At 37.5% G+C, this 144,179-nt stretch overlaps 3 protein-coding genes and 3 pseudogenes across 3 annotated transcripts in view; 2 read left to right on the plus strand and 4 right to left on the minus strand.

The window, feature by feature from the left end:
* The window catches only part of LOC118903898 (olfactory receptor 10R2-like), a 13,805-nt gene extending 12,072 nt beyond the window's left edge, over positions 1 to 1,733 (plus strand). Inside the window, 2 exon segments of the mRNA XM_036869462.1 lie at positions 715 to 1,660; positions 1,662 to 1,733. Of these exon segments, the coding sequence (XP_036725357.1) occupies positions 715 to 1,660; positions 1,662 to 1,733 (1,018 nt within the window).
* A 32,650-nt stretch (positions 1,734 to 34,383) lies between these two features.
* On the plus strand, positions 34,384 to 35,297 carry LOC118890822 (olfactory receptor 10Z1-like). Its single transcript, XM_036844144.1, is given in 2 exon segments — positions 34,384 to 34,849; positions 34,852 to 35,297. Coding segments are annotated over 2 exon segments (912 nt in total).
* Positions 35,298 to 40,925: 5,628 nt separating this feature from the next.
* On the minus strand, positions 40,926 to 105,709 carry SPTA1 (spectrin alpha, erythrocytic 1). Its single transcript, XM_036865899.1, has 51 exons — positions 105,470 to 105,709; positions 104,266 to 104,391; positions 102,464 to 102,604; positions 101,524 to 101,670; positions 99,566 to 99,699; positions 98,869 to 99,013; positions 96,151 to 96,305; positions 95,068 to 95,203; positions 94,865 to 94,966; positions 93,241 to 93,378; positions 92,537 to 92,647; positions 91,118 to 91,195; positions 90,817 to 90,972; positions 89,261 to 89,465; positions 87,689 to 87,870; positions 83,703 to 83,946; positions 82,293 to 82,415; positions 80,483 to 80,700; positions 79,571 to 79,663; positions 77,969 to 78,106; positions 76,593 to 76,744; positions 75,792 to 75,978; positions 74,498 to 74,599; positions 69,981 to 70,072; positions 68,947 to 69,091; positions 67,254 to 67,435; positions 65,181 to 65,280; positions 64,869 to 65,066; positions 63,923 to 64,066; positions 63,283 to 63,386; positions 62,680 to 62,842; positions 62,286 to 62,417; positions 61,635 to 61,772; positions 61,345 to 61,449; positions 60,079 to 60,287; positions 58,767 to 58,887; positions 58,048 to 58,169; positions 57,423 to 57,555; positions 56,807 to 56,909; positions 55,877 to 56,044; positions 55,201 to 55,277; positions 52,091 to 52,300; positions 49,436 to 49,732; positions 48,495 to 48,607; positions 47,317 to 47,334; positions 46,795 to 46,846; positions 44,222 to 44,409; positions 43,273 to 43,326; positions 42,738 to 42,884; positions 41,813 to 41,957; positions 40,926 to 41,256 (listed from the first exon to the last, which is right to left on the minus strand). Exons 1-51 carry the CDS (start codon positions 105,704 to 105,706, stop codon positions 41,131 to 41,133), a joined length of 7,236 nt encoding a protein of 2,411 aa, XP_036721794.1. The 5' UTR covers positions 105,707 to 105,709; the 3' UTR covers positions 40,926 to 41,130.
* Positions 105,710 to 111,973: 6,264 nt separating this feature from the next.
* LOC118903959 lies at positions 111,974 to 112,841 on the minus strand (annotated as a pseudogene).
* Positions 112,842 to 122,343: 9,502 nt separating this feature from the next.
* On the minus strand, positions 122,344 to 123,307 carry LOC118883385 (annotated as a pseudogene).
* Positions 123,308 to 128,662: 5,355 nt separating this feature from the next.
* Positions 128,663 to 131,744, minus strand: LOC118904022 (annotated as a pseudogene).
* Positions 131,745 to 144,179: the final 12,435 nt, after the last annotated feature.

Here is a 144,179-nt window from a genome sequence, read left to right on the forward strand (position 1 = left end):
GGTCCCACCCAAATCCCATCAATTGAGTGAGTCAAATAGATTGTTTGATTAGGGGAAAGGATGAACGAAAGTCAACACAATATTATTGCCTCCATAAATAAACACAAATAGGAGTTGGGTTTGCATGTTGGTCCAGTAGTTTTTTGAAAACAAAACAATAAGATTAAAAAATAAAACCTGAAGCAGACATGTTTAAAGTATCTCCAAAAGGAAACTTAAGAAAAACTAGCACTAATTCCTGAAAATTAAATAACTTATGTAGCAGAAACTGACATTTACTAGAAGTTTATAGTATGCATGTGCTCTGCTAAGTACTTTAATTTTCATAAGAAAACTAGTAAAGAGATGCTATTAGTACTTTTATGTTACAAATGAAAAAGCTGAGACACAGAGGATTACAGAGATAATAAATGGTAGAGTTAAGTTGGCATGCAGGAAGTTTTCAGACACTTTCATTCCCTAACTGATATTTGAAGTAGGGAGTGTGAAAATAATTTCCTAGACTTAAACACTATGAGAGATGCAGAAACGTCAGTGGGAACATGTAATCTGAGTTTTTGGAAACAATTCCATAAATTGACATGATTGATAGGGCATTTCCTACTAGCATTAGTCCTTACCCCTTCTCCTATTTAGTATTCTTCAACCCATAGTGGAACTAACTATCTCCACCTTTCATGGTAAAAAATGTTTCTTCATTCTTGTTCTCTGTAGATCAATATTGGGGAACAAGTCAACCAAACTAATTTCTCCTCTGTCACAAGAGTTCCTGTTGCTGGGATTCTCCAACTTTGGAGAAATCCAGCTCGTCTTCTTTGCTGTTTTTCTGTGTCTATATTTGATTATCCTGAGTGGAAACATCACCATTTTCACTGTCATCAACCTGGATCACAGCCTTCACATACCTATGTACTTCTTCCTAGGGATCCTTTCCATCTCTGAGACAGGCTACACCTTTGTCATCCTGCCCAAGATGCTTATAAATCTGTTGTCTCTGCTGAGAACAATCTCATTTGTTAACTGTGACACTCAGATGTTTTTCTTCCTTGGCTTTGCTGTCACTAATTGCATCCTATTTGGTGTCATGGGTTATGATCGCTATGCCACCATCTGTCATCCACTTCGGTACTCTATTCTTATGAGCTGGCAGGTATGTGGAGAACTGGCAGCCACTTGTGCTGTGATTGGTTTTTTGTTCTCACTGATAGGCTCCCTCTTAGTCTTTCAACTACCTTTCTGTGGCCCTAACAAGATTAACCACTACTTCTGTGACATCTCACCAGTTATCCAGCTTGCCTGTACTGATACCTACATCAACGAAGTGGTCATCTTCATTGGTGGAGTTCTAGCACTCATGGTCCCCCTGACTTTCATTTTCATTTCTTATGGTTTCATTGCTCATACCACCCTGAAGATCCCATCAGCTGAAGGCAAGCGAAAAGCCTTCTCCACCTGTGCTTCCCATCTTACTGTGGTCATTGTTCACTATGGTTGTGCCTCCTTTGTCTACCTGAGACCATCATCCAAGTACTCATCCAGAAGAGATAAGCTCGTGACAGTGACGTACACAGTTGTGACTCCATTGTTGAATCCCCTGGTGTATAGCCTCAGGAACAAGGATGTCCAGATGTCCATTCAGAAAGTGACTGGCAGAAGAGGATTTTATCCTAAAGCTCTATAATGAGAATACTTCACATATACAAAAAAAATCTTTTCTGAGGACATATCAATAACTATAAAATGATGATACTGTTGTCTTTCATTTACATAACACTTTAAAACCTCATAGTGAAAGATTCTCCGTGGTATTATTTTGATAGGCTTTGTGAAGTGCATTCTTAAACTTGGGGTAATTCTTAATCAGATGCATATTTCAAAAGCTCTTAAATATGGGCTTCCCTGGTGGCGCAGTGGTTGAGAATCTGCCTGCCAATGCAGGGGACACGGGTTCGAGCCCTGGTCTGGGAAGATCCCACATGCTGCGGAGCAACTGGGCCCGTGAGCCACAATAACTGAGCCTGCACGTCTGGAGCCTGTGCTCCACAACAAGAGAGGCCGCGATAATGAGACGCCCCGTGCACTGCAATGAAGAGTGGCCCCCACTTGCCACAACTAGAGAAAGCCCTCGCACAGAAATGAAGACCCAATACAGCCATAAATGAATAAAATAAATAAATAAAAATAGTGTTAAAAAAAAAAATCTGTTCTATTTGAGAAAAAAAAAAAAAAAAAAAAAAAAAAAAAGCTCTTAAATATGAACAGGGAAGTATTTTGATTTTTCAGAATATTTAAATAAGAATGATTTCAGTCTCTTCCAGGAAGCATAAGTAACATTGTGAATGGTAATTCAGTATAGAAGGTTCAGTCATCACAAGTTCTCAATAGTTTAGCAAAACCTTAACAGGACCCTTCACAAAAAATCATGAGAAAATGAAATAAATCTAGTTGAAAATTATTAACATAACCATGAGCTATTAGTGTTGGAATGGACTCAAGACTATCACTTCCAACTGTTCTGTCAGTGCAGGAATCTCACTTGCAGTATTTCAGCCTCTAGTTTAACCACTGTTAAATATCTCTGTTATAAAGCTCCACTTTTATATAGCTTCTTCCTTTTGGTCCCACTTATTATCTCCAGAGATGCATATCTTGTGTCTAATATTTCACTTACACAGCAGCAATTCAAATATTTGATGATGAATGATGTATGCTTTCCTAAAAACACCTTTAACCTAGGTGATGACTCCTTTGATAAATCCTAGTCATCTTTCTCTGGATTATTCTCAAGGTACTTTCCATTCTGTTAATAGCATTCTTCAAAAGAGTCACCAGGGAATGGGTGTAATACTCCAGGTGACTTAGGATAATCATTTCCCTTATCTTGGAAGTCAATTTTATACTAATACAGCCTGAGTTTCTTCCCTAACATTTCCCTATAAGCTCTATCGCATGTGTACCCTTCTCTAACCCCTATGTCTTTTAGACTAAAGGATTTTATATTATATATCCACATTCCTATCTTTATGAAGCCTATTTTGATTAGTTTAGTTTAGTTGTATTGTTCTTTATCAATTATCACCAATTATCAATCTTCTGTTCTCTGCAGAAGGTACTGCACATATGCTCACTTCTACTTAAAACAACAATGAAATACTCTCTCCTCCCATAGCCCTCTCAGTCACTCCTTCCAAACACAATGTTACCTGATAACATTGCATCATACTTTAGAGAAAATATAAGGTATCAAACTGAAATCCCCTCTTTTTTCTTGTCACTGCATCTGCAAACATACTTGTACCACAATTATTCTAATATATTCTTCATTCCTATTACAGCGAAATAGTTCTTTTTAGTTTTCTCAAATGCCTCTTCCTTTGCAAATTATCTGATTTTGTCTGTTTCTTATTTATCAGTGCTCCCTGAGTCCCTCTCCATGCAATTAGGTTTTCACTTTTTCATTTTAGAAAACAGGGATTGAGGATTTGAAATTATGTGAGTATATTCAAAATATGAATGTATCTAAAGTTTTTCAGATTGTGCACTTTCTGGCTGGTTATACCAGACCATACATGCTCTCCAATATATAGATCTAAAGAAAGCTAGAGGAACTCAAAGGAATTGATCATTTGAGTTGATCAATTCAACCCCTAGTTAAAGACATTTTTACTTCCCTCTGGTTTTGCACTAGGGAAGAACAAATCTGACTTTATATTAGAGCTATTTCTTTTAACCGTTATATCCTATTGCTTTTGCTACAAGTTAATCACCAAAGGGATGTTACCTATAAGCTTAAATTATACATAATGGCCCATCTCTGGGAACCCTGTCTCCTATGTAATGAGTGTTAAGCTAAAATACCTTTGTTCAGCTCACAAGAAACATCCTGACCATGTCCACCTGTGAATGGCTGCAGGAAGGAAGAAATGAACACATCCGGGAATCAGGACTTTACCCACTTCCGTTTTAGTATAAAAGAAGCCTGAATTCTAACTCCAGCAGGATGGTTCTTTGGGACACTAGTCCACCATCTTCTCGGTCTGCTGGTTTTCTGAATAAAGTCACTATTCTTTGCCCCAACAAATCATTTCTCGATTTTATTGACCTTTAGTATAGTGAACAGTACAAGCTTGGACTGGGTAACAGTTTGTCAAGTTTTTTAGGTAGGAAAAAGCAGTTTCAGTATCGATATTGGAAAATGAAGATGTGGGGGGAATCAACTGACTGATATCAATTTAATAAATTGCTAAAGCCAGCTTTCAGGTTCTATGAATTATTTACTCTTTCTTTAACTATTTACTGAGTACCGGTTATATGATGGAAGAAACAAAGATAAAATAAACATTGTTCCTGTTTAAAAATATTGAATCTACTACATACTTCCCCAAACTCCTCACACAGATAAGAATAGTGGCTCTTTTTGATTAAATAAAAGCTGCTAATAGTTATATATATATATATATGGTAAATGATGCTCCCTTTCTCTTTTTCTTTAGTTCCCTTTCCTAAACATTTTTAAATTAAAATATCATATATGAAATTTAATGAATATCAACAATAAGGTAAATAACAACTTCTGCTTTTCCCAAGATGAATTAATAGAGATTGGACTGGAACACCCCCAACTTAAAAAAATGGAACACTGGAAAAATATGCAAAACATCAGTTTTCAGACATTGGACAGCAGGCAGCATAAGATGTGGTCCATGAAAGAAGAGAAACAATTTCTCCACCTTATAACTTGTAAGCAGTTTCTAGGGTGCAAAGCAAAGAATACGAATCCCAATAGCAGACACTAGAGAAGGCTAACTTTAGTTTAAAAAATGCTGAAAGTGAAGTTTGTGGTGGAGAGGCCAAAAGAGAAAAGAGCAGTCTCTGACTGACTTATTTAGCTAGGGGTGTTTATTATTCTAGTAACTATGTCTTGGTATTAACCAAGTGAAGGTAAATACTTTCACAAAACACAAATAATAGATATTACTCTGTGATCATGATGCAGTGAGAAAAAAAATTATTTAAAAATTTTAAGTACTAAAGTTAGAAGTTTAGTTATCACAATTTTTGTTTGAGGGGGAATCCAAAGAGTGCCAGGTGATCTCACTGAGTTATGAAGACAGAGATTGGAGTTCAGAGAGGACAAAGGGGCCTTTTACAAAAAAGAGAACTAGAAAGGAGTTAGCACACAGAAAGAACTCTACATGTCTAAAAAAAGAAATTCCATCAAGTATTTGGCAGAGTACTGACACACACATCTATGAGAAGAAAATACCTCTTGTAGAAGATGGGGAAAAAACTACTGTAAGCAATAAACCACATTATCCCTAGAGCTCAAAAAAGAAGTTTAAGCTCCCAACAGCCAGAGTAGACTTTGTAGGACACACAGCACAAGGTAGAATCCTCATAATGGTATTTTCTTAGCAGTTGGAATAAATCAGTACTAGTTTAAAGGCTGCTCTGATGCACTTTAAAAAACTTAAGAGAAGGCTTAAAATTATTTAACTGATTTTAAATGAAATAAAGTCAGACCTGAACAAGATATAATCATACTTAATACAACAAATGTTAGCAGCAAAAAACATAAAATCAACAATTTCTGACATCTAATTAAAAGATATTAGACATTCAAAGATGCAGGAGGAATATAAACCAGGAGCAGGAGAAATATTATTCAATAGAAACAGATCCAGATTAGTTCACTGGCAAAAATTACCAAATGTTTAAGGGGGAAATAATATCAATTCTACACACTCTTTCTTATGGACTGAATGTTTGTGTCCCCTCAAAATTCATATGTTGCAGCTTCAACCTCCAATGTGATTGCATTTGGAATAGGGCCTTTGTGCAGATTTTTAAGGTTAAATGTGGCTGTGCTCTCTCTACCCTGTGAGTGCACAGAGACAGGTGCCTATCTACAAGCCAGGAAGAGTCCTCAGGGGAAATGATTGGCTTGGACCTTGATCTGGGGCTTCTAGGTTTCAAAACTACAAGAAAATAAACTGCTCTCTGAAAGACACTTTTAAGAAAATAAAAGGCAAGCCACCAAGTGGAACAACATATTAGCAAAACATATCTGACAAATAATTGCACCAGAGCATAAGAAGCATTCTTGTAGCTTAATATATAGTAAGACAAAAACCCTAACTTAAAAATTGGGCAAAGCATTTGATTAGACACTCCCACAAAGAAGTTGTTTTTTGTTTTTTGTTTTTTTTTTACAAAGAAGTTTTATAAATTTTAAGAAAGTCAATGAAAAGATGCTCAACATTAGGGCAAAGCAAGATAAAACCAATGAGATACTGAAAATGACCGCATCAAAATTCTAACATTACTAACCATTGGTGAGGTCATAAATCAACTGAAAGTCTCATACATTCCTTATAGGAATGTAGACTGATTCAGCTACTTTGGAAAATTTGGCAACTTTTTCATAAACTTAAGCAGGAACTTATCATACTGTCCAGTAACAACACTATAACAACTCTCATCTCCTGAAGAGAAATTAAAGTTTACATTTACAAAAAAAAAAAAAAAGAACTTATCTTAATCTTAAACATTCATAGAAGACATATTAATAAAAGCCCCAAACTAGAAATAGCCTGAATGTCCATCACCTGTTGACTAGAAAAACGAATTGTGCGCTACCCATGCAATGGAATAACACTTAGCAATTCCATATGACTGATATATATGACTACATAGAAGAATCTTAAAGTCATTATGATCAGTGAAAGTAGCCGGACACAGAAGAGTACATATTGTGTGATTCCATTTAAATGAATTCCTAGAAAAGGCAAAGTTAAAGTGAAAAAAAAAAAAAAAAAAAAAAGCATATCAGTTGCCAGTCGCTGGGTCTAGGGGTATGGGTAAGAGATTTAGTTAAAAAGGACACAAGGAAACTTTTAAGGATGGTGGAAATGTTCTATATTGTGATTGTTGTTGTTTTACAACTACATACTTTTCCAAAATTCGTTGAACACACTTGAAAAAGGTGAAATTTATTAATGGAATCATACTTTACAAAGCTAATTTTGAAAAAACTAACTGTAATAGAAAAAGTGAAAAGTAATTTGTCATAAAATCTATGGTAAGGAAATATAAAAAAAACTGTTCTTTTAATGCTTAAAATCTTGAAAACACAATGTTTCTAAATTTTTACTTGTTTTTCTACAAATCTTGGGCTACTCGTTGGCTTTGAACATTTTAAAATACAAATGAGTCAATTAAGATGAGATGGTAACTTTACTTAGATTGAACAGATGCCAATATCTTTTGTGGAAAAATAGAGAATGGGGGAATGTGGGGAGGGAGAGAGAAAGAGAGACAGAGGGACACACAGAGAGAGACACAGACACAGAGAAAGACACAGAGAGAGAGGGAATACATTTACAAATCTATAAAAGGAAAGATGGAACAAAAAGAGTGAGATTTATAAGGGAAGAAAGTAAAGATAGCTGAAAAATGACAAATTAGAACAGACACAATCGGAAGGGAGTGAGGGAGGAACCAGAAGGCCCATAAAATCAAAATGTGTTCACAGGAATTCCCTAGTGGTCCAGTGGTTAGGACTCCACACTTTCACTGACGAGGGCATGGGGTTTGATCCCTGGTCAGGGAAATAAGATCCCGCAAGCTGTGCAGCACAACCAAAAAAAAACCCCAACAATACAAAATGTATTTACAATTCCCATCTTCATCTTCTGTGTTCAAACATGTATATATTCAATTATCCTTTCAACCAATATTTATGAAGCACCTACTATGTGCCAGACACAGTTGAATGTACAGATAATTTTATTTTAATTTTATTATTATTATTTATTATTATTTTTAACATCTTTATTGGAGTATAATTGCTTTACAATGGTGTGTTAGTTTCTGCTTTATAACAAAGTGAATCAGTTATACATATACATATATCCCCACATCTCTTCCCTCAGACAGCTCAGTGGTGTCTAAAGACTAGATGGTTGTGGCTAAAGCTTCCAAAACTATGTTGAATAATAATGGTGAGAGTGAGCAACCTTGTCTTGTTCCTGATCTTAGTGGAAATGGTTTCAGTTTTTCACCATTGAGGATGATGTTGGCTGTGGGTTTGTCATATATGTCCTTTATTATGTTGACGAAAGTTCCCTCTATGCCTACTTTCTGGAGGGTTTTTATCATAAATAGGTGTTGAATTGTGACGAAAGCTTTCTCTGCATCGATTGAGATGATCATATGGTTTTTCTCCTTCAGTTAGTTAATATGGTGTATCACATTGATTGATTTGTGTATACTGAAGAATCCTTGCATTCCTGGAATAAACCCCACTTGATCATGGTGTATGATCATTTTAATGTGCTGTTGGATTCTGTTTGCTAGTATTTTGTTGAGGATTTTTGCATCTATGTTCATCAGTGATATTGGCCTGTAGTTTTCTTTGTTTGTGACATCTTTGTCTGGTTTTGGTATCAGGGTGATGGTGGCCTCGTAGAATGAGTTGGGGAGTGTTCCTCCCTCTGCTATATTTTGGAAGAGTTTGAGAAGGATAGGTGTTAGCTCTTCTCTAAATGTTTGATAGAATTCGCTTGTGAAGCCATCTGGTCCTGGTCTTTTGTTTGTTGGAAGATTTTTAATCACAGTTTCAATTTCGGTGCTTGTGATTGGTCTTTTCATATTTTCTGTTTCTTCCTGGTTCAGTCTCGGAAGGTTGTGCATTTCTAAGAATTTGTCCATTTCTTCCAGGTTGTCCATTTTATTGTCATAGAGTTACTTGTAGTAAACTGTCATGACCCGGTGTATTTCTGCAGTGTCATTTGTTACTTCTCCTTTTTCATTTCTAATTCTATTGATTTGAATATTCTCCCTTTTTTTCCTTGATGAGTCTGGCTAATGGTTTATCAATTTTGTTTATCTTTCAAAGAAACAGCTTTTAGCTTTATTGATGTTTGTTATCATTTCCTTCATTTCTTTTTGATTTATTTGTGATCTGATCTTTATGATTTCTTTCCTTCCTAACTTTGGGGTTATTTTGTTCCTCTTTCTCTAATTGCTTTACGTGTAAGGTTAGGTTGTTTATTTGAGATGTTTCTTGTTTCTTAAGGTAGGATTGTATTGCTATAAACTTCCCTCTTAAAACTGCTTTTGCTGCATCACATAGGTTGTGGGTTGTCATGTTTTCATTGTCATTTGTGTCTAGGTATTTTTTGATTTCCTCTTTGATTTCTTCAGTGATCTCTTGCTTATTAAGTAGTGTATTGTTTAGCCTCCATGTGTTTGTATTTTTTACAGATTTTTTTCCTGTAATTGATATCTAGTCTCATAGCATTGTGGTCGGAAAAGATACCTGATATGATTTCAATTTTCTTAAATTTACCAAGGCTTGATTTGTGACCCAAGATATGATCTCTCCTGGAGGATGTTCCATGAGCACTTGAGAAGAATGTGTATTCTGTTGTTTTTGGATGGAATGTCCTATAAATATCAATTAAGTCCATCTTGTTTAATGTACCCTTTAAAGCTTGTGTTTCCTTATTTATTTTCATTTTGGATAATCTGTTCACTGGTGAAAGTGGAATGTTAAAGTCCCCTACTATGATTGTGTTACTGTCGATTTCCCCTTTAATGGCTCTTAATATTTGCCTTATGTATTGAGGTGCTCCTATGTTGGGTGCATAAATACTTACAATTGTTATATCTTTTTCTTGGATTGATCCCTTGATCATTATGTAGTGTCCTTCTTTGTCTCTTGTAATAGTCTTTATTTTAAAGTATATTTTGTCTGATATGAGAATTGCTACTGAAGCTTTCTTTTGATTTCCATTTGCATGGAATATCTTTTTCAATCCCCTCACTTTCAGTCTGTATGTGTCCCTAGGTCTGAAGTGGGTCTCTTGTAGACAGCACATATACAGATTTTTGTATCCATTCAGGCAGTCTATGTCTTTTGGTTGGAGCATTTAATCCATTTATATTTAATGTAATTATCAATATGTATGTTCCTGTTACTATTTTCTTAATTGTTTTGGGTTGGTTATTGTAGGTCTTTTCCTTCTCTTGTGTTTCCTGCCTACAGAAGTTCCTTTAGCATTTGTTATAAAACTGGTTTGGTTGTGCTGAATTCTCTTAGCTTTTGCTTGTCTGTAAAGGTTTTAATTTCTCCATCATTCTGAATGAGATCCTTGCTGTGTAGAGTAATCTTGGTTGTAGGTTTTTCTCCTTCATCACTTTAAATATGTCCTTCCACTCCCTTCTGGCTTGCAGAGTTTCTGCTGAAAGATCAGCTGTTAACCTTATGGGGATTCTGTTGTGTGTTGTTTGTTGTTTTTCCCTTGCTGCTTTTAGTATTTTTTTTTTTTTGTATCTAATTTTTGATCATTTGACTAATAAGTGTTTTGGCGTGTTTCTCCTTGGATTTATCCTGTATGGGACTCTCTGTGCTTCCTGGACTTGATTGACTATTTCCTTTCCCATATTAGGGAAGTTTTCAACTATAATCTCTTCAAATATTTTCTCAGTCCCTTTCTTTTTCTCTTCTTCTTCTGGGACCCCTATAATTCGAATGTTGGTGTCTTTAATGTTGTCCCAGTGGTCTCTGAGACTGTCCTCAGTTCTTTTTATTCTTTTTTCTTTATTCTCTGCAGTAGTTATTTCCACTATTTTATCTTCCGGGTCACTTATCCGTTCTTCTGCCTCAGTTATTCTGCTATTGATCTCTTCTAGAGAATTTTTTATTCTATTTATTGTGTTTTTCATCACTGTTTGTTTGCTCTTTAGTTCTTCTAGGTCCTGGTTAAACGTTTCTTGTATTTTCTTCATTCTATTTCCAAGATTTTGGATCATCTTTACTATCATTATTCTGAATTCTTTTTCAGGTAGACTGTCTGTTTCCTCTTCATTTGTTAGGTCTGGTGGGTTTTTGCCTTGCTCCTTCATCTGCTGTGTGTTTCTCTGTCTTCTCATTTTGCTTAACTTACTGTGTTTGGGGTGTCCTTTTTGCAGGCTACAGCTTCGTAGTTCCCATTGTTTCTGGTGTCTGTCCCCAGTGGCTAAGGTTGGTTTAGTGGGTTGTTTATGCCTCCTGGTGGAGTGGACTAGTGTCTGTGTTCTGGTGGATGAGGCTGGATCTTGTCTTTCTGGTGGGCAGGTCCACGTCTGGTAGTGTGTTTTGGGGTGTCTGTGGCCTTATTATGATTTTAGGCAGCCTGTATACTAATGGATGGGGTTGTGTTCTTATCTTGCTAGTTGTTTGGCATAGGGTGTCCAGCACTGTAGCTTGCTGGTCATTGAGTGGAGCTGGGTCTTTGCGTTGAGATGGAGATCTCTTGGAGATTTTCACCATTAGATATTACATGGAGCTGGAAGGTCTCTTGTGGATCAGTGTTCTGAACTTGGCTCTCCCACCTCAGAGGCACACCCCTGATGCTTGGCTGGAGCACCAGGAGCCTGTCATCCACATGGCTCAGAATAAAAGGGAGAAAAAAAAGAAGGAAATAAAGAGTAAGATAAAATAAAATAAAGTAAAATAAAATAAAATAAAGTTATTTAAATGAGAAATAATTATTAAAAAATATTTTAAAGAAGTAATAAAAAAAAAAGAAAGAAAGAAAGAAAGAAGAGAGCAACCAAACCAAAAAACAAATCCACCAATTATAACAAGTGCTAAAATCTTTACTAAAAAAACCAAAAAAACAATAAACCCTAGGACAAATGGTAAAAGCAAAGCTATACAGAGTAAATCACACACAGAAGCATACACATACAAACTCACAGAAAAGAAAAAGGGAAAAAATAATATATCGTTGCTCCCAAAGTCCATCTCCTCAATTTGGGATGATTCATTGTCTATTCAGGTATTCCACAGATGCAGGGTACATCAATTTGATTGTGGAGATTTAATCTGCTGCTCCTGAAGCTGCTGGGAGAAATTTCCCTTTCTCGTCTATGTTCGCACTGCTCCTGGGATTCAGCTTTGGATTTGGCCCTGCCTCTGTGTGTAGGTCGCCTGAGGGCATCTGTTCTTCGCTCAGACAGGATGGGGTTAAAGTAGCAGCTGATTCAGGGGCGCTGGCTCACTCAGGCGGAGGGGAGGGAGGGGTACGGAATTCAGGGCGAGCCTGCAGTGGCAGAGGCTGGTGTGATTTTGCACCAGCCTGAGGCTTGCCATGTGTTCTCCCGGTGAAGTTGTCCCTGGATCACGGTACCCTGGCATTGGCGGGCTGCACAGGCTCCTGGGAGGGGAGGTGTGGATAGTGACCTGTGCTTGCATACAGGCTTCTTGGTGGCTGCAGCAGCAGCCTTAGCATCTCATGCCCGTCTCTGTGGTCCGCGCTGATAGCCGCAGCTTGCCTCTGTCTCTGGAGCTCCATTAAGCGGTGCTTTTAATCCCCTCTCCACGCACCAGGAAACAAGGAGGCAAGAAAAAGTCTCTTGCCTCTTTGGCAGCTCCACACTTTTTCCCTGACTCCCTCCCAGTTAGCTGTGGCACACTAGCTCCCTTCAGGCTGTGTTCACGCAGCCAACCCCAGTCCTCTCCCTTGGATCCGACCTCCGAAGCCCGAGCCACAGCTCCCAGCTCCCAACAGTCCCAGCGGGTGAGCAGACAAGCCTCTCAGGCTGGTGAGTGCTGGTCGGCACCGATCCTCTGTGCAGGAATCTCTCTGCTTTGCCCTCTGCACCCCTGTTGCTGCGCTCTCCTCCATGGCTCCGAAGTATCCCCTCTCTGCCACCCACAGTCTCCGCCTGCTAAGGGGCTTCCTAGTGAGTGGAAACCTTTCCTCCTTCACATTAAAGGCTGTGCCTCCACAGCTCCCTCCCACTGGTGCAAGTCCCGTCCCTATTTTTTTGTCTCTTTTTTTTCTTTTTTGTTTTGCCCTACCCAGATATGTGGGGAGTTTCTTGCCTTTTGGGAGGTCTGATGTCTTCTGCCAGCATTCAATAGGTGTTCTCTAGGAGTTGTTCCACATGTAGATGTATTTCTGATGTATTTGTGGGGAGGAAGGTGATCTCCATGTCTTACTCTTCTGCCATCTTGAAGCTGCTCCTCCTGAAATTTTTTCTGCCCAGCTAGTGACTCTAGGTATTCTTTGATAATTCTATATCTCATTTAATCTCATCCTCCTTGTACTTCCACAACATGTTTTTCTTTATATTTAATGCATTCCCTCATTTTTGTATACATTGACCTATGATTTTTCCTCTACTGCACATCAACATAATTAATAACTCATTTGTAGAGCACACATTTTGCCAAATTCTTTCATATGTTTATTGAATTTATTCTTCACAACATAAAGTAAATGACATTGACAAGTATGAAATGTGTAAGGCAGGTGTGATTATTTTTTTCATTATAGAAATAAGATAATTATATCTATGAAGTGTCATATTTGTAACAATAATCAAACTGTTTTGACTTAAATGGTACTTTTTTTTTTTATTTATCAATGTTTTCTCCTTGAGGAAACAGACTATGAGTCATATATGTCTTCACTTTTAAGGGTACTGGAGAGCATTTCAAGAATAATGATTTATTGTAATTGTTGGATGAGTAGGTCAATTTTTTTTTAAACTGCTGAATATATAAAAATTTCTATTTTATTTTGTTATTCAACAATGTATAGCATGTGATCTTGGGCATGGAGATTAACAGACCTTTCACTGTTCATTAGATTTGGTTCAGGCTAATATTAAGAATTCTTATGGGAGATAACCTCATTGTAGTTTTGATTTACACTTCTCTAATAATTAATGATGTTGAGCATCTTTTCATGTGCTTTTTGGCCATCTGTATGTCTTCTTTGGAGAAATGTCTCCTTAGATCTTCTACTCATTTTTGATTGGGTTGTCTGTTTTTTTGATATAGAACTGCATGTGCTGTTTGTATATTTTTGAGATTAATCATGTGTTGTTCACTTCATTTGCAAATATTTTCTCCCATTCTGTGGATCATCTTTTTGTTTTGTTTATGGTTTCCTTTGCTGTGCAAAAGCTTTTGAGTTTAATTAGGTCCCATTTGTTTCTTTTTGTTTTTATTTTCATTACTCTAGAAGGTAGATCCAAAAAGATATCACCTCACACCTGTCAGAATGTCCATCATCAAAAAGTCTAGAAACAATAAATGCTGGAGAGGGTGTGGAGAAAAGGGAACTCTCCTACACTGTTGGTGGGAATGTAAATTTGTACAACCACTCTGGAGAACAGTATGGAGACTCCTTAAAAAACTAAAAATTGAACTACCATATGATCCAGTGATCCCACTCCTCAGTATATATCTGAAGAAAACCATAATCAAAAAGATACATGCACCCTGATGCTCATTTCAGCAGTATTTACAACAACCAAGACATGGAAGCAACCTAAATATCCATTGACAGAGAAATGGATAAAGATGTCGTGGCACACATATACAATGGAATACTACTCAGCCACAAAAAGAATGAAATAATGCCATTTGCAAGAGCATGGATGGACCAAGAGATTACCAGACTAATGAAGTAAGTCAGACAAAGACAAATATCATATGATATCACTTATATGTGGAATCGAAAAATAAATGATACAAATGAACTTTTTTACAAAACCAAGCAGACTCACAGACTTCAAAAACAAACTTATGGCTACCAAAGGGGAAATGTGAGGGGGGGAGGAATAAATTAGGAGTTTGGGATTAACATATACACACTACTATATATAAAATAGATGATCAACAAGGACCTACTGTATAATACAGTTAACTCAGTATTCTGTAATAAACTTTATGGGAAAAGAATCTGAAAAAGAATGGATATATGTATATTTATAACTGAATAACTTAGCTGTACACCTGAAACTAACACAACATTGTAAATCAACTATACTCCATATAAAATTAAAATTAAATTAAAAAAAAAAGCATTCTCAAGGGAGAATCTAGCTAGTCACTGTGAGTCAGAAGAAGCACTAGGAAAATGGTTTAAATTATAAATGTTTCCAGAAATATTTCACAACCTACTGACTCTACCGTATAGATCTCTTTGATTATTTGTCCTCTTAGACCTGACAAGACTTTTGTTCTTTCATAGTCACACATGAGTCACATGACCTAATTTTTCCTGTGAAGTCTTTCTCCATCCCTGTTTCCCTCTCTCACTGTAACCACAGCTTCTTATCTGTAATTATCTCCCAAAGAGAAGACTAGAGTATTCCTCTGACTGTTTTCCTAAGCATATATTATGTTGGACAGTGTTGAATTGATCCATGGGCTTCATCAATACAGCCTTTTAGGTAAGCCGCCTAGTATCCAAACTCAGCGTGAGTCTCCTTGGTACCCAAATCTATGCTTGCAAATTACTGTTTCACTTTCCCCTATAAACAGCTTTCTGAAGCATTCTGGACTGCTTCAAAAGAATTTATCTCCCTGTCAAGAAATACTGAATTCTAATATGCCCCTTTGTCTCTCACTAAGCCATTTGAAAAATTCCATCAGTAAAGCAATTTACACACTAAAGTTTGTAAAGTCTCATGACTCTTCACAGTAAATACGTAATAATGCAACTATATGGATTGTGACACTAAGGATTAACTAAGTACCCCAAATTGGGAAAATATATATTATTTATGTATATATTTATATTTATCACATATAATCATAAATATGTATTTATATTTATTATATTATATATGCTGCACCCTACACTCAGCTATCTCTGCAATTGTCGCTACGTCAGTTATTCTGAAATTTAATTTGGGATATGGATTTACTGACAAAAGAAATACACACTCTTTCCAAAGGTAAAGAGAAATGATAATTTGGAGAAAATATAGTGACAATTAGTTATGATGAAAAGAGAGTCAGACCATCTAGAACAGTTTCCTACCTTGTGTATTTTATCAGGGTTCCAATGCCAATTCAGTGTTACAGTTATATTCTTCCAAAATAGTCTTCACATTGTTGGAAGCATACTTTCTTCTTCACTCAAAAGAGGCAAAGATCAACTTAGTATGAAAATCACTGGTCAAAGACTCTGGATTCTTTATCACTCCTAATTTAGTGACATTGGGAAAGTCCCTGTACCTCCTGGGTCTAAGTTTCCCCACCTAGGAAGTGAGAAAAGAGGTCCTGACTTTGTGTAGTTCAGCTTTCTATGGCTCTAGAGTTTTTAGACATGAGGTGTGAGCCTAGGCCAATGTGCTAGTTCCCAACACTCAATAAATTGCAGTGGCTTAGAGCCTTGCCACCTACTCTTTTAGAGATAGTATCTGATAATAGTCAGGGATTGAGGTTCCTCAGTTCTAGAGCCTTGGTTCTGGTTAGGAGTCCTTCAGGGACTTCTCTCTTCTTTCATCAGAGAGAGTAAAAGATTTTTCTTTCTCAACTTTGTAATTTCTTCTCATTAGTTGCAGGGCTTTGTGTAATATGTAACTTATAAAACTCTTCTGGTCATCTCTGGGGATTTAAAACTTGCAGGATTCATATTCTGCCCATAACCAAGGCTTCCTGCAACTTCATAAGTTTCATTTTGGCAGGGAGGGGAGTAACCTGCATCCCTAATGCTCATTCAATTCACTTTTCCACTCATTATAAACACTTTCCCTCTAATCACTGATTCTTCCCTGGGTATCATTTAAGAGCTTACAGTGTTTAAAGACTGTACTATGGGAGAACTCAGAAAAGTATTAGGAATAATATCTTCTTACAGGGATGGATACCTTGGTGGAAGAAATGTTATGGACCCACATTGGGTCTGCTCACCCATTCCCACTAAAACCAATGTACTGACTTTGGGTGTGATGAAGGAAAGTGTAGCATTTATTACAAGGCCAGGCAAGGAGAATTGGTGGCAGTGCTCAAAAACATCTGAACTCCCAAATGGATTTCAGGGAAGGATTTTTAAAGGCAAGTTGAGGGAGAGAGTTGCAGGGTGTGTGATCAGTTCATGAACGATTCTCTGATTTTTTGATGGTGAGGTAACAGGGTGGTGTCTCAGGGGTTAACACCACCTCATCAATCTTCAGGGTCCAGGCAGATTGGGAGCTACATGCTCATGTCATCATAAAATTAACTTCTTCCACTCAGTGGATGTTTTAATATCCATAAAACAACTCAGGAATGTATGTCAGACACTGTTATCTATGTCCTCCAGGGAGAAAGTAAAGGTTGTGTAACTCTGCTATGTGGCTGATGTATTGTTTAGTGTTACGAGTTCTCCTGGAACAACTACTGTTTTTGTTACTACGTGTTCACATTCTTCCAATTATTAACAATTGAACCAGACTTTTGTGACTCAGGGGAGGTCTGGGAGACTAAAGCTTTTCTACAAATAAGATGTAGGCAGAGGACATCGGGGGAGGGAAGGCCCCATAGGGACCTGCTTGATTACAACTCCCCATTTTCTCTGATATTCCTCAGTTGTGAGGGGGAACAAGTGCAGGACAAGAAAGGGAATAAAGTTATGGATAGAGAGGTTAATCATAAACTTGACAGAGGAACTTGGTCTTAGGGGGACTCATTTTCAGAATGAAGGTAGAGCCAATGAAAGTGAGTTATCCTGTAGTGTGTTGAGAACTCAAACAGTGGTCAGACAAGATAAGAGAAAATGAGCCAGAGTGGTCAGAGAAGGTACCATGGAGAAGTGTTGGGAAGACTTCTAAAACAAGAAATGTTGGTATTCTAGTTCATGGTGGGATAAAGTATCTTGTTGTAGTCCAACACTTCCACTGATGTAATGACTACATAAAATTTGTTAAATAAACATATTTCAAAAGTAGTATAGATATATAGATATTGGATTGGCCAAAAAGTTCATTCGGTTTCAAGTAAAAATAAAAGACACATTTTTCATGTTCACCAAGAACTTTATTGAACAAAGTGTTCATTAACCTAATGAACTTTTTGGCCAAACCAATACATAGATATAATGACACTGAGATTTTAAAAACCCTTAAAGAATATATATGGATGACTAAGGGGAACCTGGAAAGATGTTAAGCTTTATAAGTCATTAGGATATACAAATTAGAAGTACAATATGATTCTACTACAGAACTATTAGATGTCTAAAAATTAAAAAAAAAAAAAAAGGCCATACTAGTATTAGTGAAGATTTAGAAAACGGTAACTCATACACTTCTGTTGGTGATATAAAAATGACAAAATATATGGGCATTTTGGTGAAGTTTTTGACAATTTTTTAAAAAGTTTAATTTGCTTATATCCCAGACTAAATGTTATATATTAAATTTATTTGTTATCCCCTCTAAATACAACTAAATAACCTGGAAATAATTCAACAGACAATAATAAATGACTCTGAAAAGGGAAAAGGAGAATATGGATAGACTGGGGAATTCAGGACTTGAAGAATATACCATAGTGAGTCCCCAAATATTTTATTTTATCCCCCATTTATCTCAGACTGGGATGTGGAAAGCCTTGTAACCTTCGACCTGAAGCTGTCAATGGGCATGAGCAAAAAAAAAAAAAAAAAAAGAGGAAGGAGATTAAATTAAATACTAAAAATATGTTCTCTCTTGCCAAAAGACCAGGAAACCAGAAGGGACTTAATAGAGAGACACATAGTCAATGGCAGTGGGGACTCTACTCTGCCTGTAGCTGTAGTGTCAGCAGACCTGGAATTCTAACTCAGTCCCCACTTCATACCAGCAAGCCCTGCCTGTCTGTCTAAAGTAGCATTGCCAGCAAGGCCTGGAAAGTAGCCCATCCTACATCTAACAGGAAGATAAACCATATCCTGTACCACAAGATCAAAAAATTAAAGGGATGAAACTGTACAGAATTTATTATGGTTCTCCAACCTGATAGAATCAGTTAGAAATCAACAGCAGAAAGACTATAGGAAAATTTATGAACATGTGAAAAAAATTTCTAAACAATCCATGGGTCATAGAGGAGGTCTCAAAGAAAATAAAAACAATACATATACCTGAATCAAAATGAAATTACAACTTAAAATTTGTGGGATGCAGCTAAAGCAGTACTGAAAAGTACATTTATAGCAATAACTGCTTACATTAGAGAAGAAAGGTCTCAAATAAATAATCTAAGTTCTATCTCCAGAAACTAGTAAAAGAAGAACAAAATTGTTTCCCAACTTCATTATAGGTTTAATACAATGCCTTTCAAAAATCCCAGAAAGGTTTTGTTTGTTTGTTTGTTTTTGTAGAGAAAGAAAAAATTAATCTGTAATTTATATGGAAAGTCACAAGCCCTTGAATATCTACAACAGTTCTTGAAAAAGAAGAATAAAATGAAAGTAATCACTCCATCTGATATTAACATCTACTGTATAGCTACATTAATCAAGACAGTGCAATATTGGCAGAATTTATTAAAGAGCCTGACTTCATATTTTGGTTTTCTGACAGTTTATAAACCGTTATATCCCTTCCTCTTCCCCTTCTACCACACATCTGGGCAAGCTGATAAAAAAGGCCAGTGCTCCAACCATGGAAAGCTTCTGCATGGGAAATCTCACCCTGCGTTCTCTCCCTAGTCCTCATAAAAATGCCAAGCCAGTCTCCTCTTCCCACTGCATCAAGTCATTTAAGATCTCTTTGGGAAATGTCCTTTATATTGGGAGTTGTCCATTCTTAGTAAGGGGAGATAAATAATCTCCCCACATAAAATATTCCCTTACACTGCATATATTGATATTTTAATATACTTCAGTAGTTCTTTTTTTAAAAAAAATTTAATGGAATTTAAATGCAATAGTAATTTGTTACCTTGCATCTTACATTTAAAACATAGCTTTTATTTTCTCTATGAACTTTGCTGATATATGTTTATATATATACATATATATTACATATAAGTTTCTAACTGATCATCTTATCAAACTTCTCTGCAACAACATATTTACAGGTTGATTTTTTAATCTTTTAATATATTTTTGGTAAAAGAAAATTTGAATAAATGTAAATAAAAATTTGATAGAAAATTATCCATGAATAAGAGATGCTTCAAAAATTAATATATATCTAATATATATCTAATGGATAATATGTATTCATTATATTTATTATAATGAATAAATAATATTTATTCATTATAATATATTTATTAGATATGTTCAATAGATATATCTAATATATCCATGAATAATATTTCTTTTTGCTAAAACAAGATTGATCAGGATTATTTTTATTCCAGTTTTCAAAAAAATAAATGCAGCTTAATTCTCTGAATTCCTTCTAAGTTATATTTCATTAGTAGCCTAATGGTCCATCATTAAAAGTGAGTTTTAATAATTTATTGGAGGACAATATTATTGTGGTGGCCCCCAAGCTGTAAGATTATTCAGCTTTCTGCTTTCCGGAGAACTGCTTGTCTCTTTCTTGGTATGCACTCCTGACGCTGCGGTATTGAGCGTAAAAAAGGAAAATGGCTTGCGGCCAGTTTCGTTCCAGGTGCCTGCTCTGGATCTAAGAGCCCCTGTTTGTTCCCCAGAAGAAGGACGTGCTGCCCTGAGGGGGAAGTCTGTATCTCCGAAGAATGGCCCATAAGGCATGCTGACGCATAGATAGTGGCGCATAGATAGTGGCGCATAGATAGTGGCGACAGAATTATGTGGAAATACAAGGTTTACTGATTTATTGCCTAATATTCGTTCCGTACTAAACCTATATATACATTCATGCTCTTTGAATAAACTTGCCTTGCAACCATCAGTTGTCTTGGCCCTTCTGACCCCATACTGGTGCTTTTCAGTTCCTTACCCCCCACCGCCAGGAACTTCTAGCTTTCTGCAGCCGGTCTGCGGCAAGTGGCGCCCGAACAGGGACCTGAGTGCGTGAGGCATTTCGGAAGATTTCAGGTAAGTAGAACTCTCGAGTGAGATAGTGTGGCCACAAGAAATAACTTCGTTTTTAGGACGGTAACTCGAGAAAGAGTCAGAAGTAAAATAATATGGGACAAAAGGGCTCTAAGGAGCGTGATTTATTTGCTCAGGTTTTGCTTTCAATGTTAAAAGCCCGTGGAACTAAGGTAACTACCTCACAACTTCTGGAATTTTTGCAATTAGTATATGATGCTTGTCCTTGGTTCCCTGAAGGAGGATCAGTGGACTTAGCAATTTGGACTCGTGTAGGAGATGAATTATCTAAATATCATGAAGCTCATGGACCATCTTCTGTTTCAGTTTCCATTTTTAGCTTGTGGAATTTAATAAGAGATTGTTTTAATCCAATTTATGATTCAGTTCCAAAATTAACAGCTAAATCTGTAGAACATATTGCTGCAGTAGCTACTGCTCCTCCGTTGTCACCGAGGATAAAGAGTGTTAATTCACTTGATGATGATGACTTTTCTTTTGATTTAGCGAGTGAAGAAGCCAAATATGAGGCTGAAAAATATCCTGATGAAAATATTCTTCCGCGGTTACAGCAATTACATGTCTCTGTCCCTATCCCTCCTAAGCTTAGTCCTTTACAACAAGCAGTACGGGGAGCTCTTAATAGAGGGGAGGATCCTTTATTCTGCTGCCCGGTGGTGGAACGACCCAATCCTCAAAATCCACAACAAAATAATCGGGAATATCAGCCTCTCTCCTTTAAGGTTTTGAAAGATTTAAAAGCAGCCTGTGCACAATATGGGCCTATAGCCCCTTTCACTATTACTATGTTGGATACTATTGCGGCAGAAGCATTGCCTCCAGCAGACTGGAAATCTATTGCTCGTGCTTGTCTCACTGGTGGTGACTATTTACTTTGGAAATCAGAATATTATGAAAAGGCTGCTGAACAAGCTGAAAGAAATACTGCACATAATGTGCTAGTAAATTATGATATGTTGATTGGGGAAGGACAACATCAGTTATTACAGGATCAATTAGCTTTCCCTTTTGTGGCTTATGCTCAGATCAATCATATAGCTCTATATACATGGAAACATTTACCTGCCTCCACTAGGACTGAAGACCTTGCTAAAATAAGGCAAGGGGCAGATGAACCTTATGCTGATTTTGTGGCTAGATTATTACAGGCTGTTAATAGAATTATTTCTGATGGTCCTTCTGGAGCAATTATCTTCAAACAATTGGCTTTCGAAAATGCTAATAATATTTGTCAAGCAGCTATACGTCCATGGAAAAGGAAAGGAAATTTAGAGGATTATATTCGAGTTTGTTCTGATATTGGATCATCTTACTTACAGGGAGCAGCTGTAGCTGCAGCCCTAACTAAGGAAGGATTTGGGCCAAATGCTAAAAGTAAAAACTGTTTTAAATGTGGGAAGCCAGGTCATTTTGCAAAAAATTGTACTGTTGATACTCCTAATATGCCTGTCGTAAATTCTGTGCCTCAAGGTAAATCTCCTCCTCCCACAATTTGTCCCCGATGCCAAAGAGGACGGCATTGGGCTAAAGAATGTCGATCAGTGACTCATAAAGATGGAACTCCCTTGTCCGGAAACTTCCGGAGGGGCCTGCTCCGGCCCCATCAAACAATTGGAGCAATGTCAATAATCCCCCCACAACCTGCTCCACCGCCTCCAGCTCAGACCTTTGTTCCTCAGGGAATGGAATCTCCTCCCTTCAAAGGGCCACGCCAAATAGTGCAGGACTGGACCTCTGTGCCTCCACCCAATTCTTATTAACCTCGGATATGGGACCCCAAGCCCTTCCTACGGGAACTTTTGGGCCTTTACCCCAGGGAACGGTTGGTATAATCCTTGGAAGAAGTAGTATGTCTATGAAAGGCTTAACTATTATTCCTGGGGTGATTGATGCTGATTATGAAGGGGAATTAAAGGTTATGGTTCAAACATCAAAAGGATCTTTTCTTATCATGCCCGGTATGCGAATAGCTCAGCTTCTATTAATTCCATATATACCAGAAGGAAAAATTTTACAACATAACAAAAGAGGAACTGGGGCTTTCGGTTCCTCTGATGCAGTTTACTGGATTCAACAAATTGGTAGGGAAAGACCACAATTGGTATTAAAAATAAATGGAAGGCCTTTTTCTGGGTTATTAGATACTGGTGCTGATGTTTATGTTATTTCGTTTATACATTGGCCAAAAAATTGGCCCGTGCACCAAACCATTACACAGTTGCAAGGTATTGGCCAATCTAATTCTCCGCAACAAAGTTCACAATACCTACATTGGCAGGATGCTGAAGGTAATCAAGGAATATTCAAACCCTACGTATTGCCGGGATTGCCAGTTAACCTTTGGGGAAGAGATATATTACAACAAATGGGAATCCTATTGCTTAGTCCCAACCCTACTGTAACTAATATGTTGTTAAATCAAGGGTATGATCCTAGGAATGGTTTGGGAAAAAATCAACAGGGAAATAAATTACCCTTACAGACTGATAATAAACGGGATAAAACAGGCTTGGGTTTTTTCTAGGGGCCTTGGATTCTCCTCCACCACATGCTGACCCTATAACTTGGATTTCTGATAATCCTGTCTGGGTGGACCAATGGCCCCTTTCTAAGGAGAAATTAATGGCGGCCCATAATATAATTAATGAACAGCTTGCTTTGGGCAGACTAGAAAAGTCTAATAGCCCTTGGAATACTCCTATATTTGTTATAAAGAAAAAATCGGGAAAATATCGTTTATTGCAAGATTTACGTGCTGTTAATCAAACTATGGTAATTATGGGAGCTCTGCAACCAGGTTTGCCTTCTCCTGCAGCCATACCTAAAAATTATATGATTATTATTGATCTTAAGGATTGCTTTTTTACTATTCCTCTATTTCTGGCTGATAAGTTGCGATTTGCTTTTAGCTTACCCTCTTTAAATTTTATAGAACCTATGCAACGTTATCAATGGAAAATGCTGCCTCAGGATATGGCTAATAGTCCTACTTTATGTCAACAGTTTGTAGCTCAAGTTATTGCCCCTGTTCGTAAACAGTTCCCTCAGATATATTTTATTCATTATATGGATGACTTATTACTTGCTTATTCTGATAAACATATTTTACTTAAGGCTTATAATTCCCTTCAAAGTCATTTGTCACGATCAGGACTAGTCATTGCTGCTGACAAAGTACAGACGAACCCACCTTTCTCCTATCTTGGTAAGTATATCACAAATTATAATATTACACCTCAGAAGATAGAGATACGGACTGACGTTCTTAAAACTTTAAATGATTTTCAAAAGTTATTAGGAGATATTAATTGGCTGCGACCTTCTTTAAAATTAACTACGGGTCAGTTACAGCCTCTTTTTAATATCCTAAAGGGAAGTCCTGATCCTTCTTCCCCTCGTATTTTAACTTCTGAAGCTCAACAAGCACTCAAGCTTGTAAACAAAGCAATACAATCTGCTCAGCTAACTAGAATTGAGCCTTCTTTACCTATACTATTAATAATCTGTGCTACGTCACATACCCCTACCGCCTTATTATGGCAAGAAACAGGAATTCTTGAATGGATTCATATGAAAAATATGCCTAATAAAGTCATTACACCTTATTATGAGTTAATAGCAACCCTTGTTCAATTGGGTCGTAGAAGAAATATTCAGTTGGTAGGATATGAACCAAATTCTATTATTATACCTTATACTACTTATCAATATTCTTGGCTATTATTTGTCTCTGATTTTTGGGCTCTTGCTTTTGCTGGATATTCAGGAATTATTGATAATCATTATCCTTCTAATAAGCTCCTTCATTTTGCTACTCAACATCTATTTATTTTTCCAAAAACTATCTGTTCAACTCCTATTCTCAATGCCCCAAATGTTTTTACTGATGGTTCTGCCAATGGCATTGCTGTTGTTATTTCTGATGACTTACGTCATAAAGAACAAACAGATCATACCTCTGCCCAACGAGTTGAATTACATGCGATTTCCTTGGCTTTTCAAATCTTTTCACATTGTTCTTTTAATCTCTATACGAATAGCCATTATTTGGTTACTATTTTGTGTAACATAGAAACCGCCATAATTGGCAATACTGTTGATTCTCAATTGTTTCAGACTTTCTTTCAACTACAAAAGATTATTCGTCAGCATGACTTTCCTGTAGCCATATTACATATTCGAGCCCATTCAGGTCTCCCTGGCCCATTGTTTTTGGGAAATCAATTGGCTGACGAAAATACAAAGATTATAGCCTTAAGTTTATCTCAACCTCAGGATCTTGCTACTCAATCACATAATTTACATCATCAATCTGCTGCTATGCTTCAAAAACAATTCTCTATTTCTAGAGAAACAGCCCGATACATTGTTAAGTCCTGCTCTAAATGTTTACCCCACCTTCCTGTTCCACAATTTGGAGTCAATCCTCGGGGTTTACTCCCTCATCATCTTTGGCAAATGGATGTTACTCATATTCCCTTTTTTGGTAAATTACAATTTGTTCATGTAACTGTTGATACTTACTCTAATTTTATATGTGCTATGCCTTTGGCTGGGGAATCTACTAAATATGTAATTACTCATTTATTTCATTGTTTTGCATCTATGGGAATTCCTAAAGCTTTAAAAACAGATAATGCTCCAGGATATACGAGTAAAGCTTTTGCCAATTTTTGTGCAACTTTCCATATTTCACATAAAACAGGCATTCCCTACAATCCTCAGGGTCAAGGTATTGTAGAACGTGCCAACCAACAATTAAAAATTACATTACAAAAAATAAAAAAGGGGGAATATGATAGATCTCCTCAGATTATGCTTAATCATGCTTTATTTATTTTAAATTTTTTAACTTTAGATGCATTTAGTCACACGCCTTATGAATGATTGTTTACAGGTCTTTCTGGAACCCCTCCTGAAAAAGCGCTTGTTAAATGGAAAGATCCCATGACTAACCTTTGGCATGGACCAGATCCTGTTTTAGTATGGGGCCGAGGCCATGTTTGTGTTTTCCCTAGGGAGGCAGACTCTCCTCGGTGGCTCCCGGAGCGATTGGTTCGACATTATCATGCCATCACCAATAAACACCCTGACTCGAAGAATGCGTCGCCTGAGGCTCTCACAATCGACCACAGCACACCCCAACCGGTTCCCCCAGCGGACGAGAAGAATGCGGTGACGGAGTAGGAGACAACTTGTCAGGGAGGCGAGGGGAGATCGAAATCAAATTACTTGGTATCAATTGCAATGTTTAGTATTTCAAGCACGTAGGATTATGGAGGAGAGTGCTCATCCTCACTCTCCTCTTACCTTTTTTTTAGCCATGATAGCTGTATTGGCAGCCCCACCTATAGAGGCTAAATCTTATTGGGCTTATGTACCCGATCCTCCTTTATTACAACCTGTTACATGGTCTGAAGTTGACCTTCCAATTTTCTATAATGATTCTACTTTTGGAAGAGTGCTAGGAAATTTGCCTATTACTAATACTTCTGTTAATTACTCTAATTGGTTTAATACTCCCCCTGTTTGTTTAAGTCCTATGAGTACCAATTCGGGTTGTGTTAAGGCTGTTGCTTTAGAACATGCTATTTCTTACCAAACCACTGTAAATTCTCAATTTTTTACTCATTTACGTAAAAATTATAAAGCTGTGGGATCTAATATTTGTCTTCCTTGCAAACAGACTGTTTCTAGACGAGAAGATTTATCCACCTTTGTATTTTGGTATAAGGATAACGTTCCCATTCACATGAATGCTAGAGTAACTAAGCTTGCTTCTAATACTTCGTTGGATCATTCTCTATGCATATATTGCTTGAGGATTGAAGATACTGGACATTATTTGTGTATTGAAACTACCATAGGTAATCAAGGGACGTTATTAGCTGGACATCAAATTACGGTCGTAAAGACTGTCACAGGACTACAATTTCCTGCTTTTATGGCTTCTGAATTCCCGCAGTCTGATTTTCCTGTTTGTAATGATACATGGACTAAAGCCTCTGTCTGGTGTACTTTAGATTATGATAATGGCACCATACTAGTTTCTTCTGTCCCCGTTAATAATAACAGCCTTGTTTCTTACAAGCAATGGGAATTCTGGAAACTTGCCTTATCCTTTTCTTATAGACCGGTGATTACTTGCGTTGCTCCTCCTTATGCTTTATTGATTGGAGATTTAATTGTAGAAAACACTATGAATCCTATAGGTTATAATATTACTTGTGTTAATTGTATCTTTAGTGTTGTGTTTTGCCCGTTAAAGGATCTACATCTGTTATGATTATAAAGCAACCTTCTTATATAGTGTTACCTGTTAATTTGTCTGAACCATGGTATCATAACACTGGCATGCAAGCCTGGCTGGAATTGACTGAAGCATTAAAACGACCAAAGAGATTTATAGGTGTTCTAATATGTGCAATCCTAGCCTTAGCAGCTTTAACTGCTACTGCGGCCACTGCTGGGATTGCTCTTTCACAAACTATTCACCAGGCTCATTATGTTAATCAGTTATCTAAAAATACTAGTGTAGCATTAGCCCTACAAAGTCATATTGATACCCAACTAAAAATGGAAGTAGATGAATTGAAAAATGTTCTAATAGGGATAGGGGATCAAGTTATGGCTTTAAAATTAAAAATGCCTTTGATTTGTCATGCCAAATATACCTGGATTTGTGTAACTCAACATTTATATAATGATTCACAATGGGATTGGGAAAAAGTAAAAATGCATATATTAAGTGTATGGACTGATGGACACATTAGCCTTGATATTCAGAAGTTAAATGCCGAAATACAAGCTATTCAAGAGGCCCACCTGGACGAAGATGGACCCCAGAATTTGATTCAAGGATTATTAGATCAACTACAAGGGCTAAATCCGATACAATGGATTCATGGAGGGCTCTCAGGCCTGATATCAATTGGTGTACTACTTTTATTGGTGATCGGTTTATTACCTTGTGTTGTTAGATTTGTAATGGGGCGCTTCGCTGTCTTGCGTCAGGATGTTCATGCTTAAAACTACATTATCAAGCTTTAAAAAATAATAAAAAAGGGGGAAATGTGGTGGCCCCCAAGCTGTAAGCTTATTCAGCTTTCTGCTTTCCGGAGAACTGCTTGTCTCTTTCTTGGTATGCACTCCTGACGCTGCGGTATTGAGCGTAAAAAAGGAAAATGGCTTGCGGCCAGTTTCGTTTCAGGTGCCTGCTCTGGATCTAAGAGCCCCTGGTTGTTCCCCAGAAGAAGGACGTGCTGCCCTGAGGGGGAAGTCTGTATCTCCGAAGAATGGCCCATAAGGCATGCTGACGCATAGATAGTGGCGCATAGATAGTGGTGCATAGATAGTGGTGCATAGATAGTGGTGCATAGATAGTGGCGCATAGATAGTGGCGCATAGATAGTGGCGACAGAATTATGTGGAAATACAAGGTTTACTGATTTATTGCCTAATATTCGTTCCGTACTAAACCTATATATACATTCATGCTCTTTGAATAAACTTGCCTTGCAACCATCAGTTGTCTTGGCCCTTCTGACCCCATACTGGTGCTTTTCAGTTCCTTACCCCTCACCGCCAGGAACTTCTAGCTTTCTGCAGCCGGTCTGCGGCAATTATTACTTCTTTTTTTCTATTGTTTTTTAAAAACAATGATGTGAAATCTACTGGGCTTGCAAAAAAAATTATTGCCTATCGTTAACATTCAACTTTTCAATTTCTGAAAATCTTATCATGAAAGGATTTTCCATTTATTATCAAGTGATTGTCAGTTATAATTGTTTATCTATTACTTATAAACACTTTGACAAACTTTTCTATATTCAGAAGTTTGGGGGAAATATAAATACTATTGATTTCAATCACCTTGTTCAGTAGACTTTTTATTAAAATCTTTAGCTTATAACATACTTCAGCTATCTATAGATCTATCCCTCTATTTCCCTAATATTCAAAAATGTTTGAGTTAACAGCTTTCACTCATTCTATTTAGGAAACTCTCTGTGATAAAACTTATCTGACAAAAATAGGACCTCTGCTTCCAGAGGATGAAGTAGGAATACTTTTCCTCATTCCTCCCACTTAGTACAACTAAAAACTGGGCATTATATCTAAAAGATATAGAAGAAGTCTCTGAAATCAACACAGATGCTTTCCCAACAAAAACAAACAAAAAAGCCCTGCTCCTTCTAGTCAAAGGACCAGAAAAGCGGCTGCCTATTAAGACAGAAGAAAAACTATTACTTAGAGAAGTACCATTTTACTACAGATAAATACCATAGAAAATACTCTAACACCACCTGCACCCATACCAAATAAAGTAGGGAGCTTGAATTTCCACGCTTATGAGGCTGTAACAAGGTGCCCTAACATCTTCTCTGGGATGATGTCAGAGAAGGGTAAGTAGGGAACTAGAATCCCTGAAGGTTGGTAATTAGCTCCCCTCATTGCTGAGTGAACACCAAACAGGAAAACCCCAAAGAAATCCACACCAAGATACAAATAGTCAAACTTCTGAAAACTAAAGATAAAGGAATAATCTTGAGATCGCTGAAAAAAAAAAAGACATTTTACCTATAGTGAAAAACAATTAAGTACAGATTTTTCATCAGAAATAGAAGGAAGTGTTTTGCAGAGAAATGAATTTCTTTGCCAGCTGATGGGTGGTATGTGTTTTCAAAATTTCATAAACATGAGCACTTAAGAGAAAAACCTAATTTTCCAGAGAAAGCAACATCTTCAGCTTAATATAATTTAATTGTCCAAAGAGCAGATGCAAATGGTCTAACACTAATAATCTATTTCAAACTTTTATTATTTTAATTTTTCAATTTACTTTTTATTGAGATAATGAGGAATCATTGGTTTATAACATTATTAAATTTAATGTGCACAACTTTATATGTCCAGTTCTGTATATACTATAGTGTGGTAACCACCAAAATTTTAGTTTCCATTCATCACCATATAGTTGATCCCATTTACCCTTTTCCCTCTCCCCAGATGCTTCTCCTCTGGTAACCATTACTCTGTTTTACATATCTATGTGTTTATTTTGTTTGGATTGGTTTGTTCATTTATTTTGTTTGCTTGTTTGTCCTTATATTCCACATTAAAAGCTTTTATTTATTTTTTAAAATTTTTATTGGAGTATAGTTGATTTACAAATTTGTGTTAGTTTCAGGTATACAACACAGTGAAATCAGTTATACATATAATCTCTCTTTTTTTTTTTTAGATTCTTTTCTCATATAGGTCACTACAGAGTATTGAGTAGAGTTCCCTGTGCTATACAGCAGGTTCTTATTAGTTATCTATTTTATCTGTTAGTTATCTATAGCAATGTGTATATGTCAGTCCCAGTCTCCCAATTTATCCCTCTCCCTGCTTATCCCCTGGTAACCATAAATTTGTTTTCTACACCTGTGACACTACTTTTGTTTTGTAAATAAGTTCATTTGTACCCTTTCTTTTTTAGATTCCACATATAAGTGATATCATATGATATTTGTCTTTCTGTGTCTGAGTTACTTCACTCAGTATGATAATATCTAAGTCCATCATATTGCAGCCAATGACTCTTTAAACTCTTCCCAAAAAATTGCAGAGGAAGGAACACTCCCAAGCTCATTCTACGAGGCCACCATCACCCTGACACCAAAACCAAAGATATCATAAAAAAAGAAAACTACAGACCAATATCACTGATGAACATAGATGCAAAAATCCTCAACAAAATACTAGCAAACCAAATCCAGCAACACATTAAAAGGATCATACATCATGATCAAGTGGGATTTATCCCAGGGGTACAAGGACTCTTCAGTATACACATATCAATCAATGTGATACACCATATTAACAAACTGAAGAATAAAAACCATATGATCATCTCAGTAGATGCAGAAAAAGCTTTTGACAAAATTCAACACCCACTTATGATAAAAACTCTGCAGAAAGTAGTCATAGAGGGAACCTGCCTCAACATAATAAAGGCCATATATGGACATGACTATTAAGTTAATGATATGAAAAACCAGAGAATCGTGACTCACCAAAACGTTGAACATCAAAGACAGCCTCTTCAATAAGTGGTGCTGGGAAAACTGGACAGCTACATGTAAAAGCATGAAATTAGAACACTCCCTGACACCATACACAAAAATAAGCTTAAAATGGATTAAAGACCTAAGTGTAAGGCCAGACACTATCAAACTCTTAGAGGAAAACATAGGCAGAACACTCTATGACATAAATCACAGCAAGATCCTTTTTGATCCCCCTCCTAGAGAAATGGAAATAAAAACACAAATAAACAAATGGGACCTAATGAAACTTAAAAGCTTTTGCACAGCAAAGGAAACCATAAACAAGACCAAAAGACAACCCTCAGAATGGCAGAAAATATTTGCAAATGAAGCAACTGACAAAGGATTAATCTCCAAAATATATAAACAGCTCATGCAGCTCAATATTAAAAAAACAGACAACCCAATCCCAAAATGGGCAGAAGACCTAAATAGACATTTCTCCAAAGAAGACATACAGATTGCCAAGAAGCACATGAAAAGCTGCTCAACATCACTAATTATTAGAGAAATGTAAATCAAAACTACAATGAGTTATCACCTCACACTGGTTAGAATGGTCATCATCAGAAAATCTACAAACAAGAAATGCTGGAGAGGGTGTGGAGAAAAGGGAACCCTCTTGCACTGTTGGTGGTAATGTAAATTGATTCAGCCACTATGGAGAACAGTATGGAGGTTCCTTAAAAAACTAAAAATAGAATTACCATATGACCCAGCAATCCCACTACTTGGCATATACTCACAGAAAACCATAATTCAAAAAGACACAAGCACCCCAATGTTCATAGCAGCACTATTTACAATAGCCAGGTCCTGGAAGCAACCTAAATGCCCATCAACAGACAAATGGATAAAGAAGATATGGTACATATATACAGTGGAATATTACTCAGCCGTAAAAAGGAACGAAACTGGGTCATTTGTAGAGACGTGGATGGATCTAGAGACCGTCATACAGAGTGAAGTAAGTCAGAAAGAGGAAAACAAATATTGCATATTAACGCATATATGTGGAACCTAGAAAAGTGGTACAGATGAACTGGTTTGCAGGGCAGAAATTGAGACACATATGTCGAGAACAAACGTATGGATACCAAGGAGGGAAAGCGGCGGGGGGGCTTGTGGTGGTGGTGTGATGAATTGGGCGATTGGGATTGACATGTTTAATGTATACACTGATGTGTATAAAATTGATGACTAATAAGGACCTGCTGTGTAAAAAAATAAATTAAATAAAATTCAAAAATTAAAAAAAATAATAAATTAAAAAAAATCTACAGACAGTAAATGCTGGAGAGGGTGTGGAGAAAACAGAACCCTCCTACACTGTTGGTGGGAAAGTAAATTGGTACAACCACTATGGAGAACAGTATGGTGGGTCCTTACAAAACTAAAAATTGAACTACCATATGATCCAGGAATCCCAGTGCTGGGCATATATCTGAAGGAAACCATAGTCGAAAAGATACATGCACCCCAATGTTCATTGTGGCACTATTTACAATAGCCAGGATATGGAAGCAACCTAAATGTCCATCAACAGAGGAATGGATAAAGAAGATGTGGTACATATACACAATGGAATATTACTCAGCCATAAGAAAATAACAAAATAATGTCATTTGCAGCAATGTGGGTGAACCTAGAGTTTGTCATATTGAGTGAACTAAGTCAGACAGGGAAAGACAAATATATGATATCACTCATATGTGGAATCTAAAAAATAAAAGGGTACAAATGAACTTGTCCACTAAATAGAAATAGAGTTACTGATGTAGAAAACAAACCTATGGTTACCAGGGGGTAAGGGGTGTAGGGATAAATTGGGAGACCGGGATTGACATATACACACTACTATGTATGAAATAGATAACTAGTAAGTACCTACTGTGTAGCACAGGGAACTCTACTCAATACTCTGTAATGACCTCTATGGGGAAAGAAGCTAAAAAAAGAGTTGATATATGTATATATATAACCGATTCACTTTACTGTACAGCAGAAACTAACACAATATTGTAAATAAAACTATACTCCAACAAATATTAATTAAAAAATTAAAATAAAAAAATAAAATAAGAAAAAAATGTTTGATGTGTTAAGTGTATAAATTTGTTTCTGTTTTCTTTAAATAAAATCTCTTTCAGAAAAAAAAAAGAAAATGATACAATGTTTGATGCAAAATAGATATATAAATTATTGTTTGAATCACAATCTTAGCATCCCTTTGTTCACATTTCCTTTTCTGCTTTTCCCAGAAGAATATTTCCATTCAATGACAAGCACAAATAGATTGCTTCCTGAAACATGGCCCACTGGGACTGGAGAATCTTCAGAGAGAGAAGCTGTTTTGATGGAAGTAGATATGATTCACCACATGGGCATAGGGGTTTGGAAGATTCCCTGTTATCATTTGGGAACATCACTCTTTGTTCAGAATAGGAGTTTCTGAGCTGGATCTCAGGTCCCTTCTCCCACAGGCAGTGGGTCAGTCTAGTACATGGATGCTGAAAGGCAGGACTAGCCCTCACTATGAGCCTCTTCAGGTGAGTGGAGAATCCTCTTTTGCCTAATCTCTCAGGGACAGTGGAGCCTGACAGCTGATCTTTGGCTAAGGGATATGCAACTTGCCCTGAGCTCTGACTTTTCCTTCAGTGCTCTGCATAGACTCACATGAAAAAGGGCTTGTGGAACGGGTGTTATAGATACAAGAGATTATTGTTGAGCAAACTGTGTCTTATTCTGTATTCATGTTACTGTCCTACAGTGTCTGAGAAGAGTCATCATTGTTTGGGGGAAATAATGTTAGATTAGGACTCAAGGCACTTTTTCTCTGGTCTTGGCTTTCTATGACTTCAAGAAAGTCACTTTACCATCTTGGCTCTGTTGCTTAGTCTATAAAATAATATCCATCAATCCACCCAACCTCAAGTTCTAACAGGCAACATGTCTGTGTCCACATGTGTATTATGTGGCAGTGTTATGTACGAGGTTGGTATGAATGTATGTGTGTTGTACATATCTACATATGTATGTGCTCTCTGAATATATATGCATTTACAATGTATGTGCACTGTAATGGTAATGTAATATTACCATTAATATAATATTAATGGTAAATGTGCAGTGCAGAGTTTTGAATGTGTAAAATGTGCATAATTATGTGTGAGTGCTTTGCATGGGTATGCATGTATATATGTGCCTGCATATGTGTAGTCATGTATGTATGTGCACATATGTGCATATTGTGTATATTTGTATTCATGTATGCACATATACACATGTGAGAATAGACCCATACATCCATGTGTCTAATAAATGTATTTCTGAAGTTTATTGCTGTCTAAAAAAGAGCTTTCTTTTTGAATTACAACAGGTACAAAGAAATGAGAATCCACCTCATCTTGCCTTCTAAAGAAACAAGGCATCTTCTGGCAAGGTGGAAAGAATCAAATCTATCAGGGATGTCACTCAGAATGGAGCAAACCAATGCAACCTTCTGCAGGGGCTTTGTATTCCTTGGCTCCTCCATCTTTGGGAAACTGCAACTCCTGCTCTTCGCATTGTTCATCTCCCTGTATCTTTTCACCCTGACCAACAATGTCTTCATTATCATAGTCATCAGGCTCGACAGCCATCTGCACACCCCCATGTACCTCTTCCTTTCCTTCCTACCTTTCTCTGAGACCTGCTATACCTTGGGCATTATCCCTAGGATGCTTTCCGGCCTGGTCAGGGGCGGGCAGGCCATATCCTATGTGGGCTGTGCTGTCCAAATGTTCTTCTCTGCTTCGTGGGCCTGTACCACCTGCTTCCTCCTGGCTGTCATGGGCTTTGACAGATATGTAGCCATCTGTGCCCCACTACACTATGCCAGCCGGGTTGGCACCTCCTTCTTGAGTGGGTATCTCTTTGGGATGGGAATGACACTGGTCATTTTCCACCTTCCGTTTGCATCTCCCATGAGATCCAGCACTTTTTTTGTGACACGCTGCCAGTGCTGAGCCTGGCCTGTAGAGATACAGGCCTGAGTGAGCTAGGGATCCTTACCCTCAGCCTGTTGGTCATCCTGGTCTCCTTCTCCTTCATCACTATCTCCTACACCTTCATCCTGACAGCAATCTTGAGGATCCCCTCCAATGAGGGGAGGAAGAAGTCCTTCTCTACTTGCCCCTCATACCTCACAGTGGTCATTGTTCACTATGGCTGTGCCTCCTTCATGTACCTGAGACCCAAAGCCAGTTACTCTCTTGAGTGGGACCAGCTTATTGCTGTCATCTATACTGTGGTGACTTCCCTCCTCAATCCCACTGTTTATAGTCTAAGAAATCGGGCTGTGCAGACAGCCCTGAGAAATGCTTTCCAAGGGAGATTGCTGGGTAAAGGATGAAGGCTACCCTAATGGGACAGTCTCCTCTATGTAGGCTGGACATACACCAGAAACCCAGGCCAATGGGCCAGATATTCAGGGCTTTAGGCCAAAGCTACCCCACCTCCAATTCCCCGAGAGAGCCCCATCCTGTCTCTTGCATGCCCCCCCAGGGCTTCTGGGGAATGCAGATGCAGGGCTTCCTGCTCTTGTTACTGTGCTTAACTCACACTGATCTCAGAATTTGAATTTTCACTTTCAGCCTCTCATACACCATGCTTAGTTCCTGAAACCCAGTTCATTAAGAATTTTCTAACTGAGCTGAACAAGATGAGGGGAGTTTCAAGTGCCCAAGTTCAAAACAGGGCTGGCTGGGGCCCTGCCAGGGATACTGTAGAGATTTCTAAAATCATTACATAATTAGATTATCTGACCAATAATGTTCTTCCAAGATCTGAAACTCAGTGACTATCAGGTTGGCAAATCAGTTTGAATGCTTTCCTAAATGAAGAGGTCAGTTATTATTATCTTTTCTCTCCCAAAAGGTGTCTTTAATCTTTTTATGTAGTTGTCTTCTTTATCTCTGGCTCATTATTACTTTGCCCTCTTCTTTTTAATTGGCTCTTCTAGTTGGGTAACTTCTATTTCAGAAAATATATTTATTTCCTATTTTCCTCGATAAAAGCTGTTGCTCTCTAATGGCCTCCTAATCTTGGGTGTAAGGACCTCCTCACTTGAGTCATTTCCTAGTATGGATACTACTCTTTAGAACCTATGGTGGAACTCTCTATCCTGCCTATCTCATTCTCCACTCACAATATGTCATGTACGGTACCAGACATTTCTAGGGATAAGTAAAGGTGGAATGAATTCACACAGTTGTCAGGAAGGAGTTTGAATACAGATTCTGCCACTTACAGTGTGACCCTGCATAAGTTATTTAATCTTTCTCAGCTTCGAAGTCCTCACCTGTAAAATGGTTGTAACTTCGTAGTTTTGTGTTGCTGACTAAACAGGGTCATACATGTAAATAATTTAGTGCAATAACTGGATCATAATAATCTTCCAATAAATGTCAGCTGCTACTATTAATAATGTGCTAAGCAAAGTGATACTGGCTTTTAGTTTAGGGAGAGATTATTCTTGGTGGAGGATCAGAGCAGATTTCATGTCTAAGGTAGTACTTGAACTTGTTCCTATAGAATGAGTAAATTTTGAATGCAATAAGTAGAAATAATGTACATATATTCTAAGAAGACGGAACAGAATAACTACAGTCTCAGTGACAAGACAATATAGGCTTATTACAGAGTGTGGTGAGTTGTCCAGAGGGACAAAAATATCTCACAAATGATGGGTGAAGTTAACTTGGGTTAAGATTTCTTTGAGGAGAGCATTGTGAATACCTTGCTTCAGACTTGATGCTTTTGGCAGTGGAAGGTAGGACACAGTATACCTTTGAGCAGAGAGTGGAGTTGAATCTGGGAAGTGATTTAGGAAGATTAATCCAGCAGCAGAGAGGATGATAAATCTCACCAAGCAGAAAACAGAGGCAAGAAGATCAGTAAGAAATCCATTGCCATCATTTAAAGAAAGGCAAAAAGACCTGAGCAAGGATAGAGGTATTGGAAACTGAAAGAAATTGAAACATAAGAGATTTTGAAAATGTCAGATTCGTGTGATTCTTCAGTGAGTTAGAAGTGGGACAAGACTTAAGAGAGGGGAAAGAACTTACATTGGGGGAATGTTTTTTCAGATAGGAATCCATATTTTTCCATGCTCTCAGGGAAGAAACACATCCTCTAGGGAGAATTCGGTGGAAATCAAATTTGGCAGGAAGAAAGCTAGTCCAAGAGAAGAGAATAGGTTGTAGAGAAGTAGGAGATTTAGTTATATGGCAGAAAGGACTTGGGTTAGGGGAGAAAAGCCATGTACTCTAGGCTCCTTTTCACTAGGTCTGGAAGTAATCTCCTCATTGCATTGAGGTATTTGAGCAAATTCATTTCCAAAACATATTCAGTTCATCTAGCATAACATTCCCTAAATGCACACTCAGCAATGATGGGTAAAGATGTTCTAAAAATTGCTATGTAATACTCAAAGGTCAATCTACCTTCCAAATGTGGTAGTCTTAAGTATGAAAGGGTATAAAAATCACATGAGGGGTCTTTCAGTATATGTTCCTGGAAGCCATCTCAATAGACCTTGACACAATTGATCTGGGGTGACAGGCAGAAATAGTTTACAAAATGTGCCTAGGTGATTCAAATTCCCTCCTTGGATTGCGAATATGGCCATGTGCTTAAAAAGAACAAATCCTCCTCCCAGTTATATACACACATATACACATAGCAAAGCAGAGGTTCCTCTGATGTGAACATGACCACATATGGCCAACTCATGGTTCTTTAAAGAGCCAATTAATTCCATAAAGCTCTGGAGTCAGATTTCCTGAGTTTAAAGCCTAGCTTTGCCACTTTTTATATGTGTGATCTAGAGGAAGTTTATTAACATTTCTGTGCCTCCATTCTCAATGGCAAAGTGAAATTTTAACAGTATCTATTTTGTAGGCCTTTTTGTGATGGTTAAGATAAAATCTTTATAACAGAGTCTGCCATACATGAAACAGCCAATATGACCATATTTTATTTTATTTTTTTTTAAAGAAATTCCTTTATTTATTTATTTATTTATTTTTGGCTGTGTTGGGTCTTCGTTTCTGTGCAAGGGCTTTCTCTTGTTGCGGCAAGCGGGGGCCACTCTTCATCGCGGTGCGCGGGCCTCTCACTATTGCGGCCTCTCTTGTTGTGGAGCACAAGCTCCAGACGCGCAGGCTCAGTAGTTGTGGCTCACGGGCCTAGTTGCTCCGCGGCATGTGGGATCTTCCCAGACCAGGGCTCGAACCCGTGTCCCCTGCATTGGCAGGCAGATTCTCAACCACTGCACCACCAGGGAAGCCCGACCATATTTTATTATTTGGAGTTTCTAGGCAGTATCACTTAGCTTGACATATTTGTTACCTAGTTCATGCTGGCAGAAGCCAGCGCCGGCAGTGTCCAGCATCTTATATTTCATGATATAACCATCTAAAGAAGAGTAAAGTGCTGTTACATGGCACAGTGTCTGACTGGAGAATGTAGGAAGATGGATCTAGATCCAGAGACCTGAGAAGAGTAGATACTGGGAAATGGATCAGGCTATAGGAAAAAAGAATCAGATGGCTTCCAGGCAAATGTTTGGCATCAGGGAAGCCCATAAAATGTAAAAGGGAGAGTTCTGTTAAGAGTGTAATAGTTTTTGAATCCCAACCAAGCAGTAGGAATCATAAAAGAAAAATCAAGAATGTAGCCACAGGGCTGGATCTCAGAGGCAGGTTCCCCTCTATAAATTGTAAAGAAGAGAGTTACCAAGAAGCAGCAGGGATTCCAGTTCAAAGTAAGTAAACAGAACGTCAAGAAAAGATCACTATGAAATATGAGGCACTTAACCCTGAGATCAAGAGGAAAATTTGATACAAGTTCTAATTGTTATAATATTATAAATTGAATATTTATAGTCCCCAATTAAGTTATGTATGATAATTCCCATATTACCATTTTTTGCTTGAGTGTATGGGTGGTCAGAATTTGATTTCAGAAGATGCTGTATGTAACTCTAACAGTACCATCTTCTTAGGGCATTTTTGTTGATTCTTTAGATAAATACTATCTTCTTTAGCCTCTACATTATTAATCTCTTTTTATGAGATGGTACTAATGGTCCTTTGCCTTAAAGACTCACCACATGCCTAATAATCTGATTTAGGACTTACAGATACTTGGCAGGGTTCAGGAGAAGAATGGAACCATAGTCACCTTTGCCTTTGGTTATTACAAACATACATTTTTTAGATTTTCCATATTCGGGCAGTGTGATATTAAATGATACTGAATTTTGATGGCTTACTGGGCTATGAATATTTTCAACTGTAATCATATTTGGTAACTCATAATTTAGTAACACAATTTAGACATTTATGAACATTTTTTGAAATACTTTTTTTATTGTCATATTTCATAGCACCCAATTGTTTAAGCAAAAATCAGTAAAAACACTTATACATTATTAGCAGCAAGGACAGCTTTATAGTTTTAACCAAAATTTCTTTAAATGGCTCCTTGTGACAGGATTTGTCCCTTAGCAAGGACTAATTTCTATACAAAGAATGGGATTGAGACTTGAAATGGTAACCAAGTGGCAATATACATGGATTGGGAGGTGGAGACTGTTGGTGCAGGATACAAAAACAGCTAGGCAGTTTCATACTGAGTAAAGAAATGAACTAAGTCTTCTCACAAGCAAATGACACCATAAATTTTGACAAGTCAGAACAGAATGTCAGCATTCAAACCTGTTCAGATCAAACCTGGTCTGGAAATTATTTGGAAACCGCACCACCTCTTGTTTCTTTTCTTTTCTTTTCTTTTTTCTTTTTGAGCTATTTTTTTTTATTAGAGTATAATTGCTTTCCAATGTTGTGTTAGTTTCTGCTGTACAGTGAAGTGAATCAGTTATATATATACCTATATCCCCTCCCTCTTGGATTTCCTTCCCCCACATCCCACTCATCTAGGTCACCACAGAGCACCGAGCCGAGCTCCCTGTGCTATACAGCAGGTTCCCACTAGCTATCTAATTTACACATGGTAGTGTATTTATGTCAAACCTAATCTCCCAATTCATCCCACCCTCCCCTTCCCCCTCTGTGTCCACATGTCCGTTCTCTACGTCTGTGTCTCTATTCCTGCCCTGCAAATAGGTTCATCTGTACCATTTTTCTAGATTCCACATATATGCGTTAATATACAATCTTTGTTTTTCTCTTTCTGACTTACTTCACTCCGTGGAAGCAACCTAAACGTCCATCGAAAGAATGAATAAAGAAGATGTGGTACATATATATATAAAGGAATATTACTCAGCCATAAATAGGAACAAAATTGGGTCATTTGTTTTTTTCCTTAATTCTATAAAAATTCTACTGACTCTTAACACTAATAGGAGATATAAGTAAATCAAAACAAGGATTCTTTTTATCACATTAAAATTTTGGAGAAAATTCAGGGACATACAGTACAAAAAGAAGACCTGTCATGCTCATATTTTGCTGTTCTGAGAGTAATAACATTCACTCTAATGGGGAAGTATGAAAAATGGACAGATTGAGAAGAAAATGTGTGTTGTGCTGGTCTTCTCTGTGTGATTCCATTTCATAGACTAAAATATTGGGGTTTCCCAGAATATCAAATATCTCCATTTTCAAATGTAAGAATTTAAACACATTTCAAGCTCAAGAAACATTGTTTGTAAGTTATCTTGCATCTTATGTATCTACTGTATCCAAGCACTTATTTACAGTGTAATTAGCTGCCTATATTTACATTACAGTACAATTCTCAGAAATATAGAAACCCAATTGAGTCAGGAACATTTTACTTCATATTGCTCTATCAAAAAGAACTTCAAAAAATGTTTTTTTAAAGGAAATACTTTATTCTATAATCAGAAAAAAAAAACCAAAATAATAAGGATAAGTAGAACCCAACAAACGAAAAATAGAGACCTTGTTTAATACCCCTCAGCAGTGACTAGTTGCATGTAAAATAAACCCATGGCCTCCTCTCCTCCAATTTTGTTAATGTCTTTATCTCCCAAGCTCGAGAATTTTTTCAGGTCCTGCAATAAATGTAAAACACACACACACACACACACACACACACACGACTATCTTTCCACCCTCTGTACTTGCCTGTCTCCTTCATCTCCCAATACTTCCCACAACACCAAGATTCTCTGACCCAGGAAAAGCTGCTTATCACTTGCCAAAGTAGGAATTGATGAAGCCAACATAATCATAGCCAGCAGGCTGGCTTCGGCCCCGTGGGTCCATGTATTGCTGCATATGTGAGGCACAGAATGACACTTGTTCTGGGGTTAGGGCCTGAAACAAAAAAAAAAAAAAAAAAAAAAAAAAAAAAAAGAAATACAGTAATAAGAATTAAAAATAGCTGGCTCTTTGGGGCTTCTAATATGCCCTAAACTCAGGAAGTGGAGAGACTTTGGAAGAAGAAACCAGCCCTGGTCCTATCACGTGCTTTTCTTATAGAAAGAAATCTATAATTTCTAATGAATAAGACCAACTCATCTCTTCAACTTAGTTCTTATCCAAAGAGTCCCATCTCACTCTGGCTGCACTATCTACACCATTCTCTAAATTTGACTTATTAAATAAACAGGATAAATAAATAACCTTAAAAGCCAAGTAGCATGTTTGGGATTGACATTCATAGTCATTAGAGATTGACTGTAGGTTTTTGAGTTGTGTCAAGACAACATGAGTGAGCAAAGCAAATGATATCTAGTGCATAATACTATCTGAGAAAAAGTGGGGGAGGGGAATGTGGTTGCCTATTGTAAGTAGGCAGCCAAGCCCGAGATGAACAAAATGTAGATTATGATGAGAGTGTAATGAGAGTGGATGCAAACTGGAATCTGACCTGCTTCATGTCCTCTTTGGTAATATAGGCCTTGCCCTCTGCCAGGGCTTGGAAAGCATCCTCTAGTTCATCACTGGACTTGATGTTCTCTGACTCCTTGTCGATCAGGAAGTCGGTATAGTCGGTTTGTGAGATATAGCCCTTTCTGTTGGAGAAATAGATCAGGAATTGTCCCCTCTTAAGACAAAGAGGAAGGCAGATCCCTTTTTCATCCTACTCAGTGTCTCAGACAGAGAGAAGCTGGATTCTCCAAGTGCTTTTCCCATCTCAGCTCTCTGAGACTATGGGCTAGGATCTCTATTTGACCCACATCCTCATGCCCTTACAACCAAATAAACCGTTTCCTAAGTTCTAGCCTCTGTTTCCACATGGGTCAGTCAGCCTGACTCTCTAAGTAGAATTTGGGGATTTTCCACTAACACCAGTCTCTAAGTATCTCAAGCTCTTCAAGTTGAGTTGAAGACCTCTATTTCTGATCTTCTTTGGTCCTTGGTATAAGAAAGAATTGGTCCTTAATAGTAACATAATCCCTCTATGACTCTGTTCCACCCTCACAAGCACACAACAACCCCATCTGCAGGAGCTGGCCTTTGAATAATCCGTATCTCATTAAGATCTTACACAAGGGAAGGAATTATTCTCTCAAGTTCCTTTCTCAGAACCAGCTGAAATTCATAGATCAAACATAAACCAGGAATTGAACAAATTGCAGAGCTGGTGCCTGAGTTGGAGTTAGTGCCATGAACTTCTGAGCTAATCCTAAAAGGGCACCAAAAGCTGCTCAATTCATTTATGGTAGTCTGTATATTCCTACTCTCAAGATGAATTAATTTCATATTTTATGGATCATTTTACTTTCTGTGCTTGTCCCCCCCTCCCCAAGCCTCATTCCCTGCTATGGTCTAGCCCTTGGTCTTCCTCCTACCTCCCTGGATCAACAGCATCCAGGAATTTCTCAAACTTGGGCTCAGGTTCACCTTCCTCCACCATGGGCAAGTAGTAATTGAGCCCTCTCAGGCAGGACCGGAAATCTTTGTGACTTAAGCGACCTGTCAGATTCTCATCGAAGTGCCTAAAGAATAAAAACATTTTATCAAGTTCAATAAGAATCAGATTAAAAGAGAAAAGAATACTTCTTGTTGTACTAGTTGGGGCTTTAGTAACATTTCATAAGGTTATCAGTTGAGTGGAGAGCTTGCCTGTGTTTCCACACTTTTTTTTAAAACCTAATGGATGGAGGGAAATGAATAAAATGTTGAACATAAAATAAATGTATTTCCTAAAATCAAGGAATCTCATAGACATACTAAAAGCCAAGACTTGAAGCTAAATAACATATCTAGATCTTCAATTAAGATCCTACTAAACCACACTGAGGGAAAAAAAAATAATAGTTACTTGGAAATTCATTCTGATTGTCTGGAAAACAAAGAACCAATCAACTCTGAAGTTATACTCACCTGAAGGCTGTTTCAAACTCCTGTAGTGTCTCTTTACTCAGACCAGTGATGTCTCTGAAAGGAAAAACAAAAATTAACCCATGAAATAAACAGAGAAATAAAAAAGACATGCCATAAGAATAAGAGAGGAATTTTAGTGACTATTATGCTAGTCAAGTGATCTAGTTCAGGGGTTGGCAAACTATGGTCCATGGGCCAAATCCAGTCTGTCACTCACTTTTGTATAGTCAGTGAACTGAGAATGGTTTTTACATGATTAAAAATAATCAAAAGAAGAAGTCTGTTTCCTTAAACATTAAAAATTATGAGAAGTTCAAATTTCAGTGTCCATAAATAAAATTTTATTGGAACATGTCCATGCTCATTCATTTATGAATTATCAATAGATGTTTTCTCTTCACAACAGCAGTGTTGAGTAGTTAAACCAGAGGCTATATGTCTCACAAATTGTACGATATTTATTATCAAGATCTTTACAGAAAAAGTTTGCCAATCTCTGATCCAGATAACTAATGCTGCCAAAATAGCTATGGAGAACTAAGGCTGCTCTGATATAATTAATTTATTTAGAAAAAAAATGAAATTTTCTCTTCTGCTCTATACTTTGAATATTTATTTCATTCTAGACATTTCAGTGGGAATTTTACAAAAGGGAACGCTTTCTGAAGAGGTCATATAAGATGGTGAATAGACTCAGAGAAATGGATGGTGAGTAGACACAGGGAGATGGGACCACTGTGCCCCAGTTTATAATAGCCTCCTATAAAAAGAGAAATAGTCATTCTGTGGGTCAGTAAAGAGAGAGAATATCGGTTCTGGGGATAGTGAATGTACTATCACTGAAGCAACTCCTGTATACAGTACCCCAAACTTTAGCTCTTGGAGCTAAGTTTCTAATACCTAACACCACCCACACCCTTGCCCAGCCCTGGCTGTAGGTTCTCAATACCTGGCTTGGATCTGTTGTTCCAGACTGTGTTGCCTTCTCATCCCAAGCTGGTAGAGCTGGTCCCATTGCTGAGCCAGCCCAATGGTGCTGTATTTAATGTCCAGGACCAGAGCCTCTTCTAAATTTTCCCCCAGGTCCTCAATCTTGGTCAGCTTACGCTTCATTGCCTGGATCTCCTTCTGCTTCCTCTGGAAAAAGACAAAGAGAGGCAGTCACCCAGCGTATGAGATCCAAACCTAGGGATGATACAGAAGGTAAGAAGCTGATAAATTTAGACTTCCCTTCATTGTTCCTTTTCAATTATCTTCAGGAGTTTTCCTGTCCTCTGTAAAAAATGAACTACTCAGGAAAACCACCTCACTTGTATTTGTATTCCTCATTTATAAAGTGGCAGAAAGGTTAACTGATATGACTTCTATCATTCTGGTAATCTGTAGTATATAAATTTAAGTGTTAACAGTTATATACTGCAGATAAAGAAGGGTAGGATTTCCAGGATCCATGCTCCCAGTGATCTGCATCATGAATTATTTGCACTATTGATTGTGGTTGAGCTCTGAGGTCCACTTAAACTTCCCAGTGTTCACACTTCAGTCTCCTTCATTGGCTTGGACAGACTTCCACAAGACTCTTCTGTCATTCAGACATATTATATGCCAAACATGTGCATTTAGGTCATGTTTTCTGAACAAGGGAATGTCTTTTCCTAAAGAGGAGAAGAGTGAATTGGTTGTGATGAGCGGGGTAGTTGTGAAAACATATTAGATATTACAACGGTTTGTGGCCCTCCAAAAATCAATCCTGTCTGACAACATCTTTTTAGCATTAAGTTCTCTCATTAGGGATAAATTAGATTTAATTAGTTAAATTTTTCTTCTGGTGGTGGGGGGAAAGAAAATAAGGTTAAGGTTAAAAACACTGTTCTAGCCTACTGCTTTTTTTTTTTTTCTTGCCATTTTATTTTATTTTTTTAACATCTTTATTAGAGTATAATTGTTTTACAATGGTGCGTCAATTTCTGCTTTATAACAAAGTGAATCAGTTATACATATACATATGTTCCCATATCTCTTCCCTCTTGCATGTCCCTCCCTCCCACCCTCCCTATCCCACCCCTCTAGGTGGCCACAAAGCACCAAGCTGATCTTCCTGCTCTATGCGGCTGTTTCCCACTAGCTATCTATTTTACGTTTGGTAGTGTATATATGTCCATGCCACTCTCTCACTTTGTCTCAGCTTACCCTTCCTCCTCCCCATATCCTCAAGTCCATTCTCTAGTAGGTCTGTATCTTTATTCCCATCTTGCCCCTAGGTTCTTCTGACCATTTTCTTTCTTTTTTTTTTAGATTCCATATATATGTGTTAGCATACAGTATTTGTTTTTCTCTTTCTGACTTACTTCACTCTGTATGACAGTCTCTAGGTCCATCCACCTCACTACAAATAACTCAGTTTCATTCCTCTTTATGGCTGAGTAATATTCCATTGTATATATGTACCACATCTTCTTTATCCATTCATCTGTTGATGGACACTTGGGTTGCTTCCACGTCCTGGCTATTGTAAATAGAGCTGCAATGAGCATTTTGGTACATGACTCTTGAATTATGGTTTTCTCGGGGTATATGCCCAGTAGTGGGATTGCTGGGCCGCATGGTAGTTCTATTTGTAGTTTTTTAAGGAACCTCCATACTGTTCTCCATAGTGGCTGTATCAGTCTACATTCCCACCAACGGTGCAAGAGGGTTCCCTCTTCTCCACACCCTCTCCAGCATTTCTTGTTTGTAGATTTTTTGATGATGACCATTCTGACTGGTGTGAGATGATATCTCATTGTAGTTTTGATTTGCATTTCTCTAATGATTAATGATGTTGAGCATTCTTTCATGTGTTTGTTGGCAATCTGTATATCTTCTTTGGAGAAATGTCTATTTAGGTCTTCTGCCCATTTTTGGATTGGGTTGTTTGTTTTTTTGATATTGAGCTGCATGAGTTGCCTGTATGTTTTGTGGATTAATCCTTTGTCAGTTGCTTCATTTGCAAATATTTTCTCCCATTCTGAGGGTTGTCTTTTGGTCTTGTTTATGGTTTCCTTTGCTGTGCAAAAGCTTTTAAGTTTCATTAGGTCCCATTTGTTTTTATTTCCATTTCTCTAGGAGGTGTAGCCCACTGCTTCACTCAATTATTAAGAGATAATCTAGATTCAAATTTATTTTCTTACCACATCAAATAATAACAGAAATTTGTCAATGTTACAAGTTGTAGGCCAGGAACTTTTGCATTTGTTCCCTTACTTAATCATTAGAGTAAGTCTATAATGTAGCTATTATTGACTCCATTGTATAGATATAGAAATTGAAGTTGAGATTTAAGCAAACTGGCATCCATGTCCATGAAGTGGTGGCCAAAGGTTAGAATGCAAATTGTTGGCAGGGTTGACACCAGAGCCTTAGGCTTTTGACTTTTGGGCCAGGGGACTTACCTAAAAGAATCACCAGCTTCCTTTGCGTAGTTTTTCTTGCACTTTTTGTAATTCCAGCAATGTTTAGAGCTAATGAATGAACATTACTTACTTTATTTGCTTCCAGCTGGGATTCCAGAGTTCCTGTTTCTTTCAGCAAAGATCTAGTTAAGAACCAGAGGAAAACATTATTTATAATATCAGAGGTCAGTATTTTACACAAACAGACCAACTCAAAACCCCTACACTTCTATAGTTCTTCCAAGTTATATGGCCTTTCTGAAATGAATTTTCACAATGCCAAATTTTCACGAGACCAAACCCTCTCTGTTTATTGGCAACAAATGAAAAGGAAAGTAAGGCTGTCCCAGTTCTTCTCTGCCTACGAGAAAGCTTCCATACTTCCCTCCTAGTTATTATTCTTGGATATATACCCTTAACCTAATGTAGGCAAGACTTCACCTACTGGGGTGTAGGGTCAGAATGATATACACTTTGCTTCTCTTTCTTACCCCACATTTTACTTAGGGACCATCAGATTGCAATGGGATGAAGACGCTTTAGTACTAAGGCCTCCTAAACTAATTATTTCGAATGATACGACAAAACAAACATGATAACATAAAATACTGACCCATCCAGAAAATAATCCCTGGATATGGAGGTCCAGAACAGGAATCAGAAGAGAGAAAAGTGAAATCACATGTTAGCATTGTTTACTGAAATGATCTTCTTTCTTCAGATTTATGATACATTCTAAATCCTTTGTACCTAGAAAGTATGAACTTGTTCCACCCACTGTCCCCAAAGTGTCCCCCACACTGAGAAGCTCAGAGCCTTCTGTGCATCTCTTTACTTTAGGATGAAGGGCTCAGGTGTCAGGTGATATGCTCAGTGTTGGGCACCTGCTGCCAGGGGAGGAGGGACCAAAACCAGAGGCAAAGGAGGGTGAGCTGTGTATCCTCTGCTTTCTGTCAGGTGTTTTATTTAGCCATGATACAGAATTTCTTTTTGTTCATTGTCTGATTTATCCTTGTCAATGTGTTTGTAGGAACAGTAGCATGGATTGTCTAAACCAACACTTTAACTCCACAATGCTGACCCACCTGCTGAATACAGTTTACCAACTTTGACCATTTACTCATTTCTTATACCTTCTAAGTTTCCTCTTTTCCAGGTCATTTGCCCCAGAAGATGTGACAAATGTTATTCTCATGTATAGAACATTTTGCATTTAATAAAAGCAATTAGTATATATTATCTCACTTGATTCTCTTCACAGTTTTAGTAGTCAAGCAACATAATAATTTCCTATGAAGTATTCACAGTGTACTCTGCTCTGGCTGTGCCAATAAATACATATGTGACCTTGATCAAGTCAAGTTATCTACTGGACTTCTTTCCACATTTGGAAACAGTGGTAATAGGATCAGCTCTGTACACTTTTCAAGGTTGCTCTGAAAGTTGAGATAATGGATCATAGAAATACTTTGTAAAGTACAAGGGGAAGGCAAACATAAGGGACTGCTATTATTTTTAGACTGTAATTATAGGCAAGAGGGAAAAAAAGTGAGAGTATCTAGGAGAGAATACAGAATGGGCAACGAGATGAAATTCTCATTTCTCAATTTTGCAATGATTGATTTAGAGTACAGTCGATTCCAAATACAAAGCACAGACAGGATATGGTGATTTTAGGACAGCATAAATACTGTAAGAGTTCCCCTTCCTTCCTATAGTTATGTATTTCATCCCTATAGTAAATGGAAAGTATAGCATAGGGATCATGAGTTTGGGGGTATCACAGCACACCTGGTCTGCACGATCCAATCAAGGAAGGAACTGGCATTCTGTTCAAATTCTTGGCACATCTCAAAGTTCTTGACCTGTCTTGCCTCTTCCTTTTCCAGCTCCTGCTCTCTTTCCTAAAACCCCAAATCACAGATAGTAATGTGCACATTGCAGACCTTTCTTTGCAATAAAATAACTGTTTCTGAGGCTTACCTGCACATCTTCCTTCTTCCAAATCTCACCTATCTTCCAATACTATTGCCTGTGTGCTCACTTTTCTTCCAGCCCACCTCTTCTCATCTCAGAAATGTGAAAGAAGCTTATGCAACTTCCCATAACTACTTACAGGTGTTACCAAGCCCAGTAACAAATAAACTAGTAACAAAAGCAAATCTTTCCTCAACTCAATTTTTTTCCAGTTGAAATTTCATTTAAATGAACATAAAAGTAGCTTTAAAGGAAAAGATAATGAGTTGCCAAATGAAACTGGTGATTTTATAGTGAAATTTTTCTTTGTAAAATTTTAAAATACTTTCCATAGCTTCCGTAATGAGCATTACTATAGACAGACAAAAATTAAACACAAACACATTAAAAAGGCACTTTTGGAGATGTGTATAAAATAGAGAATGCCTTGGAGTATATACACTGTAAAGATATATACAAACCTCATGGACTTCTCATAACCTATTTTTAGAGCCATCTCCTGGAGCTCGTGCTTGCTTCCTTGAATCACCACTCAACACCCAGATGCTTGAGACTCTAACCTATAGGGCATAGGGCTATGCCTGTTGTGAACATATTTCCAAATTTTTTCTTAGATTGTCTCAGTGCATGACCGCTGTCCCAATATAATTATTAATAGTGTTTCTTTCTTTCTCAAAAGTCCCCAAACTTGGATAATATATCAAGTGAGCATGCTCACTATAGCTAGAGGAACTCTCTGCTCTGCCCCAACCTACCTTGATGATGTCAGATAGGTGATTCCAGATCCTTTCCAGCACCTCCACTGTTAACCAGGTATAGGGGCTAGATGACACATTTAAGGCCTTAATCTGCTGGTCTAGCTCTAGCAAGTAGTTGAAGTCTCCTTGGGCCCTTGCCAAGGAGGCCAAAAAGCTCTCATGGTCCTTCTGCAGCTGCCGAATTGCATCCAGTGAGACACAGCGCACAGGCTCTGACAGATCCTCCTCAGCATTCTCACACCAGTTGTTGAAAGCTGAAGCCTTGTGTGCAAATTCCATGAATAGATCCTCGGCCTATAGAGGGAAAAAAAAGACACCTCCATCTTTTCTGATAAAGCTCGTCAGCAGAAAAGAAGACTGAGGATAATAAAAATGAAAGTCTTCAAGTATTTTCAGGGCCAACACTCAAAGAGGGCAGAACTAAAACCAATGGAGACCATGTGATCAGATGGATGGACATGAAAGTTCAAGGTACAAGCCCTGATCCTAGCATTTTCTCTTTTTCTTCCAACACTTACAAATGAAGTTGGATGACTTCTAGGATTATATTAGCTATAAGATTCCAAAAGTGGCAAGGGTAGATTTCAATGATAAGATTTCATGATTTCTTGTTCTGACGTCTGTGTTCCAAGTCTACTTGGTACATAGTAAACATGCACAAATAAATGTTAAATGAATGAATGGATAATTGATTGAATAAAAAATATCATTTGTGGGATAAGCATTTCTTCTTTCTCTCCTCTGATCTTCTGCAGACCACACTTCTTTGATGTCTCTTTGCATATAATGAGTTCTCATCCTACCTTCCTTCTAAACCTTGTTCAGGGCTCATCTCATGCCTGAATCCCCCGCTTAAACCCATTTCCTACCCTCTAACCTGTATCCTTATCCATGCAATACTCTTTGGAGTTATTCATATGCTCTGAATGACTTTGAATTTCTAAATGAGAGAAATAGCATGGATTATCCCAAACAGTAGGTAATAGAAACGTTTTAGATTTAAAATACATCACATAGGGACTTCCCTGTTGGCTCGGTGGTTAAGAATCTCCCTGTCAATGCAGGGGACACGGGTTTGAGCCCTGGTCCGGGAAGATCCCACATGCTGCAGAGCAACTAAGCCAATGTGCCGCAACTACTGAGCCTGCACTCTAGAGCCTGCGAGCCACAACCACTGAAGCCCATGCACCTAGAACCCGTGCTCCACAACAAGAGAAGCCACCGCAATGAGAAACCCGTGCACCGCAACAAAGAGTAGCCCCCACTCGCCGCAACTAGAGAAAGCCCGCACGCAGCAACGAAGACCCAACGCAGCCAAAAATAAATAAATAAATAAATTTATAACAAAAAAATGAAATAAAATACATCATATAGTTTGGGTAAGCAGATTGTACTTTCAAAGAGATTTATGTTATACAGATATGAGAATCAGTTTTCATCTCCAAACATAGGAGTTGAAGAGGAGATAATTGACCCAAATGGAAGGAGATTACAAAGGTATTACACCATTACACTTTCTCTGTATTCATTTCAGCAATCTATACACTAAAATAGACTAAACACAGAGAAAACTAATATTGCCCCTACCCAAGAAGGACATGAAAACCTATAAATAATGCCATATTATTTTCATAATATTATGTATCAACTGAAGATTTTACAAAGATTTTAAAATCATAAAATAAAATAACAAAACTCTTTGCAGTTTGAAAATTAAGTAAAATAGAATCAGAACGTGAAGTATCTTCTTATGTAGAATGTGTGTATGTACATGTATGTGTGTGTGTGTATATATAGATATGGATATGCAGTTGCCCATTAATTGCTTTAAATTTTCACTTAAGATTAATTTCTGTAGGTTCCATGTCCTTCAATAGAGTAGAAGTTAGTTAAGGGTCTGATTTTTTATTTGTGTGTTTTCTGATTCCTGTAACTCCCTACCTTAACTTGTTGCCAAATACAATACTTCTTATGGTCTAGAAATACTCAGTAATTTCACTGATCATCTTGACTTCCTTTTACTATTAATATTTTTATCATCAACATCCAATACCTTAGCAGCCACCACTAGAAAGAACATTTTAATAACTTATATCCATATAGAACTTGGTGGTTTATATTGCATTTTCAGATCTATTATTTCTTTTAATAGTAATAACATAGAACCAGATATGATGGTGATATTACCCTATTTTATAGATAAAGAAATCAAGGTTCAGAAATGTTAAGTGACACATGCAAGGTCTCCCAGCTAGGAAAGATGAGAACATAAGTTATACTTGTCTAATATTCCTTTTATATGAGTTAGAAAAAAAGACAAGGACAACTTTGACTCCTACATGCCAGTATTAGTTCTTCCATACAGTAAGATGTTCTATCGCTTGTCTCACCTACCTGTTTCCATTATATGCACCTGGCTTCCATCATAAGTCAGCTGGATAACTGATAAATCAGTCAAAAAAATACTCCCTATCAATCTAAAAAAATGAATTGCTTCTTGCTCATAAAAATGTCTTCCTGATTCTTTGCAATGTACTCACTTAAATGTCTATAGTATTCAAACACGGTTTCCAGTATCTATTTCTGGATTTCATGGCTAAAGTACAGATAATCTAGGACTGATGGTGGTTCATCATTTTTTTTTTTTTTTACCTTCTGTAGGGGCAGCTGTTTTTCCAGCAATTCCTGTCTGTGGGCTTCAGAAGCTTCCAGCAGCTGTTCCCAGAGCCTCAGCAGAGCAGCATGGCGCTCCTTAATGGCTTCGGTCTGGCTGTGCTCAGCAGCCACCAGTTGGTCCTTCAGGTCAGTTATCTCAGACAGTCTCTCTTGCTGGAAGCTCTGCAGACTGGCATGCAGTGTGTCCTGAGAAAGACCCATAGAGAAGCTGTGAACAGAAAAATAATGCAGATTCCAAGGGGTCATTCATACCTGGGTTCCACCAGATTGGACCTACACAAGAGTTTAGAGTGATGCCCAAGGAAAAGGAAATAGGATTTAGAGACTTTCGTAAACATTTGGGATTGGAATTATAGTTAAATTCCAGTGTTTTAAAATTGGATTTTAGATTAGGTACAAAATTAATATTAAGGGAGTATTGGAGCATGATGTGATATTCCAAATTTTTCCAAATCAAAACTAAATCCTTCTTAAGGCTCACATTCTAAGACTCTTTTATATCACTTATTAGATTTGACATTCTAATTAGCAGTAGTGCACTACTAGAAATCGTGGAAGTATGCAAACTAACAAAAGACCTTATACAGGTGCCAGTTATACAAATGATTGTGTGTGTTTTCGTGTGTGTGTGCAAATGATATCAGAATCACAAAATTCAGGATGTTCCACTTCCAGCTTTAACAGGGTGGTATGTATTTGACCAACTCTCCCTTTGAGAACAACTTTTAATGCTGGATAAAAGTACAAAAAATCAGCTGTTTGAAAGGGATCAGAATGCAACTCAGGTAGCTATAACTTGAGGGATCAAAATTCCAGGGAGAAGGAAATAGTAGCAAACTAAGAGTAATACTCTCTATCACTTTTCCCTTTGAAGTATAAGCTGTACAGGGTGAGGTAGTGGAGGAAGCAGATGCTCAGATCTTATGATCATCTCATGGAACTAAAGGAACAAAAATTGGAGTTCTGGGAAACTGGGTCATCCACGGTTTGAGGAAATCATGAAAAGGGAGCTGCAGAAAAGGAGGCTCAATAATCTCCCTGTATGTCCCCCTCAGGGTATTTATAGATTCCTAAACACAAGTCCTAGAAGTCAAGCAGAAAACAGCAGCTAAGAATGTAAAATCTAAAGAATCTAAAGTCTAAAGAATCTAAAATCTAAGAGTTTTCTGCAGTCACACAGTGCTGAGATCAGGACACATCAAGTAGGAGCAGACTTAGTGAAAGAGGTTTAGTTGAAACCTCTAAAGGCCCTAGGTTTAAGAGCAAACTAAAAAAGGCTAGTCCTCAGGAAAACTGAAATCACATCTTGAATCATTACTGAAAAAAGTGGGGTTGCATAGGGGATAGAGTAGGGGAGGTGTTAAATTATAGCTTTAAATAAAACTCATGAATTAATTACTTTAAATGTAAATGGATTCACTACTCCATTAAAATCATCAATAGATAATAAATCAATACTCATCTATATGATATTTATAAAAGACACATCTAAGACATACAGACACTCTGCACTTCTATGTTCATTGCAACATTATTCACAGTAACCAAGATACGGAAGCAAGCTAAGTGCCCATCAACAGAACAATAGATAAAGAAGATATGTGATATACACATATGGAATATTATTCAGTCATGAGGAAGAAGGAAATTTTGCTGTTTGCAACAAATTGGATGAAACTTGAGGGCATTATGCTAAATGAAATAAGTGTCAGAGAGAAAGACAAATACTGTATAATGTTACTTACATGTGGAATCTAAAAAAGCCAAACTTAGAGAAACAGCCAAACTTAGAGTACATTGGTGGTTGCCAGGGGCTGGGAGGTAAGGGAAATGGGGAGAAATTGGTCAAAGGGAACAAACTTCCATTTATAAGATTAACAAGTGCTGGAGAGCTAATGCATAGCATGGTTATTATACCTAATATTTCTGTATTATGTACTTTAAAGTTGCTAAGAGAGTAGATCTTAAATGTTCTCACCTTAAAAAAGAAATGGTAATTATGTCACAGGATGAAGGTGTTAGCTAATGCTACAGTGGTAACCATTTTGCAATTTATAAATGTACCAAGTCAACAACAAAAATAAGAAATATAAAGGCATAAAAATATTTTTTAAAGGGTTGGAAATAGATATATATTGCAAACAGTAAACAAAAGAAAATTGGTATAGTATACTAATATATGAAAAAAAATTTAAGAAGTGTTAAAAAAAAGTGTCATTGGAGAGAAAGAGAAACTTTTCATAATTAAAAGAATCAATTCATCAAGATTATTTCATAATTCTAAATGTCAACACAACTTTTAACCTAGCTTTAAAATATATAAAAATAAAATATTTAAACAACATAAGTAACAAAATCTGATAGGTAATATACATTATTGCAAAATACACATTCTTTTCAATTGTACAAAGACTATTCACTAAAAGAGACCATTTGTTGGATATAGACCTCCTAAAATAATATAGATTGTATTTTTAAAGTACAGTTAAATAAAACAGATATAAATGTCAAAAAAGATAATTAGAAAATTCCCAAATATTTGGAAATTAAGCAATAAATGACAGAATAACCAATGGGTCAAAAAAGAAATTAAGTTAGAAATAACAGAACATTTTTAATTGAATGATAACAAAAATAGCATATGAAATTTGTGAGATGCAGCTAAGGGTTTACTTAGAGGAAAATGTATATCCTCAAATCACTATATTAGAAAAGAAGAATGGTTAAGTATTTAACAACCTCAATATCTATCTTAAAATTTAAAAAACTCAAGTAATATCAAAGGAAGTTAAAAAATAATAAAGATATAAAAAGATATTAATGGACTATAGTACAAAGATACAACAGAGAAAAATTATATAGCCAAAAGTTGGTTCTCTAATAAAAATGAACACCTACTGGCAAGACTGATGAGAGAGAGAAAACTAGCAAATTATCTCTATCACGAAGGAAAGGGGAACAATATTACAGGTCCTACAGACAGTAAAACCACAAATTTAGGAATGAAATAATCCTCTGTGAAGCTTCTGTGTGATGTGGGTCTTGGACTTCATGGGCATCTATCAACAAGGCAACCCTGCTCTCACCTGCTTTGCCAGGAGAGTGAGGAAGGCAGCGAGGTCTGCGCCATTGCCATTGGTCTTCAGGCTTGTTTCTTTCTCAGCTGAAGAGCAAAGATAATTAATAAGAAGGGAAATAGAGTTGGTCTTGTATCAGCCTTGGTAAAGAGAAAAGGAATATTTACTATAGGCCACAAGAGAGCCTCCTGACTCTCAAAACAGATGATTCATTGGAATATGGGGGGTGTAGGGTCCAGTGAATTGTTTTTCTAGACTTATGCAGGATAAAACTGACTGAAACCGAGCTGGAGCCAAGAGGACTTCTGAATGTTTCATAAGGAAAACTGCAGACTAGACATAAATTATAAGTAAATCAAGCACACAGTTTATTGCCTAGAATGTTTTGCCATGGCCCTATCTTGCTGAATATCACATGTGAAATCACCAGTTTCCAAAAAAGATGTTCTCTGGAATTATAGTACTTAGTTATCCCCTCAGCATGTGTCTCTGTGTGTTTGTGTGTGTGTGGGCATGTGTGTGTTTGCACATGTGTGAGTGTAATTGTAATTGTGTCCAGACGGAATAGGAGTAATGAAGGGAGCATCTTTCTTCCCATGGTAAGCAACAGAGCCCCAGGATCCATTCTATAAATGGAATTGTCAGCGTTTCTCAAACCTAAGACTCTGGCCCTCACATGTCGTACCTATCCAGGCCTCAACCACATCAGCCTTCCAGATGAACTGCTGAAAGTCATAATCATCTTCCAGTTGTAACTTCCAAGCAGCCATTGCCTTGGCCAGAGAAGGGGCCTTCTCTTTTAGAGCCTCTATCTTGGTAGAAATCTTCTCTTTATGCTGACTTTCCTCCTGTAACACCAAGGTCGAAAGGAGGAGAGACAGATATACTGATGAGTGTCCAGGGACAGAAATGTGAATTCTTTAGTACTATTAAAAAGCTCTCATCTCTCCCATTCCAAATATATAGCTACTCTCTTCTAGGTCTAGTGAAATTATTCTATTATTCACCTATAATAGAATAATATCTATTCCGCCCAGATGATTATTTCTACCCCAGCATTTGGACAATCTTCTCATGTTTGTCCATATAAGTGTGATCTTCTTAGTTGGCATAAGCATCTCGAAGGTACAGAGTCATCTTTGTTTAGGATTCTTTTGTATTCTTTAGGATTCAGCATTTAGATCACTAAGCCTCTGTTAAAACAGGCAGCTAAACAAAACAATAGTTCTCAAATCACAAAGAGGTTTCAGTGGGGTCCTCATCTCTAGAGGCATGCAAAGAAATTTCTTCACATTCTTACAATACTCTATGACCAAAGCAAGTCACGTATAAGATATTTTTAAAGGCCATATTCTGCAGAGGATAAGAGTAAGAGTGTCAACAAATGATTTTTCAAAAACTCTAAAAAGTGTACCTATAAGAACTTGAAAAAAATCTTCCAGAAAACAGAAATTGAATAAATAATTATTTACTGAAACAATAACAACAATAACAAAAAAGCAGCTTAGAAGAGATTATCAAAGTTCTATGTATGATTTTAGCACTGCTCATGATTCTACATTTGGGCCAATCCCTTTTTGAAAATCCTTTTTTGACCCAGAACCCCTAGCGCAGCTCACCTTGCTCAGGATGTCTTCTCCTTGAGCACACACATTTTGCACTCGGATCTCATGGACAGCGAAGTCATTCTCCAAAGCTTCGAGTTTCTTTAACAAGCTCTGTGTAAATGAGTCAGTGAGAATCAAAACTTCCAAGACTAGACAATCTATCCCACTCACATTCTGATTCCCTTTGATGCCATTCACCAGGGATGATTCAACTAAATTGGCAGACTAGATGAGTGTCCACTTACTCCTGCATAGCTCCACTAAATTCCTCTCCCCAAACTCTTCACTTGCCAGAAAGGCAATCTTACCAGAAAAAGAGCCAAAGGAATACAAGTGACATTGTTTCTAACTTACCATGTGACCTTAGACTTTTCTGGATTTGGGAATGAGTGTTGATCAAGGTAATACATAAGGATTTCTTCACATTGAAATTTACATAATTCTAGGAAACATTCCATCTAGCAGAAAAATATTAAGTATCAAGAACATCGTGTACTAAGAACTGACCTGAAAGTTTTCTTCCACCAGAAGAAAGATTCTAATTTTACAGGTGAAAATGTTGACTACTTAAGAAAAGATTCAAATTGAAGAGAAGAAAATTGATCCATTCAGCCTGTTACTCACCTGAGTAGCAGCCAAAGTGTCTCCAGAATCCCCTCGGGTAACCATAACTTCCTTTTCACTGATCCAAGCTTCCTCCTCCTCAGCATTCTCCATGAATTCCAAGTATTCTAGGGACTCTCCCAACCGAATCCCTCTGTAAGAGGAAAGTAAATCCCAAAAGATAAGAAAAAACTAGTAAGCAGTGGGAATGTAGCAGAGTGGAACTATCTTGTAAGATTTTAATTGGCTATAGGACTATATGGTTATAAGGAAGAAAAATATCCCATCATTCTTTTATTACTAAGCACTGCGTGTAATGTTAAGACTGGGGAGATGTATAAAGTAAAACGGGGATGTGAGGGACAATGTGGTATGAAGAATAACACGTATAGGGTGACAATGATAAAAGACAGCTGCAAGTAAGCACAAGAGTAGAGGTATATTCAGAACACAGAGGCAGTGTCATTTCTGCCTGGGGTACATGGGGAAAGCTTCATGGAAGACTTGGCATTTGAGCAGGCACTTAGAAATTAGACAGAGATTGGTAGCTGGGGAGAAATGCTGAGCAAGCACTCAAGTATCTTCTCAATACCAACCCAATACCTGCAATCCAAGAAGAGAATTGGGCCTCATAGCCCCAACTCACCGAGTCTTGGTCAACTCTTTGAGCTGGTTCCAGTGTTGAACAAACTGATCCAGCCTCTCCCGGATCTCCTCTCGCCCCACGGCAGCCTTGTCTCCCAGCCTCTCCGCCATATCCAGCACATTCTGAAGAACACACCCCCTCCATGTCACGTTACCCCACAACCTCTCCCCATTTATCCACAGTTTCCTGGCAAACTATCTAGCCCTTCACACCCTCTGGCTCATTTACAAACTGGAGGTACTCGAGGTGGTCCTGACAATCCTGGGAGAATGAAGAAAGCTGCATTAAGATCTAGCAAGCTAAACTTCACCAAGTATTCGAACAAATACCTTGATGTTTGAATGAGGCTACTTTCCAGGATCTGCTTTATGCATTATTCGTGGTCACAGGGTGACCCTGCTGCAAAGCCAAGACTCAAGGTTGCCCTCTTCATACAGCTCAGCTCAGGTACAGCTTTTCCAGATGTCCCAACCTGTAACCTAATTGTCAGCAATTGTGCCCTGGACTAAAAGTGCTCCTTCCACGGAAGAGCATGAGTTTCCATGCAGATTCTTCTATTCATGGAAGACAAAATGTGGAGGAGAACACTTGTGAACGCTACAACTAACTCTCTGTGTGACCTTGGCATGCCACCTTCACGTTTTGTAACCTCAACCTATTTATCCATAACATGGACTACTATTAGATTATCCCAGTCTTTTCAGGTTTCATATTCCTACCTGGATGGTGGGTTCATGTGCCACCAACTCCCCTTCTAGGCGTTTGTGCTTCTTCAGTAAGTTCTGAACCCCCTGCAGATCCCTCCCGTAATCCTGGGATCGCACTCGTACCAACTTCTCCCTAAGACCAAGGAAAAAACAAAAAATGCAGACTTTAGACATCTGACGTCATCCTAAAATGAAGGTTTTCTAAGAGTGTGTGTTTGGCTGGGGGTGGGGTGGGGGTAAATTCTGGAACACTGTGGTGTCATTAATCACAAAGTTAATTAGAGGCAGAGGCTTTCAGCAAAATATTTGACTTATGGCAATACAAATTAAAATAACATACTGATCTCTGCCATATGCATAGCCATAACAGCCTTCCCATTACTTCCTTTGCCTGTCTATGTGTGTATCTTCTCCTCTTTGCTCAAGAGCTTACAGTAATGTTTCTCTTTCAAAAAACGTGAAAATTAGAGACACACACACCTACATATATACATATACAAACATATATGCATATATGACCTTTGTTATTTTTGTCTATTAGTATCAGTAACTAATTTAGGTAGAATAGGTATAAAGAGGGACATTATAGGAATCATGGCCGTTGGATAGGTTCTGAGTGTAAAATGTTTGAATATCACCATGAAGCTTGGTAAAAGACTTTGTAGACAAGATTATATCATCTTACTAATTCTAAAAAGGTTCAAAAATGTCCTACTAGCTGCCCTATGCACATTTCTTTCCTCTAATTCATTGATTACAAGTAAGAATCAGCAGGTTTGTAGAAGAGGAACATGATGAGGCAGTGTGGAAGCAGGGCAAGTAATTTAATTTGCTAAGATTTTCCAATCATATTTTTTACAACAAAAGTAGAATTAGCAATAATACCATAGCAGCATAGCAGCATTTTATGCCAGTGTCAAGTTCAGTGGCATATTACAAGAGATACACAAGATACAGAAAGAATCACGACAATGATCTCATCAGTCCGGTAAGTTGTAAATGCTCAGCTCTCTCATTCAGAATGAGCATTACACATTCTATGAACTATCCAAAACAAATATATACAGTTTCTTAATTTTCTTCCCAGAATGTATGTGAACTGCTCCCCACTCCCTCCGTGCTTGTCTCCCTCTGCCTGCGTACAGTGAAAAAATTTGTGAAAAATAAAACCAATGTTCATTTTAGGCTAAGGCAGACATGAGTAAGAAGTAATGCAAACTGCAAGAAGCAACTATGTATTTCATTTCAGCATCAAATAAGAACATGTTTGGTGGGTTATCTATTTTCTTGGACTATCTATGCAACGTGAGCTGGCAGTACATACTCTATCCAGAATTCCTCATTGTCTAGGTCCTGGAAGAACTGGAACAAGGCATAGGCCTCTTTCAGTTTCTCATGGTGTTCAGCTGCCAGTTTCTGGACTTTCAGGAAGCGCTCATTGACATTATCCCTTTTCTCCACAATCTGGTCAGTATTGAAAGTCCCGCTGGAGATCAGATCTGCAGCCAACATATTCAGGTCCTCGAGTGCATCCTAGAAAGCCCAAGTGTCCTCAGTGAATAGTATAGTATAGATATTAAGTAGACCCTGGACTTTAACCACCACTAGTTCAAGTTCAAAGACTGGGTCAAATAGATCAATTTTGAAGATAATGAATTTGACCTTATGCTCTTTTAACTCAGATTGGATAAGTGCAAGACCAGAGGCAATATGGATAGCATGGCTACATTATTCGAACTATACATTTGGCCTTCTGATGTTTTCCCCTGTATTTTCTTCCTCTCCCCATATGGAAAATAAGACCTTGGTGAACAATGCTGTGTCTCCAAGCAGAACTATCTTTTCACAGTGCAGATTATGACACAGATTGATGGACTGAAATATTCAAGAAGAAGCTACTCTATTGGTAATATTCTTCAGCTGGTCCCACCCAGAACACAGCCTCCTTCTGTGTCTCTTTGCATTCTAAGTCTGCCCCTTAGTGATGTCACAGGGAATATCATCAAGTCCTGAAACTGAACTTAGAAAGCCTTTGACTTCTTGCCCTTTCTGTGGGTATCTGTGTTACCCAATAAAACCGATAATATAAAATGCTCTAGTGTGAAATGAACACCTGTCTGAATGTTTATTACAGCTCCCGGGACACATCTATGCTTGATATTAGGATACAACTGGAATGCTCCATAGAATTTTCATAGTGTATTTATAGTTCAACTCCACAGGCTGTGTCCCCTATTTTTTATTTTTTTCAGTAGTTCTGTAAAATAAGCTTCTATTTTCTCTCAAAGACCAGATCAGATATTCAGCTTTGGAAGAGAGTGAGTTTATATGCATAGGTCATTAAAAAGTAAACAAGATCATTTTTAGGATCTACTTCTTGGAGTCTTAGAATCTATTCAATATAATGTAATGAAAATAGGTTAATGGCTCTGAAGCCCATGGACTTGACCTGATTATAATGACTGATGGATGAGAACACTACGTTCAGTTTTGCAAGTCTATGTTCTCAAATGGACTCCGAAGACAGGAGAGAGAAAAGTCACAAACATTTCCATTCTGGCCAGAGGAGTGGGATTCCAACACTACTTACCTTTCGGGCCAACATCTCTGTTTCCAATAGCTGATGCTTCTTGAGCAAGTTTCCTGCTGAAGCCAAATCCCTGGCATGATCTTTCATGGACAGCAGTGTCTCTGCCTGGGAATGGAAGGATAAACAAATAAAGCTGCCAGACGCAAACTGTCTTTAAGGAGAACAAGATTAGCAACTACATCCCCAAACTTTTCCCAAGAAGAGTCAAGGAAATTGTTCATGCAAAAGTCTGTTTATCTGACAAGTATTTATTAAGCTCCCATGCCCACACCATTTCCAGGTATAATTACCTCTGAGAGCCAGAACTCAAAGTCCCGGATGCCTGTGTTGAACCTCTGCTGGCGACTAGCTTCGTTGAGCTTCTGTCCTTTGTCAATTGTTCTCTCAAACAAGTAGTCCCAGTTTTTCTCCAACTCTTCTACTTGACCCTAGCCTCCCAAAATTGAGTGGTCATTATGGTGTTTAGGGTCCTGTGACAACTTGAAAGGATAACGTAGGGAGGCTCTGGAGTTAGGGTCTAGTCAAAATCTGCCAGGACTGGAATCTTATATATTGATATTTTAAATCAGTTATGCTGGTTTAAATCTGGGAAAGCAACGGGAGGTGTTAGAAGAAATTTTGAATAAAGGGTCATGGGCTGATTACGGAGGCTGATGCCTAAATATCAAAGCTCTTAGTAGTAAGGATAGAAAATATAAGGCAAGCATGATAACACATAAGAATTAAGTCTAAAGCTTTCTTGGAGGTCAAGGTACTGAGAATGATGGGAGTGATAAGGTCTGAGCATCACTATTTTCCTCCTCCTTTGTGCAAAAATCAAAGGAAAGACAATTCACTATGAAACATATTCCATATCCCTACACATGGAAACATTGAAAGAGTATAAAAGATTTCTCTTCATGTGCCTCTGTAGCCCAAAACCCATTGTGAGCAGAACCTACCTTCATGGTCTCTTCATTGCCATCACATGCCCTCCTCTCAATCAGAGTGTTCCCCAAGGTGATGACTCCTTTCACCTGCTCAGCTCGGCCATAGACCTCATTTTCAAAGGTCTTGTGCTTCAGATATTTTCTCTGAAGGGAAAGCAGAAACTAAATTACCACCTAATTTAGGAAGCAAGATGAGATAAATTCTGTTTAAAAGGAAGAGTTAACATTTCTATCATAACCAAGGTGATGATAACTTCTGAAGAACTCACTCCACGTTAGACTCAGAAGTCCCTGAAGGCAGTGACAGTGCTCTGAACAGTAAGGAAGTGTTCAGTATCACAAGGTGACCATTCATCCAACAATCTGAGTATGTTGAAGTTTTCTAAGATTCTTATCTTGAACTTGCCTGAATGTTGGTGGGGTCTTTGTAGGATTCATCACAGGCTATGGGCAGCATCTCACTGATCCATTCTTCTTGGTCCTTGAGGTCATGGTAGAATTGTTTTAGGTCAGCATAGTCTCCAAGTTTCGTTCGCTCAGCAATCAGCTGTTCTTTGAGAGCGTTCCATCTGGAAATCAGGGCTAGATTACTCTCTGTCCTCTACCTTTCCACCAAGCTTTGATGCCATATTCATGAATCTTCTTATTTGCTTACCTACCCTTTCTCCTCTCATTATTTATATATTTATATGTCATATATATAACATAGTTATATATTATTTATTCATATATTTCCTTATATATTACATATTATTATATATTTATATGTTATATATAACACAGTCTCATTATTTTCAGATATGAAATAAAGTGATTAAGTCAGGTAATTTCTAAGGTAACTTCCAAGTCTTTCATTCTATGAGTCTAGATCAGAACATTTCCCAAATTTTCAAGATAGTTTTAGGCACTTAGAAATGAGAACTCAGTGTTACCACCATATTCAATGTTAACAAAGAGGCCACTTTGCTACATCTACCTATAACTCACAAAACAAGTGCTCAGGACTGACCTGTCTAGTACCCGTTGGCGCCGAGCAGCAATCTCTTCCTTGGCATAGTGGTCATCAGCTATGAGCTGCTCAGCAAAAAGTTCTAGTTCAGTGATCTTCTCTTCCTAGATAAAAGAAAGAGAAAAAACCCAGATGCACAGGAATTAGGCCCTTCATGCAATCCCAGACTCCCTCCTAGAAAAGGACGGTGATATCCTTTGTGGCTTCACAAAAGGAAACAAAACCAAAGCCAAAAGGTAAATGCCTTATGGGGAGGTGGATTTTAACTCAACAAGAGGAGAAACAATAATGATACAGAAATGAGCTACTTCCCATCTCAGCATGGTGCTGAGTTCCCTGTAGAAGAGACACTTCCCATGGCCATTGTAGAAGATGATTCCTACATTGGATGGGATGTTAGACAGTATATTAAATAGCTTCCAATTCTAAAAGTCAAGTTTTAAAAAGCTGGATTTAAAGTAAAAAGTCCAGTGTCACATGCGACTTGGCTAAGACTAAGCCACCATGTGCCCTGCCTACTTCGGAGTTTTCTCTAAGAATCAAATGGGAATTAAAATAAGTATAAACCACAAACATGTGTAGAATTTCTGTTATTATTACTAATAGTTATTATTGGAATTCTTATGTTAATTGTTATTACCTGGGCAGTGATTGCTTTGTCCAAATCATCACGTTTCTTCATCAAGGCCTCCAGACTGTCTAAGGAACCCTTATCATCTGACCTTAGGTAATTCTCACGTACCACCATCCAGCTCTCAGCCTGATCACAGTTCCCTCGGAAAAACTATGGGGAATAAAGTTGAATGTATATGATATATTCATTCCAGGTGGACAGAGGAAATTATCTCCCCAGTCTCCTGTGATATTGATATAAGGGACCCTGTAAGGGGTGCCAATATTCTTCCAAGAAACATTCATACCATAAATCTTAGCTATACTGGACCTTTTACTCTTCCCTGAAAACATGTTTTATGTTCTCATATAAGCTATACTCCATTCTTGGGGTACTATTTCCCATATCCTATACATAAGTACTGGCTGGTTATTTCTTTCAGACTCTAATAAACTCTGGTATTTTTCAGGGTAGCCTGTGACACTCTCACTCCCTTCCCTCAAAAGCATTAATCACTCCGTCTGCCATAATCTCAAAACACTCATACATTTTATCAGTAATTATCTTACTGTATGAGAATGATCTGCCTACATGTCTAATTTCATTACTTTTAGAAAAGAGACACTATCTTACTAATCTTTGTGTTCCCAGGGCCCTGCACACAGTAGGTTTTCAATAAAACTCAATCAATCAAACCCTCAATCAATCAATAAAGTATAATCACCCAATTTTACGCCCCCCATGCCCTGGGACTGACCCCCATTTTGTTTGTTTTTTTAACAGGAATAAGGAGTAAAGAACACCACAATGAACAGTCTACAGAACAGGAAATACAATGTCAGATAATCAAGAGATGCCCTTATGCTTTCAGCATGGAAGTCCAGTGAAATAAGCACATGTATTAACCATGTAAAATTACATAGATGGAACAGACTGCAGCTAATCCTGCCTAATGATTGGGAATTTGCAGTACCTGCAATTCCAGACACTGATCTAGCATCTTCTTGCGTTGTTCCCAAGCTTTCTCCAACTCATCTCTCTCTAGTTTGACAGCTTGAAGCTTTTCTTCAATTTCAGGGCTGGCACGGTGCCCACTGCTTATAAGATCTGTACCGAAGTCTTCTAAGGCTTGGAAGGTGGGAGCCTCGGCCTCCATTTCAGCAAGATGCTCCTGTGGCAAAAAGGGGGCAGAGACTGGTGAGGCCAGTGACATCTCACCAAAGTTGTAAAATGAGGGAAGGTCGTGAGGTCATGTGATCAGGCACTACGGCTTTTGTAACCATACCTGGTGTCGCTCTATCATGATCTCTGTGCCAGTTAAATCCTCAGCTAGCTCCTGGGATGATACCATGCCACCAATGCCACTGAGCCAATTCTGTTGGTCCCTAGAGAAAGAGACATATTGAGATTGACAAGAGAACCTTGTAACTTGCTATAGAACTGTCTGTCCTTGGGCTTTTTCTCCTCTAGAAAACATTTCCATATCAGTATTTTCTATCAGGTTTATATACTTCACACATTTTAGATTTGTTGTTTTCACTTTATAACTTAATAATAGCATTCCCTTGCATTTGAAATTTTCTTCACTTATTATCTCTTTTGATTCTTGCAATAATTTTGTGTAGAATTCTGAGAATTCTTTTTTTTTCCATTTTGGATATGAAGAAGTTGGCCTAGAGAATGTAAGCAATTTGCCCATGTGCTAAAACTAAAAGCAGACATCTGGAGTAGAACCCAGACACTGGAATCCTGGACTGGTACATATTCCATTACTGCTAACAAGTCCTGTTCCTTTAAAGTGGATAGATCTTGGGTTTAAAGATCTATTTTAGTATAGAATCTCAGGGAAGGCATGTCTTTCTTCTTACTTTTATTCCCAATAGAATCCAGTACATGTTTCTGTCCAACACATACACACACATAGCACCTCCACCCCCTACTCCTGTGCTATTGACTAAATCAGGGCCATTTCCCACTCTTTTAGCAGTCAAGAAATTAGACAAGGAGAGCTCAAGTCCATCTGCTCCAGATGGTAAATGTCAAATAATAATGCATTGACTTAAAAAATTATATATGATGGTCAGATTAAGCATCTCATGAAGAATGCCCTTGCTCTTGTTTGCTAAATAGTAATCAGTAGCTTTAGGGCAGAATGGTCTCTTCTTTTGTAAACTTATTTATTCACTTATTTAAACAACTGAGTTTTATTGGGTGTTTACTAAGCACCAAACATTGTGAAAGAGATATATTTGTGCCTTCCAGGAGCTCACACTTTATACTGAAAGAAGAACAAAAAAAGCAAACAAAACATAGACACTAATACATATTTTTAAAAAGTACTAAAAAGCAAGACTGTCCTAAAGAGATAAAATAAGGTGTTAGAGTTGCTCTGAGGGTGGGGATATTGCTTTTGAAATATTGAAAAGTAAGACTTCATAAAGAGAAAGAGGCGGCATTTAACTTGGAATCTGAATTACAGGTAGAACCTATATATACAGAGATATATGAGCATATATATGATTTGGGAGAATGAGTATGGATGCTATTTATTTATACTGTATGAAAAACTATAGCTTTCCAGAGACCCTGAATTGGGGAGGGTGTTACCAAGGGCAACTGCAATCATTTGCCAAAGTTGCCCCCTTTTTTCTTCAAAAGTGTTACATTGCAAACTACTACTTCCTGAACCTTCAATTCTAAATGATCCTCTCAGCAGACTGATATGATGGGGCAGGATGTGAGAACTGTTCCACAGATAAAGTGCATATTTGCTAAAACATGATAATGTCTAAAGTCTTTAGCAAGGCAGTGAAACTTCTCCAGGACTTGATTTTAACATTTCTGAGTTTATCTCTTGCTAGTTCTCCTTACCCCTGTGACATACAAAACCCAGGCTCTAGCTGTCCCTACATCATGGGTATTCTGTACCTTTCTTATTCTCACACTTTTGTTTGCATAGTTCCATCTATTTGTTAGGATGTGTGTTTTGGGCTGTATTATGTTCTACCATGGTTATCTGTATTCTTCTTTGCTTCTCCAGTAGAATAACCCCCCCTATATCCTGTAATTCCTGATATAACACCTTATATATAATATAAACTCTATAGAAACTTACTTAATTGGTATAGATAACCACACATTCCTTCAAACTGAAATATTTCAGTTTGAAGGAATTGGCTTGAGATACTGAAAATGAGAATTTTGTGCCTTACTGGAGGTACAGTCTGGGCCTAGAGGCACACTCCAAACCCAGCAGTGAAGAGCACCTGTACCTAGACTGCTCCTAGATGCTCTGCTCATGGGCCAGACTTGGAAATTGCCCACACCACCTGGTGGAAGTCTGCCTCTGGAGCTTTACCTGGCCTGGCTGAGGAACAGGAAGAATTTTAGGTCCTCCTGTAGGTTCTCCTTACGTTCCTCCGTAAGCCCCAGCAGGTCATTCCAGGCCTCATTCAGCTCCAGTCGCTGCCTCTGTAGGTCATCGGTGGCATCTGGGTGGGACTCACTGAGCCGATCTGCTGTCTCCCCCAATACTGCCACCTAGGAAGTCAAGAGCTCTGATAATCAGCCTGGAGTAACACCTGAATCTTAGGAAAGGAAGAGTTCCAAGCCCCGGTGGTGCTCCTTCCTCAAATAGACTTCAATGAGGTACAAGAACACCTTGCTACTTTATAAAATATTGTACATTTAAGAATAAACCTTTGTAAAAATAAATAAACAAACAAACAAATAAATATATAACAAGGCTATCAGGCAGGGTGATTGACTCAGTTGGTGGCAAATGTCTAAATTTTAATGTGAAAATCTATTCAATGTAGACATTTTCTGTGCTTCTTTTTGCTTTATATGATAATGCAAGTTCTATGATGTCTCTGATTTTTCCAGAGTGTATTTGGCAAGCTCTAGAGATTATTTTTTGGTCAGAGTAGGATTAAGCTCCTTCAATCCCTTGCTAAGGAAACTCTGTACCATACTCAGGCATAGATCTGGCCATTTCCTATTTATCTTAGGCTGCTGACCTCCAACTAACTTCTGTAAGTTCTGGCCTATTGGAACTCACTAAAGAGGTACTTAGATAGTAGGAAGTTCATTTACAATATATTTTCCCTCAATGTAATTTGGTGCAGCCACTGTGGAAAACAGTATGGAGGTTCCTCAGAAAACTAAAAATAAGTTTTTAAGAAGAATTCTAAGAATTCTAAGAATTACCCTATGATCCAGCAATCCCACTCCTGGGCATATATCCAGACAAAACTATAATTCAAAAGATACATGCACCCCTATGTTCATAGCAGCACCATTTACAATAGACAAGACATAGAAGCAAACTAAATGTCCATCGACAGATGAATGGATAAAGAAGATGTGGTATATATACAAAGGAATATTACTCAGCCATAAAAAGGAATGAAATAATGCCCTTTGCAGCAACATGGATGCAACTAGATATTATCATACTAAGTGAAGTAAGTCAGAAATAGAAAGACAAATACCATATGATATCACTTATATGTGGAATCTAAAATATAACACAAATGAAACTACCTATGAAACAGAAACAGAATCACGGACGTAGAGAACAGACTGGTGGTTGCCAAGGGGGAGGGGGTTGGGGGAGGAATGGAGTGGGAGGTTGGGGTTAGCAGATGCAAGCTTTTCTATATAGAATGGATAAACAATAAGGTCCTACTGTATAGCCCAGAGAACTATATTCAATATCCTATGATAAACCATAATAGAAAAGAATATAAAGAAAGAATGTATATATATATATGTATAACTGAATCACTTTGCTGTACAGCAGTAATTAACACAACATTGTAAATCAACTATAATTTTTAAAAATTTAAAAAGTTTTCCCTCCATGTGAATGGTCCTGGGGCATGTCCTCTTAGTGGACTTGCCTTAGGGACAAGGTAAAAGTACAAGTATGCAGTAGGATAAAGAGAACTATAAGAATAAGAGACTGGACAATAAAACCAAAGAAAAGGACATTAATAGGTATAAATATGAAGATGAATGTGTTGGAAATGCTTAAAAGCACGTCTCACCTTTTCCTCCAGGGGTATGAGGTCCCTCTCAAAGCCCTCATGCTGTCGCTGAAGGGCTTGAACACTGAACAAGTCTGAGCCAGGGTCAGCAGCACTGAGGGTCTGGCACTTCTTCTCAATCTGTTCCTTGGTGTCATCTGCTTCTCTGGTACATGAGAGTGAAGAGTTTAAGAATAATAGGCATACTAGAGGCAGACTAGCTGAGTTCATAAAGAAGTCATCACGACCACCATCATCATCCTTTTTAATGTGTTAGAACTTAGGTGCATTTAATCTTTACAACAACTACTTGAGGCCTAGTTACTATTACCAGTCCCATTTCACATATGAGAAAACTAAAGCTTAAGAGGCTAAGCAGAAAAAAAAAAAAGAAAGAAATTGACTATTTTTTCAAGGTTATACTACTGCCAAATGGTGGAGCCTAACTTTCAACCAGGTAGCCTGATGGAAAAGCTCCATGCTTAACTGTTACGTTTCATGATTTTCCAACTTAAGCCATTCTAAAAAAGACCTGTCTGCATTTCAGTTTTCCCTTCTCTGAATATTCAAAAATACATTTATACACAGTAAACGTGTTTGGTTTTCATTAGGCTTGTTCATTCATTTGTTTGCTTACTTAGTTGTGTGTGTTTCTTAGTATAGACACAGATTTGGAAATCAGACATAAAAAATTGTTGAATCAACAGTTGAAGTCAATATGATGTTTCTTGCCCTCTACTGTCTACTTCTAGTTCAGAAATGTAATTACTTAAACCTCTTGTTTCAACTTCAATTTTCATTCACTATCATGAAAACATATAAAGACTGCTAATTATGTATGTACCAGGGCCCAAGCCTAGGTACTAGAAAATTGAAGTTGGTTGTCTGGGAGTAGCCTATGTGTCAAGTGAGCAATCTACTACTGAAGTGCCTGATTTCTGATTTTCTCCAGGAAGAAGGGTTAAATTTATAGCTATGGATCTACTATACTAAGTAGAATTGGAAGTTCTTGAGTAGGTTCTAGAGTAGCACTGCTTTTCAGTTAAAATTCTTACCTGTGAAACATTTGGACAGCATGGGCACTGCCCAACAGCTGGCGCTGTTCCTCTGCCAGCCTCTGCAAGGACCCCCAGCGGGCATTCAACTCCTGAAAGAGGCAAACACAGACTTTAGTTAGGGAGCTAACTCAGACAGTTCAGTGGTGTCTAAAGACTAGATGGTTGTGGTTAAAACTTCCAAAACTGTGTTGAATAATAGTGGTGAGAGTGGGCAACCTTGTCTGTTCCTGATCTTAGTGGAAACGGTTTCACTTTTTCACCATTGAGGATGATGTTGGCTGTGGGTTTGTTATATATGGCCTTTATTATGTTGAGGAAGGTTCCCTCTATGCCTACTTTCTGAAGGGTTTTTATCATAAAGGGTGTTGAATTTTGTCGAAAGTTTTCTCTGCATCTATTGAGATGATCATATGGTTTTTCTCCTTCAATTTGTTAATATGATGTATCACGTTGATTGATTTGCATATATTAAAGAATCCTTGCATTCCTGGGATAAATCCCACTTGATCATAGTGTATGATCCTTTTAATGTGCTGTTGGATTCTGTTTGCTAGTATTTTGTTGAAGACTTTTGCATCTATGTCCATCAGTGATATTGGCCTGTAGTTTTCTTTCTTTGTGACATCTTTGTCTGATTTTGGTATCAGAGTGATGGCGGCTCCGTAGAATGAGTTTGGGAGTGTTCCTCCTTCTGCTATATTTTGGAAGAGTTTCAGAAGGATAGGTGTTAGCTCTTCTCTAAATGTTTGATAGAATTTGCCTGTGAAGCCATCTGGTCCTGGGCTTTTGTTTGTTGGAAGATTTTTAATCACAGTTTCAATTTCAGTGCTTGTGATTGGTCTGTTCATATTTGCTATTTCTTCCTGGTTCAGTCTCAGAAGGTTGTGCATTTCTAAGAATTTGTCCATTTTTTCTAGGTTGTCCATTTTATTGACATAGAGTTGCTTGTAGTAATCTCTCATGATCGTTTGTATTTCTGCAGTGTCAGCTGTGACTTCTCCTTTTTCATTTCTAATTCTATTGATTTGAGTCTTCTCCCTTTTTCTCTTGATGAGTCTGGCTAATGGTTTATCAACTTTGTTTATCTTCTCAAAGAACCAGCTTTTAGTTTTATTGATCTTTTCTATAATTTCCTTCATTTTTTTTTCATTTATTTCTGATCTGATCTTTATGATTTTTTTCCTTCTGCTAACTTTGTTTTTTTTTTTTTTTTTTCATTCGCTAATTGCTTTAGGTGTAAGGTTAGGTTGTTTATTTGAGATGTTTCTTGTTTCTTAAGGTAGGATTGTATTGCTATAAACTTCCCTCTTAGAATTGCTTTTGCTGCATCCCATAGGTTTTGGGTCATTGTGTTTTCATTGTCATTTGTTTCTAGGTATTTTTTGATTTCCTCTTTAGCCACAGCAATCAGAGAAGAAAAAGAAATAAAAGGAATCCAAATCGGAAAAGAAGAAGTAAAGCTGTCACTGTTTGCAGATGACATGATACTATACGTAGAGAATCTAAAGATGCTACCAGAAAACTACTAGAGCTAATCAATGAATTTGGCAAAGTAGCAGGATACAAAATTAATGTACAGAAATATCTTGCATTCCTATACATTAATGATGAAAAATCTGAAAGTGAAATTAAGAAAACACTCTCATTTACCATTGCAACAAAAATAATAAAATATCTAGGAATAAACCTACCTAAGGAGACAAGAGACCTGTATGGAGAAAATTATAAGACACTGCTGAAAGAAATTAAAGATGATACAAACAGATGGAGAGATAGACCATGTTATTGGATTGGAAGAATCAACATTGTGAAAATGACTATACTACCCAGAGCAATCTACAGATTCAATGCAATCATTATCAAACTACCACTGCTATTTTTCACAGAACTAGAACCAAAAATTTCACAATTTTTATGGAAACACAACAGACCCTGAATAGCCGAAGCAATCTTGAGGAAGAAAAATGGAGCTGGAGGAATCAGGCTCCCTGACTTCAGACTATACTACAAAGCTACAGTAATCAAGACAGGATGGTACTGGCACACACAGAAATATAGACCAATGGAAAAGGATAGAAAGTCCAGAGATAAACCCATGCACATATGGTCACCTTATCTTTGATAAAGGAGGCAAGAATATACAGTGGAGAAAAGACAGCCTCTGCAATAAGTGATGCTGGGAAAACTGGACAGCTACATGTAAAAGAATGAATTTAGAACACTCCCTAACACCATACACAAAAGTAAACTCAAAATGGATTAAAGACCTAAATGTAAGGCCAGACAACATCAAACTCTTAGAGGAAAACATAGGCAGAACACTCTATGACAAAAAATCACAGCAAGATCCTTTTTGACACACCTCCTAGAGAAATGGAAATAAAAACAAATGGGACCTAATGAAACGTCAAAGCTTTTGCACAACAAAGGAAACCATAAAGAAGACGAAAAGACAACCCTCAGAATGGGAGAAAATATTTGCAAATGAAGCAACTGACCAAGGATTAATCTCGAAAATTTACAAGCAGCTCATGCAGCTCCTATCAAAAAAAAAACAAACAACCCAATCCAAAAATGGGCAGAAGACGTAAATAGACATTTCTCCAAAGAAGATATACAGATTGCCTACAGATACATGAAAGAATGCTCAACATCATTAATCATTAGAGAAATGCAAATCAAAACTACAATGAGGTATCACCTCACACCGTCAGAATGGCTTTCATCAAAAAATCTAGAAACAATAAATGCTGGGGAGGGTGTGGAGAAAAGGGAATCCTCTTGCACTGTTGGTGGGAATGTAAATTGATACAGCCACTATGAAGAACAGTATGGAGGTTCCTTAAAAAACTAAAAATAGATCTATCATATGTCCCAGCAATCCCAGTATTGGGCATGTACCCTGAGAAAACCATAATTCATGTACCAAAATGTTCATTGCAGCTCTATTTACAATAGCCAGGACATGGAAGCAACCTAAGTGTCCATCAACAGATGAATGGATAAAGAAGATGTGGCTTATACTTCAATAAAGATGTTAAAAAAAAAAAAAAAGAAGAAGATGTGGCAATGGAATTGAACAATGGAATATTACTCAGCCATAAAGAGGAACGAAACTGAGTTATTTGTAGTGAGGTGGATGGACCTAGAGACTGTCATACAGAGTGAAGTAAGTCAGAAAGAGAAAAACGAATACTGTATGCTAACACATATATATGAAAAAAAAAAAAAAAAAAAGTGGTCATGAAGAGCCTAGGAGCAAGACAGGACTAAAGATGCAGACCTAATAGAGAATGGACTTGAGCATATGGGGAAGGGGAAGGGTAAGCTGGGACAAAGTGAGAGAGTGGCATGGACATATATACATTACCAAATGTAAAAGAGATAACTAGTGGGAAGCAGCCGCATAGCACAGGGAGATCAGCTCGGTGCTTTGTGACCACCTAGAGGGGAGGGATAGGGAGGGTGGGAGGGAGGGAGATGCAAGAGGGAAGAGATATGGGGACATATGTATATGTATAACTGATTCACTTTGTTATAAAGCAGAAACTAACACACAATTGTAAAGCAATTATAACCCAGTAAAGATGTTAAAAAAAAAAAAAAAAAAAAGACCAGATGGGGCTTAAACCCTGGTTGTTTTCATGTTACCTCCTTTAGAAAATACACAAGTTTCTTTCTTTCTTGGATAGCTTGAACTTGGGTCTCAACTATGCCAATGTAGTTAAGAAAGGAATTAGTTTTCTTCTGAAACTGATGTTCTAGGGTGGAACAATCCACCTTAGAGCAGCAATTGATGTTGGCTGCCACAGAGATACATTACAACCTCTAAAAAATGAGTGGAAAGTGTTGCCTTGGTAGTTGCCTTTCTCTATGAGAAATATAATACCGCTCTGTGTCTTGAAATTACTAAACCAGGTAGCCTCTTAGAACCTTATTTTACTGTAGAGAGTAAGCAAATTGTTCCTATGCACTTTCCTTCTCACTCTTACCCCAGGTCAATCACCACAAAAGGAGGCAGAGAATTCATCCTCACTGGTTTATGACAACTCAGAGAACTGGACTAGACATTCTATTAATTCATTACATCTTTTATGGAACCACAAGTCCAAATCTGAGTCAGGTCTAGAATGCCTTCTCCCCTATCTCTACTACCTATATTCTTCTTTCATCAGATTTTATCAGAGTATCTCTTCCAGTAAACTTTATTGATTAACCACTTCCCACTGTCATAGCTCCTTTATCTGCATTTTCTTTGTATTCATGCATTTGATCACTGAACTTCTTGTGGCGATGGGGGTGTGTGTGGCAATTTATAGATTTCAGATCAGTTAAAATGGATACATGTCTGGACTATCTGAACTATTTCCTTTGACCTTTCCTGTAGCTAGCTCCATACTGCCATTACCTTCTGCATGTTCTAGTTGATCTTCAGAATATGAAATTAAGTATTTTTAAATGAAATGAAGATTCCCCAAACCTGGTAGTGAGAAGAAATAAGGAGCCATAGTTACCTGCTGTATTTGAGCTCCTTCTGGTGTCAGAAGCTCTTCAAATTGAAGATCATCAGCCACCTTGTTGATATCCCTCAGCCGAGGCTCATTGGTCTTCAAATCCTAGGTGGGAAAATGTATCCAAAGCAGTATAAATCCCCTTATCAAGAATCTTTCATACTTACCTGCTCACCTTTGCCCCGACTTGGCTACAGGTTAAAACATATTGCTAACCACATTTGCAGAACACAGCAAACTGCCTTCCTCCAATGTGCCACAAAGAAGAGTACCTTTAAACTCCCTGATACCCAGCGGCAATCAAAAACGTGACAAGAGAGCTGTTATTTATATGGATTATGGAGCACATTAATTTTCCTAGATTTCTCCCTGGATTAAATTATACCATCAAAGGGGTCTATACCTGAGCCACGTAATGTTCTTTGCTACCAATACAAATTCCTCCACCTTTTGTAGAATTTCATTGTCTGAGTTGCAATTTGCTTATATTAAGATATGTTGTAACAGCTCTAGGGAACTCAACACCATGTCTATGGTGATGACATTGTTTATTTCACTATGCAATGGCCTTTTAATGAGTTTTCTCATGGAAGTCTCATTCTTGGTATTCTGTTATTAATTGTACCCTCTTTTTTTCCCCTTCCCTTTCTTTCACTTCTCTCTCTCTCCATATGTATATATATGTACTTTATCTTTATCTATCTCTCTATCTAATCTATCTATCTATCGATCGATCCATAGCTTTGTATAGCTTTGAGTTCCATGTGTAAGGAAAGTATCATATGGAAAAGAAAGGAGGAAGTAGTTTATACTAATTGCTAGTTAAAATAATAGAATGGATCTGAGAGAATAAAGGAGAATGGAAAGCTTTTAGGTAGGCAGAAAATTAGAAATTTTCTGGTTGTAAAGTCAGGTTGTTCTTCCCACCTTTCCATCCAAACTTCTGATCCATAATTAGACCTTGCAAGAGTCTCACAACACCCCATCTCAACCTGGGCAGCAGGAACACAAGACAGTATAGGACAAGTTGTGAAGATTCTGGGAGACCAGCACTTCCAGTAGGATGTGGGAATGGCAGGAACTGCAGGCTGCAAGGTCACGGTGACTAGTTTCCTCTGCATTTTCCTTCCACTTGTAATATCCAGAGAAATATTTGAAATGTGGAAGTCTCAGTAGTTTTGGGGAGGATATTTAGCAAATATGAAATTAAGGAGTTACTGAGGAGGAGATATGGGGTAAAAGGAAATGATGATAACCCTCATAAAGCCATCTAGAGGTGTTGGTTCCTCTTTCTCACCATTTGGAACTCATCAAACTTTTTCTGCAGCTCCCAAACATCATCTAATTCCACCCCGCTGTTTTCTGCCTTTTTTTCTCGGATCCAGTCCAACATGTCTCCTGCCTCATAGGCCAGCAAAAACTCATTGTAACGTTGCAATAGACGACGTCTGCGTTCTTCTGCCCGATCCAGGAGAGAAAGGTACCTGGGTGAAGAAACAAAGAGAATGGGAAATGTGGAATAAGAGATGGAGAAAACACAGAAGAGTAGAGGCAGGGTGAGAAAGGGAGAGAATGAAAGGGACAAAAATGAGAGGGAGGAAAAAATCAAAAGAAAACAGTAAAGAGAAGAGGAAATAAAGATGGAAGGAAAATAGCATTGAGAACAGAGAGACAAAAGTGTTGCATTTAAAAACAATAAAAATGTCAATGTTCCAACAGTATGACTGGCAATACGCCTTCCTCATTCTATAAAAGTGAAAATCTCACATTCCTATTGACAACTGGATAGTAAAGTTCACACGGAAGTCAGAAAACCTTTTGATAACCTTGAAAGAGTGAAAGAGTGCCAGGCAGGGAGTCAGAATACGTGACCCTAATATGTGTCTGACCTCTGGCACTTGACTTAATGGTTCTGGGGTTCCGTTTCCTCATTTAAAAAGTAAAGGGTTTGAATACCTTAAGTTTACTTTCAGCTCTTAAAATCTGTGAATTTGCAAAGCATCCTTAATCTAACAGATATAGAATCATAAGACATGTTTTTGACCAATCTGAAATGTTTGGCCAAAGACTGTTCTGTTCTCCAGCCTTCAGAACTTACTGGTTCTCAATCTGTTCCTGACGCTGGGTGATGTTGCCTGGCTCTTCTCGCCTCCGTTGCGGGAGCATAGGAAACTCATCACGGGCAAGTTTCCTGACGTAGACAGCTGGCACAAAGCCTTGGTGATCATCAGTTTCCACTTTCCACCAGTCCTAAAGGGAGAGAAAATCCCCACTTCTTCCTTAGTTCTTGGAAAAGTCACATATAGGAGAAGTTTTAACCCTCATAACTAAGTCTCTAGGCAAAGGGACAGGCTGATGGCCAGATGAAGCAAACCATTGCTTATGGGTAGCATATAATTTTTATATATTACAAAGAAGATACATCAGAAGTTGCAGGAATTGCAGAGATAAGCCTCTGAAGTCAAGGAATCTGATATTTGATGTTAGATCCTTAACTGTGATGAGGTTTTCGAAAACTGACAGCCATTCTCTTCATGATGGGGCATTTTGTCCACTAGGAATTCACAAAAAACCCATAGGGCCAGAATCGAACTGGGCTTTTTGTGGGTGAAGCACCTGTGTATGACAATATTGTATAATAACTTCTCACCATCCCTCTCCCAGAGCCCCTAAATAGTGTGTGTTGCCCTGAAATTCACCTATGGGAATGCTTTATGCTTAAGTATGACCTTGATCTCCACAGGAGGGTTGCTATACTAACTGCTCTGGAGTTAACATCCTCAGAGAATAATGTGGTGAAATGAAGAAGACTAAGCAAAGAGAAAAGAGGACTGGAACACAGCTTATCTGATAATAAAAATCTTGCTTCTCTAAAAAAATTACTTGCCCTCAGAGTAACAAATCCCAAGCTCTCTTTTTTTCTTCTCAATCATTTTTGGAGATTAATGAAGCATTAGAATATAAAAATATTTCTCGTGCTCTTATGAGAAATATATTTAAAATCCTAGACAATACTTTGTCAGCATTCTCACAGTCATAAGGGCTAAAGAAAATCTAAGTTGACAAAAGACTTCTCCTTGACCAGGCTCCTCTTAACCCCAGCCATTTTTGTTCCATTACTAGGAACAATGGGTCAGAAGAGGAGCAAGGAAAGATGAGAAGAAAGAGGCAGTTTAATCCTGTAAACATATTACAGAATTGTCACTCATGGCTTACATGTCTTTGGGCTAGTTACTTAAGCTTTTTGAGTCCTCACTTTGTTAACTGTAAAATTGGTATTATAATCTCAAAAGATATGTACAGGATCCTACACAGCATCTGGAGGAATGATACTGCTCAATAAATTATGGTTATTTAAGAGAGAGAGAAATAGAAAAATATTGGCTGGTTAAAATATGGGTATCTGGCAGGGTTGGGAGAGTCGACTGCAAGAGCCACCCTGTTGATGGGGAGAAAGGTAGAAGGGAAAGTCACCTTGTTGATGGAACTGAGCAGTGTTAAGATATCATCTTTCTTCATGGTGACTTCTCGGGGGCTGCGGGCCTGGAAGTCATATAAGGCCACAACCCTCTCTTCTCGAGCAGCTTCCTCCACTGGTGCAGCCTGTTGTTGCTGAACAAAAACAGTAAGCAGAAAAAGCCAGTCACCCATAGGAAAGATTTCCCTGTACAGCCTACCCATGGTGGGCCATCCCTGCACCTTACAGGAGAGAGGAGCCCCTGGCTGAAATCTCTTACATGGCTGCCAGTAACAGAGCTACTGCAATATGCCATCTTCAGAGATATCGTTCCATCCTAACACTTCTCAGGGGACAGGCGGGCTGGGAAATATGAACACAGAGTGAGCAAGTAAGAATGTAAGTTTTCAAAAACATATTAAATGCTCTAAACCACCAGTTCTTAAGCAGACAATAAAGGATTGTATGCATCCGTGTTCCAGAAAATTGTTTGAGAAAGTGAAAGACCCACTATCTCTCATCACCTTCTCCATTCCCATTGGAGCTGAAGATGTACTTCCCCTTACATATCCCTCTGATTTTGTATCCTTCAAGTACTGTTTCCTCATAACTTACAATTCATAAATCCATCTGTTTTTGTGTAGGCACCCACTGTGCAGAGCTTGAGGAAGGCACAACACCAAAGCTCTCTAAATATATATTGACTTGACATAGTGAGTCTATGTCTCTTCTACTCCCAGTGTATGGATTCAGAGCCCCTCATAAGACAGAATTCCTTGAATGTCAGAAGTGTACCTCTGTTGCTTCCACTATACCATGAGATACCCATATCATTTAGTTGATTCCAGCTCCCATCACTCTTCAAGACATTTATTTTCACCTTGCAGTCTAGCCATTCTCACATTCTCAATCCTTTGCATTTCCCATTTCTCAAATACACTTGATTATTTTGTGCTTCAGTGCATTTGCTCTCATACCTTATTCACTAGAAGAGCCCTTCTTCTCATTATCTGCATAGTAAACTACCCTTAAAAAAAATAAACTGGCTTGCCTCAGCTATGAAGGTTTTCCTATCTTCCAGCACTCTTATTTCAAGAGAATGAAAGACTCCTTTCTTTGAGATTCTTTTCCCTGTTCATATATCTATTATATGCAATTATTTGTTAAAATTTATGACCTAATAGACTGTAATTTTCCTTCAAGTCAGGATTATTTTTTATTCATGCTTGCACATGGTAGACATTTAATAAGTGTCAGTATATAAAAAAAAAAACCTAAGAAAGGGAGGAAATAAATCAAGAGGGAATATAAGAGGAGAGATGCAAATAAAAGAAGTAAGAAAAGAAGGAGAATGAAAATATAAAATGAAAAAGGAAAGCAAAAAAATAATATACCAGTGAGTAAATGATAATACTTACTGAGAAATTCTTATAAACTAAATCTCTGTAGGTGCTACAAAGATGCTACAGTGCCTGCCTAAAGATCACAGGGCTATTTTCTATTGCAGTTGCTTCCTGGACTATGTAAAGTAAAAACTGGTAACAAAGAGAATCTCCTAATTAATTCCTTTTACTCTGTGGTGGAGAATGTGATTCTTGTCATACCTAAGTCCTTCTTACCTGACAGGCTTCTGCCTGATCCCGAAGAGCTTGCATACTGTTTCCAAAAGCCTTCAGATCCACCAGAAAGGCCTCATGCTTCTTTAGAAAAGCCTGAATTTGTTGATGGGAAGATCATCAGAAGCAAATACAGGAAGAACACTAAGCATCCCTGGGGAGGGTTTCAACTATTGTTTTGTGTTATACTTATTGTCCTAATTCCTGGTACGAGACACTCTCCACCTATAATAAATTTTTTAACTCTAAATTTGCAAGTATCAAGAAAATAAGAGTTAAATGAACAACAATATCAATATATTTGCTTTAGTCAAAATAAAGTCAAATTGCAAGTGTTTTCTCAATGCATATCACAGCTGAAAAAGGATACTACTGAAAACATTGCTTTGTAGGATTAAATATTGGCATAAGTTTAGATGCCCATGTCAAGTATTTCTAGTGCATAGGGTTTGTGAAATACTATACTGGCTGACCATAGGACAATGAGCAAAACAAAGAAATGGATATAAAGGGTAATTATGACCTTTCAAGTTCTTCTTGCCCCAACGTGTCTGCCTGACTTTATTACAATAAAGTAATTAAGTATATGTTAAAACTATGGTTGGTTTGTGAAATCCCAAGCTCAGTCTGGGAAATTTAGGATGGGACCAAGACAGGCATAGATGTCTGGTCATGCCTTTTTGGGCTTAGATAATCTCTAAGAAATATGGATCTCTGTGGGGTTAGGAAAACGTGGTGTATCTTTTGTGATTTCTGTTAAATCAGGTTATCCCAGCAGATGAAAGCCAAAGGTTATCACTCTGGAAACTCCAAAAAATCTGAGAAAACCTGCAGTTGTCACACAATCTAATCAGGTACTAATTTGGTACTAATTTGGTGAGTATTAGACAATATCCTTCCCTGTGCCCACCTTACCCCAGCTGCTTCTTCATCAGCCCCATAGTTAGTGTTGTCTACTATAGGTTCCTTCTCTCTAATCCATGCTTCTGCTTCATGCAGGTCAGCTAGGTATTGCTGGAACTGGACATTGGCTTCAAGATCATTCTGCCGTCTAGCAGCTCGAGCCTGGAGAGATTCCATATTCTCATTCAAACTCTTGACCCTAGAGGCCACATCTTCTGCAGCAAAGTGTCCTATGGAGTAGTTATAGAAAAGGAGAGTTTTACCCTCATTAATGTCCATTATACTTTAATCCTTTTGGTGACCTGGGAGAGAGAAAGGGAGCCATGAGAATGATGCTGCATGTAGTCAATGTGACATTTCACCTAAGTTCCTGGGAACTGGGATGTCATAAGTGAGATTAAGCATCAATAGATGCTAATGGGGGATAGGGTATATGTGTGGTGGTGAATTGGGTGGTACAATCTCTGATATACAGACTGAAAACAAAATACCTATGTGTGGGTACTGCTCAGAGTTCCAAAAACGTGTATTCTCTAGCTTAAGCAGAAAATTCAGCATATTTTCATTTCTTTTTTTTTTTTTTAAATATCAGTGAATTAAAATTCATTCTTAGGATTGTGTTAAGTATGTTTTTTAGAATTTGGTGAACACCTCCACAGATAAACCAAGAAGATACAGTGAAGTGTTGGCAAAAATCAACAAGCAGATTTTCATTTTTGCCCATAAAAGATTTATTACTACAGGAATTGTTCTCCCATCCTAAACAACTAGAAAACAAGACAGAGTGTAAGATACAATGATTTTCAGAAGATAGGCAGAGGAGTGTGACTCCTGAGAGAAGGGAAAGAAATGAGCTATGCCTTATGATTGCCACAGTTTATGCCTGGGGCAGTTTGTAGACTGCAGTGCTGGGAGGACTAGCCCAAATAGAACTAGCAATCACACCATGCTGAGGAGACAGAGATCAGAGTTGGGGGAAGACAAGACAGCTAGAGCTTGTGGAGCAGAGTACTGAGAAGGGTGCTGTACTGGGGATGGAGTTTTGGGGATACACAGAGAGGTCCCATGAAGTATGTGACTGATTACTCCTTTGCACGCATGTGTCAGGAAACTCTTCAAGGGTAAGGAAAAGAAGACTGGAAAGCAGTAGGCCAAAAAACTCCTAAGGTCATATAGAGTTGTGAATAATTAAAATTAGCTCCCACCAAAGTGAAAAGATATTATAATACATGAAGTAGTATCCTCAGAAGGGTTACACCTTAGTAGTGGACTAGTCTCTAAATTAGTTCCAGAATAAAAACTTCCCTGGAAGAACCATAAGAAAGCAGATCCAAGAAGCTCAACGATTGCAAAGCTAAAGAAACAAAGACCACTACACCAAGTTATATTGTAATCAAATTGGCGCAAATTGGTGAAAACCAGTGATAAAAGAGTCAGAGGAAAAAAGACATTACATACAAAAGAGCAAAGATAGTAATGAGAGCAGACTTCTCACCAGAAACTCAGCAAGTCAGAAGACAGTGCAGCAGCATCTTTAAAATGCTCAAAGAAAGACAATATCAGCCAAGAATTTTATATCCAGTGAAAATGTATTTCAAAAATGAAGGCAAAAGGAAGTCTTTTAGACCGAAACAAAAGCCCAGAGAATTTATTATTAGCAGGACTTCACTACAGGAAATGTTAGAGGAACTTCATGTAGAAGGAAAATTATACAGGTAAAAGTATCAACGTAGATAAAGAAATGAAGCCCTAAAATTGAAAAAAAACTTTTCATATATTTGGCACAGTGATGACAGGTCAATTCAATCTGAATCATACATACCTTCCTCTACCATTTTGTTCCCCCTCTCTGTTATCACTTGGATGCGTGGCTCATGGCTGGCAATATTAGCCTGGATGACTTGGTGTCTGTTCAGAAGATTCTTGGAGGAAATCAGGTCCTTGCCTAGAGATAAAAATAATTTCAAGGTCATTGTTATAGTGCACAGAATAATAAGAAGCTACTGTACTTCTTTTTAACTCTTGGACCTACAAGTTCTTCCCATTGAAGTTCATTAAGTGGGCTTCCTAAAATTTATGCTGTTTGTCTGAATTAACTCTGCTCAGCTTTGTTCTTCCCCTTGCCTCTTTGTACTAAGAAAATGCATTATTCTATAAAAGACAATGAATAAATCACTCTTCTCTTTGGATGACAGGTAGCAAGGCACATAACTCTTCAGCTCAAACTTCCAATAATTTCATGCAACCAATTTTCTTTCAACATGCTGTGGGATAAAAAGCAGGATCTTCCACTTGCTTATTTCTATGGATGCCAGAAAGTTATTAAGTCCTCTAAACTAAAAATAACTGTTTTGTACTTTTCTTTGTAAAGATTAGACAAAACCTACAAAAAGTGCCTCGCTCATTGGTTAACACTAACAAGCACATAATAAATACTATGTACTGTTAATTTCCTGCTTCTAAAGTCCCCAGTTCCAGCTGTCTACTTCATCCTCCCTGTCTCCCATCCACACTTCTACTCTCTTTCCTCCAAAATTTTCTTCCATATACTTCACACTAAATATCTCCAGAAACCCTCTATGCCCGTCTCTCCCTCAAAGAGATCTTTTCTCTTCTAGGATGTTTTCCCAGACAAGCCCCTCTGTTGTCTTATGGTCCAGCCTCTCATAGATGTACCCAATACATGTATATTAAGTTTGCATTATATTTATGTGCACTTTTTTTCTGTATTTCAATGCAAGTGTCCTGGCACTAACAATGGTGGACTGATAGATTCCAAAGGAAAGGAAATTATGTACTTTATCTGCTGCTTCACCCCTTTTATCCTTGTAATAGCTCATACATATCCTTGTGATAGCTCCCCTTATAAAAGGGAGCCACTGACAATATAAACAAAAACACTTGTGACCTCAAACGCTAACCATGACTGCTCAGCCAAGGACCTTGGCAATAACTTAACTTAGAGCAAGTAGCAAAAAGCTGGTCACTTTATCTCTTCCCAGAGGCCTTAAATTCATGGCATTCTTCATGTCTGGTTTTAGGAGGTAAACTTCTCAGTATGAATTATTAAAAAATCCTTTTTTTTTTTGGAAAGCAGGAAAAATTTTCAAGAGTCTAAGGGGAAAGACCTGAGGGCAAACTTTGCTACTGTATCCCAGATCTCTCAAACTATCTGCAGACCTTGGTCTTCTCCTTATGGTTCCGCCTGCTCGGGCTGTACGGCTGTACTAACCAAGGTAGGTGGAAGCTGCAGAAGGTTCAGTCTCTTGGATCCAGGCCTCCTCATCCTCTGTGTCTCTGCAGATCTGGTGCAGGAGGAGAAGGTCAACGAGCTTATTCTTCCGGTTGGCCAGTCGCTTTTGCAGGTCTTCAAACCGAGACACCAGGGACTCCTGCCTTGCCCGTATGTCCCCAGCATTGGGATGGCCTATTTCTTCAATATATGCTGCCAGGTCTGTGAGGGTGTCCACCTGGTCCTGAGGAAAAAATAACATCGGTGTCAGAAAATCCCATCATTCAGTAAAAAAGGATGAGAGTTGGGCATCTGGCATGGAGGGCAGGACGGGGGGTGGGTGGTGATGAGGAGAATCAGCTCTATATGTACTCATGTATAAACTTCTAATCAGTGAAATAGAGTGGGAAAGTTTGCTACACTAAGAACCAATTCTTCAAGCTAAAGGCTATTTATAAGAAAGTAGTTCTGAAACCACGTGTTAGAAAGGACAAAATATGTATAGAGTGTGCCAAAGAAATCAGGGAAACCAGAACTACAAATGCTTGCTTATTTGGGAGTAGTGATAAATTGAGGCCCCAAAGAAAACAGCAGGAGGCTTTTTCTATCTCAGTTCCCTTTCCAGCCTCTTTCTCACCCTTTAAAATGATCTGGAACTGTAAATAACAAGGAAATTTCTGAGGCTTAGGTTTGTTGCATAGCAGGAACCATGCCTATGAGATGAAATGTGACGTTACAAAAACAAATGTCAGAACCTCAGAAAGAGAAATTAAAAGGCCTTTCTTTGGCCACTAACTAATTGTATGAATTTAAGTAAATAACGGTCCCCATTTGGGTCGTATCTGAGAAAGGAGGAAAATAGAAACAGAAGTTTGAAGGATTTTCCTAGAAATAAAATTTTAATCGTATTACTATATGGTAAAATAGATACGAGAGATTCATTTCATCTTTATTAATGAGGTCAACTGTAACTGGTATAGCAGGAGCACAGAACACAGGATTTTTGTTTGTCTACTTGTTTCATTTTGTTGTTGGAATGGGGGTGGTGGTGATAAGAGAAGTTCTTCAAAAAATGGATGAGCAGCAGGTATTGGTTTTACTTATTCTACTTTGCCATCCAGTGCTCAACCTACACAGGGTTTGATCTATCTCTTGTTAATTTGGAACAAACCATTGATCATCAATAGCTTCTTAAAATGTATACTCACTTCTCCGTAAAGAAATAAAGGCTCTGCAAAGAGTTAAAATTAAAATCTCCTACTAACCAACTGTTCTCATCTCTTAGGACATTTTAACTTTGAAAAACATCATTGTGTAATAGAGCGATTTTCAAACATCATAAACGTCATCATGATTATGGTTTCACTGTACTATTTGAAAGCTAATGTAGTGCAAGATGCTTCAGACTAAAGAGATAGACTTGGCTGCTAGTCAATTGCCATTTTATCCAGCTCTTCACCTATTTTCATAATAGTTTCCTCATCTATATAATAAGGACTTTGGGCTAGAGAATACTCATGATCTTTTCCAGCTTTAATAGTCCGTAGCTAAAATTTTTTTTGCAAGCATAATATCTTAGCCACTACTCCAACTAGGAGTGTAACCAAGGAGAATCCTATGGGGCCTTCCCGGGACAGATCCCTCCCATACCCTCTGTTTTAGCTCCTCTCTGAAGTTGCCAGGTAATAGTATCTGATGCATATTTCCTGAGTTTTTCAGATGCTAAAACCAGCACCAAATAGAAGAAATTAACTAGAATACTTGATGATCGTGAGCACATAGCTCCCAGACCTTCTGGAACTGAAGGATTAATAACGTTAACTGCCATGTTAGCTCAGCATCAACCGATCAGAGAATTGTGCACGAGCTGATCACATACCCCGCGACACCCCCTCTCTCTCCTGGTCTTTAAAAATGCTTTGCTGAAACCCTTCGGGGAGTTCTGGTTTTTTTTTGGCTCAAGTTGAGGCAGGAGATAGATGGCCCCCAGGCTGAACAGTTTCTCCCCTGTGGACAGATACTCCAAAATAGCAGGAGAGAGGAGTTGAACCCTGCCTAGGTAAGAGATAAAAACCACATATTCCTCATTCTTGAAGTCAAGGAGACCTTCCCAACTACACATGTGCAGAAAGGCTCCCTGAAGGTAGAAAGGAAGGGGGCGCTACCCCATAGTAAGTGATGTCAACCTACACATAGGCCTCTTTGCTGGAATCCATCTTTGCTAAGAGATGTGCACGCACACAAGGGAGAACCCTGAGATATACCAAATATAGACTCAGAACCAGGAAAAGCAAGATGATTAGCCAAAGGAAACATGGAAGAAATGCCCCATATTAGTGATTCAAACTATCACGAGGGCGCGACTCTCTCTCTGAGCCCACTTGTGTGTCTATCCACACATACTCATTTTCCTCCTAATAAACACTTTACTTGTTTCACTACTTTCCGTCTCTCTGTGGAAATTCATTTCTACACAGCTGATGGGCCAGGGTCTTGTCACTGGCCACTGGTCCCTGGTTGCCTAGTGGCTAGGATTCAGTGCTCTCACTGCCACAGTCCGAGCTCAATACCTCTCCGGGAACCGAAACCCTGCTCCAAGCTGCTACAGGCTGAGGCATATGAAATCAAAGCCACCCATTCTTGCATGGCCCTGCAATACACCTTTCTCTGCTCCAAACTCCGAGATTTTGGTTTGTTGGGCCTCACTGTGCATTGGGCACAAGAGTTTGTGTTCCATAACAGGAGAACAAATTCCTGGTGATTGAATTTCCAAAATAGGGTCAAACTTTCCAGAATAGGGTCAAATACTCTTACTTATTACATGTTTACACATTCTGTTCCAAACTTTCCAAAATAGGGTCAAACTTTCCAAAATAGGGTCCTAACTTTCCAAAATAGGGTCAAATATTCCTATTTATTACGTTTACATACGCTGTTCCTCTTCTTTGTAAGTTTTTATTTACTTTTCACCAAATCTTTTCTTTTTCCTTCTTTGAAGATCTGTTGCAAACTCTCTTCATCCATGTAGATTTCAAAGCTATCTTTATATGGTTTTCCTAACTCCAGCCTTTTACTTCAAGCTCCATCAAACCATACCTAGAGCTATGTAAGTGACTGGGTTTGTTTTGTTTATTTCTATTTTCTGTAGATTATTCTGTCTTTTCCTTTTAACTAAGAGTAATCAAAGAGCAGACATCATAAAAGTGTATTTCAGCAGGACAAATCAGTGGGACTTTGTAGGGAACAGCAGAATAACTTTTAAATACAAGCTAGGATTCCTGGGATGAGAGATTGAGTCAGCTGGAAGTGGATTTCCACTGAGTTCTCCAGAAACTCACATGCAGTATCTATACTCTAGAAACTCATTGGATAAATTTATTTAAAATAACAGTGTGGTGGGATTTCAGTGGGTAACTCTGTAACTAAGGGCCTAGACATCCGCTTCTTAGTCCTGGCCCTGCTGTTAATTTTCTCTGTGACATTGGGGAAGATAGTTCACTTCTCTGGGTTTCAAGTTTCTTAAGAAAAAAAAAAAAAGGGTACGATTAAAAATGTTTTCAAACTTTGAATTGCAGGATGCCAAAATAGAAAGAGGCAATTTTATAAAAACTTTTATTTTACAAGTGAGGATACAGAGATGTGAAAAGGTGAAAAGATACACCAAATATCACAGAACTAGTAAGTGATAAGGCTATATATAAAACCCAGTTTTTTGGATTGAGAGTACAATGTTATATTTAGAAGAGTCAATAAAGTCTTGTATCAGCCATGGGGTTCTGACAAAAGACACAAGGCACCCAGGAGAAAGGCTGGATTAAAGGAGATATTGGAAAGAGATAGTTGACCAACTAGAAGTTTTGAATTTTTACCTTTGGTTTCCTGCTCTCTCTCTCTTTTTTTTTTAAACAATAATTACTTATGATCAGTGTGCTCAGAACATATACAGGTGATCTGGCCTATAATTGGCCAAAGAGCTAGCAACAAACCTGACGAGCAGCCATGGCAGACTCCAGGAGGCCGTGTTTCCTGAGCAGATTCTGTATATCAGCCAGACCTTTCCCATAATCCTCAGACTTAGCCTGCCATTCTACCTCCTCCAGCCAGTGCTTCAGGTCTTCTGCATTATTTTCAAATTGCAGTTGCTTGTTAGCTTCATATAACTGGGTCCCTAGGAAAAGATAGCAAGTATAAGACAGGTGTCATAACTGATCCTCATTACATGCTAAAACATGTTACATCAACTTAAGGAGCAATATAATATTTTGACCCTCCAGTGGGAAAAAGTATAAATGTCTCCCATGGGATTATACAAGAACTTACCATAAATTTGTAGAATTCGGATGGTATTTGTTTTTGAAGATAGTAGTGTTCTCAAAACAAAGATAAACAATTTGTTCATTTCTTGTTGAGGTATAGTGCTGCTATGTTAGATTTTAACTATCTTGGGTATTTTCATGTCACTTGTTACTCTCTATTGAGACCTCCTTTTCAAAGGGATTCAAACACAAACACTGCATTTTCTGAGAGAAGTATAAAACTTGGGGTTGGCTCAGTTTGAAATTTTGAAGTGTCTTCTCCTGAATATCTTTCTTAGAACTTTGCTAGGCCTCTCTCTTGGTGCCTGTCCTTCATCACAAACCATGCCTACAATTTTCTCTTCCAGAGAATATCTTGATTATCCACATTGTTCTCAGCTAAATTCTTCATTCTATGATCTTATAGCAATTATTTGCGTTATTTCTGTGAAGCAATTACTATGATGTAGAGCAGCAGCAACTTCTTATTGTTACAATCAAGTTGAATTTTTTTTTCCTAAACCAAAAATCAGGATGACATCCAACAAAATCAGTATGATGTATCTTTTCTATAACCAGGGCAGAGTCATGTCTATAGATGATGTTTATAACAAGGGGGATATTGACAGAGAAACTTTATTATTTGTGTTAATTATGGTAATTGATTAATTTTCCAAAATAAGAGGTGAAGTTAAATTTAAGTAGAGGCTATTCAAGCAGACATGGGAATTTTCTAAGAGCTTACCACAAAGCCTGAACATGCTCAGATAGGTAAAAAAAACAAGTCATCAAGCCCTATTCGTAAGAATAAAATATCATGGGAACATCATATGTGGCACCAACAATATTTTAATGTCTAATTTTATACCCTGGGTCAGAAAACCTTGTTTCATCTACAGAACCAAAATATGTATAATCTAATTTAAGGACACTAGTTTTAGGTGCATAGCCAATACTGAATTCATGGTATCTGAATATTTATTCAAGAGGAAGAAAAAAGTGGAAAAAAAAAGTGAAGAAAACAAAAGTAATTTCAGTTGAAAAGACCTACATACATGAAGAAAACATAAAATTGTGTTAATATATAGTGTGATAAATTTAGGTTAGATTTTTAAATTTCTTGACCAATAGAGGAAGACACAGGGAAGCAAATGAGTAACATCCCTTCTTATAGAGGTCACTAGGTAAACTCAAGGTGGTAAAGATGAAGAAGGTGGGTTTCAGAATTTAGGAATTCATTTTCAACAAGACTCTGCTTCTAACCTTTCTGTGCTGTAGCCTCCAGCAATTCCGTCCATAGTTTGGCAACTTCACTCAAACGAACATCCACACTTTCAGAGGCATAATGATTGCTCTCAATCATCTCCTGGCCAGTTTTCTGTAGGTTATTGAGCTGGATCTCATTAGCTGCCAATTCTTCTTCAAAGACTTGCTGCTTTTGAACCTGGCTCTTCAAGTTCTGTGTATCCTGAGACAAAATGAAAACAATTAAAGAAAACCATTCCTTGAAGAATGAGGGGCAGACATTTTGAGGACAGGAATTTCTTTTCACTATAAATCTAACTGAACTAAAAAGAGGATATAAGGCAGAACTGTCCTAGTCCAAGTATACAGCCAGAAGAGGCTTAGGAAACTGTGTGACCAATCCCTCCTCTATACAAATGACAGACATGGCTAAGCAACCCCTGAATTTATTTCTATTGAGTCTGGATATAGTCTGAAGATCATTTTAAATATGACACCCCATGCAAGCATTAACAATCTATCAGAGCTGTCATGAAAGATGGAGATTATTTTCCATTCCTGTCCTAGTATATGAAACATCCATCCTTTTGTCGCATATACAGAAGATCTGTTTACCCTGCATACACTGGAACCATAACTCCTCAGGAGAACACAAGCACATAGTGCTGAGTTTTCCAGAATGAAAGGTACAGATTAGATGCTCAAAGTTCTATAAAAAAACGTAAGAACAAAAGCATCAGAGGTATACATTTAAGACTAAATGATATCTAGAAAGTAAATACTGTGAATAGATATTGGCCTAGAAATCAAGAGACTAATTCTAGCCCTGATTGTAACTGCAAAATTTGTGAGTATATATGTGTGTGTGCATAATAGTTTATATTGTGAGTGAAAAATATGTGTTTACAGAAGCAGAAGGTAAAGAAACCTATGTATAGCTCAGAGATAATTCAGATATTTTTCAAAGTCATACAAACTAAGACAGGAGAGGGACAGAATTCAAGCCCAGTTTTTACCTTCTCCAAAAAGAATTCATGCTTCTACCCCTTATGTTAAACTGCATTCTAAACATTGATTCTTGGCTAACCTTGGGCAACTCACTTCACAATTCAGATCCTTGGTTTCTTCATCTGTAAAATAAGGAGTTGTTCCTTTCCAGCTACAAAACCATGTAAGTCTATATTATATCAAACCATTAGGTTACTTTTGAGTTCCGGGTAGCTTGAATGTACATTATGATTAGACACAACATTTTCCTACTATAAGCATGCAGAGGGCAACAGAAAAGGGGATAAGCAGCTAAATAAGGAGAGTTCCTCCCTTCCTCCGTTCTGTTAAGGACCACTGGAAATTGTGCCAGAGAAAAGGGGTGATGGGTAACAGAGTGTAGGAAAACCGGAAACTAGATGTACAGTCTTGGAGGAGTCATTGCCCTTCTCTGAGACTCTGTCTCTCCACCTATAAAACGAGGCTCACCAGCTGAACGCTATTGTCCTTTCAGTTCCAAGACTAATTCCATGAAATTCAGTCCCGATGAGTATGTCCGGGGTCTGCAGTTTGCAAATCCTGCCTACCTTGTAATCTTCATCATCTGCCAACTTTTTCTTCTTGTTGATCCAGTTCTTTAAGTCATCTGAGTCCTGATACAGTCGCTGCAGAAGCAATGAATCCTCCAGCAATCTGCGTCGAGTGGCAGCCCTTTCACGTAAAGCATTCTGTCGGGCCAACAGCTGGAAAAACCATAAACAAACTCACTGTCAGCAAAATCAAATATGGATACATGAAATTCACTGCCCACCAAGGTTATCATGCTCTAACACTTTCCCTGATCCCGTGCATAAGCAGGCAGAGGCACATCTGGGACCTTGGACATACCCCATCCCGGATAGCAGCAATGTTCTCTGAATCATAATGGTCATTATCAATCAGTTTGGTTGCAGTCTTGTCTAAGGTCTGGAAAAAAAAAAAAAAAAAAAGAGTGGTTTTCCTTCAGTGGCCACTGAGTAAGTGGCCCCAGTTTGGCTAGCTGTTTAAAAGGGAAGCATGACAATGTCGGAAGTAGACAAGTTTCAGGGTCAGAAGATCTAGGTCCTACTTCTGATTTCTGTTATAAATTGTATTTCAAAATGTATTGTATCTCAGGCAGGTTAATTACCTTCTCTATGTCACAATTTTTCTTTTTTAAATCTAATTTACAGTAAATGAATCCTGATATCACTACGAGGTGAATATCTGATCTAATCTTAAATTTTTAAGAAGAAGCCTTATTGATATAGTCACGTCCAGTGCCACCTGTCTCTATCTACCTATCTATCTATCTGTCTATCTATTCATCCTTCCATCCATTGTATATCATATATACTTTTATCTACATCTATATCTCTAGCTACATGGGGAATGGAGTCACAAATTATAGACATGAATTTTTACTCATATTCATTCGTGATTCCCAAAATTGCTAGGGCTCAGGATGGATTAATTGATTGGGAATAGGAAAGTGATCTAAAATAAACAATAGCATTTTATAAACAGTAATTTATTTTACACGGTTAGCTTTTACCAGTGAAAATCAACTTAACAAGCATATGGACTAGGAATGACCATATTAAGCTCTGTATTGACTGAAGACTAACAGAGAAGACTTGGAATTTTGTTGTTAGTGTGGTTGTTGCTGCTGGTGGTGGTATACATGCACACGTACAAGTTTAAAGTCAGCACTGTTCTAGGGAACATACAGTAGATTGGACAAGTAAAGTCTTCCTCACACTTCTCTGAGACTTGCTTATGTATTGACATAAGACATTTTCTGGGACATTGTACTTACAGTTCACAGGGAAGACTATAGTAGCATTAAATGAGAAACATATAGATGAATATATACAGGAAAAAATAGATACTACTTAGATATCTAGATATTACTAAAGAAAACCAAATGGAGATATTATTGGAGGGGAAAAATATAAAAAGTAAATAATACATTCAAACTTTTAAGTTATGATTCTATGTCGGATATGGATCCAATAGTTTCTATTTATACTACAGAAAAAATAAGACAATCATGCACTTCATCAGAAAATATAAATGGCTCCAAATCATTAAAATTTTCTAAATATGTTTTGTGGAATAGAAATGTATTGATAAAAAATGGGTATGATTATTTTTCTGGATGTTTTCTCTTTAAAGAACAACCCTCATGTTATGCCTGACAGTTATGAGTGATTCTAAGGATTGGTATTGTATGAGATGATATATACAAACATGAAGCCAATACCCAAACCAGGGCCCATTTCTTACTGTGATCTTCTCCTCCTGGGCAGTAAAGGCTTCCTCAAAGTCATCATGCTTTTGAAGAAGGGCTTCAACACTGCCCAAGGAGTTTCCCAAGTCCTCATTTTCCAGGAAGGCCTATAGAAGACAGAAAGATACATCCCAGCTGTACCTCACTGGTGAGAAACATTCCCTTTAGAATATCTCTGAGAAAGGAGTAAGGAAGGAGGTGAGGGGAATAGAGAGCAAGGTGGGAATTAGCACAAAGTAGGAGAGGAGATAGAGGCTAACATTTAGCAGCAGGAGCTTGAGTCCCTTCCCAATCTTCTCATACAACTTTATCACTTTTGTCTCTGTGTCTGAACCAACCAATCTAGGCACAATTCTGAGATCTCAAACACTCAAGAGGACCACTCACCTCCTCCAGGAAATCTCTCGTTAACCCTGCCTGACTCATTACGTTTTCTCTTGCTGAACTCTTAACAACTGGATATTCATTTCACCTCATGTTCAGTAGAGCTTAAAGACTCTCTGCTTTGTATTTAGGTATTTTTCTGTGCATTTGTCCATGAGGGAATTTCAAGAGCCCCACAGAGAGGGCCAATCTTTTCTCCTCCTTGTGGCTCACCCTCCAGTTCCCAGGTGAACTGAAGTGGTTGTAAGGGTGTTGATAGTAGTAAGTAAGGAGAAGGAGAAATGGCTTCTGGACACTTTCTGAGCCCCTTTGTTACCTCTTGTCTACTCATCCAACTGTCCACTTGCTCACTGTCACGGTAGAAGAGGTGCAGTTCCAGGCACTGCTCATACTGCTGCCAACGCTTGTCCCACAGTTCCAGCAGAGCATCCCAATGGGAGGTAAGTGCTGCCATCTTTGGAAAGGAAGAGATAATGTGCCAGGAAGATATTAAATTAATTTATTTTATCCTATATTCACTGAGCATCTAATAAATGCAAGGCTTTTTGAAGGATACAAAAATGAATAGGAGATGGGCTTTTCTCTTAAGGCTGCAACATCTAAGTGAATCACTGTAGTATAGGAAAAACGGGATAAATACCATAACAGAGGTACACCACACTTAATATGTATAAATAAAGAAGAAAAGATTAATTCTGATTCGAAGAACCAGGGAGTAGAAGTATAGAAAGTATTGTATCAAACAAAGATTTGAAGGGCAGGGAGGTGTGGATCAGGATTGTAGGAGGACATAATACCCCAAGCAAGTAATTACTCCAAGTAATCATTAGATTATATGAAGTGCTCCAGAGGAAAGTGCAATATCTTAAAAAGGTAAACATTTAATGAAATTCAAGTTTATAGGGCACTTAAATGATCAGATTGAGAAGTTTGCATTCTATTCCAAAAGCAAATAAAAACCATCACGGTGAAAGTGACATTCTCAAACTCATAAAAGCCTTTGTTTCTGCCCAAGCATCTGCCCAAGAAATTCCAGCTTATTAAACAGGTGCTGTGTTAACTCCATTAAAAAGACAGTAACAATTCTCAGAATCCCAGGATAATAGGTAAGTTTTCAAGGATTTAGGGTCCCACTATTCCTTTGGCAGGAAATAGTTAAAAATAAAAATCCGTATTATAATTTTCCCATAGAGTTCTTGATGAACTGAAAATACGGTCATCTCAACCTTCATCATATAGCACTGGGGGCTGTGCTTGGAATCTAATGATACGCAAAGAGCCTGCAAATCTTATTTCAGTTGTCATCCCAAGGAGTTCCTGTGACTCTGTGACTGGAGTAAAATGTCTCAGGGATCAAGAGGTTTAGCTGAGCCCTTGGGATCTAGGAGGTTAGGATGATGGCAAACCTGAATCTTCATTCAGTGGAATTCTGAGTGTTTAAAGCTTTCCTGTTGCTTAATGGAGACTTAAGAAACACAGATATAGGAAAATCAGTTTGATGTGAGGTTGTATAGAGGAGAGAAGAAAGGGAGCCATGTGCCAGGAACCATACTAGGTACCTTAGGGAACCCAAAGATGAATAAGGTGTAGCCCTCAAAGATTTCACAATCTAGAGATGAGCATGGGAAAGTGATAAAACAGAGCACATGTGACAAGGCAAGATGGTATGGAGGTTTCAAATTAGGTAGAAGGTAGGTGATGAAATTAGTTAGGTTGATGAAGTAATGTCTCGGAGGTGAGGAAGCACACATCAATTCCTGAGAACTTCAAATGCCTCAAATTAGCTAAAGCAACATATGAAGGAAGCAGGGTGATATTTGGGCCCATATTAAGATGTTTATACATCTCCTGTCCTCTTTCAGAGATTGTCATATTAGTATGGGATTAAGTGAAGGCTTAATATGTATCAAAATTTCACAAATTCTGTTAAAGTAGATTACCTTATCCATGACTTCGTCAGATGCTTCATGATTGGCATCCAGCAAGGCTCGACCAGTCTCATTAGCAGATTGAAATCGGTCATCATAAGAGTCAATCTCATTCTGTGGTCACGAGACAAAATGTTTTAAACTGCAGCAAGAAACCTTCTGGCATTGTTGGAAACCGCCCTCTTCCTCCTACTAGGGAGGCCTTTCCTCTCTACCTTATGCTGCTGATGCCTGTCCAGTAGGGCTTCCCCACCAGTCACATCTGTGGGCAGCTCATCAGCATTGATCAAAGCAGTCTTCTCCTTCATCCAGCCTGAGAGCTCATCATAGTCAGATAAGAACCTCTGGTACCTGAGGGAAAGGTAAGGGAAAAGACAGGAAGGAAGAACCAGATACAAATGGACTTTGAACAAAGAGTCAGGGTTGGGTTGGGCTAAGATGTACAACATGCGCCTTGCCCTAATCCTACACCTCCCATTCCTCTGATGTACTTCCTATTCCTTTAGCAGTGCAGGTTGTAAATCCTTCACTCCAGGTTATGTATTCCTAGGGCAGATGTGTCACTGTGTGATGAAGCACTTGGACATGACATCTCCAACATCACAAAGTCACATCCCAGATGCACTTGAAGTAGAATAAAGTACTCACAAGGAGGCCAATAAATAAGGACATAACATAACCAACAGGAAGCCTAAGGGACGACTAGAGTTAGGGTTAGGAGCCCTCATGTATTTTAGTTCACCCTTCACCATATCAGTAAAAACAAAAACTACAAAAAAAAAGATTACCTATTCAAAGAAATCAAAAGCTCACCAGTTCATTTTAAATCATATCAATAAGATAAACACTATTTCCTCGTGATTTAATAACTAATCATAAAAATTTACTACTGAAATGATGTCCAGGTGTTTTGTAAGCTGACCTACATTCAGGAAATAATTCTAGATTTATTTTGTGTTCTTCAGCTTGCAAATTAATTCCAGTTCCTTAGCTAGGGCCAGGATTTTGACATGTTTCTTCAGCTAATTTTTCAGCTCCATGGACCACTTCATAGCTTCTTACAAATGTACAAACAGAGGAAAACAGGAAGGGTACAGGTGAAAGGAGGTGTCATGCTGAGGATTATATCAGCCTGCAAAGGACTTCTCCTGGCAAATTAAAATTTCTTTTGTCTCTACTGAGCAAGCAGGAGGGTTGGGTCACTCATTATTTTACTCCTTTCACTCTTTTATTTCTGCTTTTGATGTTATACTTTGACCTAGAGATAGGTAAAGCAATAGAGAAGAAGGATTTCTCACCTATAAGAAGCCTGCAGCTTTTCATATCTGCTGGTAGCCAAGGTGCGAATGTGTCCCCAGTTGGAGACCAGATCCTCTTTCATCTGCTGGATCTGCGCTGCATCTGAAGGATGGGAAAGCTTCAACTTGTCTGCTTTGGCACATAACTCCTTCACCTTTGGGATGAAAAAGAAACCTAGTATGTGAAGGTGGGTCAACTGTATGGTGATGGATGGCAACTTTGTAGTATATACGGATGTCTAATTATAATGCTGTACATCTGAAACTTATATAATTTAAAAAAAGAAAAAAGAAAAAGAAACACAGTGGGAAATCCAAGCATTCTGGTCCTCTTGGCAAAGTTTTATGGGAAGAATGTAACATAATAATGATAAGAATTAGAAAAATTTATTAGTGCTTTTATATTGATATATTTATATTAATATACTCATGTAACTATATTAACAATAATAATTTACTGATTACTTTTTGTCTCTCATTGTGCTAAGCACTTCATATGCATTTTCTTGTTTTATAGTCTTCCTTTAATAATACTGTGAGGCAAAACTATTCTTTTTCCCCTTGTATGTGAAAACTGTGAGGTTGAGTATTTTATTTGCCCAAGGTCATTGAGCTAGTCAGTGTCAGAAGCAATGTTTAGACATACATCTGTCCTTCATTACCCTCTATACTAACTCCATAAATATTATTGTGGGAATCAGAAAGATATTTCTGCCAAGGAAAATTTCTGCCAAGAAAATTTCAGTAATGCCAGGCCGTTTTGAGCACAATTCTTGAAGAGCAGGCTTACTAGGGCAAATTCCACATGTTACCATTAGACCTTCTACTATACCCAACTGTAATTAGGTGTTGTCTAGGACTTGAGATTTCATTATCATTATTCATTAAATCATGGTATTTTATCATCCATAATTAGAAAAAAAAAAAAAAGACCAAAGAGGAAAAATGAGGAAGAACAAAAGAAGTAGAATGGTGAAATCATTTTCAGAAACTGGACCCAGGGACAGAGCTATGATTAAAGCATAGCAAGTAGGGATCTTCCTGTGGGCTGACTCCACTGTAGAAGCTCAGGCGTAATTAAAGTTATGGTTAAGTTGTGACGGGAAGAAGTAAGAATGGGAATCATTCAAGAAAACAGGCTTGCTCCAATTTCTAGTGTGTCTATACCTACTGTAGGTATAGGAACTGGGGTTTTCCAGTTTCCAGAAGAAAACCCAAAGGTGGGTTTAGTAATGTGTTTTGTTTTTTTTTTAACATCTTTATTGGAGTATAATTGCTTTACAATGATGTGTTAGTTTCTGCTTTATAACAAAGTGAATCAGCTATACATATACATATATCACCATATCTTCTCCCTCTTGCATCTCCCTATCCCACCACTCTAGGTGGTCACACAGCACTGAGCAGATCTCCCTGTGCTATGCAGCTGCTTCCCACTAGCTGTCTATTTTACATTTGGTAGTATATATAAGTCCATACCACTCTCTCACTTTGTCTCAGCTTATCCTTCCCCCTCCCTGTGTCCTCAAGTCCATTCTCTACATCTGCATCTTTATTCTGTCCTGCCCCTAGGTTCTTCAGAACCATTTTTTGTTGTTGTTATTGTTTTTTTAGATTATATATATATGTGTTAGCATACGGTATTTGTTTTTCTCTTTCTGACTTACTTCACTCTGTATGACAGACTCTAGGTCCATCCACCTCACTACAGATAACTCAATTTCATTTCTTTTTATGGCTGAGTAATATTCCATTGTATATATGTGCCACATCTTCTTTATCCATTCACCTGTCAATGGACACTTAGGTTGCTTCCATGTCCTGGCTATTGTAAATAGTGCTACAATGAACATTGTGGTACACGACTCTTTTTGAATTATGGTTTCCTCAGGGTATATGCCCAGTAGTGGGATTGCTGGGTCGTATGGTAGTTCTATTTTCAGTTTTTTAAGAACCTCCATACTGGTCTCCATAGTGGCTGTATCAACTTACATTCCCACCAACAGTGCAAGAGGGTTCCCTTTTCTCCACACCCTCTCTAGCATTTATGGTTTGTAGACTATTTGATGATGGCCATTCTGACTGGTGTGAGGTGATACCTCATTGTAGTTTTGATTTGCATTTCTCTAATGATTAGTGATGGTGAGCATTCTTTCATGTGTTTGTTGGCCATCTGTATATCTTCTTTGGAGAAATGTCTATTTAGGTCTTCTGCCCACTTTTGGATTGGGTTGTTTGTTTTTTTTGATATTCAGCTGCATGAGCTAGTAATGTGTTTTAACTGTCTGAGTTTATTATAAAAGGGGAAGAAGAAGCTTACTCCTTTTTTGACTCAGTGAAGGACAAAAAGAAACAAGGTTCAGTTCCAACAGGAGAAAGCATAATTAGATAAAAGAAAAGACTCTCTGGCCATAGGGTACTGAGTGAGATTAGGAAACCATTCTTGAAGCTATCTATTTTGGTTTAAATTATGAAATATATTACAAAAACATAAGCATATATAAAACATATATGTATATTTAAATAAAAATAATTAAATAAAATAAGAGATATCCAAGATTCATGTAAAAGTTATAAACAAGAATAAGGAGGTATATTCAAGTGGCACAAAATATCTCCTTCATTGAAATAGTGAATTTACTGTGTCCTATGGAGACGAGATGAACACCAAATGCCTCTTCTAGCTCAAGGGATTAGCCATTCCTCCAACAGGCTTACCTTGTCATTCATGACTGCAAGGTTCCTCTCAAGTGTCTTGTGACTGTGAAACAGTGCCTCAGAGCTCACAAGGTCTTTGCCATAGTCCTCAGAGGTGACTTGAGGCTCCTTCTCCTTAATCCACTGGATGGCTTCAGTCACATCCCTGTCAGACATCTCCATGAGCTCCAGCAAAGGAAGAAGGCAGGCATTCCAGGGCAAACAGCACACAGCAAGGACCAGTCTAGCTCACTCAGTCAGAAATTACCCTATCTTCCCCCACACTAGCAAAAAAGTAATGTAAAGTGTTCTTGCTTTTAATGGTTTCCATTGAGAGTTAGAGACTTGGGCATCCTGACAATTGAGCCTCCGGATATACTTCCTATACCTGGGTCAGCTCTTCACGAATGTCCTTCTTCCCAACTTCACCCTCCATTCCCTTCCAGTTCTTAATCTGCTTTTCTTGCCTCTGCAGAGCTTCCATCACTAATTTACCAGTGCTATTTGTATTGCTTTAATCTCCATTAGACACATAATTGGCTATAGAGTGGGTCACAATTTTCTTAACTACTCTCTCCCTTGTTGTCTTAAAGGCAAGCACATGAGTTTCTTTTTTTAGAGGTATTGGCCACTAATTGCTAACAGTAGACAGAGGCTAACACAAATAACAAACATGGTGCTATTGCAGTTTCCTACAGTTCATTGGTGAGATTCCTACCTTTTGAATCGCTGGAGGTCTGCAGAACTGGACAGCATTTTCTGTCGTTGGAGAGCCAGACCATGGAGCCGCTCCCAGGCTGCATTCACTTCCTCCTGCTTTGACTGAATCAAGGGCAGCTCAGGATGCTTTTCCTGTGGGAGAAAGTCAATGCTGGACTAATGCAAAAAATCATTTAAACACTTCTTATTTCACATTGGTCCATACTTTGTCAGAAGTGGAGGATGGCCATTTAGCCAGATATTACACTTCACCTTAGCCCTGCTCCCTAACTCTTACTTGATCCACATCACCAAAATCTAGAAAACCAAACCGCCAGATATTGTATCTTTTGCCCACAGCTCCAGACTAGCCTACTAACACAGGTTGTCCAACCTCATTATTTTCAGAACTCCATCATGTTGATGTCTGCTAACTCCCTTCAAGATCCTGGAAACCAAGGAAAAGAAGAGAAAATTCCCTTTGTGAAATCTGACTTAATTTTTCAAAACTCTAATACTGTGTGTCTTGGTTCTTTTGGGGTCCTGATACCTTTGAGAATCTAATGAGAGCTATTTCCCTCTTTGCAGAATTATACAGACATGCAGATAAACTTAATTTTGCAGAAAACTTCACACATTTTTGCAAACTAACTGAAGCAATGAGATTTATGAATACTAGATTAAACTAGCAGCATCAGCCCATTTTGATACTTGACAATTTTGAGTAGTTCCCAAATGCCCAAGTCTCCCTACTCCTCCTATCCCCATTTATTCCCATTTCCATTTCTATTTTGAAGCCTCATCAGACTGAATTTTCTGCTTCTCCTTCCTTGCTTATAAATAGAAATGATATTCTATGAGCCCCAGCACTTAAGCATCAAGAGGCCTTTCAGCTTCTGTTCTTACCTTCTTGGAACACATAAAAAAGCATGATCTACTGAAAGATGAGAGAGCATATGGAGAAAACCTTCATTTTCCTTGCTAAATCTCCAGACATGGGAGCAAGGCCATTTTAGACCCTCTACCCCAACTGACTCATTGTATAACTGCAGTTACTTAAGAATACCAGGTGAGATCAGCAGAATAACCCAGCTGAGCAGCTGAGTCACTGAATCATAAATCAGTGAATCTGATTCACTGAAAAAAATAGGTTGTTTGTGGTAGTTTGGTAGATAGTAATAGCTAACTTAAAAATCTCCAGAATAAGAAAAAGGTGATAGAGGGAGAAAATTTGGGGACTGTTGGAAACGTGGCCTGGAAAAAAATTGAGAAATATGTTATTTTCCCCTACTCCAGTACCCATTCATCCTGAAATCTTGGTTCTATTAACACAGAAACATCATTCCCATTATAAAGTTGCAGTGATAATGAAACCTTAAATGGAAAAGCATGATAGCCAACTGTTAGAATTTCTAATTCCTTCATGTACATATAAAATCAGACTGACTTCCCAGTTCTCACATATGTTAGGATTATTGATTCACACACTGAGTTTTTAGATGCCCAGAAATTAAAAACTTATTTAAGCACTTAAGAAAATGAAGGTAAATCTGCCTCCTTTTCCCTTCCCCCCAAAACACAAAAATATTAGTTTAATGATATCATATATATTATGATAGCCCACCATTATTTTATATTCTTTGCCACTTTATTCTGGTTCTTCTTCATGAAGAAAGAGTGCTTCATAAATTTGAGAAATCAATGTACTGCATGGTGCAGGAGTAACCCCATTGTGGATTGAATTCCTTTATGTAAACACATATACACTCACTCACTCACATCTCCATTTCCGTGGACTGGCAAGGGATAAATTCAGAAAGGAAAGGAAACTGCTCCGGGCACGTTGCTCCAGGGACAGGCATACCTCTGCTTTCTCACAATGTCCTATATCTTTCATGTCCCATCTACTAATGGCCAGAGAGTCTTCTTGAAGATCAAACCCTTTCCCTGGCTTGGCTCTCTTGTTCCCCACCTCACCTCAGCACACTCATTGGCATATTGGTTCACTCCATTCACTCTCTCCTTTCGAACTGCCAGATCCGCTTGGAAATCTTCAAACTTCTTATGCAGAACCTCTGTGCGCTCCCAGTCCTCACCCAGCTCCACTGATGTCACTATAGCCTCCTGTAGACAGAGAAAACTCCGTTAAGTCACCCGTAAACATTTAGGAATTCCTGCAGGTCAAATGCCCAAAATCCTTGCTCACATTCCCAGGATAACTCAGAAGTAGATACTGGTGGAACTTGGGAGAACCCTTCAGGAAAGAGCCAGAAGCAGCAGTGTATTTCCTGAGGTGGCATTCTGGCTCAGGGAACAGTGGTCTTTGGGGTAATTCTTTGGAGAGACCAGGAACATTGTTGGCAAAAGCCCCTGGGAACACCCTTTTGTGTTTTGGAACCTGAAAAATAAATTCATCCTGGTTCTACTCAATTCAACATACTGAGCATTTACAAAAGTATTGTGCTATGCACTTGCTTGTGTAAATGTTCAGTCCTAACCATAGGATTATTCTTTAAGTATGTAGAAAATAAAAACCTCCCTAGTTATAGGTACTGAGAGACAAAGAATTAGGTAAAGAACTGCAATGCTCTAAGCTAGACACAGAGTAAGAGCGAAAATCTAGGAGTGAAGGCTCATGGAAGGTAGAACGGGGACAATCCTAGATCATCTTTCAATGCAGTTTTTGTGTAAGTCTTGTCTTCTTCATATTCAGATGCATACATTTAGACTTATCCCCCTACAATGTTAACTACCTCCAGAATACCCCTAAATCTTTGCCAACATTCCTCTTTCTTCCAAGGAACTAAGCCCAGGAAGAGACATCCTGACTTCTTTATGAAAGGTCTGCATTAAATGGCTATGGGTGTCTGGGGCAGATGGATGGGAAGTCCTATATGTATACTGTTTGGTCCTATACCTTGTCTCCAATCCACTCCAAGATGTCAGCACACTCCTGTAAGTACTGCTGAAGCTTCAGGGCCTGCAGCAGCAGGGTGCCCTTCTCTTGAGTCAGCTCCAGCAGCAGGTCCCACAGGTGGCTGAGTTCCTCCAGAAGGACCTATGGGGAAAGTAAAACCACTCAGGCACAGTACCTGCTGTGGAGCAGCAGGTATAGACTCAGAAACCTGTGCAGAGAGGGACCTGGATAAAAATCCCTCCTCCCCTTCACTCGGGCATTAATTGAGCAACAGATATTTAAAGGAGGAAATAGGACATGTATGTGAATAGCAATTAAACCATATGATCTTCCATAATAGAAAAAACTTAATAATGTTTTGGGGTTTTAGAGGATGAAGTGATTACAGACAATAAGACAGGATAGAATAAGAATTTATGAAAGAGTGCTCATTTGAATTGGACCTTGAGGGATAGGTAGAATTTTGATAGGTAGACAATGGGCAGAGGGTGTTCAAAGTACGAAAAAGGCATAGAAAAAACTTAGCATGGACTGTTTGTCAGAAAGGATAAGAGTTACAACGTTTTTCTGACTTATAAAGGAAATAGTGGTACCAAAGCAATGAGAATTTGGGAGTATATAGTTGAGGGCCCTAACGCCAAGTTAGCTTAGAAGAGCAGATTTTACATATACTGTAAAATTGAAGGTGTCATATATGTTATGCCTTCAAGATTCTTGTATCTTTCAACTACTTCATGTCCCTAAGGTAACATGTAACATGTAGACCACATTTATCTCTGCATCCTGCCATGGTACAGACTGATATAGCCCCAGTGAGTCTGATAGATGTGAAGATGTTTCAAACATTTCACAAATATTTTAATTAATGTAAGGGATTGGTTTTTGTATAAATTATACAAAATGATTTCTATTTTATGACAATAAATAAAATTTGAGATTTTCTTGTTACAGAGTCTTCTTTCTAATAAGGTTTATTGTGGTTAATGTCTGTATCGCCTGACCATGTTTTGTTGACAGTAAAGCAAACTAGAATTTGTTTGCTAAATATGGAACTACAGCCCTAATTTTTAAATATAACACAAATTTGTTTTGAAATTTTTTAAAAATATTTAAACAGTAAAAAAAATTCACTTATACGAAAAAGAACCTGAATTGACTGTATCAACACAAACTTGTTGGAAGAGTATATGAATTACGTCAGAAAAAAAGCTGATACATTAATAATGGGTTCCATAGTGGTGGTGATCTTCAGTCTTCAGGGTTTAGGGAAGACAAGGGATTTTAGGAGGTTTTTTTTTCCCCCAAAATGAACAGATGAGAGGGTATGGAGGACTACAATAGTAGTCATAGTATGTGGGCTGTGAAGAGAAAGAGGCATCATAGACAAAGGGAGAAAGATTTCGGAGAAGATTCAAAGAAAGAGCATCCCTTGTTTAGAGAGTTTAAGGGACAAGGACCCTGAGGCTAGAAGAATTAAGTAGAAAGGACATTTCAGAAAACCAATTCATCTGGGTTGAAGTAGGTTTGATCTTGAGCCACCTATACTGTGGTGGCATAAGCAGGAATGTGATGCTGTTTGATGACAGCTTTGTATCATAGCTCTTCTCCCCACTCAAAGGAACACTAGGACATCCCATCATTTTTCCTGCCCCAACCCAAGTAAAAGATAAAAGGCTGTACCATGGTTCCAAGCCAGTTATATCAAGGTTTATACCTGTTGTAATCAATTAAAACTCTGATAACATAATCAACATAATAACTTAATTATAAACATCTCTCACAGAGCCCTGCCATAAATTTACCTTGGTGTCCTCATGGGCAAAATGCCCCTCAGGAAATCGAACTTTCCTGGTTTCTTCCAGCTCAGGAATGACCCTCGATTTTGCTTGCACCTCTGCTTCAAAGGATTCATGCTTCTGATATTTCCCCTGAAGATTAGAAATCAGAGTTTATGGCTAATGCAGCCTGGTCTCCCTGGAAGGGATGTTCTTTTATTCCTCTTCTTTCTTACAGTCAGAACTACTTGTTTCCCAACCTAGATTAAGTGATAACCTATGACCATATCTGGAGGAGTCGTATCCTAAAAGAAGTGGTGGTGGCACCACTGCACTTAGGTTTTCAAAGGGTCCAAGGCTCAATGTCCAGGACCATAGAGGAAGTTTTTTTCCAGTCCCCACTGCCTTCGAGGAATTTCCAGTAAATATTATTTTAAATTCTCAATTGCCTTCTGTGGAAATGAAATAATGTAACACAGAGTTTTTCCTCTTCAGAAAAGAGGAACTAAATATTACTGAAAGTAGTGAAGAATGAGGAAGATGATCATGGCAACAATGGCTTTTTTCTTTAATTGAGAGGTTTTTGCATGCCAGATTATGCTTTTGCTGTCATATATAAATTGATCCATTTAGTAGATAACACTTTGTTCTTGTTCCAGGTGCTTCCTCTCCAATATCCATTGCATATTTTAGGCATGCAAGCCTTTCTTCTGATCCTGACTGTGCCTCTTTCTATAACATTGTACAAGTAGGAGTGGGAGCTTCCACCAAAGCTCTCCACCTGACACCTCTCATTTGAACTTAACAAGAGGCATGAATAGTCATTTGGGAAAAACCCTGGTTAAATCATATCTTTCTGAGGAGAGCGAAGAGCAGTTGTTTCAGAAACATTGATGTCTCTTCACCTCAATTCCATCCTTAATGTCACAAAATATTGAAATCACATAGTGTGTCATAAATTCTTTGAATTCTCAGTGTTTGGCCCATGGGTTAACTTCAGAATGAATTTATAAAGTATTATCTAGAATGAGTTCCCTTTGTAAATAAGACATTGAGGCTTAAGGAGTTGAAGACATGTGTTATTTAAAGACAGAATTACAGTCCCCAAAGTCTAATCTTTCTGTTACATCATCCCTTTACAGTTTACCAGATGTACACCTACATTATGAAAATGTTTCCCTCCCTAGAGATCTTAGAGTCTACTCTGGGGAAGTCAATGAAACTAAATGACCTGTATGTTAGTTGGGTCTTCATAGCTTTTATCGCCTGCAATCTTGATTTTCTCCAAGATCCATTTCTCGAGGTCATCTGCATCTCGTATGAAAACCTGGTAGTGATAGGAATCTTCAAGCTTCTGACCCCTCTCAGCAACCAGTTGCTTGAACCTCTGGTACCGGTTCAACACCTCCTGACGCCTCTCCTGGATCTCTTCTGCTGTTTCCAGCACCTTTGGTCCACCACTCTCCATAGCCTGCAAGTTAAAAAGCTTCTACCTATTGCTGGTTCTCAGATCTCTAGTATACTGTCCTTTTATATGTCTCAAGGCATTTACTCATATTGGACTTATGTTCAGATATCTTTAAGCCTATAAAAGCCTGTTTTTAGAAAGACTGTAGTACATTTATATAATTTTAACCATAAACAGCTACAACTTAGGCTAATAATTCTTGATCATTCAGAAAACTTTTCCAACTTTTCACATAAGTGTGTGCTAACATTAATAAATTTAATAAACTTAATAAAGTTCGATAAATGCTTATTATTGGACTAATAATCGAAGACAAGTTTAAATTAGCAAAGTCACAGAGTTTCAGATTGATAAAAAAGAAATATAATTTTATTGCTTTCAAAGGCTGAAAAGGTGTTAACATGTACTGATAAGGATGAACTTAATTGAATGAATAAATAAAAATGGCTTGCAATTAACTTGATGAATGATATATCCCAAAGTTTGAAAAGATTGAATTCTTCTTACATAAAAATATAACTAATATATTGTTTACTCTTTTTATTTGCTTTATTTATAAACACTACAAATCAAAAGTTTGGCACATTTGCAACCTAATTATCACAAATTTTAAATTATTAGCATCTCAGTAATTGGCTTTTGCTATATAAAACATTATATTACTATCAAACAACATAAAATATTATTTTCCTATAGTAGAATCCAACCTATTTGTGACAACATTCAGCAAAATCTCCATAGGGTCCACCTTCATTCTTCTGGATATAAGCATAGTTTTCCTAGCTTACCGCAATGAAAACATTCAATATAAAGCTTAAATTTTAGTCTCCTTCTGCTATACATAATTGCTATTCTGTGGATGGCCTTTACAAGTTTGGCTATAGAATTAAATCCTTCTATGGAGACTCAAACCTTTACTGTGTGTTACTTTGCTCCAAGTTACTAGGTTGTTCTCCATGTGAACCCATGTAAACAGGTCATTGCTAGATTTTGGTGCTGCATAGTCAAAAGCTCAAGGTCATTGTTTAAAGTGAGACATTCATAAAAAGAGTTAAAATTAAACTTCTTTACTTCTTAAGAATCAAGAAACAATTGCTGATCCTGTCAAAGATAGTACAGAAAAGTCAAAGGAGACAGCTTTCCTAATTATATTGGTGACAAATTGTACTGTAAAGAATTCTGTACTCACGGTTTCCTTTGGAAAGTGTTAAGCTTTTCCTAAAGGTCAAGAACCTGTCAAAATAAAATGTATCCAAAAGACAGAGAGAGAGAGAGAGAGAGAGAGAGAGAGACAAAGAGAGAGAAAGAGAAACAATTCACATGTAGTTGTCTAGTCTAATTCAGATAGAGATGAGAGAAACGTTACATATGTGGCAAGACAACGAAAAAAAATAGCCCTTTACTTGGGCCAGAATCCCGCCAGCTACAATCTACATTATCTTCAGGAGACAGATTCAGCTGAGGCAGCTGCTAACTTTCACAGATGCTGGGTGACTCAGCGGCTTGCGGGACTATGGTTTTCAAAGTTTTTCAACAGGACTTTATAAAAAATGAAAGCAAAATTTTTAGAATGAAAAATTAGAAAAAAACTCAGTTATAGATGTAAGATAGAGGCAGTGTTAAGATGGTGTTTTGTTTCTTTGATTAGTTTTAGATTTTATATCTGACAGTTGTAAATCAGGAAGGAATTCTGGAATGCCCATTCTTCACACTCTGTGCAGAATTACAAGAACTCAGGGCATACATATGTTCTTGTTCTAGCCTATCTCTAGGAAATGCAAATCAACGACTCCGTCAAAACCCAACTACAAATTTTTAGCATCCTTTAAGCAACAAGACATCCTAATTCTTGCTGTAGAGCCTTTGTCAAAATAGAAAGAAAATTTTATTCTTTGCCTCACAGATTGGGTTTTTAAAAGTCTGATTTAGCCTTACCCTTAATCATTTAAATAAAAAGAACAAAAGAAGTAAGATATATGCTTTTTTATTTGCATTTTGTGAAACAAAAATTAGGATACTTCATTTGACAAACTAATGAATTCATAAAATATTTGAAAATTGGACAAAGTTCTAAACTGTAGGATAAAAGTCATCCTAATTTATGTATTATTTTTAATGGAGAGAAAAGAAACAGAAATCCTTCTCCAAACATATATATATATATATATATATATATATATATAGTTCTTTTAGGCAACTTTACAAAAATGAAACAAACAAACCAAAAGAAAACAGTGGGATGGTTTCAGACCCTCCTAAAAAACAGTGGGTCTATCCATGCCAAACTTCATTCCAATATAAATCCAATTTGAATAATCTAGCTTTCATGGTCTACTAGGGCAGATCAAGGTTCTACATTTCTAGTTTCCTTTCTTCCTGGATCATCTCACCCAATGAAATTGAGAGAGCTTTAAATTCTCTTCTTGAAAATATAATATTTACTTTTTCACATAGTTTCTTTATATTAAAATCAAATTTGGGTGCTAAAAGCATGAACACAAATATTAGAGAATACATTATATCACATGAACCAGGGAAACTCTGACTGGAGTTGGTTAGGGAGGAAATATATTTTTAATCTTTATCCAAGAGATAAGAATCAATTCGAATCTACCGTGTCTTAATTTATATATTGACATGATTAATTTACATTAATTTCTACTCTTTAGAAGATTCTGTGAAGCAGATATTATCAACCTCATTTTTATATGAGAAAACAAAAGTAGTCTCTGAGAGGTAGTCTCATCCCATGGTTGTTTGGTTTGTAAGTATTTAAACAAAGGATAAAATCCATGTGAGTGTGACCATCATGCCACTCATCTGTTTTAGTCAATCTTCTCTTAGTCCACCAATATTTCTGGTTGACTTATTCCAGGATCTTCTCACCAAGAGTGTCAACCATGTGATAGCATTGTAACCAAAGAAATATTAGGACCCAATTAGCAGGATTGGTCATCATGAAATAGAATAAAAGTGGACCAGAACAATAGTCATTAGAGCAGGTATCAATGTGAAAGTGCACAGGAAGAGAATTTATACATCAAGACAGAAGTGTTCTTTGAGTTTTCAGTTGTCGCACCCAGGAGAGATTCATGCTAATAGTTTCTGTGCCAACACCCTGGCTGCCACTCTGGCTGCTGCTGACTTTAAATTCAGTCCCACCCTATCTTCTCATTCCCTTTAGATTGACAGAGTTTCTTCAGTCTCTGAGCATGTTTACCATTATTAGTACAAGTATCAGGGTGTCTCCTTGGGATTGATGGAAGGGCATGATGGAAAACTCTTAAACCCTGGTAGCTTAGCACTTGGACCTCTGACCTTCTTGCCACTATTATAGTTTTCCAAGAATGTTTATTGGCTCTGAGGACATGGAGGCCTTGAGTACAGGGGACATAGGTAAAGAATGTATGAGAGACACTGTAGACGTTTAGAATCATGTATAATCTTTAAAATTGCATGTAGCCATGTATATAAATGAATGCTAAGAGGTTACAGGGAAAGCGTGAGTTGATCACAGACAGCTTCATTAAAGAGAAGTCTTATATTCAGTTTTACAGGGTGGGAGTAATTTGGAGAGCTGTTTTATTTGATCATGGTTATCAGCTCTGGGCAGAACTGTGCTTCGCACACTAGTTTTATCAGCACTGCCCAGCTTGCCTGAGTCTCTTCTTAGTTATCAGATCTTCTTTTCCTGGACTCAGAAGCTCCAAGAGATGCTTTATATCCCCAAATTCTAAAGTCTCCCCAATTTGCAACACTAAAATTCATATGCTTACTGTGGATATTTTGGAGTTCAACTTTCTCAGTCCATTTACCAACAAGGAAAAATATGTTAACTTTAACGTAAAACTAAGTTTTCCCATGGAATAGAAGTCATCATTATTTTATTTTTAAAATTTTATTTTTGTTTCTCTAGAGTTAGTTCTCATTTTAAAAGGTCTCAAATAGTTGTCTCCTAAATGGGTTAAAATATTAAATATTGTCATTCAAAAAAATAGAAAGACCTTTTTGCAGTGAACTGTATCCACTTTAACTCTTATCTCTTCTGGTCCTCTAAAGTTATTTGTCCCTTAACTCTATAAGTAAAATTACATAATTAAAGTTTACAATCCTATAATAAAAAATAAAACTCTTTTTTTCCCTTACCATTATCTTCTCTCACTCTCCCTTACTTATTTTATTATTTTTCTGTTTTATTTATTTGGTATTATTATTCAATGTGAATAAGAAAAAACAAAACCCATGATGTCTCCTTTAACAACAAACTATGTAATTATAATTGAAAAAGACCTTGGGATAATGGAAAGTGCACTGGATTTGAAACTGAAACCATCTAATCTGAAGACTCAATTCTACCATTTTATAATCAGATGAATATTGGAAATTTGCTTAAATTTTATTAAGTATATAATGGGAATAGTAATGACAAGGCTACTTATTCCAGAGAATTTTTATATGACTTAATTTAGATGGTTGATTAAAAAGCACTTTATTTAAATATACACAAAAAAGAATTTTTATTGTTATGAATAATGCCAAGCACATATATTTCATTTACTTCAAGTCATATATTTTGTTCTGAATCAGAAATCTGAAGTGCTTATCTTTTAAAGAATGATTTGCAATGTATCATTAGAAAATCTTATATAAAATTGCTGAATGTTTCCATCCAGTGATAATTATCTCTGAGTACAGCAACCCTTAAGGAAACCATATAGGCCTAAATCTTTACAAACTTTATAAAAATGGCATTTTTGGTGACATGGTCCTACTCAGGGAAGAAAGAGCACAACTAAAAAAAATATTTCTTATTAGAATAAAGGAAAGTAGGAGCCAGGACTAGACATTATTTCCTTTATAACCATGACTAAACTATGAAGTTTAATTCTTATATTTAAGGGTTTAGATTCCCAAGATATCAATAAAATCTTATTAAACATGTAAATAAAGGCCAGTCATTGAAATTTAAGTGGGTTATCTGTGACATTGCTTCATTTCACTATTAAAAATTACTCTAAGTGTAAATACACTATGTATCTTATCTTTATTCATTATCGCTGGCTCCCCTGCCATCCTCTGTTGAATGTGTGAATAGCCTTAGTTTTGTATAACATAACTTTTTTATAAATTATAATTTTGTCAGGAGACAAAGAATACCTCTGTTTATTTACTCTTTTTGTGAACCATTATTGAGCATTTCTCTGGGCAAAGAATTCTAACAGGCATGGGGAATATAGAGATGAACAAAATAAGATACCTACTTTTAAAGAGTTCACAAACTAGAGCGCTCACAGAAGACATGTAAACCATGACACAGGATAGAATAAAAATCATACTAAGTAGAAGCTCAAGAAATGTGTTACAGAAACACAAAACAAAGACTGTTTCTTTCTTGTTTCAGCTAATTATAGCAGGAGATGTTTTGCCAAATCTGGCTCCCTGTGCACCTATGCTAAATAAAAATACAGAGACAGAGAACTGGAAGATAAGAAATGGAGAGGCTTTTTATTTTCTTTGCCAGGCAAAGGGAAGACACAGTAGGCTAACGCCTCGAGAACTGTGCCCCCCTCCTTGGGGAATCGGAAAAGATTTTATACGTGGGGCTCATGGTCTGGGGTAGGTGATAAGGATCAAAGTAGTGAAGGTCTTGCATATCTTTTCTTCTGCAAATTCATGGCCAAAGCTGGCATCAGGCAGCTCAGCAAACTGGTCTGTTGTCACTGAAGTTATGGTGCGTGACCTTCTTTCTGAAATGAAGAGTGCTACAAGGGAGTGTAAGGGGAGAAGAAATGCCAAGTGCAAAGAGTAATTCATATGGAGTCAGAGAATAATCAGTTTAATGAAGGACAAGTCTAGCTACAAGTGTTTGTTAGTAGTAACAGCTAAAGAATAACCAAGATTGCTTAACTCTTTCAGGCCTGTTTATGTTGTTTCTCCAGCCTGTTCATCATTTCCTTATTTTCCTTGTTTATCAGAAAAGTCTCATTTCTATTTTTGCTGCAACAGTGTCAGGACAGAGGTAGAATTTTATGAGTCCTTCTGGATTCAAAGAATAAACGACGGGACTGTGTGAGTTTTCGCCCCATTTTCTTTGTATGCTATGATTAATCAATCTCTGAGGACATTTCCTAAGTGAATAGAGATTGGATGGATAAATGTCCCACTTAGAGTCAGTGCACAGAAAAAATAAACACAGCAGCAACACACTGAAAACATAAATACAGATACTGGCATAAATATACTTTGTTAATGGGTATGTCTTTTGTCTTATTTGATAGTAGATTGGCATGTGTGCACTTTTATGGCTTCCTTGATCTCTTTGCTCCTTAGACTAGATAATTGAGTTAAAGGATGGCCATAACACTGCAAAGAGTGGGCTAATGGCCACTACAGGAAAAGGAATCCTTAGTAGAGAAGCACAGGGATGTAAAGGCTACATTTCCAAAAAAATATCAAGAAAATAGCAAGGTGGGAAGCACATGTAGAAAAGGCCTTTGGTTTCAGCCAACAGAGTAGATAATGTAGGATTACTGCAATGATACAAACATAACCCAAAACCACAAGCAGTATAACCATGATGATCTCCACAGCATGTACAATTTCTAAAACCTTGATTAAAATAATCTATCAGTGTTCATGCATGTCAGATTCAGGATGAGGTCAAAGTTGCAAAAGATATTTTGAATTTGATTTGGACCACAAAATAATAGTGTAGATATCAAGCAATCTCAGGAAGTGGCATGAAGAAGCCACAGAAACAACAGCCTACAGTCAGCTGAGTGTAAGACTGAGGTGTTATGATTGTGGGGTAATAGAAGGGGTTGCAGATGGCCAGATATCTGTCTGTAGCCATGGTGGTGAGTTTGTAAAGCTCAGAAATGACAAGAGAGTAAAATAAATGCATATGCAGGAGGCACTTAGTCAGAGAAATGGTCTTCTGCTCGCTGACTTGATTGGAGAGTATCTTGTGGATGATGGTTATAGTATACCAGATCTCCAGGAAGGAGAGGACACTGATGAAGAAATACATAGGAGTGTGGAGGTGGGAATCCAGTTTGATGAAAAAGAAGACCATAAGGGTCCCAGTGATGATAAACAGGTAAATTAGGAGCAAGATATAAAAATAAGAGTTCATCTTCCTGCAAATGAAAAAAAAAAAAAAAAATCCAGTGAATATGAATTCAATCACTGCTGTCTGACTTTTACTTAAAATCTTCTCAATGTGGGGCAGAAAAAAAAATAGAAAGAAAAAAGGAAGTAGTAATTGGATAATCAATTCATTCATTTATTATATTTTTATTTGTTAATTCAAGTATTTGGTCAGCGCTTACTATGTTCCATGTGCTGTGTAATATGGTCAAATGAGAGGGATCACTTAAAAAGAACCAATATTCCAAATGCATAAATTGCTGTATTTCTCCTAGCTAGCCACACCGTAAGATTCAGCTTATATAGTCAATTGCCTCTGTTACCCAAGAACACAACTTTATAATTAGCAGAATTGTCCCCTTTATATTTCCTTCATTTCTTTCCTCTATATCAGCCCCTCTCCTGCTCAGAATAAAGAATAAATCAGGGTTCAGCTCAAATAATACTTCCAATGAATTATTCTAGTTAGATTAAATTTATCTCTCTGTGGTACTCCCATAGCAATTAATTTTGCACTTTCTATATCATGGTTAATAATACAATACCTTGTCTGCTTCTCCAATTCCTTTTTATACTCTATTTTAATCAGATGTTTTACACTAATAAGTGCTCAGTAAACATGTGTGAATGTGGGAGGCAGGCTTGCACACCAGCACACTTAAGCAGTCATGACTCCAACACAATAGAAAGGCATACACAGCCCACATATAGGAGACATCCTTGTACGCTGTTGATGAGACTGTAAATTGGTGCAACCATTATGGAAAACAGTATGGAGATTTCTCAAAAAATTAAGAATAGAACTAGTACATGACCCAGCTATTCCACTCCTGGATATTTAACCAAAGAACACAAAAACTCTAATTTGAAAATATATTTGCACCCTTACATTCATGGCAGCATTATCCACAATAACCAAGATATGGAAGCAACCTGTGTCCATTGATGCTCAAATGGATAAAGAAGATGTGATACACACACACACACACACACACACACACACACACACAACGGATTATTAGTCAGCCATAAAAAAACAAAATCCTGGGCTCCCCTGGTGGTGCAGTGGTTGAGAATCTGCCTGTCAATGCAGGGGACACGGGTTCGAGCCCTGGTCTGGGAAGATCCCACATGCCACGGAGCAACTAAGCCCATGAACCACAACTACTGAGCCTGCACGTCTGGAGTCTGTGCCCCGCAACAAGAGAGGCCGTGACAGTGAAAGGCCCACACACTGCGATGAAGAGTGTCCCCTGCTTGCCGCAACTAGAGAAAGCCCTCGCACAGAAATGAAGACCCAACACAGCCAAAAATAAATAAATAAATTAATTAATTAAAAAAAAAAAAACGAAATCCTGCCATTTGCAGCAACATGAAGGAAACTTGAAAGTGTTATGCTAAATGAAATGAGTCAGATGGAGAAAGACAAATAATATATGATTTCACTCATATATGGAATCTTAAAAAAACAAACACAATAAAGCAAAAAAAACAGATACAGAAAACAGATTAGTGGTTAGCAGAGGGGAAGGCTAACCACTAATTGGGTTAGTTGGGGAGAGGGTAAAATGGTGATGGATGGTAACTAGACTTGTGGTGGTGATCTCTTTGTAGCATATACAGATGTTGAATTATAATGCTTTCCACCTGAAACTTACATAATAAAAAATATATGAATGGAAATGAATTTTATTGAAAGTGGAGAGGTAAATAGCATATGGCTGAGCAAGTTGAATTCACAACTATGACAACTTTGACCTGAATTTTGAAAAGTGAGAAAAAGTTTGTCATCTCCCTTTTTCCTGTAGATGAGCGCAATAAATTCAGTTCTTCTCAGTGGGCATGTCCTATGTGGAGCAAACAAATAACATGGAGAAAGAAAGTGATATATGTAATTGGAGTTGGAAAGAGTGTTTGACTACTTGATCTCCAATACTTTTTGGAAGAAGATAGGGAATAAATATATAAATGAAACAAATGCCTTATCCCACTTAATGGAACCTTCATTCTTCCAGTTCTTTAGACCAAATTCTTTGGAGTCAAGCTTGTCTCCTCTCTCACACCCCATATTCAATCAGTAAGCAAATCAATTAGTGATACCTTCACAATATTTCTAGAACCAACTACTTTTTTTTTTAATTACAACTTCTTTATTATATAGAGTTTTAGTACTTACTCATTGGACAACAGATAACATTTTAAAGAAAGAAACAATATAAACTACATCCCTCTCCTCAAGAATAGACCTAATATAACTGCTTCAGGGGTCTCTTCACTTTGCATACCAGATATCCTAAAAGTTTATTGTGATATGATTTGAGATCACTGGATGTTTTGGGCAGAAATTATTTCAAACAGAACCAGAGAGAAGTCACCTTGGCCACTGAAAGTCCTGGGAATGTCACAACAACACTCCTGGTACTGTTGGAAAGAGTCCCCTATAGTCTTGAGATATTATAGTAGTTTGTGAGTCATGAATTTAGGGACTCAGGTTTTAGGAGCCAAGGCAATGCCAAGGGCCCCATGATGCCTGGTGATATTTGAAGGAATCTGATTCTTAGGATTCAGATGTAATGACCAAATGGACTTCTCATTCTAATTGTCAAAAGAAAGCCAAATTGCTGAATTGCTCTCTTGCTAGTACAGAGAAAAGGACACCGCAGTGTATTATGGAACTCCACCAGGTAAGAAGGCTTTATATGTAGCATATTTTACTGTCGGGTTTAATCCTGGGTTTAAAAACAAAACTCATAAAAATATATTAATTTCATTTACCATCTTCTCTCTTTTAAACTTACTACTCATAGGTGTACGACTTAATATTTGGAAATGGCAGGCCACAGGATTCATCCTTTTTATTTAAAATAGTGTGTGTGTGTGTGTGTGTGTGTGTGTAGGTGTGTTTATTTTTTTTGCATATAACCTATGCACTTCCTCCCATATACTTTATTTTTTTAACACCTTTATTGGAGTATAATTGCTTTACAATGTAGTGTTAGTTTCTGCTGTATAACAAAGTGAATCAGCTATACATATACATATATCCCCATATCCCCTCCCTTTTGAGCCTCCCTCCCACTCTCCCTATCCCATCACTCTAGGTAGTCACACAGTACTGAGCTGATCTCCCTGTGCTATGCAGCTGCTTCTCACTAGCTATCCATTTTAGATTTGGTAGTGTATATATGTCAATGCTACTCTCTCACTTCTCTTTTACTTCACTATGTGTGACAAACTCTAGGTCTATCCACCTCACTACAAATAACTCAGTTTTGTTTCTTTTTATGTCTGAGTAATATTCCATTGTATATATGTGCCACATCTTCTTTATCCATTCATCTGTCGATGGACACTTAAGTTGCTTCCACATCCTGACTATTGTAAATAGAGGTGCAATGAACATTGTGGTACATGACTCTTTTTGAATTATGGTTTTCTCAGGGTATATGCCCAGTAGTGGGATTGCTGGGTCATATGGTAGTTCTATTTTTAGTTTTTTAAGGAACCTCCATACTGTTCTCCATAGTGGCTGTATCAATTTACATTCCCACCAACAGTGCAAGAGAGTTCCCTTTCCTCCACACCCTCTCCAGCATTTATTGTTTGTAGATTTTTTGATGATGGCCTTTCTGACCAGTATGAGGTGATATCACATTGTGGTTTTGATTTTTATTTCTCTAATGATTGGTGATGTTGAGCATCCTTTCATGTGTTTGTTGGCAATCTGTATATCTTCTTTGGAGAAATGTCTATTTAGGTCTTCTGCCCATTTTTGGATTGAGTTGTTTGTTTTTTTGACTTTGAGCTGCATGAGCTGCTTGTATATTTTGGAGATTTATCCTTTGTCAGTTGCTTCATTTGCAAATATTTTCTCCCATTCTGAGGGTTGTCTTTATGCCTTGTTTATGGTTTCCTTTGCTGTGCAAAAGATTTTTAGGTTTCATTAGGTCCCATTTGTTTATTTTTATTTTTATTTCCATTTCTTCAGGAGGTGGGTCAAAAATGATCTTGCTGTGATTTATGTCATAGAGTGTTCTGCCTATGTTTTCCTCTAAGAGTTTTATAGTGTTTGGTCTTACATTTAGGTCTTTAATCCAGTTTGAGTTTATTTTTGTGTATGGTGTTAGGGAGTGTTCTAATTTCATTCTTTTACATGTAGCTGTCCATTTTTTCCAGCACCACTTATTGAAGAGGCTGTCTTTTCTCCATTGTATGTTCTTGCCTCCTTTAGAACCAACTACTTCTTAAAACATTCATACTGCAACCCTGGCCCAAGCCATCAACCCTTGCCTGGATTTTGCATAACCTCCAAAAGTGTCTGCTTTTGCTGTTGCCCTCTTTCAGTCTATCCTCAGCGCCAAACTAAGATAAATCCTATTAAAAGGTAAATGAAATAATTTTGCTTCTCTGCCGAAAACCCTCCAATGGGTCCTACTTTACTCCAAATGAAAAGCAAAAGCCTTTACAATGGTCTTTTAGTTCTTATGTAATCTGGCCCAACAAAACTTTTTCTGACTTCATCATCTATGTCTCCACATCCACCCCAATCACTCTATCCATGTGCCACCTGGAATGCCCTTACATTATAGTCTTTGCACTTCCATGCCCTCTACCTAGAACATTCTTCCTTGAAATATTCACATGCCTAGAACTTATTTTCTTGTACGTCTTTTGGCCATAATTCAAATAATACTTGCTGAGAGATGCCGTTCCTGATTACCTTACTTAAAATTAATCACATTCTAGCCCCAAAACTCCTTATTCGCTAACCGTATCTTATTGTTTTTTCTCCCTACCATCTCTTACTACCATTTAAAATATAATTACATTTTACTTAGATTATTGTCCATCATCCTCTCATATGTAGACTCCGTGAGTACAAGGATTTTTTTCTCTTTTTAAAATAGTTTTATATGTAATGCCTAGAACAGCAAGTGGTACAGAGTTGGCATGTAATTCCCTCTTTAGAATTATATGATATATACCATTTCTATTCCTTTCAGGTTGCTGTTACATACAGAGCAAGTTTCTTGAAATGCCTAAGACAGAGATAGGTCAAAGTCCCTATGGCTGATGGAAAAGATGTAATTAGGTAACCATACTCATATTACAGAGGAAAAGTGGTGAAAGTGTTAATTGCGTCAGGCTATGAATATGTGCAAATGAATAGGTTAGAATAGTGATGGGAGGAGAAATTCTGAACTTATAAGTAAAATATCTAAGAAATTGTTTCCTAGCTATATAATGATCAACATTTTAAAACCTTCAGCCTGCCATTAAGTTTTAGATTGTTCATACCTACTTGCCCTAAGGTAAATGAATTTAAAAGAGTAACAAACACTCTTTTTCTAGGAATCTAGATGCTTTGTTTCAATAGACAAACCTCTGAAAATCTATTATTCAAACTGCAGGAAAGTTAACAAGAGCAAAATAATGTCAGCAATGGAACGGTAACTCATAGCATCTCCTCCTTTTTGCACTCTCCATAGATGTGACAGTACAGAAAATCAGAAGTCATGAAGCAATTCAATAGTCATTTATTGAGGCCATTATTATGTAGAGCCCAGTGCTAGGCACAGGGAGCAATGCACATATGAACCAATGACACAGTGCTTCAAGTAGGATGTATTAATGATAATTCAAGGTAGAAAGCAAGCAGTGTCATAAGAGTGGCACAGATAAAGTACAATGAAACTTCAGAGCAGTTACTGCCCATTGTCTCTGGAGTCAGAGTGTTGGGATTCCTGTCCTTGTTTGGCTACTTTTATGGGTAAATTACTTACCTGCTCTTTGTCTCAGTATTTTCAACTGCAAGTTAGAAATGATGAGATGACTTATATTGTAAGTATTAAATAAAGTAAGAGATGTGAAACACTATGTGCTTGGCACATAGAGAAAATAAATGTTAGTTATAATCAAAATAATTATTTATTCTCATTTTTTAAAGGGATGAATAAGTTAAAATATGCTTATTAGGAGAGTTTAAGAACAGCACAGTCAGTAATGCTGAGACAATACTATTAAGTATTGCTTTGGTGAGAAAAGCATGGCAGTTTAAAGTCTGGACTCATTTTTGTTACTTGCTCTATCATTAGCCAACTATGTGAACTTAAAAAGTCTGTTTGCTTCAATTGTTTTCTTGTTTTTTGTTTTTTGATCTGCACAATGGATGTGATAATATCAACTGCATGAGTTTGTATGAGGATTAAGTGAGTTAATCCAGTGAAAACTTGGTTTATAGGCCATAGTTCTTATTAAAACCAGCCTCAAGTCCTCAAGCCCATGTTGGTTTGTACCAAAAACTTTTCCTAAATTAAATGCAAGTAGAGTTCTAAAGGTATATAAATAAAGATTAAAAAATAAAGGTAAGTATATAATAAATATTCTTCATGTCTCAGAACAAATACAATTTCTCTTTGCAATTTTTCTTGGTTTTCCAGCACAGTTACTAATTCTGCCATGATTTTATGAATTTTGTTGTTATTACTTTTTATATTGTACTTCTATGGGCCTCTCCAATTCTTTAGTGGAAACTCTTTTAGGTAGAGGTTGTATCTTTGTCCAGAACTTACCACACTGCTTGACATGTAAAATTTGCTCAATAATTAATTGTTCAATATGTTCATGCAGATAAGATTTCTGATATTTAAAAAAGTGATGGAAAGTAGTTAACAGTGAGCATAAATAGCCATCTTCAGATTACGTGTCATTAGTTATGAAGGATTTTCAGTAAGTGATTATATACTCTTTCATTCATTTATTTATGTATTTAATATAATCTCCCCAAAATATCATAAAATATAATAAGCAGGTTGGTGAGGTGGGAAGCAGTGTGAGAGAACTCACTGCTCAACCCTCAGCAACGTGAATTCAAAAAAAATCACTGTAAGAAGTTCCACCAGTAGATTAGCGCCGTGATCTCCCCTCTGAATGGTGTCCTTACTTTTGACCATCAGACACTGCCATACGCTGTTTCTTTTCCTTTTGTTTTTCTCTCAGTTTGGAATCTTCTTTATTCAACACACATGAACACACACACGCATGCACAGATACACACAGGTTAGCTAGGAAAATTACATTCACAATTTGGAGTGAGGGCGTATTTAATCTTAGAACCTTTATAAGCAGCGTAGTAAAGCAATAAGATCTAAGTTTTAAGAAATAAAGTAGTCTCAGTTGGGAGAGCAGATAGAAGGTGAGAAAGTAGGGATGTAAAAAGGTAGTTTCAGCTATATGCATTTTTAGGGACAATGATAAATTTTGAGGGACTAGGAAAGTGATAAATAAATTTTATATTTTAAGGCAGTACAAGAACTTTTAAACATAAAATTCTCTCTGTTTGTCCATTTGGACCTCCTCTCTCTCTCCATAATGTGCAGTGTGCATCTGCATTACACATCAAAAAGAACTTCTCAAAGATGGGAGTGTCTGCTGGACCGTAAAGATCGTTTTTTTTTCCTTTCTTCTGACCCTAGCAATGTAACTTCTTTAAAAAAAATATTGTCCTTTCCCAACTCTGTAGGGAGTCATGATGACTTGATGCTTGCTTTGTAACTGCTTGCCTGGACTATGTATCCTTGTTGAACTTTATGTAAAATATCAATATGCCATTTTGATGCATGATATTTTGTCTCGAAAATGTATCTGACTGTGCCTTTGACCTCTAACAGGAGGAACAGTTCTCAGAGCTTTCTGAGAGCCTGTCTCCCTGGTTATAATGCTCAGTTTGGCTCAAATAAAGTTCCCTTTATTCTTCTTAACTTGATTGTTAATTGGACTTTTATTGAGAAATTGATTATATACTACAAAATCTTAAAACAGACAAAACAGATAAGAAAACTGTGTAACCCTTTCATATGCTGGAGATTTATGTATATCAATTCTGTAACAATATTGTACTTAGAAAAGTACAGTTAAAATAATTAATCAATCAGTAATTTCATTCCTCATGTTTTATGTAGAACATTAAAAATACATACACTATTTAAACCCAGCAACACTTCTCATATCCCTTTTTCCCTCTTCCCTTATTTTCTTACACTAAGTATACTTTCTGAAGACCTTCCTTTACCAAGACCTCTCCACCCACAACCTATGATTTTTCTCACATTTTCTCTCTTCTCTATCTGAATTCTTTATCAGATAGCATTATCCTTTTCTTATAAGACATTTCCCTTTACTTCTGTCTTTGCATCATAAGACAAGGGTGAGGATGAGGGCATGGCTATGGCACACTAGTGGGGAAGTGAGGCTGACTACCATAGGATTCCTAGGTGGGCTAGGGAAGAGTGAAAATCTACTAAGATTTGCATAGTAATCAGCTTTATTATTGCATCCCCATGAGGTGTGAGCCTTGGAGAAAAGCACCTTTTATGAAGCATAAAGAGAAGAATCCACAAGAGAAAGAGCCCTCAAACAAAATAAGATTAAAAAAAATAGAGTCCAGCACCCTGAAATCCAAGGGAGAAGAGATTGAAAGGGAAGCACTGTTGTCCAATATGGTTGATCAGTTGTCTGGGACAATCAGAATGCAGCATGGTGATATTGGTTTATTTACTTAGTAGATATTTATTGATATTATTGCTTAATTAATAAGTACAAAACATTTGATTACAGTGAAACCAAGGATTACATTTTTCAATTTATCATGAAAAAATATTGATTAGCTAATGAATAGATTAGTTATATTACTTTACTTTTTTTTAGAGCCAAGGTTTTTGTTTGTTCATTTATTGCACTTAAAATATTCTTCAGTGACCTTCTTGGCCTGAGATTCTTTGCCATAGTCCTTAACTACCACAGAACTGCAACCAACCCTTTTACGGGGTTTCTCTCTCTGTCAGTTTTAAAGAGGCCTATCCATTCTCCTCATTTCTAGTGGTCATTGATATTAATGAAGTTGATTTGGGGTTCAGCAAAACAACCTCCACTAACTTGACACACACAGGCTCATTAGAGGTAGACGCAGGGCTTACTGCCTGTTATTGACACAGACATGAAATTAATATTGTGTAGTACTGCCAAGATATAAATCATACAAGGGATTCATAATAGAACCTGCTGAAAAACATCTAGACTGTTATTTATCAATACATGAATACTCAATTAGAAGTTAGGGTTATCCTTCAGGTATATCCATTGGGAATACCATGGAGAGAACTTAGTCTTATGAAGATGGTTTTTCAATTACCATATCTTACAAACAGAATTCTCGACTCTGTTAAAATTAGTAAATTTTTACCCAGATTACTTCCACAAATTAAATTTACCTTGAATAAACTGAGTGGTGGAAAACTTAATCAAAAAAGTCAGATCCAAAATATGTCAAATTGAATAAAGTTTGAAAGAAACTATTGCGTTCAGTTATTAGTGAATTTTGTTTATTGGTGACTTTTGGGAGACCCGTTTTAGCAAAAGGCTGATGGGAAAGACGTATTGCAGAGAGTTGAGGATAAAAAGGCTCCAACAATTATATAGACTCCCAACTGCTAGATCTTACTTGAGGTCCCTGGTCTTTTGAAAAATGATGTTAGCTTGACTTATGTGTTTTTTTTATAGCTTCCTTTATCTCTTTATTCCTCAGATAGATAATGGGGTTAAAAAAAGTGAGACAAAACTACAAAATCCAGAGCAATGGCTGTATCTCAGAATAAGGAGTAGGTGGCAGAGAAGTGTAGGTACATGAGAGCCACACTGCCAAAGAAAACCAGAAAGACAGTGAGGTGGGAGATGGATGTGGAAAGTGCCTTGCAATGACCCTCCGCTGAACGAATACGTAGAATTACAGCCACAATACCAACATAGGACGTGAAAATGAGCATCACACCTGTAATGATCTCCACTGCATGGACAACATCCACTGCCTGAATCATGATGATGTCTTGTGTGTCTGGGCAGGCCAGGCTTGGCACTGGGAGGAAGTCACAAAAGATATGCTCAAGGTGATTAGAGCCACAAAATAGCAGTGTGGATATCCAGGCAATCTCAGTGAGGGGCATGATAAAGCCTCAAATACAGCAGCTTAAAGTCAGCAGGGCACGTAGCTTAGAGGTTATGATAGTGGGATAATGAAGAGGGCTGCAGATGACCAGGTAACAGTCAAAAGCCATAGCTGTCAGGAGACAAAACCTCACTCATGCCTGTGGAATGAAAGAAATACATCTGCAGGAGACAACCACTTAAGGAAATACTCTTCTCACTAAGCAGGCAAGACAGAACCTTTGGTATGGTAGCTGTGGTTTACCAGATCTCCAGAAAAGAAAGGGCATTAATAAAGTACATGGGAGTGTGGAGGTGAGTATTCAGCTGGACCATTGTGATGATGACTAGGTTTCCAACAACAATGAAAACATAAATGAAGAGCAGTGGAACAAAACAGATGACAGGATCTCCCCAGGAATAAGGGAAAGCAGAGAAGATAAACTGAGCTGTGGTTTGATTGGGGCTCTCCATCTCCAGGTGAGAAATGAGATTTCAATTCCTACTGCACTCAAGCCTTCTAGGAGATGCTTACTATTGGTCATAGAGTGAGTACACTTACCAAATGCCAGCATCTGAATAAATCCGTGTATTTGGGCTGTAGAAGAAGAAGGAATATTCCATATTCCATAGATACTTACAACTAAAATTGGAGTATGGAAAAAAAAATACAGTCAGAAAACACAGCCAGTATATTAGACCAATGATTCTCAAAATTCAGCATGCATCAGGATCACTTGGAGGGCTTGTTAAAACTGAGATTACGGGTCCCCATCCTGAGAGTTTCTAATTCAGTAGGTCTGGGGTAGGGTCAAAGAATTTTCATTTCTAACAGATTTCCAGGCAATGCTAATCCTGCTGATCAGAGGACCATATTTTAAAACCACTGCATTTAGACAAAGAAAGAACTAGATGAGGTAGTGAAAGAATAGCAAGGTGATGTTTTTGCTCATATTCAAGTCTTCTTGATTTTCTAACAATCTCCCCATAACTGTTTCAAAATTCTTCCTTCTAAACTCTCAGTTCCTCATCTGATTCTTGGCATATGATTTAATTGAATATTTTAATGATGAAGACAGACATCATTAATAAATTCCATCTTCCTCCCTTTTCTGCCTCTAAATAACACATCCTTTCTTTCATCTCTCTTTTCCTTCTCCATCTCCTAGGAAAATTGATCTCAAATGTATTTTGTATCAGAAGCCTTTAGTCAAATGAAATAATTGATGGAAACTGACTATGTCAAGAAATAAATGCAAAGCTCTTCTAGTATAATTATATGGGGTGGTTGGGTGGAGAGAGAGAGCTGTAGTGTTCTGTAGAATACAGTTTAAATAGAACACATTTTAATATATTGTCCTATTCCTTTATCTCCTGTTCAGAACCATTTGTTTTACTTTCTTTAATGATTTCCTCTCTTCTGCTATCAAATATGCACAAATCTTATCTTGAGAGGACAGTCCTATCTCTTTTCAGACTATTTCTCTCCTTTGTATCAACACCATTATTTTCTATCATGTTAATATGTATTTACTGTCTTCATTCCCTCCTGAATCCCTTTGAATCAACTATCTTTCAACTTTCCATATCTCTTTTCTTAAATTATACCAATGACTTTCTGATTGAAAATTCAATGGCCTCCCTCTGTCTTTGTTGCCACTAACCTTTGAAGGTCAATCACCCAATCCTTGGAAGTCTTTCCTTCTTTTGCCTATTCCACACTACATTATACAGGTTTACCTCATTGGCTATTCTGTCTTCCACCTCCCAAGTTTATGGAAATAAGACAAAATTCTATCTTTGTTCTTTGTTTCTCATTCCATATTCCCTTCTTCAGAGAGAACTCATTTACTCAAGATTATTGATCAGCTCCTTAGGTTTTCAACTCTCATTAATTAATGTGACTCCAGAGTTACTTGTTTTGTATCTCAGTCCTGAGCCCCACATTTTCTTTAGGACTCTCCCACTTAGATGCCTCACCTTGACCCAAAGTTGCCACCTCCACCTGTTATGGAGTGAATTGGGTCCTTTCCCCAAAATTCATATGTTGAAATTCTAACCCCGATACCTCAAAATGTGACTGTATTCAGAGATAGGGTCTGTAAAGAGATTATTAAATTAAAATGAGGTTATTAGGTTGGGCCCTAATCTGATATGACCAGTGTCATAAGAAGAGGAAACTTGGACACAATTTCAGAAGGAGGCTTATAGGAAAATTCAAGGAAAGGCAGCCATTTATAAGCCAAGGAGAAAGGCCTTGGAAGAAATCAACTCTGTCAAAACCTTGATCTCAGACTTCTAGCTTCCAGAACTGTGAGAAAATAAATTCTTGTTCAAGCCATTCAGTCTGATACTTTGTTAACCCCAACACTCAACCAATTTCCCTTGCTGATTCTCTTATTTTTGTTCTTCTAGATACCAACTTTACACATTTTTGCATCTATTGTCCCATCATGTCTCAAACCTAATTAATCATCAAAGTCTGCTTAACTGTTTTTTTGCTGTATTACCAATATCTTTTATTTCCATTGTCTTACCCCTAATTCAATGTCTAGTCATAATGTCTACACTATTGTAATGGGTTTCCAAATGTTTCTGCTTCCGGTCTTACTTTTCTCATACAAGCCTCCATTCCCTCAAGATCTATCTTGCTAGAGCATCAGTTTACTCATGTGACTCCCCTTCCACACCTATACTTAAGTTTTACATTCTCATCATTTTCTTCCTCTAAATTGTCCCTTCTTTAAAAAGGAAACAATCTCAAATCCTCTAGGATAACACTTTTCTAATCACTGAGATAGGAAAAAAATAAGCTCCCTTTTTGTCTGTCGTTGATTAATAACTTTGTGTTGTGTGTGCATTAGGAAAGGGCACTTTATTAATGGTCTATTATTTATATTAGCTATAGATATATTTCTTCATTGATTATGTGATTAAGTCCCATCAAACTCCCAACTACATCGTCTTTCTTTAATATTGCACTGAAACGATTTTTTGTTATTTCAGCAGAAAACAAAGCCATCTTGTCTACTGTTGCTGTAAAAATTATTCATTACCAGTCCAGTTTAGTAAACCTGTTATTAATCCAAACATGTCACTTTCATTTTCTGGTCTCTGAATATTCCTGAAAGAAATCTTTCCTGCCTGAAATATCCTCTTGTTCTTTCCAAGCTCTGCCTCCTTTTTATTTTATTTAATTTTTTTTGAATTTTTGAATTTTATTTATTTTTTTTATACAGCAGGTTCTTATTAGTTATGCATTTTATACATATTAGTGTATATATGTCAATCCCAGTCTCCCAATCTGCCTCCTTTTTAAACTAACCAAATTCTACCTGTGTTTTTTCTAGTTTTAACAAGCTAATCTCACATGTCTCTAATCACTCTATTTCCTGTAATATTTATATATCTATATATCTTTTCCTCAAAATAATTTTCCCTTTTAAAGATTGATTTTTCATATGCATATCTGATCTTTCCCATAAGTCTTGATGTCCCCGGTAGTAGTCACCACATTTTGTGACTATGGTCCTATGAACTAAACTGGTCTACTAGTTCAAGAAAGTGCCCCTGTGCAGACCCAGGTCTAATTTCCTATTCTATTGAAGAGATGTGGCCTAGCCAAAGAAAAGGTAAGGAAAATCGAAACCAAAAAGAAAAACTATTAGACTTTCCCCAGTGAACACTTTATCTTTATCCAAAACTCAGTAAAGTTAAGTCTAGTACAATTGTCAGTGACGTTAATACCCAACAGTGAACTGGAAATCTCACTTGATTCCTGAAACACTGATTCCTGAAACATTTCAGAAATCAATCACAATGCTCATTTGTTGTTTTAAAGCCATCCCATGAGCTTTGACCCCCTTTGTATCCCACCCATTTCTTGGGAAATTTAGTAACTGAAATCATTTTTCTTTGTACTAACTTGCCTTATAACAATCTTTCCTGATTCCCCCTTGCCCAGCCTTCCCAACAGTTACTCACAGTATCTACATTCATACTAGGGCTGTCTATTGTCATGTGTGAGTATTTTTCTTTCTCTGGATATCTACCATTCCCCAAAATTAGTTAATTTACTGACCTTGTTGCTGTTGGGTTCCAAAGTTGGAATAAACATGGGTGAAGACTCTATCTTTCTCTACCCTGATGTGGTCAACCATGTAAAGCTACTGAGACAAGAGACAAGCATCTTTTTCTCTGCTGCTATGTTTCTACCCTGAGCTCTCCATCTAAACTATATTTCTTTCATCAGTCAGTGATTAAAAAGATCTGACTTTCCTGTAGAGCTCTTTCCCTCTCCCCCACACCTTTGTGTGTACAAGTATATCTTTTCCTAAGCCTAACTAGAAAGGGAAGATGGACTCTTGGGAATTCTACACAAGTGAGTTAAGATAAGTAAGAAAACAATCATTCACGTAATGGTTCCAATTAGGAAAAAAGTTCAGGCCTGTAATTAGGAGAACCCCAATCTGAGGCAACGCCAATCCAGGAAAAATGAGAAAATCCAGGAACTTGAGTCATTGAAATAAATGTTTGTTTGTTTGTTTTTTAACTTCCTTTTCTATGGCACTTCTGATTGGATTAGCTTTTAACTAAATCAAAAGCTGAAATTCCAAGAGTCAGATCTGAAGAATGTTAATGCAGTAGAGGGGAGGAGATTTGTGGAACAATAAAAAGAGTGATCTGGGCTTACATCTACTTACTTATTTCTAAGACATTCAGCCAAATTTTGGAAAAATAATTGGCCTTCCATATGCTCCACCTATTAGCTCCATATTGAAATTTGTAGCCAGTGTTTTAGCTAATCATGTAGATTTTTCCCTGTTTTTCCTCTTTTTTTGTGCATAAAGGTCAGGGAAGAGAAATGACAGGCAGGACAGTGCCCCAAATGTTAAAGCAAATCAATAGTTTTGTATGTTACTCCTATTAAGATTGTTTCCATTTTCATTCATTTATTCACTAAAATTTCTGAGAATAAAAAAGATTAATAAAATGTAATCCATTTCCTTCATTTCTTTAAATGTAATGACTTTTCTTACTCAAAATAAGCTAAATAAATATGCAGTAATGAGTGGTATTATGAGTTCAGACAAAAACACTCTCACAAATTTTCCTAATACAACAGTTACTAGTTAAAGAATATCACATAGAATTAATAAGAATTTTGTGCCACATTTGGACTAACCCAAAAGATTTTGCTTATGTACATATGACAAGCAACAAGGATAAAAATGTAGAATTGTCTTTTCTACTTGTTAAAATTCAATCTGTTGTGCATATTTCTTTTTCCCACATGGTTTGAAGAGTTTTTTTAGCATTCATTTTACCTTGAAAGATTTTTTAATTCCATAACTTTATTTTCAAACACAAATCAAGTGCAACGTGACTCTAAGCCACCCACACAATGAAGAAAAAATGTAGGAAGGAGAATGTAATGTCCAAAGAATGACTCCTTTGCATCTCTTTACTTTCCACTACTCCACCCCTGCTCTATTTCTAAATGATCTCAAATCCCTTTAATGTGTAAAAGTTTTTTAACATACAAAAGAACAGGCAGCATGGTTAAATAACTACACATCTGATGCAGGTAATCTTTCTGGAAATAATAGAATTATTTTAAAAGATTATTAACAATACAGTTCTAAAATACCTACAACCCGAAAGAATATCTTAAGATTCAGATAAGAAGCATTAGTTATTAAATTTCTGCAATCTCAGGATGGTACAATGTCAGACAAAGCCCACACACAGCAGAGTACAGTAATTTATTAAGTGTTTCACACATGGTTTTTAAAACAATAATCATTTATCCTCACACACATAAGTCTGTTAATCAGCTGCAATAGGATGAGCTATGCTCAACTTCAGGCTCTGGGCTTTGCGTTCTGGGCTCCAGGCACCAGGCTTCAGGCAGGTTGGGTTCAGGTCAGCTCCACATGTCTCTCGTTCTCTGGACCAGTGACTCTGAGACAGGGCTTCATATGGGTCCAGTGATGAAAGGGAAGCAGCTATCTGAAGCAAACCTAACTACAAAGGAACATATTCAATACCTGTAACATTCATTGGTATCTCAATAGTCAATTAAAGGAAAAGCCCAATCCAAATCTGTGTGACAGGAAAGTATATGTTACCCACCATGAATCCATTCGTTGTAAAGTTATGAGTTTATAAATCTGTTGCAGGGATGTGAAGAACTGGGACCAAAGACCCAAATTACCAGTTTCTTATTATAGTTGTACTGCAATTTCAGCTTGCCAGTGATAGAATTGATATGCTCCACAGAATAACTAGACTTTCATTTAATCTATACATCAGTTTCCATACTATTGAAGTTGTATCAAAAGTGTTACATTGATACATTATTTGCGCAACCATTTACAAAAGCAATATTTTTACCAAGAGCTATAAACATATTTGCACATTTGCTTTTAATGTCAATTTCTTGAAATTTACCTTGAAACAGAAGTTTTTGAAAATGGAAAGGGCTTTATGCAAGAAAATGATAATTGCCCTATTTATAAGAATGGTGATAGTCAAAAAACAATATAGAGAAACAAACAATAGAGAAACAAAATGGAGAAATAATTTGTATGTCCAATCAGTGAAATACTTTACCATAATTAAACTGAGGGTTTTGAATATATTGTGGAAACATGAATACATTTTAGTACATAATTTTGTTTTAACATATTTATTATCATATCACATATATATTATCTTAAAAATATTATACAAATTACATATTTTAACACAACATGGAAGGAAAAATAAACAATGTTTTAGAGAGGTGGATTAAATCATTAATAAATTTGATTGACTTTAGATGGAAATATATGCATTTATTATGTTTTAACGCTCTCTTGCATTGATTCTAAATAAGATAATAAGTTTCCATGGGTAGGAATCTGACCTTCCTAACTGCTTTATTATAGTAGTTAACACAATACCAAATGCAGTCCATGATGTCCCAGTCATGATAGTATCACATGCAGATCACATCAGTACCTGTATTTTTTTCTTTTTTTAATTGAAGTATAGTTGATTTACAATGTGTGTTAGTTTCAGGTGTACAACAAAGTGATTCAGATATATATATACACATATATATGTATATATATATATATATATATATATACACACATATATATATGTGTGTGTGTATGTGTGTATACATATATATATATACATATATATATATATTCTTTTCTATTTACCATAGCCAAGACATGGAAGCAACCTAAATATCCATCTAAAGATGAATGGATAAATAAGATGTGGTATATTTATACAATGGAATGTTACTCAGCCATTAAAAAGCATGAAATAATGCCATTTGCAGCCACATGGATGGAGATAGAGATTATCATACTAAGTGAAATAAGCCAGCCAGTACATGTATTTTAAATGTCAGCAAAGCTGACTGAAAAAGAAACAAAGATAGGGGGATAAAGTCAATGGCCTGGGTGCCAGGAATTCTTGCTTCTTCTTAATGTCCAGTAACTTATTGAAAGGGCTTAGAGAAATCACCTTAGTAACACAGAGAGTTATCATGTACTGTCACTGAACTACATGGGCTTCATAAGGAAACTAAGAGTATTGTAAAGACAGGTTAAATACCAAAGAAAGGCATTGAGTAGTAAAGGTAATACCTATTAATATTATATTAACATTTATACAATTAATCATTTTGAAGTAACAGAGTAAATTAAAATCAAATAAACAAGACTATAGATACAGAAAAAAAATTACACTGATCCTAGAAAGTCAGAAATAGAATTGTTATTGTTGTCATCTCTGTAAGTCCTTGGAGGACTTTCTTTACCAGTCTATTCACCAGCTTATGGGGAAGAAAGTTGGACTAATTGTATAATTCTTTGAAACCCTAGTCTATTTGGGCTCAATATTTTGTGAAGAAGTTCCCTTTGTATAGAGGACTGCAGCCTAAATTACATACCAGATATATTAAACACCTTTGGGGAGCAAAGGAGCTTCTTAATAACATCTTTCATGTCCTTATTTCTCAGGCTATATATAATGGGGTTGAAAAGGGAGCAAGCACAGAGAATGTTAGAGCAATGGTGGTGTCCCAGAATGGTATATAAGTAGCAGTGAATCTAAGATACATGAGGGCCACACTGCCAAAAAACAGCAGGAAGACAGCAATGTGCACAGCACAGGTGAAAAAGGCCTTTTTATGACCTTCAGCTGAAGGGATGCCCTGGATAACAATGATAATTCGAATGTAAGAAAGAGAAATAATCAGACCTGTTATTAGAATAGCGAGAGCATGAATCACATCTTGCACCAAGATCACAAAGGCATCCGTGCAGGCTAAATTTAATAAAGGAGTGAAATCACAGAAGATCTGATGGATTTGGTAGGGACCACAGAAAGGTAGGATAGAAATCCACATAATCTCAGGTAGAAGGATGAGGAAACCAAAGATACAAGATCCTGCAGAAAGCTGAGCACATAGTCAGGGAGTCCTGATGGTCAGGTAATGGAGTGTGTTTCAGATGGCAACATACCTGTCAATGGCCATGACAGTCAGCAAGCCTCCTTCAGTGTTTCCGAGTGAATGGAAGAAGTACATCTGCAAGAGACAGCCAATGAAAGAGATGGTGTTTTTATTGCTGATCAGATTAGAGAGCGTCTTAGGAATGGTGGCTGTGGTGTATCAGATCTCAAGAAATGAAAAGATACTTACAAAGTTAAACATGGGATTGTGAAGATGGGCATCCAGCCTTACAGCAAAGAAGATCATTAGGTTCTTGATTACAATAAATGTGTAGATGAAAAGTAAAGGAAAAAAGTATAGGAGGCCACCATCCTGGAGTTTGGGGACCCCAGTGAAGATAAACTCAGTCACTGCCGAAAGATTTCCACTCTCCATATCCCCAGAAGAGCTACCTGTGAATGAAGAAGAGGGTACACCCAACTAACAGAGAAGAAAATCAGTGCAGCATAAATGTAAATGGTATTTTGTTACCTGGTATTTTTGTGTTTTGACATTTCCCAGATTCAAAATAACTGATAACCTGTCTATATCTCTCATCTTTTTGTTTGAGAGACAATATAGCATGATGATTAGTAGCATGGGTTCAAATCAAACATTCTGAGCCTGAATTTTCATTCTGCCACTTATTAGTTGGGTAAATAGGCAAGTTACATAATCTCTCTGAGCCTCAGAGTCTTCTGTAGTTGAAAAATATTAGTGCAGAATTATGAGTATTAAAGGAATTAATGTATCAAAGTCCATCATATTAATATTGATCCATATTTGTTAGTTATCATTTCCTACCTTGAACAGCTTTCTAAAAGAATAATATTAACAATTTATTAACTGTTAATTGTCATTAACAATTTATTAATTGTCATTTAGATCTTGTTCACTCCTCAATCACTTGCTGTGTGACTGCTTTCTCTACTACTATACAGAAGCCATTCTGTCCTATGTATCAGTGACATGGTAACTGCAAAACAGTGAAAAAGTTTCAGTCATTACATTACAACTACACTTTGGCATCAGAAACTACTGATTGCTACTACTTGAAGATTATCTTCCTTGGCTCTCATGAAACCACCGTCTCCAGGTTTGCCTTCTTCCTGAATGGAAGCTTCCTCTCGGGTGTTTTGTTGTAACACTGTTTCTTATTTTATGTGTTATAAACTCATCTTCTTGACCCATTCTATAAATGGCTCTGTGCTCCAACTTCCTGCTGTGGTCCCTAAAACCATGTCCTTCCTTGTTGTTGATGAACACATACTCTCTGTAGTTTTCCGTTCTTTCAGATCTCCAGCACAGATATGTTTCCTGAACTTTAGACCTGTATATCCAATATTCCCCATCTGCCACTCTCTCATGCTGCACTATGGAAATTTTCAGAGTTCACCCTGATTTCTCCTGGGTCATTGCTTATGTGAATGTTAACCCTCTTCTTAGAAGCCACTCTTACTCCCTTTTCTTCACTTGAATACTTCCTAGGCTTTCCTCAAGTTTCAGCTCAACCATTGCCTCCTATCAGAAGCTCTACAAATCTTGCTGTGGTCTCATCTCCTTCCCTACATTCACACACACACACAAACACACACACACACACACACACACCTGGGTTTATTCTCATCTGTGTGTCCTACAGAAGGATTCTACCATAATCCTTATTATGTCTTATTGTAACTTATTTGTTTAACTTCACTAGACTGTGAGCTTCTATTACAGCAGTATCAACATTTTGTCTTTCACAACGCCTGGCATGTATTAAGCACTTGAAAGTAGCTATTTTTTAATGAATATGTTTGGATCAGACTTACAAGCATAATTAAAGGTAGAAAAATCCAGAATACTGGTAGGAAGGAAACTTATAAGCACTTATATCTTAGACAGCTGTAAACTCTGAATAACTAGATGATATTTCTGATTATAAATATGCAGAGCCCAGAACTCCAAAGATGGCGATTTCTCATAAACCCTAGTCCAATGCCAAAATTCAAGCCTGTCCAAATCTTCATTATTTGAATCTTTAGAGTGTGTCTCATCCTCAACATAGGAAATGAATACTTCCTTTCCAGACCTCAGTGGCCACTCTTCATCGCGGTGCGCGGGCCTCTCACTATCGCGGCCTCTCTCGTTGCGGAGCACAGGCTCCAGACGCGCAGGCTCAGTAATTGTGGCTCACGGGCTCAGCTGCTCCGCGGCACGTAGGATCTTCCCAGACCAGGGCTCAAACCCGTGTCCCTTGCATTGGCAGGCAGATTCTCAACCACTGCGCCACCAGGGAAGCCCTCTGCATTCTTAAATGTTCCTTCATCTTCTCTGGAAGGGTTGTTACAGCCATCTTAAGAAAAATACTAAAAAGGAAATGAGTTCCACAGGGGCTTCATCCATTGGTAATAAATAGAAAGCAATCTTATTTTTCCCCATGGGGTCAATTATCAGAGTGCATCTGCAGTTTTTTCTCAGTAGATCTCCAGATCAAAGGGGAATCAGTGCTCCAAGGAAGACTTACAGGTTCTGGTAACCATTGTTACCCCTTTTCTTGTCATCATTATGATTTAACCAGCCAGTCTCCATTTAGGTAGGGAATTGAAAGTGTATCATATACAGAAGAGCCTTGATTGGACCCATTCCTTTCAAAAACACTAGAAATAAGACATGTTGAAGGAGACTTACTGGCATGTTAATTATTGTGAATAAATGAATGAATAGATAAAGGAACAGTTTCCATGAAAACAGGTGATTTGGAAGTGTGCCACACTAAACAAGATGGAAGAATGGCAAGTTTTTTCTCCAATATACACAGGGTTTTCCTTCAGATTGTTTCTATTGATTCTGCTGAACTCTTTATATTCCCAGTTTTTCACCACAAAATGTGTTAAAGATTTGTATGTGCTTCTTGTATACCACTTCCTTCCACTCATTCTTTCTGAAATCCCTATAATTTCTTCTCACCTTGCTGCCATAAGAAATACCTCCAAAAATTTTATGAATTTATGAACATAAATAAAAACATATCTATTTGCTGTAAAAATGGAATTCTTCTGTGTGTGAGAAGACTTATTAACATAAGATTGTATTTGTTCCAATGTAACAAAATATATCTGCCCATTTAAAAGCAAACTCAATGGAGTCTATTTGTGGTAGGATGAGTAACTATAAAAAAATAATTTAAAATTTCATGTGGCACAGCAAATGTTTGAAAATAACCATGAAAATTTGGATAACGAAGGCTTACTTAGAGAAATAATTAACTGCTAGATATTCAAACTTATTGTAAAGCTACAATTATCCTATCAATATTGTGTAAGGACATGCATATGTCAACATGTTAGAGGGTAGATAGCTAGTTCCAGAAACCAATAGGGGAAGAAATGAAGCATTTCTTGTGGCAAAATGTGGTATTGTATCACTGGAGAGGATGATTTATTTAATATGATCTGGACATAAGTGGATACATAAAAAACAAAATAATATTAAATCATTATTTTGCACCACACCCAAAAATTACTTCAAAGAGATTAAAAAAGAGAAGAAAGGAAATAATAATTAGACAAAATATATATGGGGAAGAATTTCTTAATCAAGAAAAAGATATAAAACCAAAAAGAAAAATATAGAGATAGTTGGCTAACTAAAATTTATTCCCTCCCCAAAGGAAATATAATAGTGTATTTTTTTCAGAAAAAAATTTTTTAATGATAATTCATGTACAAAAGTGCAAAACTTATAAATATGTATCTAAATAAAATTTTACATTGTGAACATACTTGTCTAAACTCTACACAAATCAAGTATGACTTCTATTTTATCCTGTTAACAAACATGTCCTGTTTGTTAACCTTTTTTTTTTCTTTTATTTTTAACATCCTTATTGGAGTATAATTGCTTTCCAATGTTGTGTTAGTTTCTGCTGTATAACAAGGTGAATCAGTTATATGCATACTTATATCCCCATATTCCCTCCCTCTTGTGCCTCCCTCCCACCCTCCCTTTCCCACCCCTCTAGATGGTCACAAAGCACCCAGCTCATATCCCTGTGTGATGCCGCTGCTTCCCACTAGCTATCTACTTTACATTTGGTAGTGTATATATGTCAATGCTACTCTTTCACTTTGTCCCAGCTTACCCTTCCCCTTCCCCACGTCCTCAAGTCCATTCTCTACGTCTGCGTCTTTATTACTGTCATGCCCCTAGGTTCTTCAGAACCTGTTTTTTTTTTTTTTCTGTTTTTTTTCGATTCCACTTATATGTGTCAGCATGTGGTATCTGTCTTTCTCTTTCTGACTTACTTCACTCTGTATGACAGACTCTAGGTCCATCCACCTCACTACAAATAATTCAATTTCATTTCTTTTATGGCTGAGTAATATTCCATTGTATATGTGTGCCATATCTTCTTTATCCATTCATCTGTTGATGGACACTTAGGCTTCTCCCAAGTCCTGGCTATTAGAAATAGTGCTGCAATGAACATTGTGGTACACGTCTCTTTTTGAATGATGGTTTTCTCAGGATATATACGTCCAGTAGTGGGGTTGCTGGGTCATATGGTAGTTCTATTTTTAGATTTTTAAGGAACCTCCATACTGTTCTCCATAGTGGCTCTATCAATTTACATTCCCACCAACAGTGCAAGAGGGTTCCCTTTTCTTCACACCCTCTCCAGCAGTTATTGTTTGTAGATTTCTTGATGAAAGCCATTCTGACGGTGTGAGGTGATACCTCATTGTAGTTTTGACTGGCATTTCTCTAGTGATTAATAATGTTGAACATTCTTGTATGTGTTTGTTGGCAATCGGTATATCTTCTTTGGAGAAATGTCTATTTAGGTCTTCTGCCCATTTTTGGATTGGGTTGTTTGTTTTTTTGATATTGAGCTGCATGAGCTGCTTGTATATTTTGGAGATTAAACCTTTGTCAGTTGCTTTGTTTGCAAATATTTTCTTCAATACTGAGGGTTGTCTTTTTGTCTTCTTTATGGTTTCCTTTACTGTGCAAAAGCTTTGAAGTTTCATTAGGTCTCATTTGTTTATTTTTGTTTTTATTTCCATTTTTCTAGGAGGTAGGTCAAAAGGATCTTGCTGTGATTTATGTCATAGAGTGTTCTTCCTATGTTTTCCTCTAAGAGTTTTTTAGTGTCTGGCCTTACATTTAGATCTTTAGTCTATTTGGAGTTTATTTTTGTGTATGGTGTTAGGAAGTGTTCTAATTTCATTCTGTTACATGTAGCTGTCCAGTTTTCACAGCACTCCTTATTGAACAGGCTGTCTTTTCTCCATTGTATATTCTTGCCTCCTTTGTCAAAAATAAGGTGACCATATGTGCGTGGGTTTATCTCTGGGCTTTCTATCCTGTTCCATTGATCAATATTTCTGTTTTGATGCCAGTACCATACTGTCTTGATTACTGTAGCTTTGCAGTATAGTCTGCAGCCAGGGAGCCTGATTCCTCCAGCTCCATTTTTCTTTCTCAAGATTTCATTGGCTATTCGGGGTCTTTTGTGTTTCCATGCAAATTGTAAAATTTTTTGTTCTACTGCTGTGAAGAGTGCCAATGATAGCTTGATAAGGATTGCACTGAATCTGTAGATTGCTTTGTGTAGTATAGTCATTTTCACAATATTGATTCTTCCAATCCAAGAACATGGTATATCTCTCCATCTGTTGGTATCATCTTTCATCAGTGTCTTATAGTTTTCTGCATACAGGTCTTTTGTCTCCTTAGGAAGGTTTATTCCTAGGTATTTTATTCTTTTTGTTGCTTTGGTAAATGGGATTGTTTCCTTAATTTCTCTCAGATTTTTCATTGTTGGTGAATAGGAATGCAAGATATTTCTGTGCATAAATCTTGTATCCTGCTACTTTAACAAATTCATTGATTAGCTCTAGTAGTTTTCTGGTAACATCTTTAGGATTCTCTATGTATAGTATCATGTCGTCTGCAAACAGTGACAGTTTTAATTCTTCTTTTCTGATTTGGATTCCTTTTATTTCTTCTTCTTTGATTGCTGTGGCTAAAACTTGCAAAACTATGTTGAATAATAGCAATGAGAGTGGGCAACCTTGTCTTGTTCCTGATCTTAGAGGAAATGGTTCCAGTTTTTCACTATAGAGAATGATGTTGGCTGTGTGTTTGTCATATATGGCCTTTATTATGTTGAGGTAGGTTACCTCTATGCTTACTTTCTGGAGAGTTTTTATCATAAATGGATGTTGAATTTTGTTGAAGGCTTTTTCTGCATCTGTCGAGATTATAATATGGATTTTATCCTTCAGTTTGTTAATATGGTGTATCACATTGATTGATTTGCATATATTGAAGAATCCTTGCATTCCTGGGATAAACCCCACCTGATCATGGTGTATGATCTTTTAAATGTGTTTTTGGATTCTGTTGCTAGTATTTTGTTGAGGATTTTTGCATCTATGTTCATTAGTGATATTGGTCTGTAGTTTTCTTTTTTTGTGACAGCTTTGTGTGGTTTTGGCATCAGGGTCATGGTGGCCTTGTAGAATGAGTTTTGGAGTGTTCCTCCCTCTGCTGTATTTTGGAAGAGTTTGAGAATGATAGGTGTTAGCTCTTCTCTAAATGTTTGATAAAATTCAGCTGTGAAGCTATCTGGTCCTGGGCTTTTGCTTGTTGGAAGATTTTTAATCACACTTTCAATTTCAGTGCTTGTGATTGGTCTGTTCATATTTTCTATTTTTTCCTCATTCAGCCTTGGAAGGTTGTGCTTTTCTAAAAATTTGCCCATTTCTTCCAGGTTGTCCATTTTATTGGCATATTGTTGCTTGTAGTAGTCTCTCATGAGCCTTTGTATTTCTGCAGTGTCAGTTGTCACTTCTCCTTTTTCATTTCTAATTCTGTTGATTTGAGTCTTCTCCCTTTTTTTTTCTTGATGAGTCTGGCTAATGGTCTATCAGTTTTGTTTATCTTCAGAAAGAACCAGCTTTTAGTTTTATTGATCTTTGCTACTGTTTCCCTCATTTCTTTTTCATTTATTTCTAATCTGATCTTTATGTTTTCTTTCCTTCTGCTAACTTGAGTTTTTTTGCTGTTGTTGTTTTTCTTCTCTCTCTAATTGCTTTAGGTGTAAGGATATGTTGTTTATTTGAGATTTTTCCTGTTTCTTGAGGTAGGATTGTATTGCTATAAACTTCCCTCTTAGAACAGCCTTTGCTGCATCCCATAGTTTTTTGGGTCGTTGTGCTTTCATTGTCCTTTGTTTCTAGGTATCTTTTGATTTCCTCTTTCATTTCTTCAGTGATCTCTTGGTTATTTAGTAGCATTTTGTTTAGCCTCCATGTGTTTGTGTTTTTTCCAGTCTTTTTCCTGTAATTGATATTTAGTCTCATAACGTTGTGGTCAGGAAAGATTTTATGATTGATAAGATTTCACTTTTCTTAAATTTACTGAGGCTTGATTTGTGACCCAAGATATACTCTATCCTGGAGAATGTTCCATAAGCACTTGAGAAGAAAGTGTATTCTGTTGTTTTTGGATGGAATGTCCTATAAATATCAATTAAGTTTATCTGGTCTAATTTGTCTTTTAAAGCTTGTGTTTCCCTATTTATTTTCATTTTGGGTGATTGGTCCATTGGTGAAAGTGAGGTGTTAAAGTCCCCTACTATTACTGTGTTACTATCAATCTCCCCTTTTATGGCTGTTGGCATTTGCCTTATGTATTGAGGTGTTCCCGTGTTGGGTGCAGAAATATTTACAATTGTTATATCATCTTCTTGGATTGATCCCTTGATCATTATGTAGTGTCCTTCTTTGTCTCTTGTAATAGTCTTTATTTTAAAGTCTATTTTGTCTGATATGAGAATTGCTACTCCAGATTTCTTTTGATTTCTATTTGCATGGAATCTTATTCCATCTCCTCACTTTCAGTCTGTATGTGTCCCTAGGTCTGAAGTGCATCTCTTGTAGACAACATATACACGAGTCTTGCTTTTGTATCCATTCAGCCAGTCTGTGTCTTTTGGTTGGAGCATTTAATCCATTTACATTTAAGGTAATTATCGATATGTGTGTTCTTATTACCATTTTCTTAATTATTTTGGGTTTGTTATTGTTGGTCTTTTCCTTCTCTTGTGTTTCCTGCCTAGAGAAGTTCCTTTAGCATTTATTGTAAAGATGGTTTGGTGGTGCTGAATTCTCTTAGCTTTTGCTTGTCTGTAAAAATTTTAATTTCTCCATCAAATCTGAATGAGATCCTTGCTGGGTAAAGTAAACTTGGTTGTATGTTTTTCTCTTTCATCACTTTAAATATGTCCTGCCACACCCTTCTGGCTTGCAGAATTTCTGCTGAAAGATCATCTGTTAACCTTATGGGGTTTTCCTTGTATGCTATTCTTTGCTTTTCCCTTGCTGCTTTTAATATTTTTTCTTTGAAGTTAATTTTTGATAGTTTGATTAATATATGTCTTGGCATGTTTCTCCTTGGTTTTATCCTGTATGGGACTCTCTGCACTTCCTGGATTTGATTGACTATTTCCTTTCCCATATTAGGGAAGTTTTCAACTATAATTTCTTCAAATATTTTCTCAGACCCTTTTTTTTCTCTTCTTCTGGGACACCTATAATTTGAATGTTGGTGCATTTAATGTTGTCCCAGAGGTCTCTGAGACTGTTTCAATTCTTTTCATTCTTTTCTCTTTATTCTGCTCTGTGGCAGTTGTTTCCACTATTTTATCTTCCAGGTCACTTATCCATTCTTCTGCCTCACTTATTCTGCTATTGATTACTTCTAGAGTATTTTTAATTTCATTTATTTTTGTTCATGTTTGTTTGTTCTTTAGTTCTTCTAGGTCCTTGTTAAATGTTTTTTATATTTTCTCCATTCTATTTTGAAGATTTTGGATCATCTTTATTATCATTACTCTGAATTCTTTTTCCAGTAGACTGCCTATTTCCTCTTCATTTGTTTGGTCTGCTGGGTTTTCACCTTGCTCCTTCACCTGCTGCATATTTTTTTTCTCATTTTGTTTAACTTACTGTGTTTGGGGTCTCGTTTTCTAAGGCAGCAGGTTTGTAGTCCCCATTATTTTTGGTGTCTTCCCCCAGTGGGTGTGGTTGTTTCATTGGCTTGTGTAGGCTTCCTGGTGGAGGGGACTGGTGCCTGTGTTCCAGTGAGTGGGGCTCTATCTTGTCCTTCTGGTGGGCAGGGCTGCATCCAGTAGTTTGTTTTGGAGTGTCTGTTAACTTAGTATGCCTTTAGGCAGCCTCCCTGCTAATGGGTGGGGTTGTGTTCCTGTCTTGCTAGTTGTTTGGCATGGGGTATCCAGAACTGGAGCTTGCTGGCCGTTGGGTCGAGCTGGGTCTTAGCGTTGAGATGAAGGTCTCTGGGAGAGCTCTCACCAATTGATATTATGTGGGGCAGGGAGTTTTCTGGTGGTCCAAGGTCCTGGACTCAGCCCTTCCACCTCAGAGGCTCAGGTCTAGCACCCAGCCGGAGCACCAAGACCCTGTCAGCCACACGGCTCAGAGAAAAGCAGAATGAAAAAACAAAAACAAAAACAAACAAAAACAATAAAACAAACGGAGAGAACCTTAGGAAAAATGGTAAAAGCAAACCTATACAGACAAAATCACACAAAGAAGCATACACATACGCACTCACAAAATAGAAAAAGGAGAAAAAATATATATATATTAAAAAAAGGAAGAGAGCAATGAAACCAATAAACAAATCCAGCAATGATAATAAACACTAAATACTAAACTAAGATAAACATAAAACCAGAAACAAATTAGATGCAGAATGCAAGTCTACAGTTGCTCCCTAAGTCCACCGCCTCAATTTTGGGAACATTCGTTGTCTATTCAGGTATTCTTCAGATGCAGGGTTTATCAAATTGATTGTGGGGATTTAATCTGCTTCTCCTGAGGGTGCACAGAGAAATTTCCCTTTTTCTTCTTTGTTCGCACAGCTCCTGGGTTTCAGCTTTGGTTTTGGCCCTCCCTCTGCTTGTAGGCTGCCCTCAGGAGTCTGTTACCCACCCAGACAGGAGGGAGCTAAAGCAGCGGCTGTTTAGAGCTCTCTTCCTCACTCAGGCTGGGGGGGGGTGGGGGGGTGGGGGGGAGGGAGGGATACCTTAATCATAATTGGAATGCGGGGTAAGCCTGAGGCAGCAGAGGTTGCAACAGCCTGAGGCAGGCTGCGTGTTCTCCTGGGAAAGTTGTCCCTGGATCACGGGATCCTGGCAGTGGTGTGCTGCACAGGATCCTGGGGGGATGTGGTTAGGACCTGAACTTGCACACAGGATTCTTGGTGGCAGTGGCTGCAGCATTAGTGGTTCATGCCCGTCTCTAGGGTCTGAGCTGATAGCCACAGCTCGCACCTGTCTCTGGAGCTCACTTAGGCAGTTCTCTTCCTTCTGTGAGCACACTGGGAAGGAATACCCTCTCCTCATGCACCTCAAAACAAAGGTCTCTTGCCTCTCTGGCAGGTCCAGACATTTTCCCAGACTCTCTCCTGGCTAGCTGTGGTGCACTAGCCCCCTTCAGGCTGTGCTCACACAGCCAACCCCAGTCCTCTCCTTGGGGTCTGAACTCCAAAGCCCGAGCCTCAGCTCCTAGCCCACACCTGCCCTGGCAGGTGAGCAGACAAACCTCTCATGCTGGTGAGTGCTGGTTGGCACCGATCCTCTGTCAGGGAATCTTTCCGCTTTGCCCTCTGCACCTCTGTTGCTGTGCTCTCCTCCGTGGCTCCAAAGATTTCCCCTGCCCACCCCCCATCTCCACCAGTGAAGGGTCTTCCTAGTGTGTGGAAACTTTTCCTCCTTCACAGCTCCCTCCCAGAGGTGTGGGTCCCGTCCCTATTCTTTTGTCTCTGTTTTTTCTTTTTTCTTTTGCCCTACCCAGGTACGTGGGGATTTCCTTGCCTTTTGGGAAGTCTGAGGTCTTCTGCCAGCATTCAGTTGGTGTTCTGTAGGAGTTGTTCCACATGTAGATGTCTTTTTGATGTATTTGTAGGGAGGAGGTGATCTCCACGTCTTACTCCTCCACCATCTTGAAGGTCCTCTGTTAACCTATTTTTTAACCTTCAGTTTGATTGTGAATTTCTCCATTGTTCATTTGGATTCTATCAATTTTTGTCATAAATCTTAAGCCTATGTTTTTTGAAACACAGACAATACAGTGTATTCCATTTTAGTTAGAAACAGATTGATTTTTGTATGGCTTTGTTTCAAGATAATTTCATTTATTATAACTGTTGTAGAAATTTTAAAATTTCCTCATGTCATAGTCTCTTTATTTCCAGAATTTCAATTCATTAATATTGCATTTCTAGGATTTAGTTTTCACATAATCTATCTTGCATGACATTATATTTTCTTTGAATTTTATGATATTTTCTCAAGTCAAAACTCTAGATTAGTTTTCTAGTGGTCAATATTTTCTTTACTTCTTCTATTTAATTTTTATATTTTTTAATGATTTTTATTTATCACTAACATTACCATAACAAAATAATACATTTCATACATTAAAAGACCTCTACAATTTCTTTATAGATTTAAATTTAGAATATTTAAAATTATTTTTGTAATTCTTTCTTAGGGCAACTTATGGTTAAATATTTGCTATTTTTAACAGAATATGCACATTTTTAACATACCTTAACCTCTGTCCAACTGTTGTACCATACCTGAAAATGCAGATTCCAATGTAGAGCTCTCATACACACACATGTACACACATATATACACACACACACACATACACATCCCTAAATGGCACACACAAAACATACACAGAGACATATACACAGTGCTGGGGGATGGGATGGGGACATATGTGCCTTCAAAATAAGCAAACAAAGAGAAAGCCTGTGGGCAGCAATGAAGACCCAATGCAGACAAAAATAAAGAAAGAAAAATAAATAATTTTTTTTAAAAAATCGAGTAGTAGAAGATTTTGTAAGTAGGAAGAAGGCCCAATAGGTGACCTATGAGCTCTCTCTTTGGAATCTGTTCTTGAAATCTTTTCAGTCAGGCTCCTAAAGAGTCAATCCATTAGAGATATTGAAAAGAATCAGAGATTCTTAATGAATACATAAGTCTTCCTATTCAAGTTCCTCAATTGAATTACAGATGAGGTAATTTTCTGAGAATTAGAATTTTAAGGATAGGAGATTTGGAGAAAATGGCTGAAATGCCTCAAGGAAAAAAAATGAGCTAACTAATACATTCAGTGTTTTCTGTGTTACATTCATGGCCTACCTAAGGTTGGAGATCACACTTTTTTTTTCCCTTCAGCAGCAGTCAGGAATCTAGTTGTAGTATCTAAAACATTATATGGTGGCATTGACTCAAAGCACTTGATAGAATAAGGTAGACTTGTCCAAGAGAGAAAAACACCCAAAGATAATGGCATAAGTTCTTTAGCTTTGTGGATTTGGGGGTTTAAGATGGATGGAAAAGAATGTGAAGACAATAAGGCATTGATAACTGCGAAAATAGATAGAGGTCTAGAGACTGATATTTCAATGAGACTCAAGAGGAATTGTAACAGAAATAATCTAATTAATGAGCTAAAAGGAAAAGACCATATTCTTAAAGACAAATATATTAAAGTTTAAAATATTTAAGACGGAATACTTACTATATGTCTAAAGTCCTAGACATGGGAGAAAATTGATGCTATAAATTCAAGGGCATTTAGTAAAATTTTCTGAGAAAAGTTGTTAGATGAGTCATTCTTGTGGACTTTAATGTCTTCAGATGACCCAACTAGGACTGAAGGTATCAAACTATATGCCAAAGAAACAATCTTTAGGTAGCAGCAATATAAGGAGGTAGAGAATACCAATAAGACATTTTCCCTAGAATTTTCCTCA

The sequence above is a fragment of the Balaenoptera musculus genome, chromosome 1, assembly GCF_009873245.2.
Source record: "Balaenoptera musculus isolate JJ_BM4_2016_0621 chromosome 1, mBalMus1.pri.v3, whole genome shotgun sequence".
NCBI classification, from domain to species: Eukaryota; Metazoa; Chordata; class Mammalia; order Artiodactyla; family Balaenopteridae; genus Balaenoptera; species Balaenoptera musculus.

Bases quoted from the DNA above. Each gene is read 5' to 3' on its own strand.
- SPTA1 (XM_036865899.1), bottom strand. From the start codon at position 105,706: ATGGAGAGTGGTGGACCAAAGGTGCTGGAAACAGCAGAAGAGATCCAG. The intron at 78,107-79,570 runs GTAAGAAGGACT...GTTTTTGTTCAG, and splicing joins ATCAGGCAGAAGCCTGTCAG to CAACAACAGGCTGCACCAGT. The intron at 65,067-65,180 runs GTATGGTTACAA...TTTTTGCCACAG, and splicing joins TCATGATAGAGCGACACCAG to GAGCATCTTGCTGAAATGGA.